We start from the raw sequence: 144,179 nt of genomic DNA, 5'->3' as shown, positions 1-144,179 counted from the left end.
TAGTATGTTAGTGGAAGAGATTATATAGCCTTGACACTCAAAATACCCTCCAGCGATTTTTCATTACTAAAAATTATAATTGACTGCAGAGTTTGTAGAAATATATTACAAACTTTGCGGATGTCTGAGTCTGCGTTGTCGTTGCAACTTTTGCGACAGCTGTCAGCATAATCTAGCCAATATATATTTGTACCTATTTACCTAACAACAACAACAGTGAAACTTTCTCTTTCAATATTTTTTTTTTGCCCACAGCAAATGTGCTGTATCATCGTCGTCTGGTCAAATTAATTTCTGTGTAAATAAATTGCTTTGTAATAATTTATCAGAAAATTAAATAGACAAATAAAATAGGACCAGCGGCAACCGAACGGCATATCATTGAAATGAAATGCAATGAAAGTGAATATGTAAGAATAAAAAGGTAGATATGCATGCAAGCAGGAAGCACACACTTATAGCCGACAGGAACGGCCCGAAGTGGCAAAGGACAAAGCAAACTGGTAGCTACGACTGCTGCGCTGGTGAAAAGAGGCGCTGATGACGCAATGAAAGCCTCTAAAAAGGCTTGACAGCTTCCTTTGCATGCATTTTTCCATTGAAGAGTGGTAAACTACCCAGAAAAAAGCGGTTTGCGGGGCGGGTAGAGGGGATGGGAGAGGTTGAGCTGCACATACATACTTGTATAATTGTCACTGACATGGAGACGCAAGCATACAGAGAGACACACATAGAAACAGCACATGTGACATATGCTTGATGGCAAGCACTGCCAAGATAAACACAATTGCCAGCCGCTTCATCTATTTTTTCCGCACAAAAAGGAACAAACAACCCCTTCAGGTACAATTGTTTAGGTTTGGTTAACTGTATACATATATACATATGTATATTTGTGTGTGTGTGCTTCCGACCCGTAGCGTATAAATATTTTAAATTAAAACAACATCACAACAATTAAAGCGGCAAAGGGTATGCTTATGTTGCATAATCGAATTGTGAATGAGGCGCGTTGAGTGCGAAGGGGTGCACTTTCACTGCTGCCATACATTTTATACGCATTTAAATGAGACCAAAATGTGGCGAACCAAAGGCATGAATGAAGCGATTCTCTAACTACGCTACTCAAGCGCTCAAATGAGCCCGCATTTACGCCATAACCAACAAAGTGCTGGGAACAATTGCTGCTGCGTGGATTGGCGAGACGCACTGGCGCATACATTACCGTTACGCATCGTACATTGAATTGCGATTTTATTTGTATATATGCGTTTGGTATAAATATATACTTTTGTTAATTACATGGGCTTTTAAGTGTTTACTTTAGCCCAGTCCGCCTCGCTCCCTCACACACTCGCTGATTTGGCGCTGCTTGTCAAGCTTTATTGTTATTGTTGCCTACTTGCTGCATTGATTGCCACAATTCGTGGCTGAGTGTATGACCCTTAACTGCGTACCTATTTTGAATCATTGACTTTCCCATGTCACCAAATGGGTGGTGGCTGGTAGTTTAGTGAATAGATATCGATATAGGCAGGTAGGCAAAATTTACGCACTTCTCGTTGAGCTACAGCCAGTTTCATAAAACGAGAAGAGCTGACGGTACTAAAATTTTGAAAAATTATTAGAAATTACAAAAAGGGTTCTCTGTTTCGGGCTTCCCTCATTTTTAAAGAAAAAACAAAAAACTTAAAATTTGTTGGGGAATGTTTATTCGAAAGAACATTTTTTGGCATTTATTTTTTGAAGATTATCTCTTTCAAATGTTGTCCGCGGTTACGTCTAAATCCAATTTTCGATGACTCGTTCGAGCATTTTGACTGGTAACAGGCGAATGACACGCGTAATGTTTACCTCCAAAGCCTGAATCGAAGCGAGATTGTTCGCATAGATTTTAGACTTACATATCCTTACAAGAAAAAGTCTGAAAGAGTGATATCACGCGATCTTGGTGGCCAATCGACCGGCCCAAAAAATAAAATTATCTGCTCACCGAATTATTCTCTCCATAAATCTATTGATTAATGCGATAATGTGGGTAGTGGCGCCGTCTTGTTGAAACCAAATGTTGCCAAAATCACGCGCTTCAACTTCAGGCATCAACAAGTCGGTTATCGTGACGCAACAAAAGTCGCCATTTACGTCTACGTTCTCACCGGCATCATTTTAGAAATATGCACCGATGATTCCCTCGGCTTAAAAACCCACCAAACTGTTTCTTTTCTGGATGAAATGCTCTTGAATCTCTTCAGGTTGTTCTTCATTCCAAATTCGGCCATTTTGCTTGTTTACGTACCCAATGAACCAGAAAAGGGCCTCATCGCTGTATAAAATTTTGCTCGAAAACGTCGGGTTTTCTTGGAACTTTTCAAGAGCCCGTTAAGCGAAATGATGTCGCTTGGGAAGCGGCTTCAATTCTTGCACAAGCTGTCTTCGTCCATACGTATTTCCGAGGAAAAGTGGATTTTTTTCAAGCTTCTGCGTAAAAACCTTTTTTAGGTTTATGAAAGTTTTCGGATCATGTGGTCAACTCTACATTATCTAGAAGAAGACAGGATTGTTTCTTTCAGAATCAAGTAAAGAAAAAAGCAAATAGTTTATAAATGTAGTCTTGAAAGTGCGATTTACAATTACAGAATAGCTTTGCTTTGTGTTTTGTATATATGTATATGTACACGAACTAGTTCCACAGCTTTTGGGATATCGGTTTGAAATTTTGCACACGTCCTTGTCTCATCAAAAGGCTGCTCATTTGTCGCAACGGCATATATCGGGCCATTATATCTTATGGCTGCAGTACAAAATGAACGATCGCAATCAAGTGCTTGTATGGAAAACTTTTTAATGTGATGCGATATCTTCCTGAAATTTGGTATGAATTATTGCCTTAAGAAATTATGTAACATCCGAGGAAGTTGTTTAGATCGGAGCACTATAGCATATAGCTGCCCTATAAAGTGAAGCATCGTAATCAAGTGCTTATATGGAAAACTTGTATATTCAATGAGGTACATTCAAGAAACTCAGTAAGGGTTATTGTCTCAGACAACGGTGCAATCTCTGAAAAATTTATTCAGATCGGATCACCTTAGCATATAGCTGCCAAACAAACTGAACGATCCGAATCAAAACTTTTTTATTTGGCGTGATGTCTTCATGAAATTTGGTATGGATTATCGCCTAAAGCAATTATGAAATGTCCGAAGAAATTTTTCAGATCGGGGAACTATAGCATATAGCTGCCATACAAACCGACCAATCGAAATCAAGTTCTTGTAATAAATAGTTTGTATTTGTGAAAGGCATTTTAACTTTGGTTCACTGGGTATTATTTAGCAGTGTATCACTATAAAATTATATTATTTAATATCATCAAAAAAACCAAGCATAGCAGTTTACTTATAAAAATGCCTAAAGTATGGTATAATATTTAAAAAAAGCCTAACTAAGAAATATTAAATTAAGATATAACAAGCTAGAACTGCATTTTCTAACGAAATACAGTTAGATTAGCTCAAAAATGTCAACAAATAATTATTTAAAAACAAAATCTGCTTAGTTGCATACCACATGCCACGAAAACTGAAATCTGCGCCAGCGTACCGCACTCACGCAGACAACTTAAGCCAATTACGTACGTAGAAATGCGCACATACTTCACACAGTGCGCCCCTTCTGCAAAGTATCGCCTTAATTATGCATAAAAGCTGTGCATAATGAATAAGCTGCACGCACACACAGACACACGCGCGCATTAAGCGTTATTGATATAACGCATTGCAAAGACATGTGTGTGTATGTGTGCTTATAGAAAATCAACTGGCACAAATATGCACGAGTACAACAACAATGGTTTGCAAGCGCCTGGAGGGCTGTGCATTTTAAAAAATTATCGCACACACATTCAGACAAAACAGTTTTTGCCACTGCCACAGCGTGTAAACAGGCGCAACAACCCTGTGCCGCCGCCCCGTTTTTCCATTCTAAGCGTAGACGCTGGTATGCGTTTCTATGTCTACATATATAGATGACTGTGCATCCTTGCTCATTATCACATGCTGCAGAACCACGTGTTATATATTTAGCATCGGAGCATAAATGCATGTATGTGTGCGTGCGTCTGTGTATTTTTGCTGTGTGTACCGCAGGCTCTGCCACAGCCGCTTTCAATTTCAATATACTCATTTCTCAACCGGTTCTTCTCTGCGCACTACTTACAGTTGTTGTTGTTGCTGTTATTCTTTTCAATTCTCGCATTTTATTGATTAATTTATGCAATTTACTGGTGCCTTGCGGCCATACTCGTACCCTGTCCTTCTGCTAAACGACCCAATACCGGTTTGCTGGCATTCCTAATATTTGATTTTCTCATAAATTGTGCGTCGTTTGCTTTGCTAGGCGACCTAAGGGCACAAACTTGTGCAGACGCACATACATACACACGCGCATATAGAGGCTGTATGGCTTCAAACACACTACTAAGCTTCAGTAGGGTTTTCAAATATATATTTTGCTTTCCTACTTTGCGTATTACCTTTGCCTCTGCTGCCAGTTATCCTTGTTATGCAAACGCACACATGCATATATATTATATAATCACACACACACTCACAATCCATCCTCTAGGTATGCCCTTACGTCGTTGTTGTGTAGATTATTTTAGGCGATTAACTTCGTATGGGATATAATGTGATAATCTTCGCTTGTTTGGCGGCTTATAAATGTTATCGAATTCATCATCGCCTCGCACAATAACAACAATAACAGAGACAACAAAAAATCAAGCACCAAAAAGTAATGACAAAACAAGGAATCCATTGCGGGTCGCGGGCTTAAAATGTGCTTGTATTGAGGCATGTTGCATAAAAAGGGGTTAATTTTTGTTTCATAAGTGGTTTTATGCTTTGCTTTGATCTTCTGTGATTAACTGCCAAGCCTTTGTTTTGAGTGTTTAACTGAGTTATATGCATCTGTTGGCAGACAATGTAAGGTTAACTGGTTTCACTAGTTCGACAATTGCGGTGTTCTAGCAGGGACTGCAAGGTCATTATGTGTTAATATTACAAAATATAGTTGAAGAAATAAATCAGTGTGGTTTCTGAATGCCAAAGTTTGATACTCAAATATTTCAAGAACAAAATTTATTTTCGTTTAGGGTAATTGTGGGCTTTTGGAGTTAACTAATTTAATACCAGAATATTAAATAACTATATGTATTTAAAACTAAATTATGTTATACTAAAGAAGCAACTGACCAAAGAGCTCGAACAAGTTTGCTCGAACTCCTATAGTTATTGAAGAAGTAGTTCTCTACACTTGTGGACTGCTCAACCTAACAGTAACGCTGTGAGATTTGTGCTAGAAAACTCAACAAAACTTTGCAAACTTAGCTTTGGTTTGGTTAGGTTAGGTGATACTAGCTGGGTGTTATGCCGTACATAGACTTAAGGTTCTTTGTAATGCCAGATAAAGGTGTGTTAATACGAGCTGTTGCTTACGTCGTGTAGGACGTCAACGCTTTTTGCTAAGTTTAATAAAGATTTGATATCTAATTCTGATACTTCATCCAGTCCCTTGAACTGCGAAGATCCAAGGTATTTAAGCCTAATTCTAATTATAATTCTAAGCTTTATACTGACATGTTCATGGCCTAGAAGAGACAGCGATTCCAGATATGTGAAAGCATGCGAGTTTTCTTTCCGCTACCTTGCACACGATCTTGGCGCCTCAACTTCCTCCTAAGATATTCCATCCCAAATTGATCCGTCTGTCAGTCTTTTCGGGAATGCCGGTGTATATGATCCTCTACTTCAGTAGTTCCTGAACTGGTTTGGCAGTCGAGCGGATAGCATTTTTGGCAATCCCATTAACTGTTTCGTTTCTCGGAAAGTCGTTTTTGGACTGGAATCCAGTATATATGCAGCCGGTTTTCAACAGCCATCATATATAAAACATCCCTGCTTTTAAGGCCATTCTCTGACACAATACGATTTGAGATTATTGCTTTAATTGCGGATATTCTTAATGTAATTTGCTGCGTTATTAGCTAATTCAGCAGTTTTCCTGATAGCAAACACTCCTGCCTGAAATATACTGCAGTATTTTGGCAGCTTGATGGGTTGCCTGAGATTTAGCTCCACCCTGTAGACCCCGGCGTGCATTTATCAATCATTCTTTGATTCGCCTGCGTATATGTCAAGAGTCCCACTTATGGTTCCTTTGTCGCGGCGACATCCACCCCTTTTCAGCGTGACTTGAAACCTTGTTTTCCAGATAAAAAATGAAGATATGTGGATACCGGGACAACTCATAGTGCACCAAGTCTTGAGATTACGGTGGATGATGTAGCAGTTCGAAGCCTGAGGTCGTTTTTTTGCAATTCACTGTCGATTTGCCACAATAATTTACTGTAGTACAGCTCTGCGATCGTTTTGTTCTGAGGAATCGATGTAGATGACGTTTTGCGTATCTCAAATAGTTCTCAAAGTAATGTTGTTGGTGTATTAACGGGTACCTAATCCCTGTTACGATGGTAAGGATTAGCTAAGTTCTAGCCGACGTCATCCCACAGAAGGTCCAAGAAACATGCTGTTTCTACGGTTTCGGACCAAAAGGGAGAGAGTTTGTGGGGCATGCAAAAAGTTGACCAGTGTCATGTGGAGACAGGACTCAACCTGTACTTTATCCAGCCAAGGGTTGTTATTTCGGAGATCTAACTCCGTTAAGATCGGTAAGTAAGTCCGATAATTTAGACTTTTGCCGTTTGAGTTTGCTAAGTGTTTTCCAGTTCTTCGACTGTTTTCTGATATGTACCAGTGAATGTGTTGGTCAGAAAACAACGATTTGTAATCCAGTCCTCTGCGGTAGGATCATTCCAGGATCTAGGAACTTTCGTATTACTTGGACGGACCCGGATTTTTTATTCGATGAAGGACTGTCGTCAACTCGGCTGAATTCTGCCGCTCCAACAACAGTATGAAGGCTAAAAAGTGTTTTAGAGTCTGCTATGTGACTGGGATGTGACAGTTTGACTATAGAATCCTCTTCAGCAAGTTTGGTATAACTTTTTAATCGAGCTTGGGTTATTGTTTAGGAATTGATTCCGTAAACTTACGGCACCACTTACAACATTTGTAGTTGTTGAACGTGTTTCCTATCTATAAATCTGAAAAGTTTTGAACTCAATGAGTTCTTCTTCAGAAACCTTCTAATAATAATATTAAAGTAAACACTTAAATTTTGTTGAAAATTTAAAATTTATTATTCTTTATTTGAACATACCTACTTACTAGCGCTTACAACACATCAAGGTCATGCACTTTCCCAATCACATACACCCCTTTCTCTCACCACCAAAGCTTATTATTCAACACTCAGACAGTCAAAGTGTTAATTATAGCCATTTATAAGAGACTTAGCGCACAGCACAGCTAATGGCGGAGTTGAGAGTGTGTGTGTTGTTGTTATTATTATTGTTGTTGAGTATATAATATTTGAACTGACGCTTTAAGTAACTTACTTGCACTGCTGCTTGACGAAGACTCATTAAGACGAAGCAGCAATAGACAAACTGACAGACAGACAGACAGCTAAGCTTTACGAGAGAGAGACTATTGTTGTATACACACGGATATATACTTATATGACTGCACTTCTATATCTCTATGTGTGTGTCTGTATTTGTCTATGCGAGGAGTATTTTGTTTTGGGAGTTTTTCGGTAAGACAATCCACATAATTCACACTTTGTCGTTGTCATGACAGGCCATACTTCATGCATTTGTTGCATGCATGTGTCTGTGGGGAGTGGCAACACTCCTCTGTGATTTTATAAATTGCAGCTTGCAGCAATGGCTATGTATCTTGTGTTGCAACAAATCCGTTGCATACGTCACTGCTGATGTTGCAACTTTTTCTACGTCTTCCAGCTGTTTACCCAACTGCAAGCAACTAATTCCAAATTGATACGCATTATTTGCTACAAAGTGCTTGGTGAAAGGGGTTGTGGCATTATGTGGCATGTAACTTATGTTTAACATTTCTTCTATACATGTTTGTATGTAAATACGCTTTAATGCTTTTACAACGATTTTTTTCGTTTATAAATCTTTGGCATTACGACGACGGCGCGTTTGGGGCATAATGTTTCAGAATAATTGATGCGCATTCAATCGCGCTGCTGCCACATACATACACACTCATATACATACATATACACATGAATGCAGACTTTGGAAAGCAAGTAATGCTCCAACGACAAGCCGCCGCATGGCCTGACACACAATGTTGCACACGTCTAGTTATGTGCATTTGCAGCGCCGTGAAGACATTCATTTGGCATTCATGCGGTTGGCAACTGTAAATACAGCTTCGTATTACTACATCGCCCCTCTAAACACATACACTCAAAATATTTGCTGTGGCAAGACAATTTTCCATGCGCCGCTCCGCTGTGGTATCAATTTTCATTATGTTAAACACGCCGCCATTGCCTGCTAACTCCTTTTCGTGCCCCAAAAAACCGTACTAAAACTGATATATCCACTCCGCTGTGACTCCTGTGACCTCGTACGCGTATATATGCTGTCTTCAGCTTGCCACAATGTGCTCTGCAACGCTGCAGTAACTCAGCGGTAGCTGTGTGGCAATCTGGCGTAGACTAAGTCGATGAATTGCGCTCATAAATGATTCGTGGCCATTGGCGTCTAGCTTGTGGCACAGTGATGTATGCACTTTATATACTATATGTGCTGTACTGTATCTGCGCCAAGCTCCTGAATATCCTTGCGTTGACTTCGCAGATTTTGGCATTGACTTTGAGATTTTCATGTTGCCACAATGATTTTCTTCAGCGAAAAGGTGAAGGAAGGAAAGAATTTCTTTAAAGCATGCACTCGTGCATATTTTTATATTAACTTATTATAAATACTAAACTCTTAAGCTGTTTCCAGCATAGGAAACTATTTTTTAACAATTTGATTCTTGTAGATTGAAAGAGATGGTGAACGAAAGTTAATGAGTCGTCGATAGGTGAAGGTTTCATCTTTTATGATAGTTTCGTTGTCAACAAGTTGGATATTTACTATCTGAAATTCTTGTGAAGATTTCAAATGTTTTCCAAAAGCTGCTCTTATATTGCTTTAAACTAATTCAGGAATTCTGGTTACCTAGGAAGGATACTAAGAAGAATTGCAGTCTGTCTGATGTATATAGATCCCTGTTTCAAAAAAAATTCTAACTAAAAGTCATAAAGAATGGTTAGAAGTATATTTCCTTCAAATATATTATATAGGATCTCAATTGTTCCAGGATACTTTTCTGTTTTTGAAGGAACATATTCTAAATTTTTAGTTTTTACAATAAGGATCTTTAGAATGCTATCTTTGTTACTAATTTCAGTTGTTAACATTCTGTCTTTCGAAGAATCTCTATTTAACATCATCGATTACATTTCTGTTCTTTCGTATTTGACTCCTTTTTGAAAGAACATGTTCTAAATTTCTAGTTTTAACAATAAGAGTCTACAGATATCTAACTTTTTTCATCATTTGAGTTGTTAATACTCTATTCTCCGAAGAATTTCTATTTAAAATCATCGACTACATTTCTCTTCACTCATAGTTGAATTCAACGGACCGCTTCCGAGGATACTAAGCCTTTCTTATTGAAAACGGAAAGCTTTATTTTGAAGAAGAGAAAACTTCCTTTTGAGGCACGGAAAGCTTCCTTTTGAAGAACTGACGTATCAAAAATAACCAGATCAAGAAATGTGTCTTCGAAATTGAACGAAGTTATGATGGTTTGGTCAAATTATTTATTTGCGTTGAAAGAGTATTCATACAAATTTCTAGATCCAATAGATCCAAGAACAGATGATTAAGTTAACAGAGCAACAGGAGATATCTTCGAAATCGAACACAGGGTGACGTAAACTGGAATACTTTAGGGAGTTTATTTCTTAAATTATATAGATAACTTTAGGGGTCGGTCATAAGAGATTCTGAGGATCGGACTCAAAAATTGAAAACTGAAAAGTAACCAGAACAAAGTAATAAAAAAAAAATTCCGAAAAAGCGCTACAAGGATGTCAGGTTTTGAAAAGTAGTCGAAAAGCCTCCAAGATAGCATGGTTCAGTCTTATATTTAGAAATAATGAGAGTATCCGTGGCAAATGTGGAAAATGTGGAAAAATTTAGTCGCTGATTCAGGTCTCTAATTTATGTTAAATAGAACATACCCTAAAGCATGCATAAAGACTGTTACCAAGGCGAATGAGTAGATCCATTTTACTCGCTAATTCATGGTTGAATAGAACATACCATCCAATAAAACTAAAAACTGACTTTCGTCTACAAAACTTTTATTTTCCCTAAGAATATTTTTAAAATCTCAAACTTAAAGCACACACATACCAACAAGCGCAAATATTCTGTAAACCATTTAAAATATGTATAAACCAACAACACACGTAGCACTAGACCAGAACAGACCAGACAGCACGTGAATTAACTGCACGCGCTCGCGCATCCTAGCGTATCCTGTCAACGGCCCAACAACACTTGTCTAACCAATACAAACGCATATGTGGCATACGTTGCACACAGCCGCAACCAGCAACACACACACATATGTACATATTTTCATACAGTCACATACATATGTTCCTGGATGTGTGCTTGCGCCGCTGCAATATTTATGCTTTCAGCAGCTTTGACTCTTTATTTTCCAGCTATTTTACCATATACTGCTTCCATGTTGTTGTTGTGGCTGCTTTTGTTATTGTTATCTGTCTGGTATGTGGCTTTGTGCATAATTGAGTATGCAATGTTATTATGTTTGGCTGCTTGGCTGCCACACTGCCGGCTTGCTGTTACTCCTTGTGGCAGCCAGCAGAGCAATGAAGATGTGGCGCTTGTACTTTGCGCTCTTCTTCTTATTTTTGCGCTTAATTTTCTCATTTAAGCTTTGCTTTTCTTTACAATACCTTTTCGTTGGTGTTTTTTTGTGCTTTCCTCCACATTCTCTATTGATTGCAACATTTAAATGCATTTTCCTCTTTGCCTTCGCCCAGCGGATTAACGCGTCAATTACTTTGCTGATTATCCGGCGTACAAAATTTCCAACAAAGCCATTTCCGGCAGAAGAGCCACTACTTGTAGTACTCTTTGTTTGTATTTTGCATTTTCCAGAAAGTAATTTCATATTAAGACGCAAAAGCGCATTTATTCGTCATTTACTTGTGTGCAGAAAATGTGATTTTCTTGGTGCTGAAGTATGTAATCGGTGGATAATTATGTATATAAGTAGCTACAAAGATAATTGTTAATCCGTACTCAGGGAGACGTAGTGCATAAGAGCTGTTAACACTTATTTCAAAAACTAAGCTGTGTCTGCGACTGTAAATAAGATATGTTGAAGTCTAAAGTACTAAAGTATTATTCCTATAAATTCAATTATCTTTTTGAATCGTCGGTTGAGTGAGAGGAAGGTAGTTCCCGGAACATAACGGACCTTCGAATTTTTCGAAAATAATTTTTTTCGAATTGCATGGTTTTCGAAAATATTATTATTTTAATATATTGCAAATAGAATCATAGTCGAGCTAACATTTCAACTTTGAAAAGTTTAAAGAAACTTTCGAATATTGCCTAAGTGAAGAAAGTGCCTAATATTTTCAAGATATCATATAATTTATTTTATTATATTACAAATATAACTCACCATGCGGTAACATTTCAAATTTGAAAATTTGTAAAATTTCGAAATTTTTCGAAACTACTTTTTTATTCAAGATATCACATCTTAATACGTTACAAAAGGATTTCACCAAAAGGTGACAGTTCAAGTAAAAAAATTTCGAAATTTTTCGAAAATAATTCTTAGCTTTAAGAAGAGGCTTAATTTTTTCGAGATATCAAATACAAATATATGTAATTTAATATGGCACTTTGCAAATATGCAAAAAAGATTTCGAAACTTTTAGAAAATACTTTTTTATTCGAAATACCACATTCTAATACGTTGCAAATAAATTTTACCAAATTGTAACAATTTAATTTAAAAAAAAATTTGAAGATTTTCGAAAATAATTTTATTTTGAATTTTAGGTTTTTAAAGAAAATACTAAATTTTTGCGAGAGATCCAATTAATATTTTATAATATTACAAATAGAACCCACCTAGGAGTAAACTTTCCCTTTTCTTTTCTCCAAAATTATTTAAAAAAAATAGAAATTTTTTTTCGAATTTTTGGTTTTCGAAGCAAATTCTGAGATTTTTTGAGATATCACATGAATATCTTACTATGCTACAAACAGAATTCACCTAGGTTTTATATTACAACTTTGAAAGCTATAAAAATAAATTCGAAAATTTTCGAAAAAATTTTTTTTCCAATTTTAGTTTTCGAAAAATTTTGAAAATTTGTAAGAAAGTTCCAAAAATTTTCGGAAAGACTTTTTGGTACAAATTTTTGGTTTTCGAAAAAATGGAACTACAAAAAATTACTTACATTCCTATCGATCATGCTATGCTTGTAATGTTTTGGATATCACACTATTTAATTAAATCAATTGCGTGACCGAAACTGCTGACCAGGAATTCTTGAAATTGTACAAAATTGAATTTGTAGTGATCAATAACGGCACTCAATCCAAAAAGAATAAGAAACAGGCAAATAGACAGGCATAAAAGATGCAACACAAAGCCACGAAAGTCAATAAAAAACAATAAACTCACAGTTGTAATGAAAATAAATCTTAATTTTCTTCGCAGCTCAAATTGAGTAGAAAGGTTTTTCGTGTACTTGCAACCAACGCGCCGGCGCACGGAACCCACACGAAAAGCGGCGCATCTGAGCTAGGAGAAATGCATAATAAGCAAAACCAATTTAGAATAACACAAATTTCGATTTAAGCAAATAAAAAAAGGAGAAAAATAAAAAACAATAAAAAAGGAACAACAACACGACAAGTGAACATATGTTTGAGGCGTCGCAATAAAAGCGCAGAGCTATTAAATTTGTAACACTTATTAGATGAAGTATCTCATATATCTTGAACGCTTAACGCCATAAGATTTTATGAGATAGCAGCTGCGCATTGAGCGGGAGTTTACTGCGCATGCGTATGCTTGAGGCAGCCTTAAGGCGTTATCGGCTTAAGAACTTGCTGCTATGACACCATACAACAAGCAACGGCATGATAAACGCAATTAACGCCAGCGATATGCAGCGGCCGGGGTGCGCCTGCGCACCACACGCAGCCCCAAACATGTGTGCGCAACAACAACAAGACTTGGGAAATTGCTTAACCGAAATCACGCGAGTGCTCAGCACACTAACGAGCTACACGAAATGATTTCAAAGTGTCAATTTCAATTGCTCAACTGCTTTGTTTTCCACTTAAAAGTGTAGAAATCGAAAAATAAATACAAAAAAAAAAAATCAAAAATAAAGAAAACACTTTGGGGACTGAAGGCAGTTGTTTGAGTGGTTTAAGTGTTTTGTGAGCCTTACTTGTCATGCAATCAGCGAAATAAGCGAGTGTCCTTTGATGACCCACACTACAACTAAAGACACACACCCCAACACACACTCGTACAGTACTCGTACGAAAATTGCTGCTCGCCTGTAGTGCCGCTTAGGCTTCACTAGCGCGCTTCCAAACTCATACACACTCACACGCACTAACACACATTTTTGTATCCTTATTCTAGGAAACCTATTTTTAATTTCCTGACTGTCTTTTGTTGTCTTCGCTCTATTGGAACTTGATAGTTTCGGTTTCATGTGTCAGTTGGCAGCAGGCAGAGCCAGCACACTTGGCAGTTACAAAAACATACTCTACATTGCTGCAGCAAATGCTCTTTGTAAATCTACAAATCCATTGTATTTTGAAATTTTTATTGCTTCTTCGCCTTCTCGGCCGCTCGCTGGCTTCTTCGCTTTCTTTTGTCATGTAATAGACTCGCACTTTACAACAAGTACTGTCCGCTGCCTTCGAAGCAATACTTTCTGCCTCCGGCTGTTGTTTTGAGTTTTACAATTGATCGATGATTGGATTTGACAGCTACGTTGAGTATCATATTTACGCATCAGGCATATGTGCGAAAATTCTAATTGCTTGAGGCTTGCACTCGAAAACTGCCGGCGTATAGAGTCCCGTTGTAGGGGAGTAACTTGAGTCAGCATTTTAATTTTGAAAAATGATTTCACTGTTGGAAAATTATTGTAATCAAGCGGCAGCGGTGCATATTGTTGTTTAAAGAAACCTCAGAAGGATATTTGTAGAAAACATTGCTGCTTTGTTTGGCTGACAGTCTTGGTCTGAGAAGCGTGTGAGAATATTTCTGAAATATGATGGATTGCTACGAGTTTTGTTTTATTAATTTCAGAATGTAGTCAATTGGTTTTTATTGCATTACGAAGTCAAAATTATTTGAAAACCTAACAACAAAAAGCGAAATGACGCAAAATTGATAGAAGAGATTGAAAACAGTAAATCGAACTATTTCTATAAAAGTTCAATTTAAAAATCTCCAGCCTACTATAGCAAAACGCATTTTGTGACAAAATTATTTTTTTATTCAACATAGTGATTCACTGATTTTAGCGAGACTCCTGTACGATTTGTCCTTTGCTTCAAAATAGGCCTCAGTTTCGGCGATTTCCTTTTCATTCAAAGAAAATTTCTACCCAGCGGGTATTCTTTTTTGATCTGAGACCTGGAAATATTCACTGAGGGACAGATTTGGAGAATAATGTGTTTGCGGAAGCACTCTGAAGTCCAATCCATGGATATTTGCCGTCGTTTTCATTGACTTGAGGTTTTTTTTTTCAAATGCGGGTGCGTTTAGACGACTTTAGTTTTCAAACGGTCCAATAACTCTATGTGATAATCACTGAGTGTGATCATCTTTATTTTTCTCTAAAAATTATTATAAGCGCATACCAACTTACAGACACCATAACCTTGCCAGTCGACTGTTGCGTTTTCCACGTTTTAGACCGAGTTCATCGAGCCTTGTTTCATCCGTTGTTACATACCCACGGGCTTGAAAATCTTCAAACACTGCTTCAGTGTCTAAGAGTATGATATCCCTATACAGTTTACCCTGAGCTAAAAATACAGCCACTGCAAAGCTGCTAGTAGTTGACCGATGCTTGCTGAACTGTCTTGGGGCTCAAAAATCCCGGAGTGAAATTCATTGGGGATCCAATGAGTATGAGTGAATGAGTACCTGTCCTAGTAAGTTCATCAGCTTCACAGTTCCTAGCAATACCGCTGTGGCTAGACACCCCAACCAGTCTAAAATAACACGATGATAGAGATAAGAAGCTTAGACTTCCTTTCGCTTGGCTTGAATGCGCAGTCAGCGAACTCAAAGCAAATACCGATACTATACGATGGGAGGGGATAGCAACCACTTTTATGGCAGTCCCCTCTGCGTCTAAGACGTTACAGTGGTCGGAAACTATGAAACTTGTTCTGGAGACAGTCTTCTCCCACAAGTGACCCTTATTTTTTGACTGGCGTTTGAAGCACGTCCTGTTTAGTTGCCCCCACTAAAATTTTCTTTCTCATCACTTTTATGGTCCACTCAAGCGTACTGACATTCTGCAAAGATATCAGCTCAGCCTGCCTCTACTTGTCGCGTTCCAGAATTTTGGCTGTTAAAATCAGTCCGACTTCTGTTTCCTGGTCACTGTGTTCTGCATATTACTTGCTCCCTTTGTACCCGTAGTGTTGTCCGTGATACTAACAGAAGTTATTTTGCTGATATTGGTCACGTCGCCGTGTACAGTTGCCGGAGTATTATCTGTAGTCAGTAAATTTCTACTGATTTGCCTCGTCGTTTTCTCCCCTACTGCATCTAGCCCGAGATAAATGTTATACCGGCCCTTTTAGTAGCCTTAGCGGGTGATGGTTCCGTCTCTAAACTCCCTGTGGTAGATCTGGATGTCGCTCCCGAGCCCCCTTCAGCCTTCGACTAAATTTGTTCCTTATTTGATCCAGAGATACAGATTATATCGGCTCTTTCGGCATCTTGGCTGATGTCGGTTCTGTCACTTTGGGTCCTAAACTCGCTGAGATTGATATGGATGTTTATCCCCAGCTCTCTTCACCTTTCGACTCCATATTTTTCTTATTTGATTTATTTGAATTCACAGTTAAATGGGTCCTCACTCAGAGAACAAACCAACGGAGCCGGCCAGCGTAAATAGCGAGTCTTCTCAGCCAACACCTGCTACACCGACTAAATGCTGACGTACTCTGAGGCCTGAAAATATTTTAAAAGGTCGAAGGCAGTTGCGATATTAACTCGCCTGCCATTTCTGCTGAATGTCCCCCCAACATACCCAGGTGGCAGAATGTCGCAACCTCCAGCTCAGGGTTTAAACCGAAACCCAAAACATTCATTTAAACTCATAGTCTATGAAAAGGTAAAGTTCGGTGCAGGAGGTGGTAAGGCCGTGAGGCCACAGGTCATTTATCGTTATCCAGAATGCACCAACTAGGAGGTTACCTATACTACATCCCGCTTTTCTCCCTAAGAATCTGCTTATTTGTCAAGACCACTGTTTTTGGACCACTATATCACATAGCTGCCATACAAACTGTTCGCTTAAAATCAAGTTCTTGGAAAATCTGGAAAATATCACCAAACCTGGCACAGATTAATTTCCAAGTTAGCGCTACAATCTCTGAAAGATGACTTTTTATGGTTTAAAGAGTTCACCTGATGCCCCCTTACAAGATTGAATGAAGAGTATCTAAAAGTTAGACATCTGGCTTTCATTAATCCACATTCCTCATTAATTGCTGGATATATATTTATACTATAGAACCATTCTTTACTAGCAAAGATAAACTAAGTATCTTTGAAGCTACTAAATACATCTGCCAGGTTTTTACGACCCATTCTCATGCTTAGCATATCCTTTTAACAAAAGACTAGTCATATTTCCAATTAGTTGTGGAACAGGTATTAGAAATAAGTATTTATAAGGCTCATATTAGCTGATCCATACATAAATCAGCTGCTGTTATAAGACTTACATAATTCTTATACTAATTTCATAATTTTTTACTCGCGCGATTCGCCACGCCAAATTTTTTCTCAGCCAGACAGACAATTTCTGCTGAAGACTTTTTATTTTTCTTATACTAAAAAGTGCCTTCCGAGCTCGAGTGCCACACGAAACACGCAGCGCTTGTGTTAGAAAGCCAAAGAAATTCTAACCGCATTGGTTATGCTTCCCAAAGCAGGAGCATTAGCTGAGAGCCAGCGCTGTAAGACGATGTCAGTTTCTTGCAACCAAATATGCTACGCCTGCCTACCTTTAATTTGAAATTTATTACAACTATCCCGGACACCAAATATACATACATATATTTATTATATATTGTTGTTGTTGTTACTTTAAAGGTTTTATTTCGAGTTCTTTTTTTTAATTTTAATGCCTTATGGGCGCGGTTTTCCTATATTTTTTGTGCGAGTTTTCCATGACCGAGTTGCTTGCACACACACACACATTCAAAGTACTGAGGCAGTGAAAATGCAATGAAAAGTAATAAATAAGGAAAAACAAGCGCTGTGAATATGGGAATAGGCAAAATTTGAAACTGAAACTAATTTTTAATTCTTCAAAGTCACTGGCGGCAGCGCCGACACCACAACAACTCTTCCATATGTGTTCCTTTTGTTATTGTTTTATTGCGGCGTGCGTGTGTTGTAAGGCGTGTTGCAGTCGGCAGTCATTTACATACATATGCATATGTGCATGTGTGTGTGAAGGCTCGTAAGCAATTTGAAATTCGTTAGGCCGCGCAACATATGGCGTACACGATTTCGGGTTACTACAATTCGTATCGCTGGCTTGTTTTGTTGTTGCTCTTTGTTTTACCACATTATTTAAAGGCTTATAGGCGTACCATTATATCTATGTAACCCTGGCTTTGCACATGTAAGACAAGCATTGACTTATGTTGTATGTTGTCTATGGAAGTATTGACTTCTTGTGGCAGGTCGCGCTCATCCCTTTTCGACGCGTAGTAGTGCTGCAAGCGGTCTATGTTTGTCCCTGTAGGACTGACATTTGTCGACCTGTGCTCTATGGTATCAGTCACCATATTCCCTGATGCCTGAGTACTTTTCAGATATAGTATTAACTTTAGAAGTCAAGGTTTGAGGTACCAAATGACCGCTCTTCAAATGGATGTTTTTAACTACCTAGAAGAGACTTGATCTAAGACCGGAATTTGTGAGCTGCTTGAGCCATATGTAAAAGAATCGTTTCTGGCCACTCCTAAGTATATGGCGCTCAGAGGACTTTCCTCATTCGTGTGAACTTCTACACATGGCTCCATCCTCCAAAGCTTTCTTTGCAATCCTACATTTTCTTGAACGGAGCAGCTTTGGGAATACTTCTTTTCTTATTCCTCTCTAAATATCAGGATTTTATGATCAGAAACTCTATATTAGCGATACGTTTCCACAAATGCCGAAGTTGTGTAAGAACCGTGAGTCCATTTCTCCAGATAGAAATGACCTGATTCATTGCTAGACCCTTAATAGATATTCCTTCAAGTTTCTTCTCTTGTCTTCCTTCAAAAAAAATCCGAAAACTGAAGTCTGGTTTGAATGGTATTGATAAGATCTCCGAGAACCTAAAAACATTCCTCCAAGTTTCTTCACCTATTTGGATTTTACAACCAACTTCTTTCTTCTTTCTCCGAAAAAAAAATTCCGAAAAGCTGAAGGCTTTCGACTGAAGTTTTTTCAAGTCAAAACTACAATATTGAGTTTGTATGAGATCGATGGGATTAGGAATAGGATAAAGATCTGCGAAAACTTAGAGAGTAACTCAATGCTGGAATAAAAAAATTCAGGGCGTGATATGGAAGTTCCAGCTTTATCTATGCATTTGGCTCTATGTGAGCTCTTTTGAAGGAAGGATATACGGAAACGATAAATTGGATATTAGAGGATACTGCTTATTATTTTATGGAAGCTTTCCAGTGTTCATAAACCTTACATAAACCACTGAAAATTTCTTGAGCTGTCGTACTCGAAGACCGAATTTAGCCTCTAACTGCCAAATTTTCCTACATGGCGTTGTTCTGTTAAGTATATGTGTATTGGTTCTCTCAGCACTTTAACCTATCTTGCTGTCTGCGGCATCACCTCAGCTGACCGGTATACACGGCCTTACGCCATATGGTTGTCTAGGCAGCCGTCTGTCTGCCATGGACTGCGACCAAGCGTTCTAGCAGCCACCGAGCATTGCGCTATCCACCAACAAAGCATACCCACCATCAAAAGTAGTTCTGCTGACCGTTCAAACAGACCGTACATGCGTCAGACGCACCTAGAAAGCCGAAACCCGCTTTTTAGCATATTACTTGGGCTAACAGCATGGCGGCTGATTGGATTTGGTTGCTGTTGCGGCAGCAGTCCAATGACATCGGTCGCGCTGTAGACTTTGATTTTGTTTTGCTTGCTGTGCGCTGACCTTGTCGCACAAATTTTGATTTTATTTTTATGGAGATTAGTTTTGTTTTCCAATTTTCCAATTCCTTTTTTGACTTTTGGAGTTTCTTTTATTACCCTACGCTTCGTTTCGTCCACGTTTAATAGCCAATTTTATAGCCGCTATAATTTCTTGTTGATTTAATTTCAACGGTTGTTATTTTTTAATTTTACTGATTACCTCTAGTACACTCCACGGCCGCCGTGGCCTTACCCACGCACTTGCATGCTTGCCTCCTCCGCGCCTTTGCCCGCACACCCGCGCTTTCACCTTTCCAATTGATTGCTCGCCATTGACTTTTGGCCGCATTTAAATTAAACTGAAATTTAAGCCTTTTGAATTTATTTTATTGTTGTTGTAATCGCGTGTGTTGCTGGAAATTGATTCGGCTTTCGAATCCGTGTCAGCGGTGAAGTTGGCCCGCGGCACTGCCTTGGCCGGTGTGAATGAAGGTGTGTGAAGCTGCCTGCTGGCGGGCAGCAAACCCAAGCAAAGGTGTTTGGGGTCGGTGTAAGTTTTCGAAAATGATCTCCTTGGCTACAACGCTTGTCTGCTGGTTAGCATATTTAATTATCGAGTTAACAACTTGCTATGGACCCGGTAACACTTTGCTTGGAATTTTTGTTTATTTTATTTTATTTTCTTTTTTGTTTTACATATTTCTTTCAGTTTTCATACATTTGTCAACACGATTTTGTTTACTCTCAACATTTTGTTTTGCCTCAATGCTCGGCTACTTACACGCATTCGCTTTGTTTTGGTTATAAGAATCATTAAAAAATTAAATTTCGAACGACTTTTTTAAGTAAATGAGCCATGAAATAATTAACAGCAGCTTCCAGCGACTTCAAAAAAAAATTCACACACTTCTTCTAAGCGTTTCAGATACACATACACAGCTACAACTGTAGCTTCTACTGCTTACAAAATTTTTCTTCAGTTGGGGTACATATTGCCACCACAATCAAATTAGTGCACGGAGCTGCTGTTGCTGCACATAAACCCACAAGCAAATATTTAGTATTCAAACAGTATTGAAATTTAAGAAATTTTGAATATTTCAGTAATTACCGTAGGATTTATAGTCTTTCTCAGAAGATAAATTCCAAAGGGTGAGACGCTGACACAAATGTGAAATGTCACATGGAGCACGAATACATGTGTAACTACATATGTACATACATAGATTTGGCTACATACAGACATTCGTCTAGATATATATGTAAGTCCTATACCCAGCTCTTCCATCAAGGCTTGTAGCAGGTTTCGATTTCAAACAATGACGATCGTTAACGAAGTACAAGTTTCTCACTCGCCTTTCGTTTGATATACGAGTGCTGCTCGGTGTTTTATGGGTCATAAATATTTTTGTGTTTTTTGTAATATAATATATCGATACATATACATATATATGTTGGTAGTCGAAAAAGTCCTTTTGTATTTCAAACTTCAACTTATTTTTTTTTTTTCAATTTATAATGAACAATAGTGAAAAAAATAACATCTTGCTATTTTTCCGCTAGAGACAGTATTCTATCATTCCATCAGTGTAAATCGAAATTTCGAAATTTCCAGAACGGAAGCGAGCAAACCATTGTTGTGCTACACGAACTGACATATCATCGTCTCCGTAAACTTCACAAATTTCATTGGTGGCTTGCGTGGCATTCTTCCCTTTTTATGCAAAAAATTCAAAATTTAGCGAATTTCTTCATTAATTTCACTCATTTTTGAACAGCTGAAACTTTTTTTCAACTTCCCCGAATTTTATTATTTTTTAGATAAATGAAGCTTGAATACTCACCTTTCCAACCCTATATGGTGTGACACAATGTGATTCGTATCACTGGAGATATACGACTGCAACGACATCTATTGACGAAATACGAAAAGACTTTTTCGACTACCCATATATCTCGATTTAAACATTTTAATTTAGAATTTTTTATTATAAAATGTAAAATCCACCCCCACTCAGCAGCAAAGTCAATCCAAGATATTTTAAATTTATATAGTAATTAAATAGTGACGAGAATAAAGTAGTTAAATGGAAAAGACCTCGATAGAAAGGATATGTTTCAGAATTCAATATATCTTTAGTATTTTCTGCTTCTAAGAAGAACTATTCTTGTAATACCAAGATTTCGACCCCAACTTTCTTGTTCCTTTCAAAATGTTCCAAATACGTTTAAAAAAAACTGTTGGAGACATTGGTTATTTACGGTTTATTTAGACCCGCTGGACTTATGCTGCTTTGGGGGTTTCAATTATTTAATAAGGAATTCCTTTAGTCATGGTTGCTTGATTGGTTGAAATCTAAGGCGTGTGAGCGCCAAACTGTAGGCTTCCGGCCGCACTTAAGCCATTTATTCTTTTAAGTTGGATCCTTAAGAGCCGTGAAATATGTCCATTCACTGTAAGCTGACGTTATCTATGTCTCATCATCGTCTGGCCATGCTTTGCATTCTAATTTTTTGAAGGTGGAATATCAAGGGTAGGCAACCTGTGATGATCTTTACGATGTTACTAAACTTCCTTTTTGTCCAGAAGTAGATGCTTTCGATCCCTCATCAACACTGCCCCAAACTAACTTTGTGGTATGTCCTGTGTTGCTTGTGTTCCAAGACCTGAGTTGTTCCTCTAAGGTCCAATGCTTTAAACAATCCTTGAAGGAGCCAAACTTCTGTTATGCCCACAATTTCGGCTTTAAGACTGAATTGTAGTCTTTTATTTATTATTTGTTACTCAGTAGATATTCAAAGATGGCCTTAGAACGTTTTCTGTTTCTCAAGCAAAATGTAATTTATGTATTATACATACATTCAGTAGGGCCATGACCAGTAAAAGCTTGGTAGAGTGAACCAAAACTACACTACCTGCCCATTTTACTATTCAACTATATTAGTAATGTTATACCCCTTACTGTGCTGTTTCCACTTGAACAATTAACGAAGTCCTTTTGATGAAAAACACCCTGAATATTGAAATAAAAATGTCTTGCCAAAATTGTTCGATTTCGATTCCAGCCAGTCCGGCTCAATTGCTAAAGGAATGGGAAAAAAGATATTTCAACTTCGCAAAAGAGGGACAGCTAAGAAGGAAATCTTGTAATGTCTTTACTTCCTGCATCCAACTAGAACAATATCCATCCTTATAGCACTTATCAGTCGTCCAAAAAAACAATGATTAATTGGAACGAGGGATAACGAGGGAAAGAAGGTCATCTCTGGATTCTAGCAAATTAAGCTAGAAGGAATTTATGATTTGCGCAAGACTTCTTGGTCGACCAGTCCTACAGCGGTGAACCTCAAGAAAACTGTCGAAATTTGACTATTTCTTAGTCTGATAATGTTGTAACCGTTCTTTATAAGTTCATCAGTTTTGCTGTTCATCGACTGTGATCCACTGTGATCAGGAACATTTTTAAGTTTTGACTCAAAGTCACCGTATGAAATTAATAATAAGATCGAGTACTGCTTAACTAGTCTTGAGAGCATAATCGGACAACGATCTTAGGTGGCTGTGCAATCCTCATTTACTACTTATCTAATAATCGGCGAACTCAAGGCCGTTATTTCTGCCCTACGAAATGCTTAAATACCTCTTTCTTTGAAGATCATTAATTCCAGTTTTGCCTGAACTTTACTGACCAGCTCGCATAAACTTCGTCAATATTTTCTTCTATAAGTAAAGCATAGAAGATCATATAAAGGAGAGAATATGATTGAAATTATGACTAATTTTTAAGGGAGATATCTATGGTCATATGTATTGCTGCAACCGCAGTAAGAGTCCCCAGCCTAGCCGCTCTTAAATATATGTATATAAGTACATATATTATAAGTAGGCGTGCCGCAACTACAACAACCTCTTCTTTGTAAGGATGGTATTTATTATTTACAAAAATAGTTTAAATTTCTTGGTACTCCTAATTGAAAAGTACAACAGTGTAGTGCAATGGCAATATTTTATCGAAGCAACCACATTAAAAATAATCCTTTGTGACAACTAATTAATATTTTTCAACTAACAACAGCAATTTGAGCGGGAGCAAAGGCCGCAAAGAACAACTCAACACATTTACGAGCATCGAAGTATTTTCAAAATAACAAAATTCCTGTCGCTTTCGTTTCATTAACATTTTTGTGCAACTATCCCTCGAGACACTCGACTAGGAGGTGACTAAAATCGACACATAGTGTAGTTGTAGTAGAATGCATATATGTATGGGTGTGTGTATAAATATGCGCTTGTAGCAGCGTTTGCTTATGTTTGTGTATGCTCATAAACGCACTTGGTTGCTATCTTTCAACATATCTCCTAAAATGTGTCACCACACACGCACTTGCAGCGCAATTTATGCGCATTCAAATAGCTGTGGATGTGTGTGTGTGACTTTGTATTTGCATAAGCATACACACTTATCTACTTAGCGCACAGCACTTGGCTAGCTGGAGTGCAGTTAACCTGAAGTATAGGAACTATGCAACACTGGAGAGTCATTAAATCACGGTGCTAAAGCTAAAGATGCGACATAATTTACATGCGTGGTATATGCATGTATGTGTGAGTATAAGTGCGTATACTTATATGGAAGTATGTATACACATACACTTATAAATAGCTGCATACAGCAATGATTGGGCATAACGAGCGCCAAAAATTTCAACGTGGCATGAATATGTGACTATTGGTGTGTGGCAGTGACTCTTCTGCTGTTATGCTTGTATTGCATATATGTATGTGTGTGGGGGAATGTGAGCCTCGTATATCCTTTATACAAACTTCTTACGTCTTTTGTATGCTGCTCGGGCCCAACAGATGTGCGTTTTATGGCGCTAGCGCTCGCCTTATGTGATAGAAAATCTACCGAAATACTCAGATACTTATATAAATATACTTAATATATATATACTGAATACTCTGCGTATATTTCCCAACTATTTTTATGAGCCTACAGTTATATTGTGCCGCTGTTTACCACGCATGCCGCATTTCACTTCGTTTATCTAATTCCGATGACATTTGCGCCTGGTCTTAAGCACAACAGCTCACTAGCAGTGTGCTTGCTGCTGCTGATTAGAGCGCTAGCAACAACGTAAAGCACACTTGTAATATATATGTATCATCACCTCAAAGCGTCCGGTGTATACTCACGCTCGCCCATACTTACTCGCACTTCTAGAGCTAAGCCTGCTGAAGAGTTAACGCACATACTTTGGCAGGAATGCTACTCGAAAAAGTGGAAAGCCTCTTAAAGGCAGCTACACATAATTCCTCGTTGACTAAACACACATCTACAGATTGGTACGAGTACGCAGAAAAAGTAGCACTCGAATTTCGCAGCAAGTGGCTCGTATGTGTACGCAAATCGATTGCCAGCTTTGTACTGGCATGCTATAGAGTTTCTTCAGCACTCAAGTGTGTATGTATGTATATATGTATATATATGTATCCATGTATGTGTGTCATGAAGAAGATGTGTGTCATAGTTACCAACTAAACAGCACGATCGCCTAGCAGTCGGTAATAACTATGGCAATAGCCATAGAAGTGGCTACGCATTCGTAAGCAAAAGGATAATCTGCATTTGAATAAGTGCCTTTCGGTGTTTCCAAAAGTCGTTCACTTCATCTTCACGTCGGTGCGTGTGTGTGGAATAATTTCTTTCGCTTTTTATGTTTTTTTGTCTAACAAACAGTTGTAGTACTTGCCACGCCTAGATTTTCGTGTATTGCTTGCCTTCTGGTTCCATTTCTGAACCGCCAGCTGGCACTAATACTCCACAGAATCTTGTAACTATGTTTGTGATCGTTCAATTGCTCCTTCAAATTATAGAATTATAGGCTGCGACTTGCTTTAGATCCAACGAACTTTAAGACTGAAACTTAAATTTTAAAGTAAAAGCCTCTCTTCACAAACATAGACCAAACTTACAAGACCCTCATTTTCCCGTCCTGCTATATGGTGCGTAATCATCGACAATGACATCATCTGATGGGGAGTGTTGGAGAGAAAGGTTTTGCGTAAGATTTATGGTCCTTTTTCGCTTTGAAAACGACAATCACTACAGTCAATAGAGGGATGAGTTCGCCTTTATTGACATAGTTCTGAGAAACAAGAGACTGCGGTTACTCTGGCTGGACCATGTTTTTCGGATGAATGGGAACAGAACACGCCGATGCAAGCAGAGGTCGAAGAACGCCTCTACTTCATTGGAGAGATCAGGTGGAGAAAGCACTTCATTGCTCGAATTGGCGCCAAATAGCGAAAAGAAGAAACGAGAAGGTGATGTCTTGGCCAGTAGCTTTTTCTCACTACTAACCCCCAAACCGGATTTAAACTCCTTTATATGGCCGCTGTAGTAAATGTCTCAAGAACCTACACGTCTCCGTCCTTGTCCCGTCCATCGCATTTCGTGGACGGCGATGATGTCAGCCTTTACTTTTACGTGCAGCTGGGCATCGACACATTCCCAATTGAGGGACCGGACATTCCAAATGCGTGATCTTAAATCAAAATCATTCTTACATTTGCTGTGGTAGTCATCAAAAGTAGGGTCTTTCATCCAAGGCTGTTGTTGTTGTTTTTGTTGTTGTTGTTGTTGGGAGTCGTTTCTACCTGGCGGCTCCCAAACCCTCTATACACATTTATATAGCGAGCCTCTTGTTTCAAGACCGACGCCCGCTCGCAGTCGCAGATCCGGTGAACAGACTCTGCAACTCGTCTACAGCGAATCCTTACAGCTGTGACCCCAGGCTCCACACGTGTTGGTTACCGCATCTTACACAAGGGTTACTCATGTTTGCACAGTGCGCGGTGAGGACGCAAGCGTAGTCCTGCAGGTATAGTCCTGCAAATGTTCTCTAAAGCTTATTTTTAAAATCATCGCTGGTTTCATCAGAATACGGAGAAGTCTCTATTTGTGCCTTCTGTTGATGAAAAGTGAGGATAAGGTTATTTATCTCAACAAGATAACGGTTGCAAATATTCACATTTTTTAAAATGGTGGTAAGAGGGATGTAAGCTCGGACTTATCCACCTAACTGGTTGTAGAGGAAGAAATATAAAGGTATACACAAACAAATATAGCAGAAGCTTCAACCATCTTATAAACCTGTGAGTCTAGTAGAGCTAATAAGAAGAAGCGCTGTGGTATATCGAAGTTTCAGTTGGGTAGACGAAGCTGGCTCATAATGTTGACAATGAAATTAAGATGAACACAATATTCTAACAGTTCTTAAGGTTTTGCTGAATTTCTAAATGAAACGAACACAATTCAGGCAAACAAAAACAGACTAAAGAAGCAAACGGCAAAAAACGAGCTCAGGTAGCGATGTTGGAACCGATTCATCTACCCACGTTTCGTGTAAACCCGCTAAAACTTATTAACTCGCAAAAGAAACTAAACTAATCCAATAGCTGACAAATACTTAACTTATATTTATTAAAGCCGAAAGTAAACGAAGGAGGACATGTGTGAGTTCTTCAACAGCTTACATACTACATAAACAAGCATAGTTACACAACTTCTTGTTTCATTTACCTATAACCATTACGGAGGATATTTAATGTCCACCTGACAGCGCCGAGAGCAGCAGTGTCAAGTCGTTTTGTCACAAAGGCGATAAAAGAATGTCGTCCAAGCAGTAGAAAGACAATAATAGAAACGAAAGGACAACAAATAAAACAAACTAGCGCCAGGTTGGCAGCAATATTAAATAAACACGAATACCTTTGTGTTACTTGTTATTTGTTATCTAATAAAATAGTCAATGTGTAGTCAAAAAGAACAAAAAAAGATAAGACAACAACGAGCCTACACAATCGAACACGAAATGGAGTAGAGTTAATGGGCAAAAAGCAAACAGCAGTTGACAACCAAAAAAGGCACAGCAAAAAAAAAAAAAACAAAAAACCCAACAACACAAACGGAGCCTTACGTTGGAGCAATGAAACCAAAAACAAAAACAAGCAAATGTCAAACGGTGAAATCAACAAATGCGCCGAAGCAACTAAATTGTCCGCCTGCCATTAGGCAAAGCAACATTAAATGAGTGCGCAAAGTGACAAAAAAGGACTAACAGTACATGACAGCCAAACAAAAACACACAATCAAGGAATAGGAGCGACAAGTTAGTCGTTTTCGCCGGCCAAATGGCAGCAAGTCGCAGCCAAACTGAGTAAAATAGCCAAATCGAAGCATTTGAAATGAATGCAGGACAGTCGCATATTGCGTCCTTTCGCCTGTGTGTTGCATGAACTTTGCGTTTGTGCAGCCGCTTTGGCCATATGCTGTGTGACAGAAATTGCGCAAAAACGACATTTTTATCAATTAGTCTAATCTGGCGCATATGTGTGAGTGTACTCTATATGCATATGTGTGTGTATCCTCTTAGGTAGGCAAATGGCAGCCAAACTGGCAAGTAGTCGCATAAAACTGTTTGCAAGCAGCAAAAACACACCTTGGCAGCATTAAAGTAGCCGCGTGCATGTCGCTAACGAAGACGAACTGACTGGCTGACATGCGGAGTGAACGCAAAATGCTTTCACAGCGCATATACGCGCTTAAATGTACTTACAAGTATGTTTTTCTATATACAGGGTGGTTCAGAAACGATATCTTTTAATCTATATTTCAACACCTGTTTCTGAATTTTGACAACTTGTCTATAGTTGATTCAAAGACATTCCTAAACTGGCAGCCTTTTCAAGTCTTTAGAGCTTTGGATATTTCATTTCTTTAAAGAAACATTTTCTCTGTTGACCATTGAACCTTCTCACTGCTGTCCCTGCTATTCATCATCGAAAGAGCGCTTATGGTATAGTAACTCCTCCACATATCTAACTACATTCTGCAGATATGTATCACTACTACATTTAACTGTTGACTGCCTAAAGAAAAGCATTACTCATCGGATTAAATATCAACTTCTGCGAGTTAGAAGCGATACCAAAAAATCCGAATTGCATAGATATTTGTCTTATATGCGTGCCTCAATTCATCGAAATTTACCGGGATCAATATCTGAGCTAGACATTTAGTTACATCTATAGGCTTATCTTACCACAATTCTGGTCCTTAAGTGCTATAAACCCAAAAAACTATCAAACTTCAAACTATAACACAACAATGGGGTTTCCAAATTCAGAAATATAAAAAAGGTAACCCATGTACCGGTTATTAAAGAATCGCCAGAAAAATTATTATATTGTACAGATAAATGTAACATTAATTGGGATGGGCTTATAAAGTACATCTTATATACAAGTATGTATATACAAAATATATTGAACATAGGACTTAAGGTCAAGGTATTTTTTCGAGATATGTATTTCATTATAGTTCATTTGTAGCCATGACTTCCACAGCCATTTACATCCGTTGATATCAAATCGTTGATCTATATTTCACTGAACTAATTAAAGTCGGTCTCTGAATACCTATATAGAGCTCTGGTAGAAAGTGTGTTTAGCCACCCTGTACAAATGTTTTGCCTTCAAACACATGTGTGCCACACATACATATATATGCGATTCTATTGCCTTGCTTGCAAACATTTGTTGGCAACGTGACAGGTTAAATGCGGCGCTCTCAAAAACGGTAGGAGGTCAGTTAGTAGGCGCGCGCTACAGCATAAGCACTACTACAAACAATCCGGCAAGCAAATGCGCTTGATGTCAGATAAATGGTCGAACGGCTGGTCAGTCTGTAAAGACTGTAAGACCCACACAAATTACAGCTGGTTCTGGTGACATCGGCTCTTCACTCCACACAAGTGCGCCGGTGACATTTGTTTTTATGTCATTCGACAGAAATGTGAATGACAAGGAAATTCTTGCTGCTGCCACTTCGGCTTGTAAGATATGTGAGCTTGTGCGCAGGTAGCAATAATGAAATTCATGAAACACTCTCCGCTGACAAAAGTACAAATGTACTTTGTTAATTTTTTCGCAAGTAAGTCTTTCTTATGGTCGCCTTTTTTCGCTCATTCGGTGGCTCACAAAACGCTGACAACTGTCCATTTGACGTTGATACTCTCTACACGCATACAAGCAATTTCAGCTGCATTAGTCCTTTTCTCGTAGTTCAAATTAAATTAAATTAAATTTAGCATTGTTGCCGTCACAAAAATGCCATTTTACAGCTGCTGCGCAGAGTTTTCTGTATTTTTAAATGCGCTCGAGCAGAAATTTCCTGAAACAACATTTTATATACGCTTAAAGTGGGCTTAGGGCACAAATCTTATTGTCCTTTTTGTGGGTGTATTTTTGCTGAAATTAGAAGCAAATTCAAGAAAATCATAATTTGCGGAAAAGAGAATCCATTGCTTATGTAACAAGAATAATTTTGAAGTAGTTTTGCCAGTAAGTGTAGAGCTTTTCGTGATTTATTTTGGTACCGTGAAAGTATAATATATTAATTTCAGCGCGATATTTGTAACAGTCAGAAGGAAATCGCGGAGACTATAATATGCGTATACTTACATACAAATGATCAGTATGAAGATCGGAATCGATTTAACTATATCTCCACTGGGATCGTTTTATCCATGCCTGTGCCTCTGTACATATGTAAATATGTACCTACGTAATAGTCCCTCAGTGTTTGTGATACCGATTTGAAAATTTGGACCGCTAATTTGTCGAAACCGCCTTTTTGGGACTACTATACCTTATATTAGCCATATGTTAGGTTAGGATAGATTAAGATGTCGTTTCTTTGAGGGATCGAACTTGAATAGCTCAGAACGCCGATCCGTTCTGATACCTAAAAAGCACTTATATACTGTATAGAAACACTCTTACAAATAGAAAAAGCGCTTTGAGCCTATCACAAATTTATGGAGAGGGCTAATGTGCATTTCGACTATGTTTCTTGGTTCGCGGAAGATAAGACAGCCGTGATGTTTCATCTTCAGTCTTGCAAGAACTTGAAAATGGAGAAAATAATGCAGGGATGTTTGCACCTCACTCTCATCCATACAAATTTGACAACGTGCGTCCGTATTTTAGCCTTACTGCTTGATTGCCTATAAGACAGTGTCCAGTAAGAACTCCTGCTATTGCAGCAAGATGAACTTTGTTGAGGGTAAATCGCTTGTTAAGCGTACGCCAGGTGTCTGGGTTCAGTGCTAGAACCCAAAACATCAATGGAAATCCAACTCAGTTCCATTCGTCAGTGAGGAGGACCAGAAAGCTAGCCCACGTAAGCTATCTCATTGGCTTTGCAGTTTACAGCGATTCCGTAAACGAGTTTAACGATGAAGTAGAAACACTCCGCGCTAGTATTGTCCCTCTGCTGACGAAGTAAATACTCAACTCTCTGAAAGAGGCTGTACTTCGTCAACCTCCTCCTTTATACCAACTACTTCTACCTGAAAAACACTACAGTGGTCCGGTAGCAAAAAGCTGAGATTGACGGAGAGCTCCTTACAGAAAACTCCCCTTCCAATCTTCCATCTCAGCTGCGAACCATCGGTGAAAAACTCACCGCGCTTCTTCATCAACGACTTCTCTCCATCCACATCCCCCTCGTCGGTATTCAGACATTCAAGTTTTCTAGAATGCAGTTGAAGACCCTCAAAGTTAGAACTCAGCACGCAGCTATACATCTATTGGCAATGGCTACGGGTGCTATATTTAAATTAATTGTTATCGTTGTTGCTATTCTTTTATTAACAGCCAAAGAAAGGGTTTGAGTGCAAAGGTTAGACAGCATATATCATCCCTTACCAGGGACAATTTTTCCAATCACTTTGTTGGTGTCTTTACGAAAGCATAGACTGGTATCGACTGAGAGTTTTGACCAAGATGACTTCCTCATTCTGCATTCATTTCTAGTCTAGGTAAACATGGATCCTGTGTAAGTGGCATGTGTAATGAAAGTGTATCGATTAGGAAAAAAATAGGGTTCCTAAGGAAAAAATAAAAATTTCCTAGGAAAAAATAAGGATTTTTGTGTTGTAGTCAAGTGGTTTAAGCGTCAAATCATCACCATTTACCAAAATGACAATTTACTAAATGAAATTTGAGTTCATTTCTACTGCTATAATTGGTATGTTTAAACGACCAGCTCGAATTTTAACCTAAATTGAATGGTCTTTTGCAGTTAAGTGACGAAAATAGTTAATTTAAACTACCTGTAATGGGTGGGATGATCTCCCATACCTATGCGTTTATTTTTTAGTTGTGATACACAACTCAAAATTTGTCCATAGAGCAAACTTTACGCATATTATTTCTATACTTTAAGCATAAATTGCATTTAAAGCACAAAGTTTAAAATATTTTTAGCATTATTTTGTATCGAAAGCAACAAAAAATATCTTGCTACCAATTTTGCCGTAATTTCATGCAAATATCCTGTAGCTTCATGAATTTGATATGCCACTAAAATCGTAATATATATAACTTATGCGACATAATAAAAGCTGCCATAAATTTGTGCAACTGAAAATGCAATGCGTTCATATTTATAGAGTGTAGATATGTATATAAGTACGTTTACTTCCGTGTTCTATCGCACACTGCGCGCGCAATCTATCAATTTAAAGTGATTGGAATTGAATGCAGCGAATATATGTAGGTCAGCGCTTACAACTGCGCGCATAAAATATTAATATGGGTAATTTCAATATATTTTATATGCATATAAATATTATGACACACACACACACACAAATATGCCGGCTGCTGAGTAAATCCTTTGCTTTTTTTCTATTTCACAGCAGCGAGCAGCGAGCAGCTCAGATATTTAATGCTTTTCCGGTTGGCAGTTACATGTGTTGGCCGTAATGAATATAACTACAGGTAAGTGAGTTTTTATTTATACACAGACGTTTATGTATATGTGTGGGTGAGTGGGTGTGCGCGCTTGTTGTACGCGCGTGTGATTGTGGCAGCTGCCTGGCAGTGACTTACCGTTGTAAGTACTTTGTGTTACAATTTGAATTGCAAGCCAACTTTTTTGCTGGCAATGCAAATGCCGGTATGCCGGCTTTTTCAGTACAAGTGTGCAAGTGTAAGTGCGTGCATGGGTGTGTGTGTGTGTGTACATATAAAGGGAAGCGTATAAATTTTAAAAGTAAAATTTATTTTGCCACAGTTACGAATATTTATAACAGCGCGCCGGCAATAACGTGCTTGGGCGGGGGAGCGCGGCTGCAGCTAAGAGTGATTGCAGCAGCAGAAAGCGGAAGAGCGTGAAAAAAGAGAGCGCAGCTGAGAATTATGAGTGTAGCATATGCAATACAATTTAAATGGATATACAAATATACACAGAAGTACATATAAATATACAAACGCGTGGCTGTCGGCGAAGGTACATGCGCTAGCTGCTGAGAAAATTTCTAAAGCGTACACAAACAAAAAAAAAACACACAAAAAGAAAAAAAGCAAAAAATAATAACAATAATGAATGTGGCCACCACCTACAAAAAGCTTGCGAGCGTTTAGCACAAGTTTACAAGCTAACTACATATGTAACTAGGCAAGCTGCGCTGCTGCATGGCACCTTTAATACATCACACACACACATACGAATGCAAAAAAAGGCATGTATGCATGTGTATGTGGGTGCACGCACCGCTATAACTGTTATGTGCATAAGTAAAATAATTTTAATTTATGCGCATCTGTATGTGTGTGTGTCAGTGAGTGGGGCAACAGGTCGTTAGGGCGTACATCTATGCGGTTTTGTTGTTGTATGCGTGCATAGATATTTGTTTTACATTTGTAATACTTGTCTTTAAATATGTATGTATGTACTTCTGCATGCGCATTTAAATGCAACTATGGTTAAGGTTTTTCTACGCTTGTTGCTTTAAAATTTATAAGCAGGCGTATGCTGGTGGTAGTAGAGCTCCAGTAGGAAATTTAGGTGATTGTGAAAACTATAACTTTTTACTAAATAAAATATAATAATAAAAATATGTATTCAAAACGATGTTCCAAAAATCAAAGCAAAAATGTTAGATATCTACAAATAAAGTACGCGAAACTAGTTCCAGACTGGTCCATTTGAAACTGGTTTTTAACCCACTCAGAACCAGTTAAGGTTTAATGTACTGGAGCTTAGCTCGGTTTAATATATTACTAGCAGTTTTTAATAAATTTTTTTGTTGTGAAACTAGATCAAAACTAGTCCAAAACTAATCCAAAACTGTATCATTTGCTAAAAGCTTCTAACATTTCCAATAAAATCAGCTATAGGAGTAAAAGATTAAGTAGAATTTTTTAAAGTTCTTAATTAATATATATTTTTTTAATTACAAAAAAAAAATCCCTCAGGGAAATTTTATATTCTTTGAAGAAAATATTAAGTAGAATTTTTTAAGGCTTTTAAATAATATTTTTGATAAAATAGCAAAAATTCCCTTGAGGGAAATTTTATGGGATATTTTATATTCCACAGAAATTCCCCTGAAGGTAATCTTTTAATCAATTTAAGGTTCTTGCGGAACCGCAATGCAAAAAGTTGATTTCTAAACAGTTCAAAAATTATATTTATATTTATTAAGATCAGCTAAAACTGCCACCTTGCAGGGATATATTTTTCTCTGTATACATATTCAAAAAAACTTTTACAAATAATATTGTTCTTTTTTTTGGCTCACCCTAATATGTCTACACATATACAGTCGTTGACGATTTTATGTGTCTACCATGCATCATTTCCGTTTCCATTTTAATATGCATTTAATGGTTGTCTCTTATGCAAAATATTATTTATTTCTTTGTATACCCCTCAAAAGTAAATGAACGACTACCTAAAAAAATTAATAAATGTATCATATTGTATGTATGTATATGTATACACATATTCATATTTATTTATGTACATTTAAGTCACGCAATTGGATTTAGCGCAATTTTGCGGTTGTTTGCGTACATTTAGCATTTTTTATTGCAATTTGCATACCCATACACATTCACATTTCCATGCGCATATATACATACATATAAATACTTTTAGGTAGATAGATATCTTGACATATGTCTTCATAAATAAAGTCAAATTTAAGCTACATATTATCCTTGGTGACAAAGTCAAATGTTGCAATATAACAGTCGCAAGTTAAATATGTTTATTGGAGAACGCATGTGTGAAGAAATTGTTATGAGAGAAAAAGAAGAGACTTTGGGTGACTTCGAAAAGAAACAAAGCATTTCTCTTCAAATTATATTTTGAAGAAAATATAACCATTTCAGCCTGAAAAAAATACCACTCCATTGCCTCAAATCTGAACTACCTCTTGCTTCTGATGAAGTTTATCGAAAACTTCTATCTGTGCAACCTTCAAGATGTCAAGATAATCTGCATAGATAGTTGTAATCATTTTCCTGTAAAGTGTCTGATCTTAGCAGAGAAGATGCTCTGTAGGCTACTCCTTACAGCTTCAAGAAATATCGCTATATGGCGTTGCTGGTCTACTGCCTTATCTGCCAACACTCGTATAGTAATTGGTCAGTGAGAACTATTTTCAACGTTCAATTCTTCGTTTTCACCAAGCTGCTTTATTTTGCTTGAAAAAATCGCCTGAAACTGGCCAATATACTTAATCCCTGCCAAAATTCGCTTTCATTTATATTCACTTTAATTTTTTGCGATTTTCCTCAAAGCTTTTTTTCCATAACACAGATATATCCACAAATTGAAACTACAAATTTGCATTTGACTACAGTGTCTTATAGCTACATACACACACACAAATGTTTTACAAATTTGCTTGAGACTTAATGCCTGTGGGTGCTAATCGCAAGTTTAATATGTGTACCATAATTTTCAAGTTCGTGTTGAATAATTGCGCTTGACAACAAACTAATCTATGCACAAATAAGGACACACACGCTTGCACTTGAATTTATACCGAAAAGTATAAGATACTTGAAGCAGAGATATGACATATACATACATATGTTTGTACAGGTGTAGAAATATTGCACACTTATATCCACACATAAATTTATATGCCATTATATATACTTGTACCTAAGTCTGTCCACATAACTATTTGCAAACTAGAATTTATCATCTCTCTTTTGCCTCCCGCATACAAACCCTTATCCCAGCGTGACACCTCCAACATGCGGTTGCAGTGAAAGTAGAATTTCCGAAATTTATTATCTCATAATTTAACATTCTGTTTTATGTTTTAATCCCTTTTCTTATTTGGTTTAAAATCTTAGATGTGACAAGAGTGTACACAAAATTAGAATGAAATGCAAAAATGTATACATAATACTAGTACTACTACTGAGTCATGCAGTTTGCATTTGTTAAAGTGATATATGGTATGTGCTACTGTTTGTTGTGGGTTATCTGATGCATATGCTTAACCTCAGACGTTAGGGTATGACCATATTGCTGGTAGATATACTACTTTTAAAGTTTAGATGGGAATTTGAAATATTTTCAGAGCTAGAAGAAAAATAGTGACCGAACGTCTAGCAGATATATGAGCGATTGGGCAGAAAGCGAAAACTTTGACGCTCGATTTCTCGGTTTTTCATAGTTTACGATTTTCTTAATTGGCGGGCAGGATAGAAAAAAAAACTAAACGTCGCATGGAATTGGGGAAAAATGTATTATCTTTGGCATTAAATTATCTTCTATTTAAACTAAAAAAACTAAGAAAAGTCAAGTTTGAACATATTTCTAAACAACATAAAGTAAATTTTTTTGGTCAAAAACCACTTTTTTCAATTTTTAAAAATTTTCTAAAATTTCAAACCTTTTTTCGGAATTATTTTAGTTTAACTAGAAGATAAATTATTAAAAAATATGAATCTTTTTGAATTTTGTTTCCGATAGAAATTGCGACCTGTATCCTGCCCGCCGTCCGAAAAATGCACATGCGAGATGCATCGGGCAAATGATTCCCAAAGGCAGAATATAAAAGATTTCGTATCCACAAAATTTGCAAATGATGTTTAAATATATAACTATAAACCCTTCAAATTTTGCTTTAATCACTTATTTATTTCCCTCCCAAAAAAATCATCAAAAATATCGATTTTTTGAAGCCTCTAAAGAACCCCTGAAGCGAAAGGCCCAAGAATATCCACAAAATTTTGATATAATTTAAAGTTTAAAAAGGCTTTACTTAGTTTATAAAGAAGTCAAATATGAGTGAAAGCTTCACTTAGATTATGAAGCAGTGAGAAGGCGAAGAGAACGAATTAATTTTTTTTTTACTTGTAATTAAAAAAAAAAGACATTTATTATTTTTAACCCACAAAAGCTTTCGTACGCTTATGAAAGCTTTATTTAGCTTAAGAAGCATTGAAAATATGAGTAGAGCAAATTTATATTTTTGTAACCTTTTTATTATAGTTAATCCACAAAAGGTCTCGTAGGTTTATGAAAGCTTCACTAAGCTTATGAAGCATGCTAAGAGAGTGAATTTATGTTCATATAAAATGTTTATTGTTTTTAATCCACAAAAGTTTTTGAAGTTTTATGAAAACTTCATATAACTTATGAGGGCGTAAAAATGTAAAGGAACCGAATTTATATATCTATTAAATATTTATTATTTTTAACCCATGAAAGCTTTCCAAAATTTATGTTTTTAACCCACAAAAGTTTTCAAAGGTTCTCTTAGCTTATCGAGTAGAGAAAATGTGAAGAGAGTGAATTTATGTTTGTACAAAATATTTATTGTTCTTAACCTACAAAAGCTTTCGTAGACATATGAAAGCTTCACTTAGCGCACTAATTTATATGTATATAACATTTTCAATCAAAAGCTTTCCGAACGGGTTTCTCCACCTAACTATGTCTGCGCATTTGTAAGCTTGTGCTTACCCTAGTTCCACATATTATTTATGAATCATAAGTTTATCCTTATTTGGTAGTGAAAGAAGTTTTAAACATATTCGCAAACTCAGCTGTCATCAGATACGAGAATGCTGGCATTAAAACGAAATAAACTTCTCATATACATATGCAATCTTATCTGAATATGTAAATGATGATATATGAATGTGTGAACAATTTAAAGCGGTCGAGCGGTCGATTCATAAGCAATTAGCAAACAATTAATAAAAAATTCCACAGCTAATTTCACTTGAAAAACAATTTGGAAATTTAAAACCAAATAAATATGGAAATAAAACATTTAAATCAACACAAAAGGTATTATATTTTAGTAGATTTCTACTTGACTTCGCTTTTATCGCTTTTAAAGCCAATGCTTTCACTAAAAGCCCTTTTTAATTTCTGCTATTTTTTTATATTCAGCAGTTTTATTCAGCATATCAAGTACTTTTCTTTAGAATAACAACCACTGCAATAGATTTTAAATTGACTGTATAAATATTTTGAACTTTCATACATTTCGTGTGTTTGTATATGTTGATATTTTGTGGAAAGAAATTCCATAATTCTTTTTATTTTTGCTTCCACTTCATTTTGTCCTACACTTTCTGCTATTGTTTTTATCACAGCTCCCTATCTTGATTCCTGTGAACTGGGTTGAATGAACTACGCGCTCCACACTATTTGCATAGCTATTATTAGTAAATTGCATGCAAATGATATCAGATGAAATTTTATGTTGTCAATTTGTTTAACGAAATTTAATTCAAACTTCTTGGCAATTTGTGCAAATATGAGAAAAGTAACAGTGATGTAGATTGTAGGTAGACATTTAAGAGCTAGCTAATTGGTTTGGAAAGAAAAGGTTTAGGTTCTTTTATACAGAATATGCTCTCCTCAGTTTGATATTTCAGAATGTCCTTACTGTATTGATATCGTGTTCAGCTAAAAACGCACTCAGATTTTGTGGAGTTTTCCCATAACGAAAAATTCATGTGCAAAATGTCTAAAGTGGTTCCCTGCTATCTTCAGACATTCAGCTATTTTTAACAACAGCATTTTTCGGTCATCCAAGCAAATATTAGACATACACTGAGTACTGCGTCTTTATACCAGTTGTGTGTTCGATTCGCTACTCTTAATGATTTTATTATAGATATGATAGAAAGAATGAGTGCACTAAGCTAGTCTTCTTCTTGCTGGAGATAGTCCTGTTAAGGTTTGGCTTGCTTATAACTATCTGCGGACTATTATAACTATTTTACCGCTGCTTAATATTTATACCAGTTCAGTGTTCGATTCGATCCTCTCTGTGATGTGAGAAAAAGATGTGGGTAGTAAAATGAGTGTTCTATGGGTAAGGTTTTCTAATTGAGATAGTGAAGGCAAAGTTTGGCTTCCTTATGACTACCTTCGGACTAATAAACTAAAGGTGCTCTCTCTTTGAAACCATATGCAATTTGACGACTACTTACTACTTATACCAGTTCCTTGTTCGATTCGCCACTCTCGATGATGATGATTGATTCAGAGATAGATCACGTAAGCATATGAGTTATTTGTGTTCATACTGCATATAGAGTTTATTTATAACTAGTTACGAACTAATCATCTACAGGTGTTCTCTACTTGAATTTATTATATGTAATAGTTTGCTGACTACTTTTTTTTGAGGCAATAGTATTCGTTACTCAATTCGCTACTTTCGAAGGTTTGCCGGATCGAAAGCTGATACAGAAAGCATTATTTCACCGAGTTCTTTGAGTTTCTCCCTGGAGAAAGCTTCAAGCTTTATTAGTAACTCGCCAAGCTTTAACATTTTGAAGGTCCCTCTGTACTTGTTTTGTTTTTCTGCCATTACAAAAGCAACGAAGTTAACGTAAGTTCTTCATTTATGTCCATAGACTTCACGCCAGAAAGTGTATTATATCATCAGGATTTCTTAGCCAATGCAACCCTGACCTTTAAATGCACTATTCACTTTAGCCTTTTTTTATTATTTGGGTTTTCCACTCCAAATAGAATAACAAAATAGCATAACATCATTTATATCTTGGAAAAAATTTTCGCCGCAAATATACTTGATGGCCGCTAAAAGGTAGCCGGAAAACTTTTTACCCGCAAAACTTAAGAAAAAAGTGCATTAAACTTTGTAATAAATGAATATGGACTTTTGGACGGCCGGCCAAAAGAGGGTGAGCGCTAACAATGTAAATACCAATTGTGGAACTATACGATAAGGCATTGTGGGACAGCTGAAGGCGGTGCAAGTAGAACAGAGTTATGCGGACAAAAGTATAGCGCTCGGCGCGGCAAACGCTCAAGCAGCGCCAGTGTAAACATTATTAAGATGGGCAGCCGAGCGAATGTGCGGCAAGCGATAAAGTTGCGCCGAGTGGTTGTTAGAAAAAAGTGTGTGTGTCGAAAAAAGTTTAAAGTGTGGCAAGGAGAGCAGCGCATGCATGGCCTGCTATTTTTAGGCAAATTTAAAATTCCAGCAAGTTAAAGCTTTTGCTTTTTAGCAGTTTGTGCGGCGGAAACTTTTTGCAGAATTCTTAATGCGCGCACATTAAATTTAATGGCAAAGTATTTCACTTGTAGCGCGGCGGGATCAGCGCTGGCTCGGAATACACCTAGAAATCTATTAGTAGTAAGAGTGTTGACAACGCAGCACAAAAATAGCAGCGGCGCTACATTTGCGCATATGTAAATGGCGTGTGTGTGCTTTGCATGAAATGTGTCACAAATGAAATCACGTTGCCGCCTGCCTGCCAGCTGCCTGTGGGTGCCAAAAGCACAGGTAGCGACAGTTTCGCCGCTACAGCTTGTGGTTGAGATGTTGTTGGCTTGGTGTTGGCCTTGAAGGTGTCGGCACATTGCGCCACATACACAATGTACCTACGTGTATTTGTATCTGCGTGTACTTATCCTGCGTTGTGGCAAGTGTATGCATAAATGCGCGGTTATTAAAGTTAAGCGCATATTTTCACTTCGAAAATTTGTTGGGCGTGCTCGGGCATGTGTGTGCGTATGATTTTTTATTACTTCAGCAAAAAAAAAAAAACTGTTGCCCTTTAACAACAACAAATTTGGCAACAAACAACTGGCGCAGCTGCGGGTGTTGGTGCCGATAATGCATGCAAATACAACGAAAAAGTGAAAAAAATCTTGAAACAAGCGCTGGTAGCGACTTTTAACTTGCTTGCTATATCTTTAATGCTCCAACAACAACGTCAAATGGGCACACATTGGTGCATGTGCGCAATTTTATGAGTCAACAGGACTATATATGAATATTAGTGTACGCTGAAAAATTGGTTCTTACATATTTTTGAGAGTACCAAACGAAAAAATATATTCCTCTCTTTTGACACACCCTAATGAACATATCGTCACCTAAAATGCAAAACAACGTACCATCAATAAAAAAACTTGAAAATCGTTTTCAGATATAATAACCAATATATAACCATTTTATAACGAAAACTTTAATTTTGGTTCAATATGAGTATATGATATATACATATATTAGATATGTATGTATTGGTTATAACTAATATGTAACCGATAGATAACCAGTTTATAACTTAAACTTTCATTTTTTCAATGCGAATGTGTGTATGATAACCAATATGTAACTAATATATAACCAATATATAACCACTACATAACCATTTTATAACCAACACTCAAATTTTGTTTTAATAATAATAGTTTCTATTATATCGTTTTTCCATCGCCTGTAAACTTATGAAAAGTGATGTTACGTTATTTTGCATTTTAGGTGACAATATATTCAATATACAGTACATATATGTATACTCAAATACATAGCTTTTTATATTCTGATATTTGTATACATGTTTATAAGAGTTGCTCTTGCCATCGTCTATGAGGTTAAGCTGTCAGCTTCGCCGTATTCGTTTTCATTGCTACTCATCCTACTCCCACTATTTCAATTTTTTTCGAAGTTTTTTCGTCCTTCTTTCACAACGCGAATACTCACATTTGCTGCAAATTGTTTCATATTTAATTTTATTACTTGGCGAAAGAAAAAAGCGGCGCATACTCAGCCTCATGAAGGCTTTTATACAAGTATTTTCTATATACATATATACAAATGCTTGTTTGTAGCGCTCTGCTGTTAATTTTCTTCGCAAGAAAAATATTTTTTTTTGCTTAGGCAATGGAAAATATTTTCGCAACATTAAATTTAAGTGCGGCGTCAGCAAAAATTTAAAGCTTTGAACTTGACACCAAATTACAAGCGCAAATACATATTTGTCATATATTTTTGCGTGACTCTCCTGCTTTGTGTCTACATTTGTTACAGCTAGAACTCTCCAAACTAATTCTGGTTGGGGACAGTCTGCTGTACGCGCTTTGAAGTTCAATGGAGTTCGAAGTTCGAGTCCTCTCTTCTTATTATTTGCCACAACACATAGTAAGCATATTATTTTCAGCAAACTCAAAGTTCGTTTATTATTTGCTTAAAATATCGTAAATCGTTGTATTATTTTTTTTAAAGAAATTCTGACCAGACTTTAATCGTACCGGGCTTTCAGCGTAAGTTTTTTGAACCACTAAGAGTAGCCTTCTCCTTCTGTATACGACTGGTGTAGATACCTAAATCGCTTCAAATGTTTCTGCATGTCAAAAATTCTGACCAGCACTATTCCTTGACTTAGTGTTCTGATGTGTAAGGGCTGAGGGAGTTCGCCTCTTCAGCAAGGTTCGGACAGATATATTTTAAGAAAAAAAAAATACTTTCATATTTGTCTTTGAAGTTTAGTATAAAAAGCGCTAGCTGTTTTTTGTTATTTCTGTAATAGCTGGAAGTTGAAAGTTTTGATGGCTTAAGTCGTAATCATAATACTTAAACCATTTCATCTCCTTTTTGCCAAGTTCTTTGCTATTGCAGCCATCAGACATCCCAAGTCCTAACAGTCATTGCAATTGGATATTTAATTATCATTTATAATTGTTGACACAGAGGACTGTTTTTTAGATATCCTAATCCGAAACCTATGTTATGTATAAGTACTTGTATATCAAAATACGCCTTCAACACTTGAGATAGCATCTCAGACAAGAAATACTTGTAAGATATTAAATTCTGTGGTTGTTTTTCAAGCTTGTGGTAGTACAACTTAAAGCCGCGAATCGAAAAAACAACTGGTATAAAGCAAATGAACTAGTATAATCGAATTAGGATATAATATGTGGTATATTAAAACCACAGGAAAATTTCCAACTTGAGGCCGTGAATCGAACAAACAACTGGTATAAATCAAATGAAATGGTATAATCGAATTCGGCTACCATTTGTATAAAATTACTACAGGAAGGTTCCCATATCCAGTAATGTATCGAATTTATCTGGAAATATCTTTGGAAATATACTTATATAGTATTTCATATTTTTTAAACACTATTGTATGTAATATGTGAAGAATTCAAACCTATTTGAGTGGCTAAATAACCTATTTATGATAAATTATGTGGCAAGAGGAAGCTAAGGGATTTTTAGAAGGTTGTTTTTAGTGACTAGCTATACACTTGCCGATTTCTATAACCACTTTTTTAAGTTCGTAAGAAATTGTGTTCAAAACATAGTGCTGAAAAATCTAGGTCGAGTTGATGTCTTCAAACCTGAGTATAAACTTCAGAATGTGTTTGGTTCTAACCTTGCAAGGGTCTTACTGGAAATTCTAAATTATCTTAAGTATTGATATAGTTAAAGTTTCCCGCATCGACTAATATTTAAATTCTAAAGTATTTAATCAAATTTTTTTAATAGATACTGTATAAAATCATGAATTTTGTGGGCTCCTTGTCTCTACTTTGAGAATTTATATTCCTAAATATTAAACATATGCACGAACAGAAATGGACCTCGCACTCAATTCGCAGCACAACCAATTCTAGTTTTCTTTTAAGATTTCCTTCAGACGCACTTAGTTAGCTGAGCAATTTATTTTCAGCAAAAAAGATTGTTTTTAACCTTTTTATACAAACGACAAAGCAAGAGCCGCTGTGGCAGGGCATATGTGGGCAACTAGCCGCTCGTGAGCGCTTATTATCCAGGAAAAATAGTAATAATAAACGCACACAAAGAAACGTCGCCACTTATGCACACATAATTACATATATATACATACATATGTACATATAAACTGAGTATACCTTTTACCGGCAGCTTTGGTGGAATTCGCTGGCCACGAAAAGTATATTTACACAGAAAGCTGCCGCATGGCTTACATCAATGCAAAGGTTCATGTATGACTAACAAATACACACACACCTATGCACAGTCGCATCTACTTTAACACACAGTTGAAACGTATTTGCGGATTTTCGTAACTAGGACGACCGGAAGCAACTCGTAAACTGGCAGTAGAAGTAGCGAGAAAAACCATAAAAAGCAAGGAAGGGAAATAAAAACAAACAGGACGAAAACGTGAAAAGCAAAAAAATATTTACGCCAGCATGTAGTACGTATGCATATAAAAAACTGTAAGCGGCAGCAAACCCGAAATGTAAGAATAAAATGCAAGAAAAGTAACGAGCTCAACAAAATAGCAGACTAACAGCATAGCAAAGTGGCGTAGACGCTCGAAAAGCAAAAAGTTGCAAATAATCAAATAGTAGTAAGCACAGCGTAAAGCAGCAAAAAAATAAATACAAATGAGCAGGAAAATGAGGAAAAAAGAAAAAAATCCCGCAACAGGAACGTCAACAAGCTGGTTTGTGTTGGCGCACGGTTGGCCTGACATATCCGGCAGGAATTTTAACTAGCACAGCAAGTGGCACGGCAGCTACTCTCATATGCACATAGTACTTTATTGCATTTAAGGTGCATGTGAGTTAACTCATGATGCTCTCATCCATTTTTTTTTTAATTTTGCTTGCAACAACTTCTACAACATATGTATGCATGTTAAGCCAATTTCACGACTTGCTGTAATAAAAATGTGCGCGAGTACATTGCTGAAATTTTGTGTCATGAAAAAGTTTCATACTCCATGCATATACCTGTAAAAAGACACTTTCACTGAAAAGGAATAATAAATTTCCATATTGCGACATAACACAACACATAAAAGCGGCGTAGTTAATTTTTCAGCATATGCTTTTAAAGATTTGATGCATTTTACGCATGTCCTGTCACATATCCTTTATGTTAAAAATGTTATTTTCTTTGCAAAACTGTAGTGCGAACATATTTTTGAAATTTTGGATGTTTGCTTTAGTGCTACTTTTAACCGTTATTAAGCTATATCCCTTTTCGTTTTTTAACGTTGATTATAAAGCTTTTAAATATTAATTGAAATATCTTTCTTGAAAATAAATTTTTTTCTTAATTTTTGTGAAATAAATTCTCGACTAAATCTGTTTTAACGTATATATTGCACTATTAATAAACTGTCATGTCTTTGGGGTAAGACACTAGGAGTAAATTACTTTAATATTTCCTAAAATCACTTAAATTTTCTTAAATAAACAAAGTAAAGCATGTCCTTCCTAATATCCTTTTTTCGCAAAAATCTAAATTTAACTAAAGAAGCTATAAAAATAAATTTTCAAAAAAAAAATTTTCTACCAACTTATTTATCAAAAAATATACCCTTTGCGTGCTCTACAGCAAATCACAACACGACCCTAAAATAATACTTCACTTTTTGTAAACTTTTTTTTTTATACATCCAACTTTACGCACATCCTGCTATATATCCTTTTTTACAAAATTTTGTTATTGCATATCTATAAAGCTATAACTACCACTTGTCATACCAGCACTGCTAAAGTACACACGAAACGGCCTTAAATACATAACCCAAGAATTTTTCCAGCTTTAATCTAAACAGTGGTTTGCTCTAACCACGAAAACACTTTAACCAAACAATCATTGAACTTCAACATAATACAGTAAACAGAAGCAGCAAAAGCAAAAGTGATTATCGAATTTAAATTTCAATGACCCCCTTGAGTGTATGTATGTATGTATGTATGTGTAGTCGAGACACATTGTTATGCAAATGTGAAAACAGAATTTTATTATGACTCAAAACACTAGCCAAATTGCTTGCTTATGATGATGACCTGCTTGGCGTAAATGGTCAAACTCAGATTTTCTTGCAAAAAAGTTCACAGAAAACGTGCCGTCTAACCTTTCGGTGCTGTGTAGGTGTTATAGCGTACTACTGTCGCCTACAGTGTCACGGTTTAAGGCACCCAAATGAACAAGAATGCAGCATGCACAAAAATTGAATGACGAGCATGGGGACTCTCTTATACACTACGTTTGCTATAAAGAGTCACGCGCTCTATTATTTGTGAAAAGGAGAGTAGAGCATGTTTTTGTACCATTTTTGAGAGCTAATTTTTTGCCTGCAATGACTGACTTTTCGACCCGGTCAAATTAAGAAAACGGTTTAAATTTACGTTCTTTGCTTCACTATAAATTGGTTGAGAATTAGAAGTAAGATCTCTATAGTTTGAGTAAAAAATCTTATATTTTTCCACCAATATTTACTTATGCCCTCTTCTATACAAGTATTCAGTTTAGTATTCCCATAGAGCATTACACCATTTCGCCTTCTCTGTCAGTTTGAGTTCACACAGCATCAATAATAGAGTTCTCTCACTTTTCTTGCTTCTCAGTTTTCTATCTCTCCCATAATCCACGGTATCTCAGTCATGACTCTCTCTCATAATTCTCTATATTCACAACATTCTCATTTCTATATTTTCTTGCGCATAAAATTTCCCTGTATTTCTACACTCAGCTGTTTAGTCGTCATGATTTGTGCTCTCCTGTAAACTGTGTCAATTCTCTCACTCTCCCCTCAAGCATATATGCGCTTCCTCTCACACTCAACTCATCTCAAATCTGTGTGGTGAGTATAGCGACCTCAGCCCTTAGTGGCTTGTAAATTGCCAAGTCTGCCATTGCCATTGAAATTTGTCAACTGGCGCCCCAAATTGTAACTGTCACAATGCGCCAGTTGAGCCTCCGTACATATGTATGTATGTATGTTGGAATGAGTTGAGAGTGGGCGTAGGCGTTTGAAAGTCTTATACACATAAAAAGCTGGCTACCTTAACCTAAGTTAACATATGCATAGGCAGGCGTTCATTCAGCTTTTGTAGTAATTGCAGCTTTAGTGGACTTTGCCTTGAGTTCTTGTTTGACTGCTATGCTTCATTTTTTACTCGCTGTGCATATTGCAATTTTGACATTTTAAGTCAGTTGCCTAAGGACTTATACCGTTGATTGTGATGTTGCATGTTCATATATGGACCATAACACGAAGCGCGTCAAGTGAGAAATGCTTTGATGGCTTTATTTTATACCCTACTTTGAAAATAAAATTCATTTGAATTTTTGTTATAAAAACATTTTATTATCAAAATCGAATTTTGCTTAAAAAGAATAACAAATTTGTACAGTACAACATACAAAGACAAATGCTTATGTAGTAGTAAGCTTTTTATCAAACTTGTTCGAAGACGTAAACCAATTCAGGCATGTCCTGCCATATATCCTTTTTTACCAAAAGTGTATTTCGCAGCTAAGCGTTGACAAAATGGTTTATTTGTAAATTTTTATGCTCGTATGCGCTTGGTTTTATTGTTTCATGACTTATTTTGCTTTGTGATAGACAACAACATGACATTATATCTTAGTATTAGAAAAAACGGGAAATTGAACTTGAACAACTGAAATTAAGCTTGTCCTGCCATATATCCTTTTTTTGAAAAAATGGATTTTTTGTGTTTTATTAACTGAATTCTTGAATTTCATAACATTTAATTTCGAATTTTCAATTTACGCGACTTATGTAGGGTATATTGCGGATTAAAACTCAGTTTGTCGGACATATATCATACACTTAGTAATAAACAATGCTTTATAGTTGTTGTCATTTCTTGTTATGTAATATTTCGCTCAAGTGACTCACTGCACTTTTTATTCTGCAGTTGCTGGACACTTTTGGACACGAGTCCAAGTATACGTAGCACCGCAGGCAATACGTCGTTTTGTACCATAATCTAACGTTTGTATTGTCCATACGGTAGTTTCTAACATTCTAATGAATTTTCGTGATTTTTTACACATCATGCCTTAAAGGCTATCGCATATTTGTTAGCTATACGATTGTGAGTAGTAGCCTGTGCTAACTTGCTAAACTGCAAGCCGTTAACGCACACGCTGTGTTAGACGAACAAAGCGGAAAAACCAGCACGAGACTAACAGGGCTACTCTAGTCCATGGATTGACTACATTCTTTTGTTGGCTTTTATGCACTTTTGCTACAATTTCTATTTTCTGCCATTTTCCATGCATGCAGGCTCATAAATTATGTGTTTGCACAATTTTTCACTATTGATTGACTTTGATGTGTCAATAATGGCAGCATAGTGACATTCATTCCGCACTGCATGTAGTCCGCTTTTTTGCTGCTATTGCGTGCTCTGCTATGCGGGATGGCCTTACACACTACATGGCCGCCTGATGGGTAGCGTGTAGTGCGGACTTCACCTTTCTCACTTCATACTTCTCATATTAGCTTATTTTAAACGCATGTTAGACGACTTTTCGAATTCCTTTGCTGTTAAATCCACATTAAATACGCTTTAATATGAGACTTTTCCGTTAAATTTCAATTTTCGTTATTTTTCCTTAAGTCGACAAACGAAGTGATAATCGACATTTGCCACACTGTTACAATGCGCCGTAAAATACCTCTTGTATAGTAAATTTTGCAATGGTTTTTGTTCACCTAGCGCACATTTTACGCATATCCTGCCATATATCCTTTTTTCCTTCTACCTTCAATAATTGCAATTAGCAACGCTAATTTGTTGGCAATGCTACTGCCATTGTAGCGGAATGTGGCAGATTGCAGATGACGCGGCAAGTGTGCAAAAAAGTGCGCAAAGCAACTATCATTTCAACATTACTACTTCTGCTGTGTTCTTGTTTTTTTTTTTCTGCAACTTTTATAGTGCAGTTCAACTTTTGTTTACCTATTGTTTATTGCTAGTTGATTCGTTGCGGCTAAAACTGTCTGCTGTTACGCCATCTTAGTTCTTGTTCTCTTCCATTTTACGCGTTTGTTTCGTTACTTTGTTTGTTCTTTGGTTGCGCTGTTTTGTTGCTTTGGTCGCACACAAATGAGGTGTTAATTACAATTAGCAGCTGTGCAGCAAAAGTCGACGGCATCTTGGCATATTATCATCATCACGCCATAGACGCAAATTAAATGCACACACATTCACTTTCGTAAGCAAACAAAACCTGCCACACACAAAGTTAGTATTTGCAACTTCTAGGTCTTTGATCGTCTTGCTTAGTGTGTCACATCAAATACATATTGGTATGTCGGTTAAGGACATTGGCTTCTCATGCCGTGCCTCTACTTGATTGCTTGGTCACAGATTTTCTTGATTGTCTTTTTGTTCGCACATCTGCGCTTTCTTATCGTCACACGTATTAGATGCAGACTTTTTCTCTTCATTTAGTGTTTGCTTAACCGCCTCGGCGGACCAGCCGTTGGTAATGAGGCTTTTTCTATAGTTTCTTGTGTTAAGCGCAGTTTCTGTATTTCTTACGCGACTTCTTGTCTAATATCTGCTGGAAATTTGCTTTAATGAGTAGTCTATACTGCTTGCCGTTATGCTTTATTTCTGCATTGAACGAAGAAGTTAAAGAAAAAGGGTAAAGATTATCTATATTATTTGAGTTGCCAATTTATGCAAAGTATCACTGACCAGTGGTCGAACAAATTATGCTATTTTGGTAAATTTATACTCTTTGCTAAATTTATATTCTACTATTTAAGGAGCTGGTTTTATGAAATTTATTTTTTCCTTTAACAGAGAAACCGAAATTAAAAAAAGCGTTGAGAGAATTCTTTGACATATCAAAAACCAATAGTCATTAGCTAATGACGAGTCTGGGCTGATTATGGTTGCCAAAATATTTACAGCAATTTATTGAAGAGATACAGTGTATTCCCCAATACCATTGCGTAATTTCGAAATCACTTGACAACACTGTTCTTTCGAGCACTCAGAAACCTAATTTGTTATATGACGTACTTTTTTGAACTAGTGTAGAACAAAATCTTAAAATTAGAAGATCAAGCTTAAAACACAAACCTTGAAAAGCAAATATAATATATTTCCACCTCGGAAAATTACCTTTTCTACATGGAAAATAGGAAACATTAGGCTTAGTAGTTTCCCAGAAGACAATAATTCGGAATTTAATCCCAAAAAACTTTATAAAAATTAAAGTAAGGTAAACTTTCAGCAGGCAAAGTTCGCAATGTCAGATATTGAATAACTTTAAAAATTGATAATTTTAGAATTTTGCTTTTAACTACAATCAAAGCATTCATTTATCCCGAGTTCGGTTTAGGCGAATCAGTGCGAATTCTTACTCTTTTCGATTAAAGCATTTGGTATAAACCCTATATTTCCTGCGACCAAAAGTTATTTATGTATTATTCTTCTCACCAAGTTTATGAACCTATAGAAAATTGTTGCTTAAAAGAACTATTTACTCCTATTAACAGAAAATTTAGATATACTAATCTCTCTTTCTTCTCCTTTATTTGCGTAAACACAGATATATTTCTAGTTCTATAAAATCTGTTTACATTTACTCAGTCATGTTTCGTTGCTCAGCTCAGTTGTACTCGAAGGTTATGTTCCAATTTCAAGAGCCAGGAAAGAAAATGAATTGCCATTAAAATTTCTTGTTTGAATAACAAGCAGATCGTATAACTCAGCACTCGATGCTTAATTCAATTGTATTCCACTTTATAGCAAACGAAAAAAGTGTCCTGAAATCCTCAGAATCAGAGTGGATCTAAATTTTGTATTTCACTAATACAAGTACGATTTTAGGGCCTTCACATACCATATTCGTAGCTTTGTAAAGTTATTTTTTAGCTGCAATTTTGTATATTTGTGAATGCACTCACGTTATATGCAATGATTTCATTCGCTGTTTATAAAAATTGTAATTCTTAACAGGCTTATAGAATATTTTTTATAAGTAATTTGATTAAATAGTACATTTAGCTGACGGAATTTATACCCTGTGCTGGGTATATTACGTTTAACACAATATTTGTGATACCTACTTTAGAAGGAAATGTCGGAGACCCTATAAAATATATGTACATATATAGTATACCATAAATGATCAGTGGACCGAGTTGAGCCGATATAACCATTTTCTTCTGAGTGTTTGTATATAAGCGAAGTAGTCACTCATTTTTGTGAGTTATAGTACATAAATTGTGCACACGTCTTTATTCAAGAAGTTACTAATTTGGTGAACCGCCAATATCGGAGCAATAATGCTATATTGACTTCATACAAAGTGAACGGTAGGAATTAAGTCCTTGTAAGGAAAAGTTTTTAACGTTAAGAGACATCTTCTTGAAACTCAGTCCAGATTATTATCTGAAACACCACTATAGCACATAGCTGCCATGCAAACTGAACGATTGGAATCAAGTCCTTGTAAGGAAAACTTTTTTGTTTGGCGAAATATCTTCACGAAATTTGACATGGTTTATTGCTTAAAGAAATTATGCAATGGCCGAAGAAATTGTTCAGGTCGGACCACTTTTGCATATATGTAGATCTTATGCAAATTGAACGATACAACTCAAGTCCTCGTATCGCAAACATTTTAGTTTGACAAGGTATCCTCACGTAATTTGGCATGAAGTATTACTCAAAACATTGCTATAACCTCCGAAGAAATTGTTAAGATCGAACTCAAGACCTCATATGGGAAACCTTTTTAGTTGATAATACAATCTCCAAATATACTATTCAAATCGTATCAATATTGCATATAGTTGCCAAATAAACTGACCGATCAAAATCAAGAAAATGTATTTTCATACCAGTTTAAACTATAAAAATGCAGCACTGAAGGATATTATAGCTTTGGTGTAGGCGAAGTTAGCGTTTTTTGTTTTGTTGCTACTGAATTAAACTACTTAAATTTTAAACTGGAGGGGAAGCGAGACGCATTTGTAGACAGAAGAAGAAAGAGGCTGAAATGCGTGAGTACGAAGAGCTTGATAAGCTGGCCGACAGGGGTAATGCTCGAAAATTCTACGAAAAAATGCGGCGGCTTACGGAAGGTTTCAAGACCGGAGCGTATTCCTGTAGAACCCCCAAAGGTGATCTAGTCACTGATGCCCAAAGCATACTTAAATTATGGAGGGAACACTTCTCCAGCCTGCTGAATGGCAGTGAACGCACAACACCAGAAGAAGGAGAACCCGATTCCCCAATCGATGACGATGGAACAGACATTCCATTACCCGACCATGACGAAGTTCGAATAGCAATTGCCCGCCTGAAGAACAACAAAGCGGCAGGAGCCGACGGATTGCCGGCCGAGCTATTCAAACACGGCGGCGAAGAACTGATAAGGTGCATGCATCAGCTTCTTTGTAAAATATGGTCGGACGAAAGCATGCCCAACGATTGGAATTTAAGTGTGCTATGCCCAATCCATAAAAAAGGAGACCCCACAATCTGCGCCAACTACCGTGGGATTAGCCTCCTCAACATCGCATATAAGGTTCTATCGAGCGTACTGTGTGAAAGATTAAAGCCCACCGTCAACAAACTGATCGGACCTTATCAGTGTGGCTTTAGACCTGGCTAATCAACAACCGACCAGATATTCATCATGCGCCAAATCTTGGAAAAGACCCGTGAAAGGAGAATCGACACACACCACCTCTTCGTCGATTTCAAAGCTGCTTTCGACAGCACGAAAAGGAGCTGCCTTTATGCCGCGATGTCTGAATTTGGTATCCCCGCAAAACTAATACGGCTGTGTAAACTGACGTTGAATAACACCAAAAGCTCCGTCAGGATCGGGAAGGACCTCTCCGAGCCGTTCGATACCAAACGAGGTTTCAGACAAGGCGATTCCCTATCGTGCGACTTTTTCAACCTGCTTTTGGAGACAATAGTTCGAGCCGCAGAACTAAATAGAGAAGGTACCATCTTCTATAAGAGTGTACAGCTGTTGGCGTATGCCGATGATATTGATATCATCGGCCTCAACACCCGCGCCGTTAGTTCTGCTTTCTCCAGGCTGGACAAGGAAGCACAGAAAATGGGTCTGGCAGTGAACGAGGGCAAGACGAAATATCGCTTAAGCGGTTTCTACGCCAATTAAGAAGAAGAAGAAATTTTAAACTTCCAGTTTGGAGTTAGCTTTAATAATAGTTCAGTTGCTATTAGTACGTACAGACGCTATTACTTATGTATTGAAATGCGTTCTAAGCCTTTCTTTTTAATGAAAAAATATTTTTTAAAATTTTCATTAATATATGCGCTTAAGTTTGAGCGCTTAAAGCGCTTGCATTTCCATTAAGCCTCGCATCAACTCTTGCTATCCATTACCTCTCTACTTTACCAGCCACTTGGCAGATAATATACAACAATTAAATTCTTTCAAGATTGCAATGTGTTTATACTTTATGCATTATGCCGCTTCAACTTGCCACACCAAGCTACCAATATATTGCTTAACAGCTTTACACATTCTATTAGGCCAACTCAGAGCTGAGCGGCAGTCCACTCACACCGCTTTCGGGCTGTCTATTTTAGTTTGCTGCATATTATTAAAATTTTCTATTACTTTTTCAGCTTTGTGTTGCTTTCTTTTCCTTTCTTCTCGTTTTGCCCTTCTCTTACTCACTTTTGCACTCAACCACTTAGGCGCGGCCACTCACACTCGCCACTCACAGCCGTAAGTTACCAGGCAGGCGATACTTAACAAGTGAAAGATGCCGTTGCCGTTTCCAGTTATGTGGCGCATAAGTCACTTTTTATTAGCTCTGAGCTGTGGCAAGTGTACGCTATAAACGCTGCTAACTTAGTGCAGGCAGTTGTGGCAGCAGTTCGCCGTTGTTGCATGAAAGGATACAGCGAGTTAGCACTCACGCCTTGTGCGTATGGCGACTGGTATATTGTGCTTTAAGCGCACGCAAAGATCTCATTGTCTGACGGCTATTGTCTGCGTGGCTGTTTCTTAACATTCTTTGGTTTGCCTTGCTATTTTTGCGCTTCACCACACACACTTCGTCCTGCATGCTTGTTTCCATAAATTTCTTTGCTGCATTACGCTGATTCATAATTTCTATGCGCGTTGATTTTCATATTAAATTATGCTTGCATATCCTTGCCGTGCAGGACATATGATTAAATTTTGCTTTTCATATTATTTATATGCTCGTGCGCAGCTATCAATTTCGGCGACTAGGCCTTTAATTTATTTCGTTGAAGCTTACGTTGGAACTGATATATATTCTTTTGTTGTTGTGTGTGTAAGGACCTACTTCAGTATACATAGCATGTAGCGGCTGACTTTGACAAAACTTTTCGCCAGCCACTCGTAGGTTCACAACACTTTCGGTGTGTGTGTAATATATACTCCTTTGTATAGTAACTACTTTTACGTTCGTTCGCTCATTCACGCATGCCGCGCCGCGCTACAGTGATTTTCATCAACGTCGTTAATATTAACTTTTGCAATAATTTTAACGAGAAATTGTGAAGTATGGCCTATTAGATAAGCGCGAAATTTGTTGCAAAGAACTTGTCGCACGCACACACACACAGATACTTATATGCAAGTACCCACAAGGACATGCCATACATGGATGCGACAACAATTCAGCTCATTAACGGTTGAGAATACTGGCAGATAAAGCTGCTACACACACCCCCACAAGCATAAAAATTTACCAGACACAGCGATAGTTCGCTGTGGCATGCGGTAGCCGAAAACTTTAAGCAGCAATAAACTACACGCACACACCTACCGACTAATATAATAGTTAGCGCGAGTTCAAGGATAATAATTGCCAAACCGTTGAGTGTATAACACAGTGTATAACAAAAACTTAAGTCGAGTTATTAACTAAAATTTGTTTGTGTACGCTACCGTGATTTATTAGCGACGTAACGGTCATCAAAACAAATTTATAAATCAAGCAGGTCAAAGCTTAATAAACAAATAATTTGGCTTATCAGCGTCAAATGATTCATGCGCATTTATTTGCTGCATAAACAAAAGTTTCAAGGCCAGCTGACCTTGCCAAGTCTCTTGTTGACTACACACTGATTTCTAAATTTTTATTTGCACAAATATGTCAGTTAAATAAAAAGGATATATGCCAGGATGCTGCCAAAACTCGCCGCAGATGAGTGAAAATTTGTATGCGTTTAGTGTAAATGTAGATACATATTGCAGTGTGTAATGATTTACGAAATGGCTTGTAGATGACTTGGAAATGAAAGTCGAGTTCGGTAAGTGTTTTTGCTGCTCAGAAAATAGTACGCAATGTATTTTTTTTAAATAAAAGTTGACTTGCAGAAGAAGGATATATGGAAGGACATTTGAAAAATTGGTTATAATTGAAAACAAGTTGGTGTAATCTATGTAGCAATGCAAACTGCTTACTGTAAGAAGTAGTGAAATTGAAAAATGCAAAGTCCGTTAAAAGGCAGACAAGCGCAAATAATCATATTACATAAATAAAACATTTTACCATTCTTTATGTACACGCTTTCTTATAAGCAAGCTTCGAGTCAACTGTAAGGCTTTTATGTACATGAACATGTAACAAAACGTATGATTAATTTATTTATTTAGTAATTAAGTTGAAACATATTACTGTTTATAATTGATTGCCACAAAGTTTTCAAGCAGAACACTAATATAAATCATACATATGTGTACATCAAAACAGTAGTAAACAAATATTTTTATCTTCTTAACATAAATTATAATTTTTCTTCTGACATCGTAATCGGAACTTATGCAACTAACTGACCATTCGCAAACAATTCTACCATTCTAAGCGTGATATAATATGGATTATGCCTTGATAGGAACATGACTCACTGATAAATATGTATACAAGACAGGACACTAAAAATTATAATGAAATATAACCAACAGTTATTTTATTGCATAAACCGGTATTGGTGGCTTCTGCTGTCAATTAGAGTCAATTAAAATATTTGTAATGTAAGTTCTGAATCACTAAAAGATATTAGGACAACTAAAAAATTCAAATTTCGTAAAATTTGGCATGAAATTTAGTTTGGTGAAAAAGGATATATAGCAGGACATTGTTAAAAGTAATAATATATACGCAAAATATATGTTCCTGTATAATATTATATTAGTGTTAAGTTGTGTTACATAATTTAACTTGTGAAACGCTAAACACGAAAAAGGATATATGACAAGACATTTTTAAGGCCACATATTTGTTCCAGGAAAGCAAATATTGTTGCGCTTAAGTAGTAGATCTGACTTGTAAAATGTAGTTGGATTAGAAAAAGGGGAAGCTGGAGGGAAAAGCTCTAACGGTAAAAAGTGTTTACCTCTCATAATCAAAATATAATTGTTTTAAATTACAAAGATAACACTTTCCGTAAGTTTTGAGCATTTTTAAACGTAGCTCGGAAAAAGGATGTATGAAAGGACATGATTAACTAACCATTTTTTCGGTTATTTCAACTATTTAAACGTGCTCCTAATTGAATTGATTCCCGCTAATTGTCACTACTCAATCAAACGCCATTATTCGACTCACAACATCGCCAATTAAATTATAAAATTGCATTGATATTCGGTTGCAATTTATTTCGTATGTTTACAATACTTGATTGATTGTTCGACACATTTCCTTTATCGATTTCAGCCACAACTGTAATTAATCAGTGGCAAAAATCCTTCAATCGTTCAAAAGTGCATTTAATGTCCTTGTTGTTGACATGTTTTAAGCCACGAATGCATTTCCATTGTTACACCTCGCAACCACAGCCATTTACTGCAATTACAAGTACTACTGCCAACACTTAAATCCCACATTGACCCATATTTAGAGCACTGCTTGTATTATACCACCCACCTATGCTACAACTAAATCCTTGTAATTTTGTGTTAGTATATGTATGTATGTACCGCAAGTAAATTGCAAACCATTATTCTTCGCCTTAAATGAAACATATGTCAAATACAATTGACTGCCAACAACGCCAATAGCAATCGTCTATTAAAGTCGTAGAGCCTTCGTGGCGTCGGCGTAATGGTGTATAAGCATATATTTTAGCCATGGATATCCATCCTTGCTGGCCAACTAATGAAGCTAAAGCACATTAGGCGGCATACAAATGGCTGAAATTGGATGACAGACTGTCTGGCTAACTTACGGCACGAATAAATGGCCGGTGAATGGATGAATGGTTGCTTGCTTGATTGGTTATATAGCTAAATAGCTAGGTGCATATGCGTGATCACCCGCTGATGAAATACAATTCGTGCAACTCACAAATCTAGATAGTACATAGCCACATTTATTCGTGTGTAACTGCCTAATCGTATGTGGCTGATGCAGTTGCTGTCATGAAAGTAGTCAACAACACGAACATAAATTAGGCGTTAATTTGATAAGCTCGTTGCTAGTCGTCAGTAGCCGTATGAGTTTGGCGTTGCTCAGGACATCAACTAAGCTGACTTGTAGTTGCTCTGCTTAGAGGTAATACGTGTAACACATATAATCCGTTGTATGTATGCCCTTAAGGCACCTTTTTAACCATAAATTAGATGTAGCTATCGGATGGCATGTGGTGAGCGAGGTTTGAGATACTCTTGTGTAGATAGAATTACTGCTGAATAAAACAAATAAATTTCTTTGAATGAAAGCATCATTTTTAAAATAATTATCTTAAGTTTAAGAACACTGTCGTCAGCACTATAAGCTTTTTTGTCCATTTTTTGAGAGACTTCTGACCAAAAACGATTTTTCGTGTCCTTTGTGTTCAATGGAAGACGAAATTTCTCACATTAAAATTAATTTTTGTATTAGAACTTTTCAGTGAAGCTTTTTATGAGCTTTACCTCATTACTTGTATAAAGTGTTGATGGTGAACACTGGTGACGAAACACTTATGCTCAAAGGTTAGAGAAAAATATCGTATTTTCACATATCCTACCAGCTTTTCGTTAGCTTTAAGCTTTTTGTGAGCTTAAAGCTATTCATAAGCTTAACTTAGAGCAGTTAAACCAAAGTCTTGAGAGAATTGAAAAATTTTGTTGTTATGAAGTATGAGGATATTTCAAATAAAATTGAATTTTTTTATTGGAGCTTTTGAGCAAAGCCTTTTATGAGCTTTACCTCATTAATAATTGTTGGCAAAGTCGTGGAAAAATAGTAAATTTGGTAATGAAATACTTATGCTCAGAGGCAAGAGGAAAATATTTCAATTTCGTATATCTTATGAGCTTTATATAAGCTTCACTTATAGCTTCACTTAGAGCACAAAGTCTTGAGAGAATTAAAAAATGCACTGTTAAAATTGACCGATATTGAGAAAAGTATGAAGATATTTCAACTAAAAATTAATTTTTGTTTTGGAGCTTTTGAATGAAGCTTTTTACGAACTTTACGTAGAACTCAACTTAAGGTACAGACAATGGGATGAGTAGAAAATCTGGTGAGACACTTAGGTCTGGAGGTATTTAATAGAAAAATATCTCACTTTCACATAAATTATGAGCTTTTTTAGAGCTTAAAGCTTTTCATAAGCTTTACTTAGAACAATGAAATTAATATATTATATTTAATCATTACCGCTAATTCTATCCTTTTAGTATTCCCTCCCTTATTCGTACAATAACTATTGTCCGTTAAAGCATCAATTTCATTTCATTCTTAAATTGTCCGTACTTACTCCAGCTCTCCAATCAAGGTTCTCAGTTTTGTATGTAGGTGCTTAGTATTCAATTTGCCGTATATCGAATGATAGCGCCTTCAGACAACTCTTTAATTAGTGCATTGAAGTCTTACGTTGAAGCAAGCAGCAATTTCTGAGAGCCTTCACTTTCTACGCAGATCTTTTTCTTAAGTACTTGCAGACATATAAGTATGAAGGTTTTTCTGACTGCTTGCTGAAGCTTTTCCATGACAATGCGTTCTCATGTATTTATTAATTGCCCTCATTCACCAAATTGTAGTGGTGGTGGTGAGTGAAAGCTGTACAGGGTACTCGCAAAATGGGTGTGCTGGTGGCAAGGGAGTGCGTAGGAGGAGATACTGCTTTTGGCTAAACTGTTGTCGTTGGATGAAATATATTTTTTTGATGTTTGGTTGTACGCTTGTGGGTTGCTTAAAGGCTTAGTTATCAGTCTGAGTAACGCTTCGGTTTGTAATTACTCAGTTTTCCTTAATCAATACTTTTTTTTTTTACTTTCCACTGTGTTGATGCCGAACTTGCAGTGCCTCCGAGTTACTGCTTTTTAATTTCTTTTATTTCTTTTTTTCAATTTTTTTTTTTAACTTTTTGTAGATATAGCGCATGCAAGCAAATTAAGGCTAAACCTAATTGACTTATCTACGCTTGTGGGCATTGCATGACAGCTGCGAATGAATGAAGCGAATATCCACTGCCACTGTTGCACTACTTTTTGTCTTTTTTAATTTTCTTATGCGAGCATAATAGCATATTGATGATGAGCTCGGGTGGGGCGATGTGAGCAGGGCGCAAAGGATGGCAGGAAGTGCAGGAGTAAAATGGCTGTTCGAGTAAAGCAATTAAATATGTGGGAGTGTTAGTTAATTTAGTTCGCATTGTTCTGAAGGACACTGCTGGTGGAGCATACGTACATTCACATTAAGATATGTATATATGTAGGTGCATTAGGGTGGTTCTAAAAGGTAAATTACAATTGTTTTTAGTCTGTGTTCTCGGAAGGTCTTCATTTTTGAAAACTTTATTCTTAAGAATATTCTTGGAGGTGTTGAATATATAGACCGCTGGATATGCATATACATATATAGACATATTAAGGTGGTTCTAAAATGTTAGTTTAAAATTTATTTAGCTTTACTTCTTGAAAACATTGCTGGTATGGATACTGGCAGAGGAGTATATATACTCTTAAATATTAAATATTGTGTAGGTGTGTGAATAGGTGTATTAGGGTGGTTATTAAGCATTGTATTAAGAATTATTTCAGTGTTAAAAAATTTGTACTTGAAATTTTTCGTAGGAACATCAAAATATATATTCCATTCGTACGTATAACATATGTATATGTTTTTATATATTAGGGAGGTTCTAAAAAACTAATTACATATTTTTTTTAACTTCCAATCAATTATACTAGAAAAGCCTGTTCATTTTGTATGTCCAAATGAGTTGAAAATTTGAGTATACTAGGGTGGTTTTTAAAAATTTATTGAAGACTTTATAGAATGAAAAAATTTTAGTAAAATATATGTACTTTGTAGTGCCTATTTTGTCGCCGAATGAAAGAAAATATTAATTTTTGATTCCTCTTAAAGGAAACTGACTTCTGAACGCTGTAAGACACTTCAGTGACTTCAAAGCAGATGTCAGTTACCTGACTTTTATTGAACGTTTTTTCAGTCTACAGAAGTTTATTAGAGATTTTATCGCTTTTGCTTATTTAGTATTTCAAATATGAAAAAAATCTTACTTTAAGAAAATTGACTTCAGGCCATTGTGAGACACACCCTAATTCTCAAAAATCACCACTCAAGTTCATAGGTTATAGCTTGGATAGTAGTACTCGGTAAATACTTAGACAATATTTGAAAAAAAATTTTGACACATTTAAGAGCCACCCTAATATTTGGCCACACTTTAATGTATATGTATAGGAATGACGAAAAAAGTAATAAATCGTGCAGAATACTTAACTATTTCAAGCGGATAGGAATTGCCGCTACCAATCAACAGCAATGAAATGATAAAGTCAAGCGCAATGTACAAAAACAACAAAGAAATACTGTGAGCTAAATGCTCAAGCCGAGATAAGACACAATGAGTGCATGAGAATGAGATGTTAAGAGGGACACGAATAAATTGGCGTAAAAAGTAGGCTAGATCAAAATCAACAGCGCACGGCTGATAGTTTTTTCCCTGCGCTAAGCTCAATAAATGTGGCATTGTTATGTCTTGCAAAGCGGACATCAAGCTAGCGGAACAACAGTAGGCAAGTCAAGTTGGCGGAGCTTGGGTTGAAGCAATTGCAGCATATTTATACGCTATTGTGTTTTAGAAGGAGGCAGTAATGGCATATGTAAGAGAGAGAGAGAGAGAGAGAGAGCGCGTGCGATGGCAGCAGAAGGTGTGACAGTGAGGGAGCAGAGCGTGTAGCTACAATATAACACTTCCACTACCGTTACTTTAGCGTCAGGATGCTAGGGTAATTAGCGATTGACATGAATTGTTCATTAAGCCGGGTAGAGCGTGGCATAAGAATCGCCAGCAACAAGGATGATTGCTGCGCGCACAAAAGTACAATGACTTCTCGGCTCATGCACGACTTCACTACAAGCAACTATATATATTAATGCATGCTTATAAATAAAATATGTATGTATACAAATATATAGGGAAGCGGCTATGTAAAAGTAGCTGCCGTTTAAGCTGTGACTTGGTCATCCGGTGCTATCGACACACACACACACACTTATATAGATACTAGTGATTACAAAAGTACGCTTTGGCCCTACTGCTCTGCTGTTGGCATTGCGAATGATGATGAATGATGCACGCAAAGATCGCATAGCAACATTGCGCCGAGAAAAGTGAACGGAAAAAACAAAAAAAAAAGAACAAACAGAAAAGCAAAAACTGCGAGACAAGCGAACTCAGCGGAAGCTCATAAAGTAGGTTAGTGTGCACGAAATTTTTATTATTTGGCTATTTATGCGCACTGAAGGAGGAAGGAGGAAGCAGCAAAGCGCAGCGGTGCACACAGCCACGCTCACATATAATAATCAGAGCGGCAAAAGTAGTGTAAGCTCCACGCTGGCAGGCGTTACAGTAGTAAGGATATGCATATATCCTTCACACACACACACATACATGCAAGCAGCACGTCTTGTTGGCTGCAGAGGATGTGCATTATGCACATAAAATCATTCAACGTTGCGCTTTATTGACTGTGACAGCACAATTGCAAGTGAATGGATATTTATACAGACAGATAGTTAGATGGAGTCAGCAGTAATGGCAGCTCAGCTTGCAAAAAAAAAAAACGAATGATTGCGCTTAATTGATGGATTTACGGCGTAGCAAAAAACAGACAAAAGTATGTTAAATGTATTCGAATTTGCATTAAATTTTTACGCTGGCATAATGCACTTTGAAGAAGTTTTAATTCAATAAATTTAATTACAACAAATTCCGGTCAATTAAATGTGTCATAAAGTTGCGGAAAAATGCACAATGCATTCATGATGAAATGCTTAATAATAAAGTAGCTGAAATTGTTGTGGCATATATTGAGTATAATAAATATAAAAATGTAGCAAGCCATTGACTAAAATTCCTTACAAGTATCATTGATCGGTCAGTTTGTATGGCAGCTACATATATGCTATTGTGATTCGATACGAACAATATATTCGGAGATTGTGCTATTGTCTAAAACAATAATTCATACTAAGTTTCGTGAAAATATCTCCCCAAATGAAAAAGTTTTTCATACAAGCATTTGGTTCCGATCGTTCGATTTGTATGACAGCTATATGCTATAGTAATCCGATCAGAATCATTTCTTGTGAGCACTTGCACTGTCTTTAGATAATAATCTGTACACAATTTCGTGAAAATATCGCTTCAATTGAAAAAGTTTTCTATACAAGCACTTAATTCCAATCGTTCGATTTGTATGGCAGCTCCATGTCATATCGGCCCAATCTGAACCATTTCTTCGAAGGTTTCACCATTGTCCTAGGCAATAATCCATGCAGAATTTCTTGAAGATATCTCGCCAATTGAAAAAGTTCTCTATGCAAGCAATTGATTCGAATTGATGAGTTTGTATGGCAGATATATGTTATAGTGGACCGATCAGAATAATTTCTTCTGAGATTGCACGGCTTCTTCAGGCAATAATCCATGCAAAATTGCATGAAAATACCTTTTCGAATGCCAAAGTTTTTCCTACAAGCACTTTCTTTCGCTATATGCTATATTGCCTCGATCTGAATAATTTCCTCGCAGATTGCATTATTGTTCTAGGCAATAATCCATGACAAATAACGAGAAGATATCTTGTCAAATGAAAAAGTTTTTCCTTCAAGAATTTGGTTCCGATCGTTCAGTTTGTATTCCAGTATAGCATATAAAGATAAACGGACGGACGGTATCGACCCAGCCCGTCACGTTTACTTATAATTTATGTTACTTTTTGTGGTCTCTGATGTTTCCTTTTGGGCGTTACAAACTTCGTTGCAAGTTTAACATGCTCTGTTCTGTTCAGGAACAATAAGTGTACTTGTAAAATGGCTTTGGATCCTCAGAAAAGTTTGTTTCGAAAATCAACTATAAACTATAAAGTGAGGTTAGTGGGTTCTCCGACTACGAAGGAAAGAAATGAATATCGCGCTGCTCAGAAGGCCATAGAAGCTAAAATTGTCTTTGTTGTCTGAACTCACCATTTCACATATCAGCGGATTAGTCGACGCTTCTGACCGACATACCTGTACGAAACTACTTTTCATCTTGACTGCGCCTTTTAACTACATTTGCGGCAATAGAGTTTTGAAAAGCCTTTACAGAGAGAGAAGAAATGGAAGCATCTTGTTAGAAAAATTACGTACTTTGATAAAAATTTTTAACTTTATGGGAAGACATCTATGAGCAGAAAATCGAATAGATCGAGTACTCAGGGCGAGTAATAATACGTTTCATGACATGCTGGTAGTCGGAAAGCATTGTTTCACAGACGTTAACGTGACGCTGTGTTTCGACCAAATTGAGTGATTTAGGAACCAATCGGTCTTGCACTTTTCTTAGGCTCATATTATTTTTAAAATTGTTTTCACTGCACCTTTCGATGTTCCAACGATGCCAGCAAGATCTCTGATGGTTAATTGTCGATTATCAAGCACCTTCCTCAGTTGGTGTTAAAGGCCGTCGTGGCCGTAGTTCGTCGTCAAGGCGTTTTCGACACTATTTGAATAATTTCTACCAATCAAACACACTTGCTCGCGACAAACAATTATCACTGAAGGCCTTTCGCAACATTCTAAACGTTTCAGCATCAGAAATTTATATTCCGCAAACAGAATTTAATGGAAGAGACTCCCAGGAATAGAATTTTGCATTTATGGTCTTACTTCTGTACTGACGAATACCACGAGCTTAGCAGTCTATGGACTTAGAGGTGTGAAAACTGAGTATAAAACAAGATTCTTCTGCTACAAATATCGCTACATCCTTACTAGCGGTCTCACGTCCAAAAATTTAAATTCTTTAAGAACATGTTTCAAATCAAAAAAAAAAAGCTTCACGCAGCAACTTTAATACTACGTCTCCCACACAGCACCCCAGTACGACCGCTAGCAGACAATGAGCGTTGGCTGGCTGGCCAGCTCTCTCAATAAGTGTCATTGGTGCCAAAGAAACGACACATTACCCGGAGTAATGAAACTGCAAATACACACACACGCGAGCATGAAATGATGGCCAACAAATGTCTAACAATGTAACAACCACATAGAAGCGGACCACAACAACACATGCCACAGCAGCCGCATCGAAATGCCACAAGCATCAATAGAATGGCGTTGAAGGTGAAGAGGGGTAGCGAATTGCATACATACATACATAAACATGTCTGTAGTGCCGGTTAGTGCGGGTGTAAATGAAAGCGCTGAAGTGCACACTACATGCTTATATACGATCATACATATACATATATGTACATACATATAGTGTTATTTAGTTGGGTCTTTTTTTCGTTGTTGTAGTTGCATTGTTGAGGCAAACTTTTATGCACCGCAACACGTCAACAACAAGCAAGTGCTGCTAGTAGTCAGCACGCCCAGCCAAAGCCAAAGCCAAAGCTGAAGCAACCAACAAAAGCGAGCAACATTCAAGGACATGGCAGCAATAAATCGCAATATGCACGTGTACACGCATACATATAAACATAGTTGTTGCTGCCCAGCTATTTTGTGTGCGTGTGTTTATTGAAGTAAAAAAGGCGAGCAAAATGCAATAAAGCACTGTTTTAGTGGCGTTGAAATGCAAGAGTGTTAGTATTGCGTGGGAATAAATATGTGCGCATGTATTTACTTATGCATACATTAGCGCTCGCTATGTGCGCGTTTGATAACGAATTTGCACAGACAAGGACATGCGGTCTGTGATAGTGTTACTGCTCAAACAAACTAGCATGTTTTTAGAAATTGTTTTTTGTAACCCAGTTGCAATATTCGCGCTCCCGAATTTTAATTTTTAATAAAAAAATGTAAATTAACTTTAAACTAATTGGATTTGAAAAAATATAACAGCGATAATATTCTAGAAATTTCGGGATTTGGAAAATTTGTTAAAAATAAATGTTCAACTACACCGATATATACAAACGACATTCGAAATAACGGTATGTCATGTTAATTTTGAAATCCCGAAATTTCGGGATTTTGAAAGATGTCCTTACAGCGCACCAATATATTTGCGTAAGTATCTAGCCGCAAAAATTCCTGTAAATTTTTTTCAGTCCCGAAATTTCGGGATTGGTGCCCAAAATTTAATATTATAATTTATAATGTCCATACAGATACATATGTATAACGTGAAAAATGGCTGCGAAAAGTCCCGAAATTTCGGGATTCTCAAAAATGTCTTTAAAGCCTAGCAAGATATACAATTAAGCACAAAATTACTATAAACCTAATTTTTACTTTTCGATCCAGAAATTTCGGGACTGTCAAAGTTGTCCTTAATGTGTTTATAAGCACATGTTCTATTTCCATACACACTTTTGTCATATATCATTAAGCTTTTTTCTACTTGCCACGCTTGTGGGCATAAATGGTTTAACATGTTCCATATAAGCGAGTGACTGAGCGACTGACTGAGAGTGACACGCGTGTGTTGACGTTGAAATTTAGAATTTTCCCCAACAAACTGTGATTCGATTTGAATACTTAAGTAGCACAACGATCAGTCATGGACGCACATCTAGACAGCAAACAACTAGTTTTTGAGGTCGAATTTGAAAAAAGGAAGAAATATGCAAATACACACGCATAGCTGAAATGTGTGTTACTGTGTATTTTTGTACATAGTATATGTGTACTTGTATATAAGCAAGCGGCAGCAGTCAAATAATGTCCTTTACCAGACTGCAAAAAATATTCCTCTCACTTTCCACGCACAGAACCATAAATCTTCTTTTTCTTCAATATTAGCATGTTTGCCCGTGTGTATTTATATGCGCGTGTGAGTGTGTGTGCGCTGTTTGACTATGATGTAGGTTAATTGCTTGTACATGTACTTTATGTAACCAAAAGTTGCAGTTCGTATTTGTGCTCGTATTACAAAATAAGCAAGCTGCTGACCGTCCACGTTTTGTTGTTGCTTATTTGCTTATGTGTGTGTGTTTGAAATATTTTAAAGCTACAAGCGCTTGATTTCATCAATTAGCCAAACTGAAATGCTAAACTTTTGCTCACACCACACACACACACATGCATAAAAGTACACGAATGATGAGAGTGTAATCCGTTTATGCAAAAAGCGCTGCATAATTCACACATGCAAGTATTCGGAGCTAGTGAAATTTTTCCCAAAGGTATTACATACATGTACTTTAATTATAAATGCAGGTGTGTGAAAAATATTTGCCGCCAGAATAAAGCGCTTTTAAATTGCTTTTACAATTTAAGTCGTTCAAATTTCAATATTTCATAAGACAGATTATTTTCAAAGATGGCTTTTATGAAAGAATATTTTATATAAAATTGAAAATATATTAAATTTACTTAGTCTTAATACCTCTTTTTTTCCAAAAAAAAACACATTTTTATACTAAATAAGGTGAAGATCTGCTTCACTGTGACAAAGAGGAGCTCAATTTTCAATACAACCTACCTTAAATTCGTTTCATTACATCTTTGTGAGGCGACTCATATCTGTTTTGACAATAATTCTTAAAGCATGTCTCATAGAAACTTAACTCCCATCCATTTAAGGCAATCGAATATTTATTTAGCTTCAACTAAGTACAATTAGCACTAACGTTGCTGCTCTTACCGGCAGATTTTTCGGCAAGTAACCGATTTCCAAGGCCGACCACCGAAGCCGATTATCGAAGCAGCTTATCGTAACTGCTAAATAAACTGTATTTTCTTACATATCCTTACATATTTCATAGGACTTTTTCATATGCTTTGGAATCTTAGTGGTTTCAGATCCAGGTTGTAGTACCAAAATCGTCAGTTTGAGGTATAAAAGGAATATGTTGCTATAAAAATTGATACATCGAGCAGTTATTACGGACTAACTAGAACTTCGCTTTATTTCTCATGTTGATTACCTAACTTCACGACCCAAACTCAGTTATCAAATATTGTACCAAACTCTGTCGTTTTATCTCTCTTCATTCACCTCCATAAAAGGTTCAGTTTTTTACAATTTTAGTTTACTAGGAGCACAGTGGCTAACTTTCACGCACTTTCTTCTCCATTGGCCAGCCTTTGCAAGGCTGAGGTTGGAACATTTCGGCAGTCCTATCTTCGACGAACCAGGAAAGGTAGCAGAAACCGACAATAGTCATCTCAAAAAATGTGTGTTAGGCTCAAAGCGCCTTAACAATTTGTAAGTTTGCATCATCTACTTAGAAGTTTTAGGTCACAACGGACCAGCGTTTTAAGCTGCCTAAATGAGATCTCTGTTAGTGTCGACCTCATAACCTAGCCTATACGTGGAACGCAGAATCAAAAATCATTCATAATTTGAATAGGGGACATCCATGAAGACCTAAAAACCACATCCGATTTTAAACTAAATCTGTTAAGTTTTTGATTTCAATTTACTTAACAATCCTTTAACGCTATTAATGATCTCATATGAGATTTAATATAACGGATCTTCTACGATCGTCATAACCTTGAATCAAGGTTGACTTGAAACAAAAAGCAAATCTGTCGCAAAGTTCATCAGCTCTTAGCTCTAGTTTAAATAGCTTTGGAAATATTATTTGGAAGAGAGACTGTTGTAGTGACAGTGGGACTCTCAGGTTTTATTTCCGAAACCAGCGTTGAGTGTAAACCAAAAAGGCTTCAAACCATGTAACTAATCACCCTCGGGGTCTACAAGTTGTAGTGCGCTTTTCAGGATTACTTTCCAAAACGAGTGTTGAGTTTTAACCAAAAACTGTCAAATTTTGGACAAAAGAGTTCAAACACTGAATCAAACCACTCTCGGGGCCTACAAGCGCACGAAAGCCAGCTACTCGTTAAAAAGTCATTAGTTACCTAAATTAAATGAAATCTGTCTTAAATCGCAACCTAGAAACAATAAAGCATCTATACTTATTAAACATGCGCTCCATCTCTCTATTTTCTTATAATACATGTTTAATATGCTTTAAATTACGCCCAACTCCAGTATATATTCATTCCGCTTCAATCTTATTTAGTCCACAGAGGCCGTCCTCTCTCTCACGATTGTAGCACTGATTCATGCTCTTGAATTTGCTGTACTTTAAACGAAGGCAGACAACAAACAGCTGACCTATGCAAACATAAATCGGATTTTATTGTTAAGTTGATTATATTTCACTTTATTTACATAATGTCCGCAATACTGGCAAACAACTGATGCCAAAGCAAACAACCGAAAATGCACAAGAAGAAAACAGCGGTTGAACAAATGTGAAGAGAAATGGAATTCAATGGAAATCGTATGCCACAGAGTGTATTCCTCGGCGTATTATTGCGTGGGAAGTTCTTGTTTATACACAGTTTTCACTATTTCTGTAAAATATGAAATAATTGGGCTGATACGCGAGGCTAAGCGGATTTTATTATTATTTTACGATTTTTGTTTCATGAAATATTTGTTTTAGGAATCGATCTTTAATGAAGCTGCTGTAGGAATGGTGGATAAACTGAAGGATGGAGTATGCTTCTATGTTATAAGGTTGAAATTTTGAATATAGAAAAGTTGAGATAAGAGGTTATATGCTTAAATTATTAGTTGTTAAGAGAGATATCCTTCACATCTATCTAGAGATAGTTGTGCCTGAATAGCATATAAATCGACCATTTAAACACCAATAAGTCTCAGAGAAGTGGGAAATTCAGATTTTTTTTAACTAAAAAAAAAACTATGCAATGGAAACAACTCATAATAAAACATTGATTTTTGGTTATAAAGTGGTTATATATTGGTTATAAAGTGGTTAAACATTGGTTATATATTAGTTATATATTAGTTAAATCTGACAGCGCAAGTTTAAAAGTTGATAGATACATACATAAACGAAGGAAAAACGTTATAATAGAAACCACTCTTATTGAAACATAATTTTGTGTTTTGGTTACAAAGTGGTTATATATTGGTTATATATTGGTTAAATCTGATAACGGATGCGTAAAAGTTTATGCATACATATATGAAGAAAAATGAATTGAATGAATTGAAACAAAATTTAGAGTTTTGGTTATAAATTGGTTATATTATATATTAAAAAAGTGAATTTTGATTTTTTGATGATAATTTTTGTTTACTTTTTAAAAGTCACGATATATATTTATTTATAACTTTACAGTGTCCAGCGAAAAATTAAAATTTAAAGTATCCTTTCCAAAAATAATTCTGTGTAGTTGTTGACAAATGCCTACATATATTTTTCACTGTAACAGCGTAAAGGTTCCTTTGTAATTTTACTCAGCGCAAAGACATGCTGGCGCTCCTACTCAATTGTCTGCGGATTTATTTGAAATTTTCTGTTCACAAAAATCTTGCGTTTTTTCACAAAAACTCAATATTTTTCCAGCAGAACACACATGCACATTTATATACACACACAAATATAAATATATGTATGTGTATATGTGCGTTAGTATCCTATAACCAATAGCCTGATATATGCTGGCAAATTTGCTTGTTAGCGTGTGTGCGTTGCAGGCAATCGCTGCCGCTCTGGTACAACGTCACGGCCATTCGCACGCACACTTGTCTTGTCTACCAGTCCAAGTATGCGTTTGTGAAATTCCTTTAAAGGCAGCAATGCACAAGTACCCATTTCGCAAATAAAAAAATAAAAAAATGGAGATAAAAAAGAATTCATAATAATAATAGGGAAAATCAATAGTCTTACCAAGTGTGGTGTAGTTAAAGAATAGCTGTATGAAATTGTTTGCTGAAGAAGCAGAAAGGCAGTAGAAGCATGAGCGAAGATGCTGTGCATGAGTGTAAGTAAGATATGTTAGCATCGAATAAAGGACTAACCAGTTAGGGATATGTGTTGACGTTGAATGCGCTGTAAGTGAAAAATGTCCTTTTTCACATGTCACAATCATAAGTTGAACATAGAAGAGACTATGACATACAAGCATATATGAACAAACGAATTTTCCTTTTTGGTTTATTATTATTATTTTTTTGTGTAAAAATATGCCGTAAAATTATATATGTATGTAAGTATATGTGTGTTAGTATCATGCATTGAACAGCTTAGCGTCCATAGCCACTTATATACTATAAGCCTACCATCTTCTATCATAATCAGTTAGGCCATTTGTCGACTAGCTAATATTTGCTTTAAGCCTTTAGCTTTTGACATGCAAGTCTATTGACAACTTACACCCACTCCAATTCAATGTGGTGACTTGAAGTAAGCACTTCCACACTTTTTTTAACCAGCCCGCACGCATTTCGCATTAAAAAGTGCGTTTGAGCCACCCACGTTGGATCCAGGATGTGCTCTGCAGCCACACTCCTTGCCAATTCAACACTCAACCCCTCTGCGCACATCCCAGCAATTTTTCGACAACACTTGCCCGGTGGTCATGCCAATAGTTGCACTTTTATTTAATTGTTGGTTGCCACGGTTATGGCCAACTACTGTTGCCAACCACAAAAAAAATAATAAAATAAAAAAGCAATTTTCGAAAAATGTTTCGGAGCATCCTTTGGCCAAATTGAAAATGTCTAAATTTTTTGGCAGTCAATAGCCGGTGCAAAAGTGGCGAGTCATTGGCACAACACAGCGCAATAATACCATAATGCCAGCAACCGGAAACAGGATGTTGACATTTAGGTGAGCAGTTACAATGTAACAGCATGACAGCGCACATATGTTGGCTAACACATATGCACACACATACATTATATTCTTAAGGATATAGTGATGTGTAGAACTATGCGTGCGTTCGACCCGTTCTGTTATGTTATTATTTATTTATTATTATTTTAGTTTCATTCATACTTTTTTTTTGCATTTTCGTTGCTACTGTTGCTTAGTGTCAGAACTTTGATACTTGATTTTGCTGCTTTTGACAACATTATTATTGTTATTATGATTTTACCTTAAATTTTTTGCAGGTTTCAATTTTAGTTTTGTTGATATCTGTTATTCTTCTTTTGCAGACTACACAGTTTCTGAGCTCAATCAATTTGGGTAGTTTTTGGGTAAGTCAAATTGTTTACCTTTACATTTGTAAACAACCGAATATGGTTATGTATATTTATTAATATATTTCTATGGCAATATATTGCCTAACTGCATTTTTTTATTGCTGAAATTTAAATTATTCGATGAAAACCGAACCGAAGTAGAGTTCTTTGTCAAATAAAGTTTACGCAACTGAAGCTTTAAATTCAATAAATTTACTTTAATAAATATTATCAGATATTTGCTGGAGGAGCTTAAAACGATTTGTGCTATTTTAAAATAATCTACTGGTTTTTATGCAGTATGGCGTCAAAATATATTTTTTGGAACATCAACATAATCATGTTTGTTCCCACCAACTAGTGAGTTTATAATAATTTTATAAAGAAAACGCCAGCGCACAACCCTGGGAAGGGATGGTTGGCGTTCTCACTTTAGCTCGCCTTCAAACGAATGATCTTTGGCTAGCCAGCGGGTATTTGGTCTAAAACCGGAAGTCATGAGCTGCTTGAGCCATATGTTAAAGTATCGTTTCTGGCCTCTCCCAAGTGAAGGGCGCTCAAAGAACTTGCGTGAACTTCTACACATGACTTCATCCTCTTGCCTCATTATCATATATGTACATATGTATATTCACATAACCTTAATCTATAATTTTCTGAGAAGTAAAAACTCGATGTGTGAAACTGTTTCTTTTTAAATCTATTGTTGAGCCAATACGGGAAAAAATTTAAATTTGCTTTCCTAAACATAAATTCTATTTATCACAGACTAGATCAGCTAATGAAAAGTTCTGTAGTTAGAGGCTATAAAAGATCATATCGCTTGCTTGAAGAAATATGCTTTATAAGACTTATGAGTTACAAGTTATCGATCAGAAATCATCAGGAGTACTTGTAAACTCTCGGAAGGTAGAAGTTCTAACTGAGCATTGACCGATCGGTACAAATGATTAAGATTAAATATCATACTAGAAGCCAGCTTATTTAACTGTTTGTAAGAAGATGAGATAGAAATGTTTCAATACTTCTTCCTCGAATACCCGGTTTCGCCAGATCAAGGCAAAAACATCTTAGCTCTCATACCTTTAGACAGACAAGCTGAAAGCTAGCGAAAAAAGAAATAAATCACCGAAACAGATTTTTGTTTGATTCAGTGCGTTTTTGCTAGTAGAAAGCTGATGTTCATAGAGGACTTTTCCATTTGGCTTGTATTTTGTTTTAATATCGCAAAAAAAGCTTAACTTTCAATCAAAAAAGTGGCTTAATTCGGTACTTCTGCTTTAGTTCCACCAGAAAAATTTAGTGATCGTTTCTAGTAGCAATAGTTTCCTCTCTATATTTCTTCTATATATTCACACACTAAACATGCTTTCATTATTGGAGTTTATGAACTTTTCCATGAATATTACCAGTCGTTGGTATGTTTTGGTCTCAAACAATGAAGATGCATTTATATTTCTACCTCAGAACTCATGAGTTAAATAAAACTTTACCAATCGAGAGACAGCCGCTTAAGAAAGTAGATTTAGTTATAAGGTTACTAGAACAAAGTAGAAGGAGCGGCCCTGTGCAATCTTTGCAAGCTTTTATATTTTAGCTTGATTTCTGGTGAATAGACTTCTAGGTACAATGTGATTTCATGTCCTTTTCCTACCACATTCCACCACTTTTGACTACATTATGCGGTATAATGTGATTTTATGAAATTATCCACCATTTCCACATTATGCTATGAAAATTTGGGAAGAATGTCTATTATTTGCCTCATCAGGAGCCCCAACTAAAAAAAAAGCTTTCGTAAGACTCATATTCATACCGAAGTGTCGTTGAGGAGAGATGATATTTTAGTACAGCGAATTCTCCATATCATGGAACGATGTTTTCTCTCATAAAATAGTGAGTTTTTAAAAATCTAATGACAACTGAGAGAAGTCTTGGTATTTTACTTTAACTAGACTCTCTTAAGTGCCAGTATTGTTCAAAGAGTTAATAACTGGACATACTGGAGATTCTTCTGGGATTCTTCTTACTCCAAAAATACATTTTCCATCAAAAAGTAGCGAAAAAGTAATAAATATATTTTTATAACCTTTACTTTATGGCATTTTCTATACTCAATAGCGCGCACAGAGTATATCCTTTCACAGGGCAGCAAACCTTGAATTCATTTTGGGCTTATCTAAACATAGAATCCAATGAATATTTAATTTATAGCAGAAAGTAGAGCAAAGTTTGTTTACATATTTGCTACATAAATTGCATTATTAAATAAAGTCATTTATTAATGGAAAAAATCTGCCTGCCGCCGCCCTACGGAGTCAACAAGGATATATGAAGATTAACAATTCATAAATAAAGCGGTGATAAGCTGCTGTACAAGCAGCATATAGCCATACAGCTGGGCAATAATAATTTCTAATATATACGCACATAAAAAGTTGTAAGTGTGTGTGTGGCATGTTTTTAAGTATGCGCGTGTATATGTGCTTTTCACTGCCTGTGTCAACAATATCGATTTTTTTCGAAAACGCTTTTTGTTGTCCAACAATGTTTTCTTTGTGCACATACATACATATTTGTCATATATATGTACGTATGTACATATATATTTAAACGTTTTTGTTGTTTTAGCTAGTTGTTATGCCTTGTCGTTGTATTTGATATTAGAATAATAATATTTCATATTGCCCGCTGTGCTGTGCTATGCTATGCTGTGCTATGTTTGTATGCTTTGTTGCTTTAGTTGCAATAAGCCTGTACGATTGTGTGTGTGTGTGTGGGACAAGCTTTTGGCATTTATTTATTTTGTTTTAACATTTCTGTTTGTTGTTGCGCATGTTTTTGTTGTTGTTGATAATTCAATTTCACATGACATGACTTCATCGTTATTTCATAAATACATCAACACAATTTCAGACACATCTAAACATGTTTAGATAGCAATACTATAAAGGTTAGGGTGGTTCATAAAAATTGTATAGAAAAAAGTTTATAAAATTTTTTTTAATTTTTGTTATTTTTTTTACATAACGTGAATATATTGTCCGAATTGATGAAAAACAAGACAAAATGTAACTTCCCAATAACAAAAGATTTCTTACAAGCTTTGGGTGACGATTGTACAGTTTGTATGGCAGCTCCGATCTGAAGCATTTCTAAGGAAATTGTATGACTAATCTAGGCAATAACCTGTGCAAAATTTCTTGAAGATATCTCATCAGTTAAAAAAGTTTTCCATACAAAAACTTGACTTGGACCAAGCAGTTTGTATGACAGCTATATGTTATAGTGGTCCCATTTGAACGATTTCTTGGGAGATAAGATTATTGTCTTAGATAATAATACAGGCCAAATTTCTTGAAGATAACTCGTAAATTGAAAAGGTTTTCCATACAAGTACTTGTTTACAATTGTTGAGCTTGTATGACAGCTATATGATAAAGTGATCCGATCTGAACCATTTCCACGCAAATTCTGCGGTTGATTTAGGAAATAATTTTTCCCGAATTTCGTGCAGATATCTCGTCAAATGAAAGAGTTTTTCATACAAGGGCTTGATTTAGATGGATCAGTTTGTATGACAGCTATACGCTATAGTAGTGCGATACCGGCAATTCCGACAAATGATCAGCTGCTTGGTAAGAAAAGAACATGTGCAAAGTTTCAGATCGATATCTCAAATTCTGAACAATAGACAGCATATACGGACATGTCTAAATGGACTCAGTCAATCCTATAAATATTTTGTGGGTCTCCGATGTTTCCTCTTCGTGTTACACTATTTTGTCCACCCTGATGTGGATGTATCTGTGAGTTCATATAGATATATGTATGTATGTATAAGTGTGTACGGCTGTGTTTGTGTGCCTGTGTAGTCACGCATTAAGCGATTTTTGCACACTAATGGGTCACTTACTATGTATGGACAGTTCAATGATGCTTTTGTAGCTAGAGATGTGCTGTGTATGTGTGTGTCTTGGTATGCATGTGTCTGCATATGTGTGCGCTTGCATAAATGTATTTTGATTAGTTCGCAAATAGTTGGCATTTTTAGTAAGCGCACAAAATTGTAATGCAATTTATTACATAATCAATTGATTGAGTATATTTTGTTGGTAAAGTGAGTGATTTTATGATTTATGATAGAATTTTTTTTTTTTTTTGAAAAATTCTCAAAATTCCTGAATTTATTATTGCTGCTTTCTACGGTTATGTAATTTAATTTTTGCAATTCAAGAAATGCTGTCGATCATATCAACTGAATTGAATTAAAAATCTTGCGCTATAAGTTCTAAGCGCTCACCTTGAAGGCCTTCCGCTTACTTGTTGCAACGAGAGTTTAGTGGCAGCCATAAATTTTGCATTCTGCGTTTACCTTGAAAACGTTAGTCGCTAACGCTGTCCTGCATGCATCTTTAGCCATGGTGTCACTCTAAGCAGGGGTATACCGTTACAAGTATGCGTCTGTTCACAGCTTTGTTGCAACATGTTAATGTGCTGTTACCGAAGTACGCATGCGGGGCGGAAGTGACAACATTTCGGTGGCATAGTTTATGGTCTACTTTGCATGCGATCCGCTGCAAAAGCGCTAGACGCCAAACAACAACAACAAGCAGTACAGCAACAATAGCCGAGTACATTATGTGGCATGGTTATTGTGAGTGTCACATGCTCCTTTGCGGATTTTCAGCAAGTAGGGAGTACTATTTTCAACAACAACTATACGAGCGTAACTACAACATCATACCGCCAACACCAACAACAACAGCTCGGCTTGTAAGCTTAACTCGCCATTGCGACTGCGATTTATTGCATGCGCCACAAATGACAGCGGCAAGCACACACACAGTTATGTGTGCCGCTCTGGCTGTTTAACGCCAGTCTTGTGTATGGCATTAAATCAGTTTGGGCACCTTTAGTGCCTTCAAGTAGCTTCAAATTGATTGCTTTGCTTTGTAGTTGCAGCTTTCGCTGAAGCCGAGCGGTTTAGTCTCGGTTGGTCGATTTTGTGAACAGAAAGGTTAAAGTTATATATTAGTTTAGAGCTTGCCTCACATTTTTTTTTTTAACTGTTCAGTAATAACAGTATAGTTTTAGCTGTTTGGTCTGAATTTTTTATTCTTCTTTCAATATGACTCGAAACACTTAAATTTTTTTTTGAGATTTTACTAGTCTCATAAGAACTAGTTATTTTCTGTACCGCTGAGAGATCAAGAATTGGCCTTCGAGTCTTAAATTTTCGTAGAAGTAATCTTGCAGAATTTTTTTTCATAAATATCTATTAATATTTAGGAACAAACCCTGGAGCTCACATCGACGTGTTGGGTTCCTCACATCGAGGAGGTTAGGCTCTTGTTTTACAGCTCTACTCTTGAAAGCCTCAATTCCGCAGAAACAGAAAAATAATCTCATTCAGCTATTGATTTTAAGTTTCAAAACTCGAATTCAATGCTCAAAATGAGCAACGTGAAGACTTGTAGAACGAGTAAACAGCTTAGAGCTCAGTAGAAACCCAAAGTTTTTGGATTTTAGTTGCACTGAACACATATTTTTCGCTATGTTGAAGAAGACACTCTTTTATGAGAGTTTTAACAATCATTTTTATGGTATTTTTCAACAAAGTGGAGTCTATATTGCCAGAAACTAATTACTAACCCATATTAAAAGCAGTACTGTTTCCACCGAAGTATAGTTTTTAGCTTGATGACAAGTTTCCGAACACTGCTCCAGGAAATTTCGACAACATGAGTTAGTATGCTAAGTTTAGACGTGGTGAAATGAACACCGAAGACGGTGAATGCAATGGACGTCCAAAAGTGGTTGTGATCGACGAAAGCATCAGCATAGTCCACAAAATTATTTTGGTAGACCGTAAAGTGAAGTTGTTCCAGATAGCAGACACTCTAAAGGCATCAACTGAAAGAGTACAATATATTATTCACGAATATTTGGGTATGAGATTTGCTCTGTGCAAAGTATCTGCCGCGTGAGCTCACTTTTGACCAGAAACAACCACGAGTTGATGATTGGGAGCAGTTTTTGGAGATGTTGAGGCGTAATCAACCCGAGTTTTTGCGTCGATATGTGAGAATGGATGAAACATGGCTCCACCATTTCACACTGAAGTCCAATCGACAGTCAGCCGAGTTGACTGCATACGATGAAAACGCACCATGCGGCTGGCAAGGTTATGGCGTCTGTATTTTGGGATGTGCATGGAATAAGTTTTATGGACTACCTTGAAAAAGCGTTATTGGACGACCGTTTGAAGGATGAAATTGCCGATAAACGGCTGCATTTGAAGAAAAAGAAAGTGCTTTTCACGAAGACAATGCGTAGTATCACAATTTAGTGAAGACGATATCAAAAATCCATCTATTTGTTTTCGAATTGTTTCCGCCTGCACTGCATTCTTCAGAACTGAACCCTACGACTATTTCCTGTACTCAGATCTCAAAAATTTGTTCGTTGTTAAAGAATTTTCGTCGAATGAAGGCTTATTTTGAAGCAAAAGACAAATCGTACTATCAAAATGATTTCGAAAAGTTGCTATAATCAGTGTACCACGCTTCAATTGAATTATGTTGAATAAGTGCTCGAATTTTTTTAAATAAAAAGTGTTTTACCATGGAATGCCGAAGACTTTTCAAGTGACCTGTTACATATGGTCACCTAAAAGCCTAAACAACGTATCCTTAAAAAAAAGAATTTAAAATCGTTTTCATATATTATAACCAATATATAACCAATTTATAGGTAGGTAGGTATGTATGATAACCAATGCATAACCATATTATAACCAAAACTGAAAATTTGTTTCAATATTAGTGATTGCTTATGAAAAATTATGTTACGCTGTTTTGCATTTTAGGTGACGATGTATTCTTAGTTTCGGCAGAATCTCCTCAGCTTCAGACTAATAGGCTGATCTATCACAAATTTGGATTCAATAATACCGATAGTGAAATCTCAGGTTTAAAAAAATTTCAATTTTTTTGGAACGCTGAATTTGTGTTAGAGTTTAGCTAGAGATTAAAAGAGCTAGAATTCAGTTCGTTTCAATTAATCAAATCTAAGCTTCAAAGTACGCATTCTCAAATAGACAGCAGATTTTGCATACTAATGCTAATCCTAGATCCTGAACTATTTTTTTATAAATTATGAATAATTTGTTTTGTTTAAAGCCGCTAAAAATTTCATTCAGCCATTTACTTCTATTTTCAACAATCATTTTTATAACAACACAATTGGCTCAGCTTTAAATAAAGCAATATTCAAGCAGTTCTCTGCATATGTGTGCCAAATTAGCAAGAATTATACACATACAAAGCTAAAAGCACACAACCCACACACAGTCTTTAATCGATTGTTGAAAATGAAAGTCATTGAAGTGGCTGGCAGAAAAATATTAGGTCACTAAACTTGATATCACATAAGTCACAAGCAAAGAAAACTTGCGTTTATGAAATGTGCCAACCGCAAACTGTATATATACTATATATAAATACATATATCTATATACATATATTATTATTATATACGAGTCGGTACATATTCTGGTAGCTAGAGCACTACTTAACGGCAAATATCTGTGGTATCCTTTGATTATTAAGGGTATTGCAAGGCTGCAGCAGAAAAAAATATACATACAGCCTGCCACACAAGCTAAATAAGCTATTTGCAACAACATGTGTTTGCGTGTAAATCTACGCTTGCTGCTGCTATCATATTTGAACACAAAAGCTTAAAGCTTGCATTATTCTCTGTATAAGTATGTATATATTAGTATAAGTATACGTATGTTTTAGTCTCAGTGTATGTAAGTATTAGGATAAGTGTATTTGTGTATATGCATTTGTAAGTGTTACACTTTGTATCTGTCGAAGGCATGCTGAAGCACCTACGAAATAATGAGGTCAATATATTTCAGAAATAATTACAATGCTCACTCTCCGCAGCATTAAGGTATGCAAGTGGCAACACATACTCATGTAAGTGTATGTGTATGCGGCATAAACATGCAAAAGCTACAAGCACTTGTACGTTGACACAAAGGATACTAATGCCCTTATATATGACGCTACAAACACATCATACACACATACACTTATATTATAGAGAGCAACAAAATGACATCCTAAGCACTTCGAGTAGCTGGAAAATAGGAGCTTTCGCAGCCGCCGACAGGGCAAGGAGATGTTAATGAAAGGCATGGAAAATTAGGTATTTATGTTCGCATAACTGTATATGCATGTATGCTTTAATCTATTGCTAGTTTGTGTTTGGTCGGGCCAGTTGATATCCTTTAACAAGCATATACGAACTATTAGGTGACAAAAAATATGGAGTTACCCAGTGGCAACGTGGATTAGTGAGGTTTTTCGAAATGTCTGTTCATGTATATGATACTTATAATGCGTAAGCAATAATCTGCGTGATATATTTAGAACGATAGCAATTAATCCAATTCAATTTTCTTTGATTAAAGGCAAGTCTAAGTTGCTTGTTAGTATCCCGTATAGGCAATTTTTAACCAGTTAAGAACTAGTAAAAACAGATATCTAGTATAAGTACTTGAAAGTTGGAAATGTCATTTCTAAACAGCTAGATCTCTACCACATTCTCTGATTAAAGGCAAGTTTCAATTGCTTTGTTAGTATCAGCTAAAGTCCAATCTCAACTAGTTGAGAACTAGTGGAAAGTGATCTTGTATGCGTATAGAAGAAGCATGTGTTGTTTGCTTAAAACGAGGTTGTTATAGTAACAGATAATAACAAATGCTTTCCCAACATCACCTGTAGTCCACTTTGAACTAGTTGGGAACTAGACGCATTTTTTTGATTTCTTTTAATTGTTGGATGATTTCTGTATTTTTCCTTCTTATAAAAACTACATATGACATTATACCATTTCTAGAAAATTTTGAGCTAGTTATGAACTAATTCGGAACTAGTCGAATGAAATACTTTACGGGATTTTACTAAAATGTTAGAATCGTTAAAGAAACACAATACATAGTTTCAATACACCAATTCCAGTTCATTTTGAACTAGTTTGAGTGTAACTCATTATAACCTATAGGCTACTTTGAACTAGTTGGGAACTAGACGTTTTTATTGTCGGATTTTTTAAATTGTTGGATGACGTTTGTTTTATATAAACACTAAATATAATTCGAGTATACCACTTCCAAAAAATGTTTGAGCTAGTTATGAACTAGTTGTGAACTAGTTGAAAGAAATATGTTGCGTGAGTTTTCTGAAATGTTCCTTTATAGAAACACTGTATATGATTTCAACCATTTTTAGTCCATTTTGAACTAGTCTTAATGTAACTAGGTGGTAACCAGTCGCATTTTTTTTGTCATATTTTTGAACTTTTGGATCATTTCTTTGATATTCCTTTATAAAAATAATATATAAGATTCCACTACCATTTATAATACAATTAGGACCAGTTTGGGAATTAGTACTAATCTTATTCAAAAAATTTAAGCATATTCACTTAACAGTGCATTTGAGCTAGTCACTTACATTCTTACCAATGGGTTTACGAATACAGCTACGCATGCATGTACTCTTACCAATATTTAAGTATAAATTTCACTTTAATAAATATATTTAACCATAGACAACATAGATTTTCATTATCAAAATATGGACCAACCATATCAAACACACATATACACACATGCACACACGAAAACATGAAAATAGAGCTTAGAATAACAATATTAGTAGCACAAGAGCAAAGTATTTCAAGCAGCCTTAGCCTGCGACATGCCGAGCTAGACGAGTAGCAGCAGGAGCAGCAGCACTTGGTGAAACTCGAGACTGATGCCAAGGCAATACAACACAATAAAATACAATAATATAAAGGCAGCAAAAACAATACAAGCTAATGCTGTAAATGTGTGACAATATAGCAAGCCATGCCGAGCGTTGTAGTAGGCAAAGCCAGCAGGTTCTGAACAAAGAAAACAGTTGGCTGTTAAGAAAAGTAAGTGAAAAAAAACGAAATAAAATCACAAGCTGTGCGACGACTGCTGCTGCTAAAAGGAGCAACGAAAAATGCGAAGAAAAACATGAAAAAATAAAACTGATATTTTCATGATGCTTCATAGTTGCAGGATAGTTTTCGCGTGTGTGTGTGTGTTTTTCGATGTATTTGTGTGTCAGCATGCGAAACTGTGGTGAGTTTCGCTTGCACACAGTTATGACAACAGCTGCTTGACAAGTCACGCGGCTTCCTAAAAGCAGACCACAATATACTAGTACAAAGCGCACACACACACTGAGAAATCCACTGACATATATCATATACTTATGTATGCATGTTTGAAGGCATGTGTATGTGACTGGCAGGCACTCAGCAGGCGCAAAGTAGAATAAATGTATTTATGGTGACTTTAACAACGCACAACGTAAAACTATGCACGTGCATGTGTATGTGAACATTCATACACACACACAGGCATGCATAGTCAAGCACCTAATATAATGAAATCAGCTCTTCAACAAAGTATACTTCTAGCTGAAAGTATAAAATTGTTCAACAAAATTTTATATTTTTAGAGTGTAAGAGAGAGAGAGGGAAAGAGAGCGCGCATAAAAATAGCGCTCCTTATACCGCTTATTTTATGTGAATTTTGAGTCTAAACGTGTCTACTTGTAGTAAAATTTCCCAGTTTTTTAGTCTACTCTAGTTTTGGGTAATTTCTTTTACGCTCGTCAACAGCAACATAGCTGAGCGCATTTGTAGAGCACAAGTGAACATAAAGAATTTTCTTCAGTTAAAGAATTTCTTAGTTAAGCAGGCATACATACACACACAAGCCGATATTATTGCACATAATGCTCCTAGATTGCTAGTTAATTAGGCGTTGTTGTTATATCGCATATTTAAAGGTTTGTTTGTATGAGTATGAGTATTAGAAAATTCGTGGAAATCAAGTTTTAATTATAGTCAAGATGTTCCGTGGCCTTTGAGTATTGAATTGTGCAAAGATGTCGTTCAAAATATTGGTTTTTGATCAGAAATGAAATAATTCAATGATTAGTATCCACGTTTAATTAGTAATTCTGAGAATGCTTTTAATTTATACCTTTATACACAAGAGTGTCAGAAATTAATAATTGTTTATGGAAAATTTCAAGAACTTTTAAAATTCTTACCGAATTATGTGGCAAAAATTGAAAAATGTAATATTTTGACTGTGTGATACGCTTTTATAATATAGCCCTATTATAGAAGGTACTCCATTGCAAATAAGTTAATTTCGAGGCAATATATGTATGTATGTATGGAAGCAACAACAATTTGAAGCTTCTTATTTGTGATAGTTGCAATTTTTAATTCCACAATTTTGGGAATTTACTTTTCTTACCATCTGTTGAGGGGTTTGAACAATATCCGGCTTGGTAAGGAGCTTAACATACCCATTCTCACATTGATTGACTGATAAATTATTATGGGCATTGCCATGTGAATGGCTTTTAACACGAAGGCATATTAAAGCTACCATTTTAATTCATTTTAATTTCATGTTAGTTTGTATTTTAATTAGTTTTAATTTTAAATTTACTTTTACTTTTATGTATTATTTATATTTTAAATTTATTTTCAGTCTAATTTTAATTAAAATTGTTCTTTATTTTTAATTTAAATTCAATTCATTTCCATTTTAAGTAAGTGAAGTTTTAATTTTAATTTCAGTTTTTATTTTAATTTCAATTTAAATTTTAGTGTATAATTGAATTTTTAATTGTAACTTTAATTCTAACTTAATTCTCTATTTTATTTACATTTAATTTTATATGTGACCTGGTCTACGGAAAGAGGGAGGGGGCTTAGGTGTCAAAAAATCAATTTTCACTTTTTAGTTGATTCGGATGGAAGATGAGATGCTTTTTCACGTGATCAGAAAACTAGTTTTCGCACGTTAGCTCCCTTTTCGTAGACCAGGTCATATATGTATATTAATTTTAATTGTAGTTTGAATTATAATATTAATTTTAATTTCGATTTTAATTTTAATTATATTTAGTTTCAATTTCCATTTCAATTTTAATTTAAATTTTAGTGCTTAATTGAGTTTCTAATATTAAATTTCACTTTAATTTTTATTTCGATTTTAAATTTAATTTAATATTTGATTTGAATTATAATTAATTTTAGTTTCAATTTCCATATTATTTTTAATTTTAGTTTTTTTTAATTTTTTTAATTTAAATTTTTTTAATCTTAATTTCAATTTCCTTTTTAAGTTTAATATTAATTTTTACCTTAATTTCAATTTTAGTTTATTTTTATAATAAAAAGGTAATTATTACTAATTCAAATTTTAGTATCGATTTTAATTACAAAAAATTTTATATTAAAATTCCGTATTAATTTTATTTTAAGTTTTAATAATTATTTTTATTTATTTTTTTTAAGTTTCATATTAAATTTAAATTTGGTTTTACTTACATTATAATATATTTAATTTTAATTTCAATTTTTAATTTAATTTTAGTTTTTGTCTTAATTTAGTCTGAATTAAAATTAATAAAAATATTTAAATAAATTATTTAATTAATTTTAATTTAGTTGAATATATTAATTTAATTTCGTTTTTAGTCTTCATTTAACCTATTTTTAAATAAAAAAAATTTAAATAAATTAGTTAATTTAAATTTTTAATTAATATGTAAATTAATAATTTATTATTAATTTTAAATGGGGAAAAATTATGACTAAAATTAAAATTAAATTTATTAAAAATTAAATTAAAATTAATTATTAATTAATTATTATTATTAATATTTTAATTAACTAATTAATTCATTTAAAATTTTTATTAATTTTAATTTATTTTTAAAAAATTTTCTAACTAATTCAACAAAGGAAACTATTAGTACTTAAAACTAAATTAATGTAAATGGTATTTTTTGAATTATGTTTATTTTAGATACCGAAATAATTCAAAAATATCTTTAAAAAATATTTCTTAAAAATACGTATTATTTAATATAACTCCAATAGTTTAATTTTTTTAATTATTATAATAATATTTTTCAATAAATTTTTAAATATTGCTACAAATTTAAAAAATGTAAAAATATATAAAAAGAACAAAAATTCAACCCAAATGAAATAAATACTTTTTTTATAAAAATTCGAATTGGCGCCATAAAATCTGCGCTGAAAATGCCTTGAAAGTAAGAACATGCTCTCCTACCAAGTAAATAAGTTTTCTGCTCTCTCGCGCTGAGCGCAACTCAGTGAAAATATCTCTACCATTTTCCTACTAAAAGTGCCAGCAGCATGCCGCTATCGCTCCAGTATGTCCTCAAAGTCCTTTTGCCATAAAAATTCACCAAAGGCGTTGCGCTCCGTGCCGCATTAACGCTCACTCTTTCACACATTGCGCGCTCTCTATTATTAATTTAAACGCTCCCTGCTTGATTTTGTACGCACAGCAGCAACACAACTTCAATAGGCATACAACCCGCGGACATGTCAGCTATGCGCTGCCGTTGTGAGGAGCGGCGAAACAAAACCCACACGCACAACTCTGCTACCGCTCTTCGGCATCGCACAATGCGCTGGCACTCAGTAACTTTGTGACTCTGCTACTTTGTACTATAAAAGGTTGCCTCAGTGCGTCGAGCAGTTCAGTCTTCGATTAGAATGCCAATGTGTAGGACACGTAAACGTTAGTGTTAAGTGTTGTTGAAACGAACGCGCAGAGCAAAAGCAACATTATTCGCACATATAAAATACAATTGGAATACAGTGAAGTGCCAGCGCGTTGCTCATGAAGAAGAAACATAAAATAAGTTAAACAAATTACAAAATAACAAAATAAAACAAAAGTGTGTGAATTTTATTTAGTTTTACGAAAATATTCCAACTAAATAATAATTGTGTGCAACTGACAAAATTTTACGGGCGCGTCTTTACTTAAACAACAAATTACAACAAAAAACGCTTACTTCACGTGATAAACGCACAGCAGCCGTGACAGTAGCCGAGCAGCCGAAGTGCGCGTTGCCTATTATTTGGTATCCACAAATTGGAACTCTCATAAATGCCACGCCGCGAGTGCACAACACTTGCAACACAAATGAAAATTTATTAGCATTTAATTTGATTTGATTAAATGTGTATACTTAACAGTGTGGCAGTGGCGCAAAGCCAGCGAAACGAACACAATTGATTGGCAGCGGTCAAGTGTATATATTTCCGGAAAAAGTATACACAGGTCTTGTGGCAAGTGCGCTGCGTGTAAATTGTATGTGCTTTTGTGCAAATTTTACGAATTAAACGAACGCTGGTGTATGCCGAAAATAGCAAATAACGGTCAGAGGACTAAAACAGACGCATACAGGCAGCGCCAGTCGCCAAAAGTACGACACGAAGGAGCAAACGCCGAAGTCTAAGCATTTTGCTGTGTGTTGCACGGTTTTGAACTGGCTTTTTGGTGCTTTTGTTGGCGAATGAACGAGCGAGTGGCAGAGCCAAAATTAAAGTCGAAAAATACTTCGTGAAAAATCAAGCGAAAAACGCAAGGATTTGTGGCAAACGAACTTTAACGAAACGAAAAGCTGAGTGAAACTCGCGTGGAAAATTAATAAAGTTCAAGCAGTTGTATAAAAAAATTGTAAAAATACAACAAAAATATAAAAAAGTCAATTTATGAAAAAAAGAAAAATTTTTGTAAATAAATGACTTAAAAAATTGCGATAAAAATAATTAATTAAAAAGTTAAATTTATAAAAAATACATAATAAAAATTTTCAAAAATTATTATACAAGTAAATTTAAAGTAAAAAAAAATTAATTAATATAAAAATAAATAATTGAAATACTACGTAAAGAACACAATACATACGTAAAACGAAAAGTAATTAATTCCAACACTAAAAACAGCATGTTGCACATATGTGTTGCAAGCCATGTTGCACGTATGTTAAAGTAACGCACATTAAAATAAAAACAATGCAAATTGCAGCCAACAAGCGCACATTAATTATTAAAAAACATTAACTCTACAAGGCCTTGTGGCAAGTGTCGCGTTATGTGTGCAACTAAAAGTGTATAGTAAATGTTAAAATCGCACAACAATGCGCAAAACAACAATTAAAACTGTAACTGCAAGCATTTGAGGCCATAAATAAAACGCGTTTGAGCGCTTAAACCATATTTGACACACACCAACAACACCACTACTTGCAACATCCTATTTAATTTTTAATTGCACAGCACTTTTTTACTAAATTCTTACACAATGGCCAACTACTATTTACAAAAACAACAAAGTACACAAAAATTCTACCAACATGCCACACTAGTCATCACCGTGCTGCTAACGCTCATAGCAGGCGGCAATATGCAGCAGCAACAGCAGTTGATGCAACAAGCGCCCAGCTTGCAGCAGCAGCAGCAACAACAGCAACAGCTGCATGCGAGCAATACGAAACAGCAGTCACAGCAAGCGCAGCAGCATCAGCAACACTCCAACGCCATTATGGGCGAGGCGGGCGTGACCAATTCACAGTTGCCGCAACCGCCTACGGCGACACATTATGGTGGCGCCAATCTGCAGCCGGGTCTGGCAGGCGGCATGCTTGCCGGCACTGCAGCGCAGGATCCACGCTATGATGCGCCCGATGATTGCCATTTTTTGCCCGCGGCCGGGCCCGATAATCCAGAGATAGCGCTCACCTGTAATCTGCGTACGGTCAATAGCGAATTCGATACGACCAATTTCAGTGTGATACCCGCCGAGCATACGGTGGCGTTGCATGTCTTGTGCAACGACGAAATTATGGCGAAGAGCTCACTGGAGGCGCGCTCCTTTGCGCATTTGGTGCGTCTGCAGGAGCTCTCCATCCAATACTGCAAATTGGCCAAGTTCAATCGGCATGTGCTGGAGGGTTTGGCACAGTTACGCAATCTCACGGTGCGCACCAATAATATACTCTGGCCCACGATCAATTTCGACATTGAAGCCGATGCTTTTGCGGTGGCCAAGAATTTGGAACGTTTGGATTTGTCATCGAATAATATCTGGTCCTTGCCGGATAACATCTTTTGTGCGCTGAGCGGTTTGTCATCGCTGAATATGAGCGAGAATCGTTTGCAGGATGTGAATGAGTTGGGCTTTCGTGAACGCACACGTGAACAAGCGGCTAATGCAGAGCATTCCACCGCAGCAACGCCTGAAGTGTCGACGAGTCGCCAGCAAACTGGCAGCAGCGCTAGCAATACCAGTTGCAATTTGGATTTGGAGATACTAGATGTATCTTACAACCATTTTGTGTTGCTACCTGCTAACGGTTTTGGCACTTTGCGCCGTTTGCGCGTGCTGCAAGTGAACAATAATGAGATCTCCATGATCGCAGATAAGGCGCTGAGTGGTCTCAAGAATCTGCAAATACTCAACCTCAGTTCGAATAAAATTGTTGCCTTGCCTTCAGAGCTCTTCACCGAACAAGCTGGCACAATACAGGAGGTTTACTTGCAAAACAACTCGATCAGCGTGCTCTCACCGAAACTTTTCTCCAATCTCGATCAATTGCAAGCGCTCGATCTGTCGCACAATCAGATCACCTCAACGTGGATCGATCGCAGCACATTTGTGGGCCTGATACGTCTGGTGTTACTCAATTTGGCGCATAATAAACTCACCAAACTTGAACCGGAGATCTTCACTGACCTCTACACACTACAGATCTTGAATCTGCGTCACAATCAGCTGGAGAATGTCGCCGCCGATACATTTGCGCCCATGAACAATCTACACACACTTTTGCTCTCACATAATCGCCTCAAATACTTGGATGCTTATGCGCTCAATGGGCTCTATGTGTTGTCGCTGCTCTCTTTGGACAATAATGCTTTGATTGGCGTGCATCCCGAAGCCTTCCGCAATTGCAGCTCACTACAAGATCTCAATTTGAATGGCAATCAGTTGAAGACAGTACCGTTAGCATTGAGAAATATGCGCTTGCTACGCACGGTGGATCTTGGTGAGAATATGATTACTGTGCTGGAGGATAACGCCTTCAAGGGCTTGGGTAATCTTTATGGTCTCCGCTTGATTGGTAACTTTTTGGAGAATATAACAATGAATGCTTTCAAAGATCTGCCGAGCTTGCAGATACTCAACCTCGCACGTAATCGCATTGGCGTTGTGGAGCCTGGCGCCTTTGAGATGACTTCGAGCATACAAGCGATACGTTTGGATGGTAACGACCTAAGCGAGATCAACGGTTTGTTCAGCAATATGCCTTCCTTACTCTGGCTGAATATCTCCGACAATCGTTTGGAGCATTTCGACTATGCTCATGTGCCCAACACGCTGCAGTGGCTGGATCTGCATAAGAACCGTTTGGGCGAGCTCTCCAATCGCTTCAGCCTCGACACGCAAATACGTCTGCAGACTTTGGATGCAAGCTTCAATCAAATACAGCGCATTTCGCCCTCCTCTATACCGAACTCTATCGAACTACTTTTCCTCAACGATAACCTCATACACATCGTCGATCCGGACACTTTCATGCATAAGTCCAACCTGACGCGCGTTGATCTCTACGCCAACCAGATCAGCACGCTGGACATCAAATCCTTACGCATACTGCCCGTACATGAGCTGCGTTCGCTGCCTGAGTTCTACATTGGCGGCAATCCCTTTACCTGCGATTGCAACATCGATTGGCTGCAGAAGATTAATCACATTAAGTCGCGACAGTATCCACGTATTATGGACTTGGAGACCATCTATTGCAAACTGCTGAATAACCGTGAACGCGCCTACATACCACTCATCGATGCGGAGCCCAAGCATTTCCTATGCACTTACAAGACACATTGCTTCGCGGTCTGCCATTGCTGTGAGTTCGACGCTTGCGACTGCGAGATGACCTGCCCGACGAATTGTACTTGCTTCCACGACCAAACTTGGTCCACGAATATTGTGGAATGCTCTGGCGCTGGCTACACACAAATGCCACGCAAGGTGCCCATGGACACCACTGAGTTGTACATCGATGGCAACAACTTTGCTGAGCTGCCAGGGCACACCTTCCTGGGACGCAAAAATCTCGCTGTACTCTTCGTTAACAACTCGAATGTACAGTCGCTGCATAACACAACCTTCAGCGGTCTCCGTAGGCTGCTGGTGCTGCATCTCGAGGACAATCACATCGCCGAGGTGCGTGGCGACGAGTTCAGCAATCTGGAGAACCTGCGTGAACTCTATCTACAGAACAACCGCATAGCCAGCGTTGGCAATGGCAGTTTTCAGGCTTTGCGTAAGTTGGAAGTGCTGCGTTTGGACGGCAATCGGCTGGTGCACTTTGAGGTCTGGCAGCTAGCACTTAACCCATACTTAGTAGAGATAGGGCTTGCAGACAATCAGTGGAGTTGCGAATGTAGTTACTTGATGCGCTTCCGCACCTACCTCGCACAGACGGCCGAGAAGATTGTCGATGCGGCTCGCGTCTCCTGTGTCTACAACAATGCCACCAGCGTGCTGCGCGAAAAAAATGGCACGAAGTGCACGTTACGCGGCGATGAGGTCACCACATATGCACATGCCAGCGAAATCGAACATCTACTGCCGCTGCTCTTAATCGCCACATGTGCCTTTGTTGGCTTCTTCGTGCTCATCTTGGGCATCTTCTGCTACCGCCACGAGCTCAAACTGTGGGCACATACAAACTGTCTGCTCAACATGTGTTATGCAGGCCGCAATGCGCACGGTTTCGTCGAGTCGCTGGACAAGGATCGTCTGTGTGATGCATACTTTGCCTACAGCTTACAGGATGAGCACTTCGTTAATCAAATATTGGCACAGACGCTGGAACATGACATCGGCTATCGCTTGTGTTTGCATTATCGTGATGTGAATATCAATGCGTACGTAACGGATGCCATCATCGAGGCCGCCGAGAGCGCCAAGCAGTTTGTGGTCGTGTTATCGAAGAATTTCCTCTACAACGAATGGACACGTTTCGAATATAAATCAGCATTGCATGAGATGGTGAAGCGTCGCAAACGTCTGGTCTTCATACTCTACGGCGATTTGCCGCAACGCGACATCGACATGGATATGCGTCATTACTTGCGTACGAGCACCTGTCTGGAGTGGGACGATAAAAAATTCTGGCAGAAGCTACGCATCGCACTGCCGCACATACGCAAGCGACCAATCACCGCCAATTGTCTGGCTACGCGGTCGGCCGTGAACATTTACGCTTCAGCGCACGAATACCAGCCCGCAGGCGGCAATAGCACCGTTGGTGGTGGCGTTGGTCTGCCAAATGGACACCTCAGCGGTGCAGGCATCGGCGTTGATAAGGCGCACTACTCCGACTGCAACAACTATGCGACCATTAATGATTGTGGTGTTGGCGCGCGCGGCTATGCGCCCATACCTACCGCCACTGCTGCCTGCAAGTTTAACACGCTCAATGAGCTCTCGCACAAAATGCATAAAAATGATTTGCTGAATAACATCGGCGGCGCCGGCAGCGGTATGTGTGGCATTGGGCTCGGCGGTGGCGCCAAAACGCTCGATCATCATCACCACCTCCGCGCGCATCAGCAGCACGAGTACGCGGTGCCCGCTTATTTGGGTACGCTGAGCAACGGCCATGTGGGCGGCGGTGGTGGCAACGCGCCTACCTACGACAGCGTCGATTACGCCAAGCAGAAGCTGAGCGCCAGCAACAATTGCGACAACTGCACTGTGGGCACACAGAAACGCGTCACCAAAGGTGGCCTACACCCCAGCTTCTCATCCAATTTCACAGCGCCGCCTAACGGCACACTCACAGGCGCTTGCTACAACAGCTATAACTGCAAGAAACCATGCAATTGTGGCGCGCGCAAGCACGCGTCTGCCGCCAGTGATGACGGCATCAGCTGTCGCTGTGGCACTGCGAGCAGCGGCGCGCCAAAGGAGTTGGGCACAACAACGGCGGCGCCGACGCCGGCACTGGCTGCGTCTGCGACCACATGCAGCAGCAATAGCAGCAACAACAGCGAACGCAGCAGCAGTGTCACCAACAGCAGCAACAATAGCACCAGCTCAGCGGGTAGCGGCAATCGGCAACCAACCGAGCAGCTGGCACACTACGAATCCAGTTTATCGCTGAACGAGAGCGCAGCACTGAATGGGCCATTGTGGGCGTAACAACAACTGGATTTAGGTGGCGGCATTGCGGGCGGTAAAACGCGCATGGCGGTCTGCTTGAATGTGTAAGCGCGCCCCAAACAAATTGCCTAGCAAACGCAATGAAAATTTCTATGTATTTTAAGTGTGTATGCGTGCGTGTGTATATGTGTCAGCAAGTGCTTGAAATTGTGCGCGTGTGTGTTTTAGTGTAAAAAATGTAGAGCGCGTCACAGCGCCAGAGACAGACTGTGCAACCAGTGAATTTAATTAAACGCCTGCAAGCGCACACATATACATATGTGTGTGTGTGTATGTGCGCCTATGCGTATGCAGGTAGTCAGGCAACTAGTAGTTCTTGTATGTGGGCAGTGAATGTGAATTGTTGAGGACACTTGCTGTGGCATGTGTTGCAGCGACTCGCACAAATATGAGACTTTGTAAAAAGTAGCATACCAAAAGCAAAACTAGCGAACTGAAAACAGAACAGAAAAAAGCAACCAAACAAACACAAAACAAAGCAAACAAACAAACTACGTAAAACCGCTAACTAGTTCTAGTTACTTAAATTATAATTATTAAATTAAACTTAAATTATTACTTAACAACTAAGCACTTAGCAAAGCGAGGCAGGCAAACTGAACAAAATAAGATAAAATAAAACAAATGATTTTCACTAGCATTAGAATTTACCATATAGCGGTTAATAAGTGTGCTTGTGTGTGTATGCGTGCGTGTTTATTGTATATGCGTGTAAATATATATTTAAATATATTTGATTTCTTTTTGGACTTCAAAATAGCAAAACGATAAAGTTTGAAAATTTAAATATAAAAAAATTAAAATTGTTAAATAGACTGATAAAATTAGTTTTTACGTTTAAGTTTCTTATTAAAACTAATTATTAACAAACAAAATGCAAAATACAAACACAATTAAAAAAAATTTTAAAATAAGTGAAAAATGCAAAATAAAGTTGAGAATCTATTATTGGCGCTTAAACAAAATTAAAAAATATTGTTTTTCTCATTTAATTTGGCAAAATTTGTAGGGAAGCGATATTTTGCAGTTGAGCAAACAAATTGTATAAGGTTTGGGTAATTTATATAATAGAGAAAGAGGGTGTGTGGTGAAATAAAAAAATATTTTTGTTTTGTAATTTAAAAAGCAGTTGAAAGGCTTAATGTTATATTGAAAACGATTTTCATATATTTAATTACTTTTTATATTTTAAATATTTTTAATCCTTGACTACAGAGGCTTCTAACATCTAATTATTTTTGATTTTGAACTTAGAGGCTTCAAATATTTAGTAATTCTTTATCTATAGCATTAAATTTTTCATTAAAGTAAAGTAGTTAAATTTTTTTTTTCAGTTTAAATGTATTTTATTTAGAAAATGATTTAAGAACTGTTTCCGGATTTAACAGCTTTTCAAATGCAATTTCCCTTCATATAGGTTATTTAAAATATTTTTTTTAACATTTCCTCAAATAAGAGGAGAAAAAATAAGCTATAAAATAATCATGGAAGACTTCAAAATATTTCTCAAAAGTGTGATTTCGTAGCTTTATGAAAAAATTCGCCAACAGCGCTTAAAGGTAGGCAATAATAAAAGTAAGTGCATACTTTTGGGATTGGCGCAACCGATTAGCAATTTTTGTACTTTTTTATATCAAATTATATTAAAAAATTTTAGTGCATTATGAAAGCTTTCTCGTAATTAAATAATTTAAAAATATTTTTTTTTCTAAGTTATGAAATGAGTTAGAAACAGTTACCAGATTCAACAGATTTGCAGATACAATTTACGATTATTTAAACTAGTAAATCACTCCCTAACATTACATGTGTACAAATTAGCCATAAATGTTTAGTTTTCGAAATACGCTTTAAAGTGCCATTTTTTATTTAATTAGTAAAATCGCTAACAGCGCCCAAAGGTAGGCACCATTTAAAGTAATAGCATACCCTTAGGACTGACTCAACTTAACAGTAATCTTTTAACACAGACGTTTTTCAAAAAATAAGCAGAATTTGAAAAAAAATTATAGCTTTGATTACACTACTCAACAAAAAAAAATATTTGAAATAATAAAGAAAATTATTTTTTGGGTTTTTGTTTTCATGCTCAAATTCTGATTCCATACATTGGAAAATGTAATCTTTTTAGTCTTCGAAATATGCCTCATAAGTTAAATTGTTTATTTAATGACAAAATTTGTTTACTGCGCCTAAGGGTAGGCAGCATAAAAATTAATAGCAAACCTTTAGGATTGGCACATGAAGAAAACATTTATTGGTTTCATGTTCAAATTCTAATTCTCAACATTGAAAAACACTGAGATTTTAATTTTTCGCTCTTAAAGTTTGCTTTTCCCTAATATAAATGGCATTGATTTTCCTATAGAAAAATGAATACATTACGAAAAATTTCCCTTATTTTTATTTGTACTAGCAGAAACTGAAACTTAACATGCAGACGTTAGACTCAAAAATATATTATTGGCGCTTAAACAGCAATCGTGTCGAGCGGTGCTTGTGATTTTTTATTTCAAATTTGCTTTTTTAATACAATCTTTATTTTATTTTTCCTACTGAAATATGTATATGTTTATAAATTTTTATTAATTTCTAGCCTTAACTAGTTTCAATACACGTTTATTTTTTTGCTTAGCATACTTTTTGGCATTTATTCACTTAAGTAACAATATTTCGCTTTTATATGAATTTTTCAGTTAAAATATCAGAAATATTAGGGTACAAGAAATATAACTGTACCTTCTGTTCAATATAATAACTAAATTTTTCGTAGCATACTTTTAGGCATAATACCAGCTAAACTATAATACATTCAACATTTCATTGATTTTGCTTGTTTTCAATAGCTGAGCTCAGATATGATTCTGTTGCTCTTCTGACATATGTTCATAGTATTTTAAATTACAGTTTATGCTCTCCAATATTCTAATTTTACGGAGTTACATTAAAAAAAATCGCAATCTGTTGTTGTCTTTGTTTTACAATAATATTGTATATACTTATATTAAAAGATTACAAACACTATTGCAAGTATTATTAAAGAAATATCAGGAAATTACGTTGCAGAAGTTTACTTACATGTAACGCAGCATACAAACAGGCACCTATAAGGCCTGATATATTCTAGCAGTCACCTATGGCGCATTTGCCTTTTAAATTAAACTCTTATGTTACTAAATTCTGCGAAACATTGCGCACATAACTTTAAAACCTTCGCTACTTTCCGCTAAACTAATTTTCACTTTTTTCCGCCAGTCAACACAAATGCTTTTAAATAATTCATGTGCATTGTCGAAGCGCTTTATATTTTTATGCGGTTTATTTATTTTTCGCTCGTGAAAGCACAAATAAATGTTTGCCAAAAAAAGGCAAACAAAATAGGCAAAAAGCACGCATAATTCCGCACTTGAAAATAATTTAATTAGTTAACTGCTAGACGAACTGTAAAAACAAACACACGCATACATGCAGCGTGAGTTAAGCCACAAAAATGCTGCTAAAAATGTGCGAAAATAAATATGCGCACAAAACAAAAACTCAACTAAAAAAAAAATAGAAATAAAATTACAAAAATGCGCAAAAATTGCGCTTAAAAATAGTGAAAATTTTTTTAGCTAACTGAGAAAGCGCAATTGCAGCGGCTTGCCCACACACGCATATTTGTGGCCAATGCACCAAGCATTTCAGTAAAATTTATAAACACTTCCACAAAAAAATTCTTCTAGAGTATTTATTAATACTCTATACGTTTTTTTAGCAGTTCAAGAATTTCAGCGAATAAATTTTGTAGACTGTAGCAGCCATTTTACGCTTTAGTACATAATTAGTGACTGCATTAAAAAAGTGTAACATACATATACAAAAAATATTAATAAATAATAATCATTTCTAAGCAAAGTTTGTTTGAGTTATTACTATCTTAAAAATTCTATAAATATTTTTATTAGTACTTTTTTTTATTAACAACTCAGAAAGAAATTTTATCCTCATATGACAGAAAAAGTCCGGTTGATCTGTTGAAAGTTGAGTTATCAATCAGGGATTATTTCTATAGAACTTAAATGAGCTTGAGAGAAGACAAAATTTTTAGTATTTTTTAACTTAAATTCGAGAAGCTCAAAGCAAAATTTCTACGAATTTGAAATCGTGTTTAGCTCATGTAATTTTTATGAAACTAACAAAGAAAAAAATATATTTTCCATGGTCTCATCTATTACTAACAATATTAGACCATGTTATTATGACACATACAAAAGGGGTGGTCGAAATATTAATTAAATTCAAATGATTTTCTATTGCTATCTCACAGTTTTCATGATTCCATCTGCGTGATTGGCTGTTGGATCACTAATTCCTATATTTTTTTTTCCTAAAATACATAACAGCCCTAAAGAGCTTCAACCTGGGAGAGATAATAATAGTATGTTTTTGGTATGCGACTTGACTTAAATTCTTTAAATCGCCTAATTGTAGGCAACATTTTCATCAAAGGCCTTGGAATATTCTCTCATCGATCATTTTACAGTGCTCCAACGCTTTTCTGTTTTACATAAAGGAAAAAATTGTTCTTTGCTATTGCTCATGTCATAAAAACGTTATTGTTCAAGAAATTATAGATCTCAAGCCATATGTTTTCAAACATTTAAGCGGGCGGCCACTTTTGGGTTATGTTTTTGGTATGCGACTTGGCTTACATTTTTCAGTCCGCAAATTGTAGGCAACATTTACATTACAGACCTTGAAAGTAGACGGTTATCTTTTCGACAAATTTGTGGTTTGCCTTAGCTTAAATTCTTCACTGCTTCTAACTACTGACAACATTTTTATATTCTTAAAAAGGAAAACCATCTTTTTGGTACATTTAAGGTGCGTGACTTCGCTAAAATTCTTTACTGCGCCTAATTGTAGGCAACATTTTCATCTCCACAAAGAGGGCAATAATTTTTTGATATATATATTATTAAGACTAATAATACAGTCCATTAGTCTTCGCCTAATGGTAGGCAAAATTGTCATAGGTGGATAAAAATTTGGTTGGTTAATATAAGGTGCGCGACTCAGCTAAAATTCCTTACTTCGCCTAATTGTAGGCTAGATTTTCATTTTTATGGAAATAGGTTTTCAAAAAAATTTATAATAATTTTATTTCGTTGTGAAGATAGTATGTAGCTCAAAAAATATGTTCTACGTTATGCCACAAAACAGTTTTAATCCTTCAAAGTGAAAAAAAGTATGCTTCCAAGTACCTTAAGTTTTCAAATATATTTCAAAGCGATAATTTGAGAGCGAGCTTAAAGCAAAATGTCTGCTGAAAAGTATAAAAAGTCTAAAAGAATCACATTGTTAGGAAAAAGGTATGATTTTTTTTCATATTTAGCTTGAATTTTATTTTGCTTTAAGTTTTCAAAACTTAAAAAATCTATATAAATTTAATTAAATTTTCTTTTTTGCACTCAATCGCTGTGTGTGTGTGTTCGCATTTGTAAAAATAACTTAAATAAACCTATAAATAACTAAGCAAGTCTGTGAATAGCAAGAAAAAGAAGTGAGTGTGGAAAATAAAGTATTCGCAAGCAACGAATTGATAGCAAAGTAACTAATTACATTTAATCAAATTTTAATTTAATTATACAAGTATACAGCAAATTTTGTGCGTGAAAATAATTTTGTATTGTAAATATGTATATTAGTGCTGCATACGCTAGCTTTAGAAATGCAATAAATTTTATTAATTTTGTTTATAAAAAGCAAAGCAATGACACTAAACAAAATATTTTTAATTAAATTAAAATTAATAATTTTCAAAATATATATTTTTTACCTTTTTCTATAACTAAAATATATAATTTTTACAAAACTCAAACACTAACACACGCAATGTTGTATTTGTAATGCAAAGCAAGCTACTAATTATTCGCTTTTTAGTTCCTATTTATGATACACGAAGTGCTAGCGAGTGTAAGAGAAAGCTAGCAGGCAAGTAGAGTGAGTGAAGAGTGGCAGAGCTGAGCGAGCGCGAGAGAGAGAGAGTGTGTGGACTTATGAAACAGCAAATATACACTGAAGAAACTAATAATAGACCTAGCATTAAAATAGCAAAGCTCGACTCACTCGACACACTTAAGACATAAGCGAAAATGTGAATTAAAAGATACAATACTTATATATACTTACACCTAAATATATAAACTTAAGTTGTTTAACTACTAAATAAGTGCGTTTTAAAGTTTTTTCTTTTGTATAAAGTATGAAATCATATTATTACGTACGTATTAATAATAATAAAAGGAAAATAAGTCGATAATAAATAAATTAAAAAGAGAAAATACAAAATAATTAAAATATGCAATTTAAAGGGAACAAATAAAAGTAAAGATTTATTCAAAAAGCATACACGACTGGCAAGTTGTGGGTGCTGCGATTAATGATTCTCAATTCTTGGATGTCTGCTTGAAGTGGTAAGCAAAATATTTGGTTGGTAAGGAAGTGACAGGAGGGAAGTTAAGCAAAATAAATTTGGATTCGTGACGAATTTCCGGACATTGTGCCAGGAAAATCAACCATCAAGATCTGGTATGCTAATTTTAGACCTAGTGGAATGAGCACCGAAATCGTTGAACGCAGTGGACGTACAAAAGAAGTTATGACCGAAGAAAACATCAAACAAGTTCACAAATTAATTTTGGATGACCGTAAAGTGAAGTTGTGCGATGTAGGAGGTACTCCAAAGATATCAAATGAATGCCTAGTTCATATCATTCACGATTATTTGGGTATACGAAAGCTCCGTACAAAGTGGGTGCCACGCGAGCTCACTTTTGACTGAAACCAACGACGAGTTGATGATTCGGAGCAGCGTTTGAAAATGTTCGAGCGTAATAAACCAGAGTGTTTGAGTCGATATGTATGATGTAATGAAGGAAACATAACTCCAGCATTTCACTCCGAAGTCCAATGGACAGTCAGCCAAGTTGAATGCGATGAACACGCTCCAAAAAGTCGAAAAATTAAACAGTTGTCTGGCAAGGAAATGACGTCAGTATTTTGAAAAAGATACAACCATAAACAGCGACTATTGCACAGTAAAATCAAAAATCATGGCAAACATCCATAAATTGTGCGTCGAATTGTGGTCCCTGCGACTATTTCCTGTCCTCAGATCTTAAAAGAATGCTCGTAGGGAAGAAATTTTTGTCGAATGAAGAGGTGATCGCCGAAACTGAGCCCATTTTGAAGGAAAGGATAATTCGTACTACCAAAATGATATCAAAAAGTTGGTATGGTTCTACCATAGCGACCTTCGAATTATGTTGAATAAAAAACCAGAATTTTGCCAAAAAATTTATTTTATTATGGGAAGCCGAGGACTTTTCAATTGACCTGATATTTACACTTAGTAAAAATGTTGTGATTTTAGTAAACTTACCAAATGTTAGGTTTCTAACAACTCTTGTCCAGTGCACTTAAGCCTATAAAACTTCAAAAATTTCAAGGCTTGCTTTTGATTAATGTTTAGAACCAATAGTATCATTCGCTGCCTTGAATTTATAAAAATTATAGTTAGCGGGTATAGACCTGTCTGTAAAATTGCTTAGCTGTGGTTAATAAATGAGGGAAACTTAAGGCTGAAGCTTTGCTCAAGCACAGTTGGTATTAAAAATTAGGAAGCAGTAAGATGAGAAGCCATTAGCAGGAAATATTTGTAATCGTATGAGAATTGAACTGATTTTTAAATGCAGAGTGAGTGAATAAAAAAAAATTATAAGAATATTGCATTAAATGGAGCTAACTTGTTGGTCCGAAAATCTTCTATTTTTCCGGATTTTTTTTCTCGAAAATTATAAAAGGTAATCGGAAGAAATATTCGCATAAAAAGTTCAATGAAGCCTCGCAAATTTTTCTACATGATTCAAAAAAAGCGGCGAAGGTGGGCAATGAACAAAGGCACCAGATCAGCGGCGATTGTAGGAGTCCTAGCACAACAGCGCCATCTACGGTTAAACTTGTTAGACTCAAGCCCCTGAAAATAGTTCTTCGCATAAAATTTATAATTTTCTATTGTTTTTCTTATGAACTTCCGCTTCTAAAACAGCAAAATTTAAATATCTTGAACTAGTTTAGTACTTCGTGGAAATAAAACTCGAAAAACGGTATTTGCAGATTTTTTCTCATACAAATATATTACCCTTGTGGCTTGAATTTAAGCTGCTGACTTAGGCGTCATATTTTCACTTCGAGGCATGTGTTGGAAATAATATAAGCCACACACATATATATGAAGCTCTGTTTAAAGCATTTTTTAATATTTATACGCTCTCAATATGTTGTTTTTGCCTGAAATACCAATTGAACAGACAAAAGCTAACAAATAAAGCGCGAAATAAAGGTTAAACGCATTGGCAAATGGATAATTGCAAGTTGATTGAAGGCAACAAATTTCCGTGTTTTATTGCTTGCCGCCACTCATTTGCATGGCAAATAAGTAATGTGTACCGTATCGTGTCTAAACCACTACATGCATACAAATACACATTTGTATTTGGTATATAAGAACGTAAGCACTCGTTGGCAGCAAAAAAAAAATTCAAAAAACGGCAATGAGTGCAAATGAGCGCTCCAAACGTATGTAAATAAGTGAAAAGTGGAAAATATGCGACTACAACAAAAACAACCGCATAAGTCGTCACGATACACAAAAAATCACACAGCTGCGTCAAGTATGTGCGTAGTTTTTTCCAGCTCAAGCTGTTAAATTGGCATTTAAATTTCACAATTGCAGTATTTATATGTGAGCGTGTGTGTGTTGGTCGTTAGCGAGCACTTTCATGGCTTATGCGGTGGATTTTTTTACACCACGCGCACAGATAAAATGATAATGAAGCATACTTGCAGGCGCTGTTTTTGGATTTGAGTAGAGGAATGCAAAAAAAAAACAAAAAGAGAAACTCAAATGAACTTTCCAATTGCATATCAAGTAGTTTAATAAAATTTGTGGCATTTAATGCACAAAAGTGGCGCTAATGCATTTTTTCTTTTTGACTTGGGTTAAGCTCTTCTATGCGTTTGGGTATGCCGCGGCGTATACGTAACCATTAGTAGTAGCACTCACTTGATGAGTGTAAAAATGCTCTGAGCAACGGTTTTGTGTGGAACTTACAGTTTTTTTGCATTGCTGTAGAGAGTAGATACTTTGCTGTAGTCGCAACTGCTTCTGTTGTTGTTGCTATTGCTTGCCACAAATGCCGCAACAAATTGGCAAGCAATAAGCAACGATATACCATATATTTTTTTTCAATAGACAGCTTTTAAATATAGCAGACACGCTTGGAAAAAAGTATTAACTTGCTGGTTGTGTATTTGTGTGTGTGTGGCGTGTTCGATATGCTGCGGAGTCTGATTCACATTTAATTGCATATCAATTGCAAATTGTCTGACAGGTCATCAGAGTTAAATGCCCTTCGTCTATATATATTTCATATTTACATGTTTATAAGCTACATATGTATGTGTATTTCTTTGGTGTGTACATATGTACGCAAATATCAAATGTATAAACAGTTGGTTATTATGACTTCCTTCTTGATATACATATGTACATATGTATAAGCCTTTGGGATGAGACATTAGTACAATTAAACTTTCAGTGGTGGTGAATTTTTGAAAATATCAAAAAATGTTTCGATAAATTTTGAATTTATAGCAAAATATGTTATTTTCAATATTTTTTTGGCAGAGAGTTGCCAGATGTTTATAAATTAATTTAGTTTATTTTATAGTTTCCCTACTAAATATAGTTTTAAAGCAATATTTCAAGATTGTTTTCACATCGAAATGATAATAATTGGGTTTAGAAAAGGGTTGACATCTATTTGTGAAATAGAAACTTAAAATAAATACAGTTTTTATGTAAACTAGTATCAAAATGATGATAAATAGCGCAGGTGGTATATAATAAAGTATGTCAAAAATATTTTTAACAAGAGTTGCCACCTAATCAAATATTGCAATTAGAACTTGTTTTAGAAAAAATAAAGGATTTTGGCATTAATTGAAAATACTATTAAATAACACAATAAACACATAAATTATGTCGGAAATACGTTTTTGTTGAAAAAGAGTTGCCACCTTTTTGAAAATGGTAGCTCAAACTTTTTATAAAATAAATAATGCAAATATTTTGGCACTAATTAAAAATACTTTGAGTGTTATTTAATAAACAAATATTTTTACAGCGTTGCCACCTATGAGAAAATTTAAAATAATTTTCTTTAACCAATTAAGGAATCACAAAGTAAAATAGTGGTATCAAAACATTATTTTTTCAAACTTGCATTTCTAGAGTTGCCATTTAAAAATAAATAGTTTTCGTTTTGTAAAAATTGAGGTTAATAGATTAGATAGCTGGAAGATTAATTTTGGCACACCCTGTATTTACATGATCTCCCAAAACACATCTTTATATTGTTAGCCTACCACCTCATTAACAATCAACAGCTCTTTCACCTCAACAGTTTGTTATGCCACAGCCCACGCCGCACCGCACACTTAATATGGGCGTGGCATATGCTCCAAACAGCACTTATCGCTTGGCACACATCATGAGTATGTTGTTGACAGGATTATACATTGCCAATGCGGTGCCATTGCACTTTTTAGCTGGCAGTCAAGCACGTTGTTGTCACCCTTTACGCCCGCTGGCTTTAATTGCAAATTGTGAAATATGCTTTTCGTCGCAATAAATACTTTTAATATTCATTTTCAAAAGTTAATGCACTAACATATTGTTGCGGCTGCATGCACGCGACTTCAAGCTCACAGCTTAATAGGGGAAGTAGTCGTTATAAATTTAAAGCTCATTAAAATTTTCTTTTTTGTTTTTGGTGTATTTAATTTATTAATTTCATGCGAGTCCACATGCCTGAAAATGTAAAGCAGCTTGTAATGTTTATCATAACTACTGCTGAATGACGAAAGTCAAATTTTAATTGAGCTTAATAAGACAACAATGATTAATTATATCACCATCACAGTTCGAGAGGTCGTTGAGGTCATGTGTCTGGCAACTGAGGACAATGTTAAGAAAGAAAAGAATAACCTGCTTGAAAATTGTCAGGAAAGTATAAGCGAGATGGCAAGAGAGCATGACATCTCTCGCAAATCCGTTCAAATGATTTTGGTAGATATTTTGGGTACAAAACGAGTTCTTGCCGATAAAGCTGAGTTTTTTTTCAAAAAGAGTACCGTAAACAGGTCGCTTCGAACATGCTTGATTGTGAGAATTCCGAACTAACATTCATGGAGAGCATTGTAACTGCCGATGAGACATGGGTTTATAAGTTTGACATGCAAACATGTCAACAGTCATCAGAATGAAGAGAAAAAAAGAGCCGAAACCCAGAAACCGCGTGAAAGCCGTTCAAAAATCAAGATGATGCTCATTTCTTCGATATTCGTGGCTTGATGCATCATGAATTTGCTCTGGAAGGACAGACGGTCGATAAGGAGCTCTATTTGACCATATTGAGGCGTTTGCGTGAGAACATCTATCGAGGAACAATACATGGATTTTATATCCTAATACTAAACTATCGCATCGAGCTACAATTATGACCACATTTAAACCCAAAAAAGGAATTAATACCATCCATCAACCACCGTATTCACAATTGGCACAAACTGAAATCGCCTGTAGGTGGAACCCATTATCAGTCTATTAAAGAGGCATCTAAGTAACCTTATGAAAAAATTCATACATTTATTGTAGAATTATTTATGATAAGGTGACCAGTGTAATAAATACCACACTAATCACATTTCCAATACCTCAGTTTAGTAACTTTAACATTAAAATTCTCGCATACAAATGCTAAAGCCAGCTTTAAGTTGAATTAATCAGTGCTCTTGCTCTTTTAGTGCTCCCCAATAACACAGTTTTACTCGCCTTACAACATTTTTTCCTTCAACGCTTGTGGTAAATAAGGGATTATAAATCATAGGCAAATAAAAATATTTTTTTAAGAACTCGAGGTTTTTTCTATTGAGTCGCTAAAATAATGCTCAAATAATCCTTTACTTTTTGGACTGATTTTACGAACTCGTAAAATATACAGCAAATCAAAGTGATAAATAAACAGGGTGATTCAGAAATGGTAATTCTACATAAAGGTTCAAATATAACAACTTTTTTTACTCATAATGGCTCCAGAAGTGGTCAAGAAAAGAATTTGTTACTCAAAAAAATCGAAATATGTTCTTTAACATCTCTTCTACTACTGAAAGTTTAGACATTCTCTCAAAGATACTGCCCTGTACTCAAAAGTTCTCAAAGCTTACTGCGAGAGCAATCTCTTGTACTCAGAAATTTTATCACACTTATTCCTATTTTCACTCTACTGATTTGCAGCGTTCATTGTTGTTCCTTGAGACAATCTTATGTAGAATGCAAGGATGAAGTAAGTAAGTCGCGAAAAAATGTATAAAGTCTTCGGAAATATGCGCTTTTACCTTTGAAAATTAAGACACATCTATGCGCTGATAAGTAGTTTAAATGATAAATACCTCAAACTAAGATTATTGGGACATATCAGTTCAGCGGTTCTGAAATGCCTCGAGAAGAGTCACTTTTTTCCTCATAAAGAATCAATAACTGACACATTCTTTATCATTAATCGAAGTCGTATCTTTTTGAGAACATATTCTGCAGACTCGAAAGTTCATAGGGTTTCCATTTTAATGTCATCGGAATATGGCAGCGATCTGAAATCTGTACAGGGTGAAGCAGTATTGACTCTTATTATGAAAACACAGAAGAAGAAAGAACGAAATTATGCTTATAAATGCAATGGAAAAGTGCAAAAGAAGTATATTGGAAGCTCTGTAGATCACCTTGTATGCCAAATTTGTAAAAATTAAAATTTTTCCAATGAATTTTCTTGACCATCCTGTATTTTAACTTTGTGAAGTTACGAATTCCGTATGAAGTGCTTAAGTCTTCGGTATAAAAATATAATTTTTACCAAATGTAGTGATTATTTTATAGCATTTTTTTGCATTGATCACTCTGTTCACTACTACCTTTGCTAATTTCATTGATAGAAAACAGAAAACATGTAAAAAATTTGTGATTGGAAGGTTAGATATCATAGGATATAATCTGTGGCTTTTAATTGCCCCCAAAAGCTGTTATAATTTAAAAAATGCATATGAAACACCCTGTACTTTTGCCTTATTGGCTTGTATTAATTGTTTTGTGCTTTTACTGTATTTTTTTTTTTTTTGTTACTTTTTAATTTTGTTTAATACTTTTCTGGCCATTGATTATGTTTTATTTCCCATTTGCTTTTTCGCTTTGTTGCATTTGTTTTGTTGAGTTGTTTAACGAGCAGCGAAGCGCAGAGAATTATATTGGCAATTCATTTAAATTATGCGCCAATGAGCAATTATTAAAAATGAATTGCAGAAAAAAACCCATAACACACACCATTGTTTCTGCCATTTGGTTATTTGTTATTTTTTTTGAAATTTTAAGTTTTTGCCATGTTAATTATAACAAATGATGGCGCTGCTTGAAAAAAGGAAAAAAAAAATACACTGAGTGAGTAAAAGAAAATAAAGAGTATTATAATGCGATATAAAATGTAAGCGCACAAATGAACTTTGCATTATATTTTTAATGCTGTTTCGTTGTTGCAGTGCTTTAAATAAATATACCCCTGAGGCTATGCTAAGTTTGCCACAAAGTACGTCTGCATTTACGCGCGCATAAGTAACACAGTTTGCGAGATATCAATCCAAAATTTTGCCAAAAACTTTTTCTCAGCAAGCAGCTGCTTAGTTGTCGAAATCAATGATATCGAAGCACTGTAGCCTATAGCTGTCATACAAACTGAACGTTCTGATACAGGTTCTTGTATGGAAAGTGAAAGTGAAAGTTTTATGTGATAAGATATCAAGTTGAAATTTGGCACGGATTATTGCTGAAAATAATGCTACTATCTCCAAACAAATTGTTCTAATCGGGCTACTATTGCACATGGTTGCCATACAAACTGAACGTTCAGATACATGTCCTTGTATTGAAAACTTTTTCTTTTGATGAAATATCTTCACAAAATTCGGCATGAGTTATCTAGTGAGGTCACGCTATAACCTTCGAGCGATTTGTTGAGATCAGACAACTATAACACATGGCTGCCATACAAACTGAATGATCAAAATCCAAACTTTGTATGGAAAGCTTTTTTATTTGATAACATATCTTCTTTAAATTTGACACAGATTATTGTTTGTAGCTATGGTGTAAGCTCCGTAAAAATTAATCAGATCGGCTCACTATAGCATACAGCCGCCATACAAACTGAGCTATAGAAATCAGGAAAAATATATTTTTATGCACGTTTTTGCTGAAAGAAATGCAAAAAATGCAACTGTGAATGGTATTTTAGCTTCGTTTCAACCAAGGTTAACGTTTTTTGGTTTTGCTTCTTTTTTATTTTTATGTTTTTAAATTTATATTCCTACAATATCTATATTTACTAGTGATATGTACTATTATTTACAATAATGCAAATTTATTTACGCTTTTTCTGCCGCTTGATAGTATACAGTTATGTTCTGCTGGTTTTTGTTGTCACTTTTTGCAGGTTTTTTTTCAACTTTTTTTCTCGCGTCGCTTTCTCGAAGCAGTGAATAATTTCATTTGCTACAAATTACTAGTTTATTTGATTAAAAATTAATTTACCGACGGTATGTAGTTTTAATTTAAACACGCCTTGTCAAAAAATTTTTTTTTGCGCGTAACAAAATAGCAGAAATCAGAAAGCTACACTGTTACATGGGGGAAGTCGCCACAACTGCGCTTTACAGTTATTTTAGTTGATTTAAAAATGCAAACTATTTCAGTCAAATATTAATTTTACGCATATTCCTAGCACAATGCGCTTTTATTCGCCTTTGCCATTGCTGTCATGTATGTGTGTATGTGTAAAGTAATCCAGCGCTTGTGTGCATGTGTATGTGTGGCATGTGAAATATGCGCTCGCCCGCATATTTATGCGCCAATTTATTTATGACTCGAACGCATTAACTTGAAAGCATATTTTGCCAGTTGAAATTTGCCAGCAAAATGCATTGTTGCAACAACAATAACAACGGCAACATTGAAAGCGTAAGACAACAACAGCAGTGGTCAGCGTATGTATGTGTGGTGTGCAAATAGGCGCTGCAAAGTGTCTGTTATTACAAAAAAATAATTATTATTACAAAAACAAAAAGTAAAATTTTATTTGTATTTATATATGTACATATATAATATATACGAACGTGCAATTACATGCGCATACCTTTATGTGTGTTTTTGTTTGCACAAAGTATTAACGCAGAAAATTTATGCAGATAATTAATTACACGTATCTCAAATGGGACCGTTGACATTGTTTTCCATTTATCTTGTTTACTGCTTACCGCTGCTTTTACTGTTGTTGTGTTTTTCGATTTTTTTCTTGTTTTTTTGTTTTGTGAAAGTTACTTATGTACATTCTTTTTTGTGCGTGGGAAGCATACAAATTAGTTCACAGTGCGATAAATAGTGTCAATAAAGTTATAAAGCTGTGGTGGAGGAGAAGGAAAAATAAAAAATATTAAATAATAAACAATATTTAGTTTTCTTTCGAAGCCTGAAAGTGAATCAGAGCTGTTCTTTAACATATGATCCATCATACTACTATGAGCAGAAAATAGTAAGACTTTGTTCATAATTTTAAAATTCTTTATTTATTCTTCAAAATCTATATCTTCCCCCCAAAATAACCCTCCCTGAGCCCAATACACTTGTGCCAACGTTTTTTCCAATCATCGAAAAAGTTGTTAATTTAAACTTTCGGGATAGCCTTGCTTAGGAGTGGTTTTTCTGCTTCGGCTCACCTTTGCCATGGTATTCGTCCGATTGATCGTCTGTCAAGTTGTAAGCATAGATCCAATATTCATCGCCATGATACCCTTGTAGTCGGAAAGCATTGTTTCTCCATTCTGCTTTCACTTTTCTCAGGCCCAATGATCTTTCAAAATGGTTTTCACTGATTCTTCTGATATTATGGTGAGATCTCTGACTGTTAATCGTTAATTCCCAAGCTGCCATTCCTTTATTTTATTGAAGTGTTGTTGTTGATGTCCGTCCTACAGGTTGTTCGTCGTAAACGCGTCACTCAAAAACTAATTTTGCAAAACCCAAGCATTTTGAATACGAAGATCTGAACATGAACATGGTAAAGAAGATCAAAACGTGATGAAACCATGCGAGCAAAACTGCAAAAGTCATGCCTTAAACAGCAGATCGGCAATATAAAAAGTTCCTGCAGACGCGCGATCAAAGTGACTGTAGAAACATGATTGGAAAACTCAGTGACCAAAAACTGGTGGAGGCATACGCCTAAAGGTCGATACGGCAGCAACCAGTGCCAAATGCAAAGCACTACGGATGGAGTAACTCTTGTGCACTTATACTGCATTGGCAAGGCTTCGCCTTAAGTATTTGAAAGCCCCACCGTATGCAACAGTGCAATATGTATCGTCAGTGAGGCCACATAGCCTGTTGAAATACGTGTCAAGCGCTGGATGGATGACTATTCTTTATTGACTTCGGAAGGGAACTTTATCTAGTATCGCAAGGGACCAAAACTGGTCTACAAGTATGAGTATGATTTGTCTGTCAAACTTACATAAACTAACCTATACATAGGTTATATATTTCATCTCATCCAGTTAGTTACTGTGTGTCATTTGATTATCTGTTTATTTATTAGTTTATTACTACAAAAATTTTCTTTGTTAGAGAACCTTGGAGCTTCGTATAAGTTGCTGAAACAATAATAATCCGGTGAATACCTATTATATTTGAAATCTCTTCAATGTGTTGTTTTCTAAATTCATAAATTTGGAGATTTTCTTCAAGAGTAGTGAGTTCCTCAAAATTTTACGACACAATCAATAATCCAGGAGTTGTTTTTCAGAGTACTAAGCAGAGATTTTTTTTGACCACACTAATATATATGTATATATCTATATTATTTTAGCAAAAATTAAAGCGCAATTAATTAAAAACGCATCTAAATGAAAACTAGTTGGCGGGAGAATATGTGCGTCTGCAGTTCCATTAACTATATTAAAAAGTCTCTAGAGCGCTGTTAGCCGCAAATTGCATTTATCGCCAAGCTAATAGTAAAATAAACAATGCCAATGAATTAAATAAAGAAAAAGAAAAAAATATAAATTAAAAAGTGAGTGAAATTGATTGCAATGATTTAGTCATTTTCGTTTTTTTAATTTATCAAGCTAATATTTGTTTAAAAGTGATATGGCGAAAAAGCCAGCAATGCAAGTAATATACATTAATGTTGTGTGTGAAACGACTGATAAAGTTAAAAAAAAAATTGTGGAAACATTGCAATTTGAACGCGCCTATTGAAATTAGTGAAGTGTAGGCGCGCCAAATGCTTTAAAACAAATGCGATTTTTTATTGAAATTGTGCGGCAAATTAATGAGTGCGAATTTTTTCATTACTTTGCACAAAGCGTTGCTGGTGTTGTTGTTAGTTTTGGTTTTTTTTTTTGATTTTGGAAATATAGAATTTGTTTCGCAGCTGGGTTGCTGGTAAGCGATAGCAGACTACTTTGTAAATGTGTTTTAAAGGTTGGTGTGTTTGTATACATATGTATGCTATAGCCTCAATATATGTATATAATTATCATAGTCAAAAATGAACTCCAAACTTTTTTATTATATTTTTTACCATTATTTCAGTACATAAAAGTTCCACCAAATCAATTTCGAAAATCAGCGATTTTTTCTCTTCTCAATACCAACACAAATTTTCTAACTGTTGCTTAGTTTCATGTTTTACTTTTCCGTAAATTCAGCTGTTTTGTTACTTTTGTAATTTTATTGTTTTCAATTTCGTGTTTTTTGTTTTTTTTTTTTTTTGTTTTAATCTACTTGTTTTTCTCACGCATCATTGCGGCGCTTTGACGCATCGTCACAGTGCGACTGTCAAACCGCAGATTCTACTCAATTAAACAAACAAATCGCATTTTAAATTGTTTATTGTGATAATAATCGCATTTGCAGATTAAGCCGCCTACACATACAAACATACTCAAATACATGTCCAACAACAAATGTGAGCGCAGGGAACTAGATTTGTAGCTAAAAATCAATAAATTTACGCGTAGAGTTTTTGTTTTGCTTTTTTTTGTTATTTTGTATTTAATTTTTTGCGTTTTCCACTAGAACTAAGTTTGCTGCCGAGCAAATACTAGCAATTCAAAAAAATAATTTTTTTTTCCACAAAACAAAATGTTTGTGCCATGAATAATTGCTTTAATTTGAGTAATTTAATTTTTATAACAAAGCAAATTTAAATTGAAATACATATGTTTGCTTGTTTTTTTTTCGTGTCTCAACCTCTACTTGACAGCTTTCCACTCGTTTGTTATGATTTATTTGCGACTAATTTGTGTTAAATTTGTTAAAATAAATTACTGGCCTAAATTTATGGGATTTTGTGCCGCAAAAACGTATAAAAAATAACAGCTTTGTTTTGCTGCTTATCATCTAGTTAATTAACTTTTTTTGCAGCAGAATATTGTTGACAAATAAATAACATTTTTTCAATTTTTTTGTGGTTTGAGGTGTTTAGTTGAGCTGATTTTCAAAATGAAAGAGAAAAATGTTGGAAAAAATATATTTTGTTACTAAAAAATATAAGACGGGTGATAAGGTTGATATATGAAAATGTGATATATAAAAAAGTCATATCAAAATGTTTTTTAAGGATTGCTTCTTCGAATGTGCTCTAATATGGCTGCTAATAATTTAAATTAGATTTTTTTAATGTTAAACTTTTAGTTGTTTATATAAATATTTAAATGTTCTGCTATTCTCGAGTTGACTTTAGCTCTCCCCTCGTCTCTCCTCTTTTTTCTTTATTATCTTCTTTGCTCCAGCGCGGTATCTGCCTTATAACCTTTGCGCACAGGAGTTAATTGATCAATAAACTAACCTTTCTTCTATTATAGCGTTAATTTAGACCGATTTACCACACCAAAAAATATTGTTTTCTACATAATTTTGAATCGAATTAATTTCGAGTTGAAACTAAAAGTCTGGGGGTTGTTGTCCTCACTGAAAATTCGGCTGTGTTTAACTCCATCGGTTGTTGTCCAAGCTGTAAATTTAGTGCTGTGCTTTGATAAAATAGTAATTAGCTGATGAATATTAATCATCAGAAAAAATACAAGTATATCAACATATAGGTTAGGGTGAAGTACAATATCTTAGATGCAACAGGATCGCCAGGATCCAGTGCAAGGGAGCAGAAGGAAAACACACATGCTTCTTAACCGCACGGTCTCGAAATGTCTGCAGGACGGTTGTTTGCCTAGTCACAGGTCACAATTGTAAAAAGTGCAGTGAAGTAAACTTGAGAGAGACGCTGAAACATCTTCTATATTTCTGTCCATCTTAACTAAAACTCGTCTTAAATAACTAGAAGCTTCGCAGTACAAAGAACTGGATGAGGTATCAGAATTAAATAACAAGTCTCCATTAAACTTCGGAAAAAGCGTCGACGTTAAACCTTCTTCAGACATTACCAAGGACCTGCCGGTCTATGTATGACGTTACAGCCAGCCAGTGTAACCTAACATAACTTCACATACGACTATAATCGTTTCACTTTGAACTTCAGTTTTGACATCCACACTGCCTTAACCTATCTCCTGTAACTTAACCGAATTCACACCCACTTAAAAAATATATATTTAACAGTTTCTTTGTTTTGTGTAGACTTTCAAGATTTGTGAAACTGCAACTCCTTCTACATATGAATCACAGAAATATCTATTAACCTATTAAACTAGGCAAAGTATATAGTCAAAAACAATACAGCATTTGAAGAAAAACGCAAAATATTACTGTAACTGTAACATAAGCTCTGAACCAATTGCTAACAACCCCCATTGAAACCCCAACAACTTCGCCATGGAATTACACAAATAGATTTGACTGTGATACTTCCGTCTCATTCATTACATTGTTTTGACCACAAAAGTGGCGCTGACTTGGACTCTTTTATTGGATATACTCGCTACACTTTTACGCTGTTAATTTAGCAAACATTGTAACTTCCTTGTGAGATGCCTATCAGTGACGACGCTGTTTTGTCGCATACCCACTTGCTTTCTCACAGCTATATGCTCTAAGTCTTTATACGTAGTCTTTGTTATAAGCTGTGACGCCCGTCAGTCTGACCGCTTGTGCTCCTTATCAGTCCACTCACATCCTGCCGTCTGCAACATTACCACAAAAGTAACTTCGCTTTTGTATGCTTTTATGTGTTTTTACTTTCATTTCCTTGTCTACACAGCTCCCGCTTACTGCTGTGGCCTCTGCTTGCGCTGTTCGTTTACTTTGCGGTCAATCAAATTATATTAGAGTAAAAGATCTAAAGCCGCGTTACTTTTACCCAATTACCGCAAAACAATTTGACCCGCTTTGACTGTACTCCGGCTTTGATAGCTTTTGTTAAAGAGAGCTATGTGAGTTTTTAAGTTTTGTCTGCGTTTGTTTGCGGAAGCCGGCTTTTATGCTTGAAGTTATACATGAGTTTTGCTCTTGCTTTTGTATACGTCTTTTAGGCGCATTCATAATTGCAAAAGAGGAAAGGTTAAAGATAAAAGTTTGATGGCATTACTCCATAATAATGACTGAAGACGCGAAGAGGCGACAAAATAGATTAGAGTGCATCCTTAAGAACTGCTGGGCGATTGGTTTCATAACGTTAAAAGCTCCATCCAAACTCTTAAACTCTCTACTGGTCCAATTGAAACACACAAAAAACTTTCCTTTAAACCAGTAACCCGACCTCACCGATGGTTATATATGAAGAGTTTTTGAATAGTTCGGCAATGGATGTTCTTTTCGATGTAGGACCCTGATCTAACATTCTGCCGAGGAAGCATAAATTCTGTTACAGAATTAACTGAAAGCTGTAAGGTGATTAGAGTTCAAATCATTAGCCACAATTTGGCCAATTACAAAAGTATGAAGAGGTCTAAAACGGGTTTTGCCAAAACCTCCTTTTATTAGTGCTTTTACACAGCTTAACCTCAAATTTATATCTCAATCGGGACTCCTACTGTTTTCTCTCAATTATAACTTTTTCAAATGCTCTTTCATTCAAAATACCGAAGAAAACTTCAACCATACTTCAATTTTATGTTCTTTACACTCTTTTTTGGCACTTTTCCCATAGCTAACTGATAATCTCTTCTGCGCTATTTTGTTAAAACTCAATTGCTTTATGGTGTCCTTTCATCGTTTGCTTGTCGCATATTTATTTCCTTGTTTCTGGTTTTGAATTTCTTACTTGTGTTTACATTTTATGGTCAAGCATCGCTTACAGCTATTGACATTAACATCAAAGCACTTTAGTTGGCACTTTGCGTTAATACCGTTGTCTCCCACTGACCTATTTTCAATGCAACAAAGAAGTGGAGAAAGTTAGATTAAGTATACAAGCGTGAAAAACGTGGATGTAAGTGAAATACTTACGAATTATTCTTTTTAATATTATAATATATGACTTTCTAAGTTTTTCGTTCAGCCAAACCAGTTGGTTGGAATTCTCAACAAGTTTATAAAAAACAAAATAGATATACTGCTTGGTATATGAGCAAATTTGCCTTAAGTTTATGTAGAAGATATTGCGTCAAAAGCTGAAACTTTTTGCAGCTTTAATAAACCAGACATTTAGATAGTATTATTGTCTTATTTTATATTTAGTAAATGCTACATCCACTAAATATTTTTATCTCAGTATGACCTCTATTCAAATCAAATTTTTTGTTTTAAAAAATCGCGTTCTCCCACCAACGTGGCACATGGATCTACATTCATTGTCAGCGTTCACGAAATTTACCGCACCAGAGTTGAGAAAGTTGCGCCTGCCACAATCCGCCAAATGCGCACCTGCTATGTGGCAGGGCATTAAGCAATAGAAATCAGACTTGTCAGAAAATTTAACCAACTGCAATTGTGGTTACCTCGGCGCTGTCCCAATGTGGTTTGCAACCTATCCGCAAACGCCCACACTCTCGCCCTAGTGAAAGGCCGCGAAAGCGCGCTTTGAACTTAAGGTTACCTACACATTTCGCTTCGCTCGTTCTTCAGCTGTTCACCGCACCCCCGCCGCATCACTGTCAGCCTCGCCGCTGAAGCGCCTTGGCACTAATTGCTTTATTGTGCGATAACAGACAAGCTAAGGAAATCTTTTGTTCGATAAGTAAACTTTTGCGGAAAACTGTGCCACAGCGGCTTGCTTAAGAAGCGCATATCTTTGCTTTCTTGTATACTCGATAGCCAATTGTTTGTTATTCCTTTTATTACCATTGTTGTTTGTGTGTTTGCGTTGCTTTCACTGCTTTCTTAGCGCCATTTATATCGATTTCCAGCGTCATTCCATCAAAACGACCCACTCATTGGCCAACAACTGTGCGCACTTCCGCATGCATCGTAACTAGCGCTCCGCTTACTTGGCAAACTCAGCGCCACTAGCGTCTAAGTAAGCCCCACTGAGTGCGCCAAGCAGGTTTAAAATGTCGAATATGTCGATTGTGTGATGTTCGCCGCCCACAATTCATAAACATTTTGACCTACTTTCACGTCCGCCATTTCGGGTTCAATAGTTTGCAACATCATCTTGCAAACACACTCACACCCACCGTCAAAGGCGGCAGGGATTAAGCGAAAAGCTGCCAAATAGTTGTGTGATCACAACACAAAAACTACAGCAGAAATGTGGTGGCATGGCTGTAAGTGAGGAAGAGTAAAGAAAGTGAAATGAATATAAGTTGCATCAAGCTGTGTGGTAAATCAAAATGGCGCTGCTCAGCTAAGATTTAAATGACTAAAATGGCGTTGGCAAACATACAAAAATACACAGATGGCAGTGCACGAACCTTGCATGGAGTATATGAACGTTCTTGGGTGTAAATGCACCTTGTAGGGAGTTTTTGAGTCTCTGTAGGAAGTTTATGAACTTGTGAAACATGTTTCTAATATGAAGTTTTTACTGTTAGGCTTTTTTGGAAGCGCAATGCAAAAGTGCTTCAACTTTCTTGAGTGCCAGAAATCTTCAGAGTCAGAGAATTCACACTTTGACAGTATATTTCGAAGGTATTACTTTTCTAAATATTGCAGCTTAAGCCAAAAAAGTTCTGTAAAAATATTTTTGCCAACTAGTTGACTTCTTACTTGCTAAGTTGCAGAGGACAGCAAATCTGAGTGTCGCCTCGGCGTACTACACTGCATTCGAATCCGCAGTGCTGGTGATAAGTTGAGTCATTTCTATAGCTCTAAAGGCAAAGGAGAAAAGAAAATTCTAGTTATGGAAGAAGGATGTATTAGAAATACATATGCTCACAAGAAAACGAAGAAGCGAACAAGTGAACTCTGGCAAGATTTCCATACAAGGAAGCAGAAAGGAAGATGAACTGGAAACTTATCAAAGATATAGTGATATAGCACCGCAGGAAAAACAGCGAGGTAGACTAGTACTTAACACAAATGCTCTCCCGTCATGGGTATTTCCGAAAATACTGGTACAACATGGAAAAAGCAGAAAGTACTGCATGTATTTACGGAAACCAATCTTTAGATTAGATTAGATGACACAAATCATAACTTTTTCGAATGCCACCGGTGAAGAGATGCATGGAGAACATTAGAAAATAAGCTTGGACAACTCAACCCGAAAAACCTAGTTGAAAAATTGATAGGCAGCGTCGAAAACTGGACTAAAAAAGACTATAAATACTATAGACGCTGACTCTCCAGCCCTGTATAACTCGAATCAATAGGAGGTGAGTGAAATATGTTGATAATGGATACAAAACCGTAGGTCTACCTGAATGTAGGGAGAGCATAATTTGAACTGCAATAGGTCCATCCTGGAAACCTTACACTGAAGTATTGAGAAAGCGGTCCTTACTTACAAAACAAAACACAGAAGGCTTCTTAACTCCTGTAAATATAAAAATGTAAGTTCAGCATAAAGGTGTATTCGAAAGTGATCCGACAAGAGCACCTCTTTTAAAATTTTTATTCTAAGTCTCTTTGGCTACTCATATGAACTTATATTGGCATCCAATTGTATATATGTATTTACAAGTATATTGCCATTCAGTATTTAAATGTGTATGTGCTCGACTATGAACCCTTGGCCATTGTGTCGTTTATGTCCCGGCAAACAAACATTTTGGCAACCGTTAATGTGTGTTGTCGCCTTGGTGTTGAAGGCGCAATTTGGCAGGCACTTTTGCTAGATAAACATAGTTACTTACCACTATGGACCGGCCGCTTTATATAACTGTATTTGTAACTTAGCTCATATAGGGAGCTACATTAAAAAGTCTAAGCTCTAAATGCCATGTTGGTCTTGTTTAGTTCTTCAATAGACACACTTGACTGTTGGTGGGTTCTCCAAAGTCGTAACTATGCTGATTAAAAATGTTTTTGACTGTAGCAAGTTTATCAAAATTTCTTGAATTGAGTGTTCTTTTGTCACTCGCTCAGAAAAAAATTGTCAAAAACTAAGCATAACCTTGGGCGCTTTGTTTAAAATAAATGCATCGCTCAAATTTTTTACCTTTTTTGCATAAATTTATCTCAGTTGCTTATTTTTTTTGTCTCTTACTTATAAATAAGAGGCTGTTGTATAGTTTTATGCGAAATATTCTACACTGACTCGTTGTATAATTTCAGGCGAAATTTTTCATAGGTAGACAGGTTCGTAGTATAGTTTTAGGCGAAATGTTCTAGGCTGATTTATAGTATAGTTTTAGGCGAATTAAACTAGACTGATTTAGGTCAATCCACACCTTTTTGTCCCTAGGAAATTACTGAATGTAGTATAGTTTGGGGCGAAATATTTTGGACTGACTTAGGTCATTCCCAATTTTTGGTCACTGGCTGAGAAATGGAAGGATGTAATATAGTTTAAAGCGAAATTTTCAAAACAGTCTCCTTTTCAGCGAAATATTCTAGACTGACTCGTAGTATAATTTTGGGCGAAATCTTCCAAACAAACACTCATACACGCTTTCAAACTTTCCCGTGCACAATTCCGATATCTCAATATTTCAACTCATCAATTGTGTTCTTTATTTGTCTACCCATCAAATCACTGCTTCCTCTTAATACGTAGGCAACCTGAGAAGCTTTCACTGCGCTAACCCGCTCACTTACACTCGTAATTACAACGCACACACACAAAAAGTCTTAATTGCGCGCCAACAAGTCCAAGGCTGTGTACGCCCGTTCTATTATTGTTTGCATTTTCCAAAATTAATACTCAAACAAAACTCTTGACAGTAATTAACGGAAAATAAATAACTTATATAATAGCAGCTCTCATAATTATTATTATTATTGCGAAAATCAACTAACTAAGCAGCAAAACGAAATCCCGCTGTTTTCGTGATTTTTGCTTTTTTGGTTTATTTTTGTAAGAATAAAACCTTGCACGAAACTGCCTCGCCGAATGTCCTTCAAAGTGCGCACTAATACTTCAGAAATGAGCACTTGCGAAAGGATTACAACTTTTCAGTGCTAAACAAGCAAATGAGTAATTATTAACAATGCCAAGGGGGCGGAGTGATGTTGGAAGGTTGCGAAAGGAAAAGTGAATTTGCAGCAAAAGTAGCGTCGGCGTAGTGCTGGGTAGTAATGAAAGATGAGGTAGAGTGTATGATAAGGTGGAATTATGTAAGGAAAATGGCGTTTGCTTTAAGAGTTGGCTTGTGAAAGTGATTTCAACGCTTAAGTGTTGGGATTTCCATTGTGGTGTAAAGAGTAGGTGGCACACTTGTAATGAAAACGAAATTTTTAAAATTTCAGTTCTTAGGTGACTGCCGCGCTTCGATTAGATGTGAGTTGGAAGTCCCAATTTGACTTCAGGGTTGGTTGTCGGCTGCTTCTATATAAGAAATGCAGAAACCGTGCGTGGCAAGTGATTAAATAACTCTCGCGCCTCGATTTGACGTGAATTGAAAGCCACAAGGTGACATCAGGGGAAGCTGACTGCCAGCGATGTGATTTGATTTGGGAGTCACAATGTGACTTCAGGACTTCAGGCTGCCAGCTGGCTCTAGATAAGTAAAGCGGGCACCGTGCCTGGCCAGCGTTAAGATTACTCTCGCCCCTCGGTGTGATGTGAATTGGAAGTCACAAGATGATTTCTGGAAAAGCTTGGTTGTTGACTTGGCTAAATGTAAACAACAAGCTCAAATGTAAACAAATTTTCATTTGGTCAATGACCCCACATCAGCCAAATGATCAGTGACTTTGTAAAATGTACACAATGAGCTCATTGAACCCAGAAAATGTAGGCAGAAGGGTCAGTTCTCTCAAATGTAAACAGAGGTTGTTGGTTTTGCTAAGTGTATACAAAGCTTGTTGCCTTGCCTAAATGTAAACCAAGGTTGTGGACTTGGCTAAATGTAAACAGGGTTTTTTTGGTTAATATGACAGCTGTCAAATGAAATATTTTTTCCCCTTGGATGTGCTAAAACTTCTAAAAGCAAATATCGTTTTCCAAATTTTTCAAATTATCTACATAAAATGTGTCAGATCCACTTAACTGGCAAGAAATTATAAAAATAAATATTTATCGTTTTCTTAAAAGTGTTAAACGCTGATGACGTGGCATAACGTTTACAGTTATAAAGCGATGGTTTTATAGCTTACAACGCCTAAATGTTATATGTTTTATGCGCAAATATGGCAGTATGCGTCAAAAGCATTTGTGGCTTTATGAATTTTTCGTATCGCCTTCAAGGTTCGCTGAACTCATTCAAGCGTGACAAAATTTGGGCAGACACTTTGGTGCTTATAAGCATTTATTGTAAATAGTTATGAATATAGCCTTGTGTTTATACACGTGGGTGCGAAAAATCAAACGATCAGGGTAAAATATGTAAAATAACAGTATTATACTTCTAAATGTAATTATTTTAAAGTATTTTCATGCAAATTCTTTTTATTTTTTTATTTTTGGAATAATTCATAAGTAATATTAAAGACTTGTAAGAAACCTATCACCTCTTAATAATTTTTGCAAAAAGTAATAAATATATTATTTTTTATCTTGCAGCTCGCCAGTCGTCCAAGCGATTCAAAAACTGGTTTCTATGCACAACTTTAAGGTAAGTTTGGGCATATTTTCTAGTAAATTTTTATGTAATTACGACTTCAGTAGTCCTATGGGGAGAATTATATGACAATTTTGAAAGCACACATTATGAAGTGTTTTATCCGGCTCCATCTAAATCAGATACTGTTTGCCAAGTTAATTTCATTTAACTCATGAGCTGACCTTTAGAGACTGTCGTAGTTCAGTGACAGAAAAGCACAATATATCAGAAAATGTTTAACTTAGATAACTGCAGTTATCTAAAAGAAAATGTTTAAAATATCTGTTTGCTTGTCATCTAGACCTCGACAATTACACCTTGAGTCGATTTAGCAATATCCATCTGCCTAACCGCTTATATATATAAGAATTAGTCTCGCAGTTTCCAAATTATCGTTTTGAAATTTTGCTCCCGCTTTTTTCTCACCAAAAAGCCGCACATTTGTCGGAATGGTTGATATCGGACCACTATAGCATATAGCTGACATACAAAGTGATCGCTCAAAATTAAATCCTTGTATGGAAAACTTTTTTATTTGACATGATATATTCATGAAATTTCGCACAAATCATTCCCCAAGCCGGCGCTACGAAATTCTGGGAAAATATTTAAATCGAATCACTATAGCATATAGCTGCCAAACAAACTAATCGACTTAAATCAAGTCCTTGTATGGAAAACTTTTTTATTTGACAAGATAACTTCACGAAATTTGGAATAGATGATTTTCCAAGGAATTGCTATAACATCCATAAAAATTGCTCAGTTCGGATGACTATAGTGTATAGTTGCCATAAAATATATAGATTGAAATCAAGTCCTTGTATGGAAACTTCTTTATTTGACAAGGTATTTTCACGAAATTTAGCATGGCTTATTGTTGAACTCAATAATGCTATCTCCGAGGAAATTGTTCAGATCGAACCGCTATAGCATATACCTATCAAGTGCTTGAAAGGAAAACTCTTTTATTTGGCCAGTTAGCTGCACGAAATTTGATACCGATTATAGACTTAGTCAAGCCTACAAGCTCCGAAAATTTTGTTGCGATCGGACTACTATAGCATGAAGCTGCCCTACAAACTGAGCAGTCAAAATCAATGAAAATATTATTTTCTAGCAGAATTTAACGATTTGTTCGCTTGATTTAACTTGAACTTAGTTTTCTAGTCCAACTCAAAAGCTACTCAGCCCACCCTCGTACATTCAGGCCTTTGTGTGCCTTCTTGTACTAGGCGTACCATGACTTGTCATTATCGGCTGAGTTAATTGTGCGCAACAGCTAGCAGACGCCATTTAAAGTGGTTAAAACTTTTACGCACAGAGAATTTCTTAAATCTCGAAGTAAGGGCTCCTAACGCCCACATTACTTTTTGTTTAGTTGCTACTTTTGTCATTCTGCACAGTCGGGTTTGGGGTTTAAAAACGGTTTATGTAGTTTAAACTTCAAAATCCATTCTTTCGCATCACACATGCACATCCAGTGGCAGCAATACTAGATTTGTGGCATGTGGTTTACTACTCAAGCGCTCCAGCGTTCATCCCTACTCAAATGCGTGTGTGTATATGCTGCGCTGTTGCCGTTTGTCAATTGTGATAACAATATTTTTGGCATTAGCGCTAAGCTTTGAAGCTTAATCCTTTGTTTTTGCTTTGTGCTGCAAGTTTGTTGTCATGAAAACGGGGAGCATTTGGTATTTTTCCAACTTCGCTTTGACTATGGTCGGCCACTAACTACCCAAAACAACCCAACCACGCCAGCAAAATAACAGATTTCTAGATTTGTCACTTTGCTCGTGCAACTTCCCGTTACTTTGTCTCTTTAACAGCATAAATCGCCGAACTTTTACCCCTTTGCCCATTATGCTTTCAACCACTTTTCGTCATTTAAGTCATAATTATGGTAAACATTTTGTAATAATTCATATTCGTCGCTTGGCAATGTCAACAGGACATCACGGCAAGCATAATAAAAATGCTCAAAAAATAAATATTATTTCTGTTACTATGCATACACAAACATTTGTATAAGTATGGGTGTGTGTGTGTTTGTGTGCCCAAATGCCTGTTCATGTGTGTTCCCATCAAATGTTTGCGGCGTTTTGTGTTCGTAAATGGAAATTTAATTGTTTGGAAAATGTTGCATTGTGTTGTGCTCATTGCTCATTACTCTCTGCCACATCGCTTTCATTTTGGCAGCTAATGTGTGCAATTATCGCAGCAGGTCATCAACATCACCAACACCGACGACGTCATCATTATTACTAAATTCATCAACATCATCGCTTTGTTGTTGTTAATACTGCTTGCTTGCTTGTCCTTACCCTGAGTGATTTGCAGCAGGATATACATGTATTATATACACATACATATATCTATATACTTATATATGTATTTTTAGTTTTTTAATAACACAGTCGAATTGAGTTTCGACAATAATTGCTGAATTGGAAACATTTTTTTGTGAGTTATAATAATAGAGGCACTTAAATTTTCAGTATGAAGCCTATAATTAACATATTTAGAAAATTGTTGGTGAGAAAAATTTTAGTTTGGTGCCATATACCCTCAACTTGATAAACAGTAAATGCAAAAAATACAAAAGGAAAAGATGTAGGTGTACTTTTGCTAATATAAATGGTGGAAAATATACTCAACTTAGACCCAGTTGATCCACAGTGTCATTACCAACAGGAAAACAAGAAGGAAGTAAAGGTAGATAACGCTGAAGAACAAAGCTTAAATTTATTAGACAAAACGTCTAAAACATATCGTCTAAAGCAATAACTTTTCATATAAAGATCCTTTTCAATAATTTGCTTAAGAAGTTCGTCATTCGAACCAGAATAAACAGCTGGGTAGATAACCTGTAGTCAAATTCGAGTACCCAATAGTCTTTTTTAAATGAAAAATATTTGAAGAGCCTCTTGGGTAAAAAATATTAAGAATGTAACGAGGTTTTCAACAGGCACGCTACAAAAGAAACCCGATAGGGACAGCAAACGACAGGCATAGTACAAAATGTTTCCGTACCAGTGAAACAAATAAGTGCCCGTAGAACGAGAAGATTGCTGCCGCTAGCGCATCAATTGAGGAAGACCCAAAACAGTCTCTCACGCGTCGTTCTCGAGCGTTGGGCATTTTTGTGACGTCGTTGCGGCGAGTTTTGCGAAAAAATCTTGGCCTAAATCCTTAAAAGATCAAATGGACACAAGGGCTGATTCCGTATGACCACCAGAATCATCCTATGTTCATAAATTGGGCTGAGCAACAACTTGAAATTGATTCGGATTTTCAATGAAAAATCATCTTCAGCGAAGAGGCTCATTTTTGGCTGCATGGATGAATGTGAAATTGGGGCTTGAGTCAAAGTAATATCTCTTTTTCACTTATTGATTTTCGTTCAACTTCATGAACTCAACCTCTTCATTACATATAAAGAGTTTATATTTTCGCTCAAGACTTCATCGAGGTTTCGAATCCAATGTAAGCTTCATATTCAAGTATTTAAGCACTGTTCTACAAACCACCCCCGAAAATTCTGTTTAAAAAAATTTCGGCCAGCTTCACTGTGTTCTCCCAGTTGAGCCATATAGCAAACACAGTCTGATCTAATTATACCTTAGTCAAAAATGAAATGACTTTTTCTCATCATACATAGAACTGTCGCCACCTCAGGATTTCCAAATTGTACTTGAAATCAGATTTCATGGTCAACAAGCAACCCAAGATATGATAACACGAGCAGGGTCTTATTTAAACTCGGGTTTTCGAATATTTGAACAATTATTAAAAACCGAATTATTTGATAATCAGTGCGAGGATAAAGTTTCAGTGTTCTCTGCTGTTTATAGAATCTACTGAAACACTTTATAAAAAGTCGCTCAGCAGAAAAATTGCTGAAGTGTTATGAACCCGTTCCAGTATAAAGCAAATAGAGACTGATTGATTGAATGTTTTAAAGATATATGTATTTATGAAAACAGATAAACCTTCTTGGTGAATACACTTTCCAGGGTAGTTTTTCAGGGCTACTATCGGGTAAACTGATAATGGTAAATTCAAGAAGACTTAAGGTTCGCGATAAGCTCAAAACAAGGCCTCTCTATTAATTCAGAAAAATAATCGCGCTGTAATTGGAAGACCAGATATAGTCCGCAAACATCTCAAAAATTTATTAAATTTTGAAAGATAAATTTTGAAAGATAATTGCTCTGTAATTGGAAAAAAACTGACGAAATTAGAAGAATTTGGTGTCTCTGTGGTGTCTCTCTGCAATGATTGATGTTCGTATTAATTTACATACAAATTAAAACGGTTTTGGTATTTTTGTAAAAACCGACCAAGAAAATATCGAGATGACTTATCATTGACTGTCGTCTTCATTAACCTTTGTCAACCAGAAAGAAATAAAGGAGGGAGAATTATAAAAGAGAAGGAGATCGGCAGAAAAATAGAGAGAAAGTGAGAGAAGGGAATGGGAACAGAGAAGATCCTAGAAAAAGAAGAAAGAAGGACAGAATAAGCTCAACGAGGTGTCTAGTCAAATTCAGAAAGAAAAAAACTTCTCGGAAATTGGAAAAGTTCTCGTTAAATCAAGAAAACCGGCAAACTCAAAAATAACTAGCAAGCCTTAGGTGCTTCCTTGGCTTTATTCTTGCAAGCTGCAAGAGTATGAAATGTCCGGTTATACCCGGATGTTTGGAAGAAAGCTTTTATTTGCAGAAATAGATTAGAAAATTATCAATTTTAAATTTTGAGTTTTCCCCAAGTGAGTAAAAAAGTAGACTGCGAGTAATTTATTTTATTAATTTGGACAGCAACATTTGAGAGTTCATTTTCAATCATCTGAAATTTAATTTGTTTTTAGTTTCAATAATATTTCTATAAATGCACTATAGAAACCGAAGTCTCTCTTTGGACCTTTTGTATACAAAGCTGGTTTACCATATAATGCACCCATTTTTGCTTGCTTCCAACTGGCAAATACTGGTATTGGTATACCATTGGGCACAGAAGCAAGAATCTTTCAATAAGTATGCAGTTCGCAAAGAAGATTTTTGCTTTTAATATTGGTAATGCTCAGATGCCTCCTTATAGAATTTTTATTTCCATATATTCTTACATATTCATATATATGTACATATATTATTCTTCTTATGTGTTCTCTCAGTATGTAAGTAAGTAAATCTAATTATATACATATACTTGTATACTAATCTCTCTTATTTTCTGAAACAATTAAATCCATTTTCATTTTTATATGCTCATATTTTACAACAAATAATACTTAAACGATTAGAACTCTAATTTCCAGCCCTTATGCATGTGCTTAACACTAATGCAAATTTGTCACCTCAGTCACTTCTATACAATTATGAACTCTTAATACTTTTTCTTAAGACGCTAGGATGCGTTCACCCTCTCACAAAAACTTCCCGCAGCCTTGCATTTACATAAATTCATTTTCACTCTCAAAGCTATGCGCTCTTACTTTCAACAATATTACACCTGCATATGAATGGTGCGCAAAGCGCTCGCATAAATCGCATCGAAGCTCTCTTCATCATCTATGCGCTCTTACTTCGAACAGTGTTACACCTGTATTCCAATGCTGCGCAATATGCTCGGTAACACGCATCAAAGCTCTCTTCATCAGTTATGCGCTCTTACATTCAAGTGCGTTACAACTGCATATGAATGCTGCGCTAAGCGCTCGCATACACCCACTCATACGTTCCTATATGCGTGACATATGTGTGTGCTCAGCAGAGATAGTATTAGCTGCGTGCTCATCATTGAGAAATATGTGATTGAGAAATGGTAATGAGTGATGCTTTGATTGTTTGCATTGTTGTTGCAAATTTTTTAATGTTCGAAGTTGACCTTTAAAATATTATGCATATAATAAGAGGTAATAAAGAGTTGTGCCGAAAATTCTAGAATCGTGGAATACGAAATTAAGGGGAAAATTGCAATTGAGGAATGCAATGTAACAGTAAAAATATTTAGTTACAGGTGGTAATGAGAGTGGACACACGTAATTCTTGGCTGATGTGGCGAATATTTGTTAAAATCGTTGAAAAGTATTTGTTTAAATTGTTAAATTGTGTTTTTATTTAAATTAGAGTTAAAATCGTTAACAAGTGCAAAAAATAGTGTCGTGAAAATTGTAGTGCGTTAAATTCCTTGAAAGTCTATATTGTGCAAATTCCTTAAGTACGTGTTCGGGTTAGTTCGTGGGTGTGTATGTGAGTGTATGTATGAATATAAGAAGTGCGTTGGTAGTTTATGCGGTTCTCGGTTCGCTTACGTCGCGTGTGTCGGGTGTTAAGTGCGTTAGTGTTCTTATAAAAAAAATAGCGCGTCGTGTAATATGTATAGCCAAGGCAAGTTTAAAAAAGGTGAGTTTTTAACTAAATTTTTTATATATATGTGTGTATATATGTATATATAAATTATATTTGTTCATAGAACATGTCTGAATGTACATTAGAGTGGGTAAATTCTTTTACCAAAATCGGAAATTTTCTACGGGCATTCTGAACAACTTCGCCTAAGTGACTATGGGGGGTCCGGATTCGACCAGCGATTTTTAGCGGGAGTATTTTTTAGGGATTATAAAATTTCTCGGTTTTTGAGATGTTCGAATGAAATTTTATAAAAAGGTGCATTTTACACTCTAGCAACATGTTGCTACAGAGTATAGTAGTTTTGTTCATTTAATCGATTATGCATTACCTAAAACTAGTCGAGATAGCTATAGGATTATATACGTATATACATATGTATGTAAAAGATCAGGATGACGAGTAAGGTTGAAATCCGGTTGATTCTCAGTCCGTACTTCCGTCCGTGCAAGCTGTAACTTGAGTAAAAATTGAGATAGCTTGCCAAAAAAGTAACGAGTTCGTAGATGGGCCTTATCGGACCACTGTCACGCCCATAAAATGACATTTACCGAAAAAGTGTAAAGCATCATAACTAAGCACTAAATTATGATATACTATACAATTTGAATTTGCGCAGGGAATCGGAGTAGTAAGGGGCAGATGAGGTCAAACAATTTTGAAATAGTGGACGTTGCTCCGCCATCTAATTAGTTTAATGTAAAAATCTCCTAAACCATTGAAGCTACAACAACTAAATTCGTCTAGCGTAAATATACGAATATATACCGATAGTGCGAAACGTTATGATAAAATGCCAGAGATATACAATTTTACACTCGAGATGGTATGAGAAGGCTTTGCGGGCGTCGGGGAGATTACATTTGATTCTTTAAAATCCAAATCCAACCAAATTAATGTATGGACTCAGTGTTTATAGTTGACTTTTATCGAAAATATCGGACAATGTGTCATATATACATATAATTGAAATTCAGGGAAAATCCTTTCCTGGTAGTAGTATGTCTGGGTCTTAAGTATCAATGTCAATTTAAATTTTTGCATTTTTTCTTTCATATCACTTCATTTAATATTCGTGAATAGTGCACGACAACTTCAGTTTACTGTCAGTCCTCTCAGTTGCAATCCACGTGATCATATAAAGTAAGGATCAAATCTATTTTATATGTTTCTTTGGTACTAGAATACATCTCCTCCCACTAGAATCCTATATCTCAAGCTTTATATGCGTGCTACATATTTGTACATCACGTTCCACGCTACTATGTGTAGCTGTGTGCGCGTTTGCATGTATACGTGAGTGATTTGTATGCACATTTCGCCATTTGCACAAACAAAAAATCCAATTAAGATTTCCATTTTATTCTTGATGTTTTCACTGTCAGATTTCTTACTCACTCAATTTTTGCCGAGTTTTTTCTCCTTTCATCCATTTTTCGCAGAACTATTTTGCGCTCACTTGTTAGTCGTGTACTCCACTTAGTTTTTGGTATTATTTTCCGGTTATTTCCTTCGCTCCGAATTTCATTTTTATTATTTCTCGTGTGTGTGTGTGTTTTTTTGTTTTTATTTTTGCTTGTTGTTTTTGTGTTTTGTTTATCGTGCGCTTCTTGGTGCTCTCGGTAAGTTGACACTCAACTTATTTGGACACTCAACTGTACAAGCAAGCAATTTCAGCAGGAGATGTTTGCAGATGTATGTGTGTGCGAGTGTGTTACAGGCAGCACTAGCTCTATGAACGTGTTGTGCATACACATACACACATGCATACAGCACTTTTAGTGGATATGTGATACTCAAGTGCAAATATACATTAATATTTGTACATATGAAACTGTGACAACAACAACAATAACAAGAACAACTACAGCATTAATAATTGGAATAACAAGCGTCAAGCAATTGCTGCCAAAGTAGAGGAAAAGAGAAATCTTTGCCGAAGTTAGCAAGCATGGAGCAAAGCAAACATATACACACACTCAGGCACACACACGCACGTAAAGGAGCATTAACAAAAGCGAAAGTGTGTAAAGAAAGTCAGAGCAAATTATAAAGTATACGGGTGTACGTATGTATATATATTTCTTTTGCCACAACCACACACATATTAAGAAAAATGCAGTGTTGAAAGTACATGTGTATGGGTGTGTACATATATCGAGTGTGCTCTGAAATTCGATATTCGTAACGAACGCTTAGCAGTTCAGCTCAAAAACGAAATAAAATTGATCAGCAATTACAGATGAGACTCAGCTATCGATAACAGAAAGCGCTTGAGAGCTTTGTTGTATGTAATAATTGTGCTATAATTAGTTTCAAGCTACAAATTTTGTCAGCTTTCGAGCACTAGTAGGTGTTGTAAAGTACATTTTATATCTGTTAGGAATGCCGAAAAATAATTGAAATTTTACAGATACGCCAATAAAGAAGATGAAGAAATTTGATTTGACTGATGTCACTATAGATAACAGAAACATTTTCGGGGTCCCGTATGTACAATTTTTAACGCGGAAATACTTTTTGATCACAATTCAAATGAAATTATTATAAAAAAATTAAAATACTTAAGTCCCGAAACTTTTCGGGATCCCGAAAATTAAATTTTAGAAATTCTCAAATATCTTCCTTCATTGCAATTGAATTGAATATACATACATCACGATTGTTAACAAAAAAATCGGCATCCCGAAACTTTTTCGTTATCCCGAAAGTATATTTTTTAAAATAAGGAAATATTTTCTTTTAATGCTACTAAATTCTATTTACATCATGTATAATATTTTTAACCTCTAAAATTTTTCGGGACCGCAAATATATTTTTCTTGAAGGTACGTACTTTTTTGAAACACGGAGTTTTTCGTTGTAATTGGGTTAATTTTTCATCACGATACAAATACAAATTTTGGGATCCAGTATGTAAAATTTTTGAAGTACTTACATACTTTCATGGCAATTGTATTTGATTGCCGTTTTTATGAGTATCGAAAAATTTTGGGGATCGCAATTCTAAAATCCCGAAGTTTTTCGGGATCCCGATTATAAAAAATTTAATAATTTGAATAATTTTTATTCATTGCAATTAAATTCAATTTGTAACACTATAGGTAACAAAAAAAATTTCGGGATCCCGTATACAAAAATTTTAAAATACTAAAACATTTACTGTCGTAGCTATTGAAAACAATTGGCATTTGGTCGATAAATATCCTAAAAAAAGTTCGAGATCCAGAATTTAAATGTTGAGGCCCAGTTTTTTTCGGGATCCCGCACCTAAATATTTTAGTACAGAAAAAATTTTCAACATACATATGTGTTGTTCAATAAAATTGATTAATGATGAAATAAATTAGAGATCAAGTCAAGCCTCAAACTTAGTGATTTAATTGACCCTGATGATCGATTCAACAAAGAATTTACATTTACTTGTCAACAGGGGCTTGGTGGGCTTAAAGATGTGATATTGAAGTATCTTTACTAATCGAACAAAGTAAATACCCTATCAGCCGAATTTAAAATTTCGAAAATCATTAACATCAATCAAACAAAATTCCCTATTATTAGATCACAAAGCATGCGCTTTATCAACCATAAAAATCATAAATTTTAATAGAGTTCAATGAGCACTGAAATATGCGATTTTAAACTAATTTATTTTTCACTAAACCACATTTCCATTCATTGATTTTTTGGTTTAAGAATATACATACATAACCTATAAAACGCTGATTTTCGTACACATTGAAGTTCCGCAATTGAAATTTAAAGAATTTTTCGCGCTGATTGATATTAATAATGCTCGAGAGGCGCAATTAAATTTTAATGATGTCTGTGACAACTTCAAAAATCTCAAAAATCACAGAAATACGCAATAAATAATAATGGCGGCAGAATGACACAGCAAATGAAAGTGAGAGATTGAGTGAAGTCGAGTAGTGGGAAGCTTAGAACGAATGCCACTGCATTATGTGAGGAATTAGGAGTAAAAAGTAGATGGAAATGGTTTCTAAAAAAAAGGAACCATTCGACTATTTGTTTTAAGCATTTGTATATATCTAAAAAATTGTGTACGCGTGCGTGTGTGTGAAAGAGCGTCTTACGCAGTATTTGTGTTCAGTGAAAAATAATAAATCATTTCTTTTACCAAAATTCATCAACGAGGCCGGATTTCAGGCTGCCTAAAAGTCTGTATGTCTGTCTGCCGCTCTCATGGGCGCTTGTTCTACTTGTTTTGCCGCTCGTGAGGTTGATTATTTGATACGCAGCTATGCTTGGCGCACCCTTTCGCCAGCTCGTCAGCCGAAGAGCGCTTGCAGGCGACCTTTCACCCGAAAAAAGGTCACACGCAGCAAATTGAACCGCAATTTTTCTGGGAACACTTAGTTATACCAACTTGCGCCTGTGTGTATGCTATATAGATATACACATACATACATATATGTATGTATGTGTTATGGGTGTGCGTACGCTGTAATCTGAGCTGTATATGACGGCGCGAAATTGTCGCTTTGCTACACATTTACAACAACAAACATACATCAGCAACAACAAAAGTGTAAATCTGCTATACAATTACATATATTTTTTATGGTTTGCTGCAAATTATTTATTTTATTTTCTTTTTTTCTTTTTTTTCGCTTTAATTTTTCATTTTTTCTCATTGTTGCGTGAAAAATATCAAAATAATAAATTTTTCCACGCACGCATTGCTATTGTTTGTACATTGAAAAATTATATGTTGTCATTGGCAGCGGCAGAAAAGGTTGGCGCACATTGTGTCACCAGCAGACAGCGCGCAGAAAAACAAAGCGCCAGCAACCACAACAAAATCGAAAAAACATAATTTATAGAAGAAAAATGGAAAATTAAGCAAAAATCATCGTGAAATTAATATCGCAAAAACCGGTTTGATTGCGCGCGTTCTTGATTGATGTGAATGACGAATGTGTGAATGTGTTGAAAAATGCACTTATCGCCGTACCGCGCTCATCAGCACAGCCCTAACGCCCTTCCGGCGCATTTCACACGCGCAGACGCTTAAATTCATGTGCACATTTGCGTTGGGCGCACTTAAATACAATGCAATTGAATTTTCTGCTGCTCAAATGTCAATGCAATGAATCACAACACATCAGCGGCTTGATTGGTGTATGCCTTTCAGTGTAATGCTGCAGCACAGTTGACATTTTAAGTGCGCAACAAAAGCTTTAAATACTCATTTATATTAATTAATGAATGGGAAAATTCATCTTTTCTCTTCGCTACTTTGCATAATAATCAAAAAAAAAGTTGAGAATAATAACCAATGCCTATGCGTTTGTGTTGAAAATAATTTACACATAATGCCCGGCATGATAGGCATGTACTGGAAGGCAGCAATTTTACTAAACGCTTGAAGCAAATGCCACTGCTTTTTGTGACCAATTCTTTCTCACTATATACATCTGGAAAATTGTATGTAAATATATATCTTTATCTTAGTTTAGACATAAACCTCCAGGCTTTAAATCGCCTCCATACGAAGTTTTTTTGGGGGTCTTCTCACAAGAAACCCTTTTTATATGAGACACATAAAGTATATAAAATATATTTTAACATATACATATAGTAAAATTGAACTGTAATAAAAAGTTCTAGGCATAATCTGAGAAGAGAAATATAATGGAGTCATTAGGGAAGAAACAATATGTTTTAAGATAAAGTAGATGTTTCGAAACATCAGTACTTGGAGGTCGCACACAAATATTCTTTCGGTCTTGCAAACTACGTCATAAAATAATAAATCAACAGGTGTCCGCATTGAAAAATATTGAGGACTTTCTATTCTAAGCATGGAGATCAAACGCAAACATAACATTTATCTGCAGGTGCTACTTTGGCATCAGTAGGAAATTAAGAAGCAGATCCCTGGACGAAGAAAAATAAAAAACTACTATACTGATCCATTATAGGGAGCAGAAACATGAACGATGACAGACTGTGATGAGAAAGCAATTGGAGCATTTGAGAGAAGTGTTCTCAGCACAAACTTTGAAGTGTTTCTCGTGAGCGATGAATATCGAATCGAAAAAGAGCTCTATGGCGACATGGATATAGTTAAGCAAAAAAAAGTTCATCCAACGCGCTGGTTAGACCATGCACTTCGCATGGAAAATAATGCTCCACCGAAAAGCTTCTTCGACTAGAGACAGGGTGGGTAACTGGGCGCTCACGTATCCAATGGAAGGACCAAGTGTATTGCGACTTGGCTTAACTTGGGACATACAACTGGCGAGACATCGCAAAGAATAAAGGTAACTAGGGAAGTTTTGTGAAAAAAATCAAAATGTTTGTTAAACTAAAATATATTTTCTATACAACGAACTGCGATCTTTGAAAAATATCAAAAATTAAGAAAATGTCATAATTTTGAAAAAAAAAATATTCTTTATTCCTTTAAATGTTTCTAATTAAAAAATTTGTTGTTTTCAAATAGAAAGAGAGAGAGGAGGAAAAGTATAGCCTTAGACATTTTTTACCATACAAACTGAACGATCGAAATCAAGTAATTGTCTGGAAAACATTATCAGTTGATCAGATATCTTCACGAAATTTGGCATGGATTATTGCCTAAGCGATCAGCTCAATATCTGAAGAAATTGTTCAGATCGGATCAGTTTAACGAATAGCTGCCATACAAATTGGCCAAACAAAATCAACCGCTTGTAGGGAAAACTCTTTAATTTGGGCAGATATTTTTACTAAGTTTCGCTTGGGTTATCATTTTTAGGCAATAGTGCAATGACAGAGAAAATTGTTCAGTTCCGATCACTATAGCTTATAGCTGCCGTACAAATTGCACGTTCGGAACCAAGTTCTTGTATGAAAAACTTTTTCATTTGACTAGCAAACTTCACAAGATTTGGTCCGGACTATTGCCCAAGTCAACACTACAATTTCCGAGTATATTATTCAAAACGGACTACTATAGCATATAGCTGTCAAATAAACTAATCGCTCGAAATCAGCATAAAGACCATTTTATACTATTTGATGATGTGAAGAAAGCATTTCTGAAAGGTATTCGAGCTTTTTACTTGCAAAATACTGATATATACGAGTAGAATACTGTTTACATATATGTAAGTAGTATTATAAGTAGTGGAAATTAACATTTATGTAAATTATTTACAATATAATACTAAGCACGAGACAACATCTAATGCGCTCACGCATTGCACTCAAGCTTTGGAAGTATTCTAGTATATCAGATTGTCAAATTACAATCTTTCTATAGTTGTAACCAAACTTGCAGCTCTTTTCGCCTTAACGGCTTTAATAGGTTTCTCGAATTTTAAAATATAGCCACTTTCTTCCCAGCCACACACAAAGTTAATGGCAAGTCAGCATACATTAGCCACACACCAAGTATTTTAAACTCATATAATTAGTTGCAAGCATTAAATAAATACGCACGTTTACAGTGCTGCATTATACATATGTATTGTATATGCATATATGTATGTATATATTTTTTAGATATAAAAGTGTGTTTCTAAGAGCAGAAATTCTCCTTCACAAAACATTTAATTTTTATGGCTTTAGTTAGGTATAGAATTTTAATTTCAATATTTTTTTAACGAAATAAATTCAATTCATAACACTTCAAGCATAACAAACTGCTTGCCACGCACACACACGCATGCATTCAATTGTTTTACTATTACTTAGTTGGTGGTGTGGCTGTGTGCGTTTGTATGGTTAGATGATGACGAGAGCTAATGATAGCGTCGTGTGGAGGAATATTTGTATACATACGGGTTTGTGTGTGTATGCGAGCCCTTATAGATGTATTTCTTGTGCTGCATTTAGGCCAGCCATCGAATCGATTGTTACTTCAACCAAATGTTAGTACAATTATTAGCACCAATGCAAGGACGCAATGCGTACGAGCACGGTGTAGTGGCACGGTGGTGGAAACGCATAAATTTTCGCTACGCTCCACATGCAAACAATACAAATTAGCCACACAGCCGCAGCGGGTCACTACAGCAAGCAGCAAGAACAGGACCCACACAAGCGCGGCTTCGGACAATGAAATTTATGCCGTACTTGCAAAGCGGTCGAAACAAACAAATTAAATACCTATATACATTTTCACATCAATTGAAGATAGAAGGACGGCGCTGTGCGTGGATCTACATCAACTGCGCTATTGACGCTGCAGCTCCTGTAGCTTCACCAGATCCTTTGTCAAATTGGCGCTGCATGCTTTTAGAAGCGCGTTCTGTGTTTGTTTGTATGTGTGTGCTTGCTGAAATGCGATACACATTAAATAATGCGCGTTGATATGCGCCAAGCAATAACAATAACAATAACAATAACGTTAGGTATCTGCAATTGAGGGAGCAAGCGTTGGTCGAAGCAGTGGAGGAGCGTTAAGCACGGCTATCTAGCGCCAATTCAACATGCATACATACATACATACATATATACATGTACAATGATACAAAATCTACAGACATACACACAAACACATGTATAAATGTCTCGCATCGACGCATTTGCGGTCGTACGGTGGCACTATCCGTTGGCCGCTAACACAGCCGCATTATGTGAACCCCAGCGGGTCCGCAATGACGACAACAGCGCATCCATTGCCCTAACTACAAGTACGCGTACATAGTACCTGTCAGCATTTGGCATTGATGGTGGTCTATGCGGCGCAAATGAAACTGAAATTTCTCAGACATCAGCAGCGAGGCCGCCACGACGCTGGCGCACAGGTATCACCACACACAAACCGAAAATTCAACGCCTACTCGGCCGCAATGGTATACACCGTTGAGTTTTTGGCACACACACACACTCATACACACAGACGCAACGCATTGTTGCTGACTGACAGCCGAGCACAGTTGGAATTCGTAATGAGTTAAAAACTAATCTACCATGACTGTGAATTCGATTCAACTTGAAGCGTCAGTATTGATCGGCCAATGCGCCTAGCACGCATGCATCTAGTTAGTTATAACTGTGTATGCGTGCTTAGGTAGGTGTGCCGGCAAATCCTTTGGTATTTGGCTACGGTTTGCCGCCTGACTTTTTGCTGACGGCGCCCATCTGTTACTGACTGCAGATATTACAAACAAGCAAGATACCGGTAAATACACCTACACAAACACACATAAACTTACAGACAAAAATGTATACAGACATGTAGTGTTGTGGCTAAAAATCAGCAACTACTTGAAACGGTTGCAAACCGCAAACGCATTACAAGAATTGCTGTTGATAAGGGTTCCCATAAGGTTATCAACAACGCGCCTGAGTGTGGTCCTTTTGTGCCAAAAAACCGTGCACGCATTGAAAGGAGCCGTTAACAAATGCGCAAAAGGTGCAATTAGCAGGCAATTAGTATGCGTACGCTTGCAGTGCCGGCTGTGATGGAGGTCAGCTTGATTTTTGGTTTGCGATAAAATTAAATAAACCTTGACTCGAAATGCCGGAAGGAATATCTGCCTGAATAGGTAATGACAATCCTTACATTTCTACACCCTCGAAAATATTAAATCCAGTCTTTTCTGGCGAGAGGATGTAGCTTGGTAAAGAGCTGATATAGAGCAGATTTAAAGATTCGTCCTTGTCTGCTTAATCCGGCTTTCAAGTATCCTCGAAATTTCTAGGGATCCTACAGCAGCCGAAGTATGGCAATAAAGCCACTTGGGGTCTAAAGAGATCTTTAGAAACTCGTTTATGCCTAAGTTTGGTGGAAAGTAAAGATTTCAGATGGTACTTATAACCGAATGGATTTCTAACTGGATAACTATCACTTTTGTAATGACATTGGTATCAGGGTTTTCAAAAATATGTTTCCTTGGACTATGAAAAGCTGGGACGGGTATAAAGCAAGTTTAGCTACTCAGTACTTATGATATCCAGATAATTACATCTAAAAACCTTTGGTGTTCGGACCAATACAATTTTTCATGACAGAACTTCAAGCAAATCTATGCACCTAATTGGTTCCTTAGTCTGTCCAATAGCATTGAATCCTTTCTAAAGCTCTAAATTAAGTGCGGATTTTTTGTTGACGTTAGTGGACTAAGACCTTCGCTCTAACAATAGTTCATTCTGATTTTCTACAAATCTCTTCTCGCATGGAAATACTATACCTAAATACCTACATCGAAATGTTTATAATCCAAATTCTTTCATAAAATGAACATTGAAAGGGTAACAAAGGTATTCATGAATTAGCTTTAAACTTCGAAACCTTTTCTTCTTCTTTGATAGAGTAGGTTCCAATAACGCTGTCATAGCCGACTACAGCCGTTTTTTCCTTCCTTTTTAGAGATTCCAAATGTAGCTAAGTGCATCCTTGCCTCGTCTTTCCAAAGGAGTGGAGGTCTTCCCCTTTCTCTGCTTCCTCCGGAAGGAACTGCGTCGAATACTCTCAGAGCTGAGGTGTTTTCACCTATTCGGACGACATGACCTAGCCAGCGGAGGCGCTGCCTTCTAATTCGCTGAACTATGCCAATGTCGTCGTATGTCTCTACAGCTCATCATTCCATCAACTGCGGTATTCGCCTCTACAATGCGCAAAAGACCATAAATCTTCCGCAAAAACTCTCTCTGGAAAACTCGGATCGCGGACTTATCAGACATGGTCATCGTCCCTGCCTCTGAACCATATAACAGAAAAGGGATGATGATTGACTTGTGAAATTTGGTTGTTATTGCTGTTGTTGTAGTGGAAGAATTCTGCGGATTTGGAAGTCTTTGACGGGATAAAAATCCGGGTCAGTTCCGGTTACGCAGACTCGACTGTTGTGGGAACGGGTCATTGGTCTCTGACGTTTGTGGAAGTGGTGTTAGTGTTAATGCTGGTTCTAAGATAGACGAAATTATCTACGACTTCGAAGTTGTGACTACAACAGTGACTTGGGAGCCAAGTCAGGACTGCCACGACTGTTTGTTTGATAACAGGAGATATTTCGTCTTGTCTTCGTTCACTTCCATACCCATTTGCTTCGCTTCTTTGTTTACCCTATCTCATTTCAATTGTGAGCAGCCTTTAATGCACAGTTATGATTTAAGCCATTTTTTTTTTCTTTGAAGACACTTTCTAAACGAATCTTAAATTTTGGATTTTAAGCTTTCAGGATATGTTCTCCTTTTTGGATTGCTAGACGTAGAGCCTCAAAATTCATTTTTAATGTACAAATTTTCCAATTTTTGTGGCTCTTTGAGTCAGTAGGCGATCCTTTGAGTCATTTAAGCTGAGCAGAAGTAGATTCACTTCTCTTCATTATGAGAGAACTCTACGATTTATATTTTAAGATCTGTCTCATTTATAGTTTTGGATGTTTTGAGTGAGGCGAAAGTTACTGCTTATATTTAGGGAACTTCGTAAGGCCTATAGTAAGTACACATATGCCAGATTTTTTCTGTACTAGGCAATATATAATATATACAGTATGCAAATATGGGAGCAACTTGCTAGCACTAAAAAAGTTAAACACACGCGCTTCTCATAAACGCTGCATAATTTATTTAGGCGCTCAGTTATTACGCGCAGCACGCAGGATACGCCGCTAGTGCTTGGTAAACTTATTACGCCCGATAATATCTAATTGCACTTAGGTTGGGATAATAGGATAGGCAGCAGTAAGGCAAACACCTTGAAGCGAACGCAATTAATGCCATAACCGTTTGGAGCACCATCAGCGCCACCAGCACCGTTACGTACCGCCAATAGTGAAAGTAAAATGCAAAGTGTCTGACAGATCGCCATATCAGCATAAAGTAAACGACACGTTTATATGAACATGCAACACACCACGCCTGCCCAGCCTATCAAAGTGATACCTAACGGCCGCACAGCAGTGCGTGTGTATGCGCACTGCTTTAATGCAACGCTTGCAACAACAACCACACACGCGAACAGAACAGACAGACAGAGAAGGCAGTTAAGTATGCCGCTAACAGCGCTGACATCGCTGACACGTTAATTGCCGCTTGATGGATTGCCAAACGTTGCGTTGAAATATTTAATATCTTGCTACCCTGTCATCGGTGTCGCCACTTCGTGTGCTCTTTTGTATGCTTCCGGCATTTTAGCGTTTTACTTGATGAAGGCAAATGAAAGGAAAAGCGCAGCAAAAAGAAATATGCTGCAGAAAAATGAGTAAAATAGCGTTAGTGGAAAGGGATGAGGGAGCGCGGCAAAAAATTGATAGGAAAAGTGCGTGCAATGCGGGCAGCTGTTCTAACGCAGTCGGTTAAATACTTCCGGCGCGGGGGAGCTGAGCTGCGCATCGGTAAGTTATTACCTTAATGCAAATGACTCTGAGCGCGGAAATGAATGCCAGCCCTGTCGGAAAGGGTATACACATTGGCTAGTTCTTATGAATGAAAAATTGAAGCAAGGAAGCCAAGATCTCGGAAGTCGAAACCTCGCTCTTGTTCTTATCAATGACTGATAGCTTACTCAGAATCCCGTACTAACGTCAAACAGAAGACAAAGAAATATGGATCTCGTTCTTATGTCTAAAAGTCTAAAAGAGAAGGAAACAAAGTTCTCGACAGTCGAAACCTCTTTTTTGTTCTTGTCAACATCGAAGTTCAGGTCAACGAGTGGTCCTTTAGAACTCTGTTCCTAGGTCTAAAAAAGAAGGTGGCAAAGTTCTTGTCACCCTGGAAGTGTTAATGAGTGACAGTTTTTTTAAAATTATTTTATGTCAAGAACAGAAAGAAGTAAGGATTTAGTTCTTAAGTCTAAAGGAGAATTAAACAGACATCTTGGTATTCGAAACCATGAAAGAAAGCATCGAGAATCAGGTTCGTTGAAACTTCTAATTTCTTGTGAACAAGTGACAGCTTTTGTGTTTTTACTTGAAGAAAAGATTGTTTCGACTGCAATAGGAAAACAGGCCTACATCGATCCATAATTTTCAAAATTTTTCTAATTTCAAATAATATTAAAACCAAGTTGTAGAACGCGTCGAATTTCTATGCCCTACAGACTTATTATCATCAAAATTTGACCAATTTTATAGCAAGAAATAGATGAAATTTTCATAGCCGACAGTACCCTCAGAGCAATTATAGAAAAAATATGCCAAACGATTTCCTACACGGTTACATTTACCAGGTAGAGCTGTATGAATATGCATAAAAAACGGAGCTTGACACCAATTTTCTTCCCGTGCCGTATGTGACACGCATACCGGAAACGGTAATCATGCGGAAATTACGCCGAGCCAACTTAAGTACGATTTTTTACGAAAATACGAAAATATTATGAAGGCGCACACATACACATTTGCACGTATTTTCGTCTGAAACGTTATGCTTCAACGACTTACGCACCTTACCACACGCAGCAACGCCCATAATGTCAACGCAATAATTGCATTTGCAACACTGGCACGCAGGACATTATGAGAAATTCATCAAATGTCATTCGTGTCATTTTATTATGCTAACTAAGTCAAAAGTTACTGAGTAAAAATAAAAATACCAACAACAAAGAACAACGGAAAGTAAACCAAATTAAAAATTGTGGTCGCGTGAGGGCAAAGTGAAAGTGAAAATGTGTTTTTGTGGAAATGGGCGTGTGGAAAATGACTTATAAAAAGTATTATTATTGTGTTTATTATTATGCACTTACTAAAATATGGTACGGCACACACACACAGCACAGATTAACGTAGACATGCGGGACAATTTAATTAATACAATGCTTGAAGAGAAAACAGGGTTGATTCGATAGGGGAGACGTATGTATTTATGTATGCGCTAAACTTAAAACAAAAATATGTCATTCTTTACATGTCATTTTACACTAATGTCGAAAATCATAATCTGGATTGATGAAAGAGCCAAGTTCGGTAGTTACTGTCTACCCACACCACCTGAAATGTACCACTCAGAATCTTAATTATATTAAGAAAATAGTAGGAAAATAGTAAATTCATTATGCTCCTTCGATCGTTCTTATAACATCGGACCAATTATAACCGAAAAATCGTGACTTCATCTTCGGTAAGCTCGGCGTCTGAGACCTAAATAAAGAAAAAGAAAAGCGGGAACTGATGAAGACAATTTTAAATATATTTTATTTCTTTGTTCTTTAAAGTTTTTAAAAATATTTAGAGAGATCCCACTCCTACAGAAAGCAAGTCTCTTAGACACTCCATGACTGAATTAAGTTCATATTATCAAATTTCAACCTTCTAAAGAAGCAATCGTGCTCTCCTTTGTACTCAAAATAATATCAGTTCTCTACACAAATATTGACCTTTTCATACAAGGAAGTTTGAATCGGGTATTTAGAACTAACGAAATCACCTTTTGTCAGCTTTAAGAAACCTCTGTTGCCTAAGGTGTATAAAAAAGGTTAGGTTAGGTTAGTCTGATAGGCTAATCGGCCACGCTTTGACCAGTTTTGGTTCTTTGCGATACCAGATAGTATTCAGTTACGAGATTCATGAGGAGTTGTCATCCTTTAAGATGCCTGCGCTTGACGCGATTTCAATAGACTCTGGTACCTCACTATAGATATCTCTTGCAATGGCTCATACACTGGGAACCTCAAAGACTTAAACCAGTGACAAATGAGTATTTCGATTATGTTCCAACAGTCCCTTCAATCGGGTGCCAGTAGGAACTTTTATATTTCCTATCTACCGTTTAACACATGACTTTTGCAGTTTGCACCCAGGTAGCTCGTTCCATCGTGTTTTTGATTTTTCTTACCACACTAGTGTCCAGATCGTCGCATAGACAATGCATGAGTTTTCCAATGTTGATCACGTTTTCGAGTGTCACTCGCCTACTATCTCATTGCTCTCGATGACTTTGTGGCCTGGCACCCATTACAAGAGAAGTCACTTGCTTCTGGCGACACTTTCCACTGCTGCCCTGCGCTTCCCAATGCACTTCTGGCCAATATGCGGTACAAGATTATTACTTTCGTTGCTGGTTGGTTGTCTATGTTGATAACCTTGGAAAACATTCCCCTAATAATTTTGAAAAATTCTCCCGAGTTGACAGTTCTTGGTCGAACAAAAATGTAGTACCATCAGAAGAGGGAAAGAACTCGCTGTCTACAGGTGGTTGACTTCGAAATGTCGCAATATAGTCTTCTTTTTTATTGACGTACATATATACCGCTTACGAGGTTATAATCGAGTTGCGATGGCAATATACTACTTATATATGGTAAATTCGCCTATTCAGACTTTGTTTTATGTTAGGAGGGCACATATTCTGAGTGCCAGCATAATCAAATGATTTTTAGAACAGTTTTTTATGTGGAACCAAGATTTTTAGAGCTTTTAGTACTTGCAGATTTAGTTATTATTATATATTTACCGAACTAGCATTCGAATATCGACATCCAGGCTATATGGCAAAATTTTTAACTATTGTCAAAAAAACCCCTAAGACTTCCATATGGATATATTGACTTAAAAGACTTTGTAAAGTAGAAACATTTTTGGGCATTTTATAAAAATTACTTTCAAAACGTGAACCCTAATTGGGGTATACAAATTACCGCTTGGTCTCATTATTTTTGTTGTAGTTGTGTATTTAGTTGCCCGCCCATTCGTCAATTTTATTTCCATAGCGTGCTTAAACACTAACAAATTTCATTTTTAATTTCTGTCTGCGGTTTAATTTGATCCTTCCCAAATGACCACACAAATTAATGCAACTTGAATGCTCATTACTCCGACTCATGACTCGAACTCGTGACTCGGTTTTTCCTGCATAACCCGCATAGAAAAACCGCACCCTAGTCGTCACTCAAAAAAAAAAAGGAGTCTAGTGAAAAAAAACACACACTCAGTGCTACAAATCAACGAATTAATGTAATAATAGCTCGCATGTCCAACCTCACCGCGGCAATTATACCATCCTTTTATGAGTAATACGGCAACAAATGATGCCGGAGCGGTACGTTCACTGTGTTGGTCGCATTTTATGAGCTTCTAGCCGCGCGCTACAACAGCGATATCCTACTTAAATAATTTTTTCGTACAATTGTGGTACTAAAGTGCCAGAATTCCTGCATATAAAGAGGTTTATGTCCAGTTATATAACTGGGTAATCATATAGGCATGTGTGTATGTGATGTTTTATTGCTCCTCAATTTATGTCCGAGATTCCTTTGTGTTGTAAACATTTGTTGCACTCTTAAAATTAATTCGTACAAATGAAACGAAATACGAAAACGCAATTTTTACACCTTTGGTTGGTGTTTTTATTAGGCTTGTGGTGGACATTTTTATTGTAGTTGTGAGTAATTCTTTGTTTAGGGTATTTGTAAGAAATTATTGATGTAGTTCTTTATTTATTTTTTATTGGATAATAATAAATAAAATACCTATGAATTCCCCGAGGATCATTAAAAGTAGATTTTCTATAAACTTTTTCAACCTTTTTCCTTTACAGTTTGCCTCCTTATTTTTTTTTTCGAATGTTAATCTTTGCCATCGACTTTAAATATAAAATTTCGTGAAATTTCGCTTTTCAGTCTTAAGAAATCATTTCACCATTCTTCCGTTTTCTGTAATCTGGTCCAGGTGTACAATTAGTTAAAATATCCCTTTCGTTCTTCTGAGCCAAATTCGGCACAAGAAAGTATTTATCCTATCGTATGTAAGTTCAGGGTTTAAAAGCGATTTCATATCTTCATACTGACTTTTTTTATTTATTTCTGTGATAATCTGTAACCTAAACCTCAGTGATGATATTGTCATCGTACATTTTAATAACATGAACGCATATGTTTCAAGCCTGGCGAAAGAGGTTGGTCTTGTGGTGAACGGGAAGAAAAGAAACTACCTGAAGACTATACATGAATATTCCTCTGGTAATGAACTACGTCAGCGCTGTGTATATCTCGGAACCAGCATGAAGTCTACCAATAATGTAGGCCTGCAGATAAAACGCAGAATAACTCCTGCCAGCAGTTGCTAGCGTGGGATCGGTAAAAAATTGGGAAGCAGATCTATGTCTCGACGAACAAAACTTACGCTCTATAAGTCTCTCATTACTCATATCCTGTTATCCGACGTAGAAGCAAGGACGATGGTCCACCAAGATGAGAAAACACTTGGAGCATTTGAGAGAATTGTTCTTCGCAAAATCTTTGGAGCCGCCCACGTGAGCAATGAGTACCGAAGAAAATGGAACCACGAACTGTATGAGCTATAGGTTCGCATAGATAATCGGAGTCAGAGGAAGACGACGATATGGGTTTCGGTCTCTCCAACTTAACAGCTCAACTCTAAAGTTGATGCTCCTGCGAAAAGCTTGTTCGACTCAAGACGCGTGTGTGGGCAACGGAAGCAAGGGCGCCCACGTATCCAATGGAAGGACCAAGTCCACAGCGACCTGCTTGCACTTGGGACTTACAACCAGCGTGATCTCAAAAAGAATAGATGCAAATGGCGAAGTTTCGACCGACCCACGGTTATAGTGCAGAGGGAGAAGGAGCTAACCTAGTCAGCAAAATCTTATATCTTCCTTTGTAGTCCTCATTCAACGACCCATAGGTACCCGATCGAAAATTTAAATTAGTATAAAATTTGGTTGGGCTGAGCTCGTACGTGTATGAACGTATCGGGTTTGGAAACGATTGACAACATCGGAGAGGATCAGAAATATTGAAAATGCATCTGTTGTATGTAGGCCACTATTTTTCGGGTTAGCTAGTGGACAGAAGATTTTGAAGCCGACCAAAAGGTTTCTGGTATCTCTCACCAGATAGGCTAGATTTTCGTATAGCACTCTCCGGATACCCAAAGTCAACCCGAAATTGTTTTTTCAAAAAACATTTTTTTGTTTTCGTCATACAACAACACTTTGTTCATATGTCTGCAGAACATATGTTTGACATGCAATTGACAGCTTGACAACAGCGTTGGCATGCTGGGACAGCAGACACATCAACTACCACCACCAACCAAACAGGAGCCGAGTCATCAGTCGGCAACGATTGACTTTGTATTGGCAGTGACTAGGCTTGCTGGCATGCAATGCGGCATCAAAACGCTGTATGTGTTCGACACTCACACACACACCCACGCACACTCAGTATGGCATTGGCATGCAAGGCAGACAAATGAAGTGACTTTGAGGCTATTAACGGCACTAATGTGTGGCGATCAGCGCTGTGCGCATGCAAAACGAAGCAGTGCCCAAGCCAGCGGACAGCACAAAAGGCATTCAAACATGCTGCTTGCCAACAATGTCTGCCAGTGAAAGGAGTTGGTGAGAAATTTCGAAGAAAAGGATACGCAGATAGAAGGAAGCGAGTGCGCAGCGTTAATGAATTGATAATTGTGGGTGTAAGTGGTAGAGACACGCCCACAATTTTCATATAAAAGATGAGAAAAAATTAAAAAAAAAAAAATTTAGACAGCTACTGCAGTTTAGTCTTGAGAATTGGAGAAAAAGCATTTGCAGCACTTAAAAAAATATAAAGAATTTATTTTTTCATTTTCCAACCATAACAGGCAATATTTGAACTGGCGAACAAGGCAAATGAAACTGTTGGAGGGATAAAGCGCAAACAATTTCATTTTCGCAAACTAAAGTTGGCAATGTCTCGACGCTCAGCGGGATATTGGCGTGTTCGGCAGCGTTCAAGGACTACATGCTGTTGTGGCTGCTGTTGACGCTAGCGCATGGCGGCTGCTTGCATGGCAGCAGCGACAATTTGGCGCATCCACCAACAACACGCCATACCATAAAACCGTTTAACGCCAAAGCATAAAATTACTTAAATAGGAAGTAATTTTTTTGTTGTTGCGCCGCCTGTCGCCCACAAAAGTCGCCATACAAGTTATTAATAAAGTGTCAGCAACAATAAAAACACACATACAGTCGCATAAAATAAATATATGTATATAAATAGTTCTTATATTCCCCTGTATACCCTTAGCACCCGCAAAGCTCTAACCAGCAATGCCTTATAAATAATATACCTCGTCTTCCTTCTTCACATTAGTCGCATATTTAACGCCTTTGCTTTCTTTGTACTTTACTCGCGTCTACAAATTTATGTTTAACAGTAAACTATAGAAAAGTATGAACATGAAAACTTTTGTAGTTCGCAGCGGGTTGTCCTTGATTAGTAGTCAGCGGAAGGTGTTGACAAAACGGTGAACCTGTCGTTGACCTCTGCTTATCCATTGTACTTAGCTCCCTTTCATTTCTGCAGAAAAAATCTATTTTAATTTCCCTTTACTGAATGCTTTAATAATATTTTAGTGCTTTTCAGATGACAACGCCGCTCTTCTTTGTAAACATGTAAGATTTATAATAAATTTTCATTTAGCTAAGAGCTGAAGTATTTTTTAAACATACTTACAACCAGTCTTATATTAGATTTTCACGAAATAACTCGACAAAAATAAAAACTAGCATT

The 144,179-nt window shown here is 36.2% G+C and overlaps 1 protein-coding gene and 1 long non-coding RNA gene across 2 annotated transcripts; both read left to right on the top strand.

Moving 5' to 3' along the window:
* Positions 1–32,272: 32,272 nt before the first annotated feature.
* Positions 32,273–118,358, top strand: LOC120777244. The gene is made up of 3 exons (XR_005705500.1): positions 32,273–32,346; positions 70,865–70,906; positions 118,307–118,358. It is a non-coding gene; the product is annotated as an uncharacterized LOC120777244 (long non-coding RNA).
* LOC120777243 (toll-like receptor 6) lies at positions 85,782–91,893 on the top strand. The gene has a single exon (XM_040108436.1). The coding sequence runs from the start codon at positions 86,166–86,168 to the stop codon at positions 91,077–91,079; it is 4,914 nt and encodes a 1,637-aa protein (XP_039964370.1). The 5' UTR covers positions 85,782–86,165; the 3' UTR covers positions 91,080–91,893.
* Positions 118,359–144,179: the final 25,821 nt, after the last annotated feature.

This window comes from Bactrocera tryoni, chromosome 5, assembly GCF_016617805.1.
Source record: "Bactrocera tryoni isolate S06 chromosome 5, CSIRO_BtryS06_freeze2, whole genome shotgun sequence".
NCBI classification, from domain to species: Eukaryota; Metazoa; Arthropoda; class Insecta; order Diptera; family Tephritidae; genus Bactrocera; species Bactrocera tryoni.
Note: the sequence above shows the minus strand (reverse complement) of the source record. Positions and strands in the feature narration are given on the sequence as shown.

What these genes read in the sequence shown, in the direction of transcription:
- LOC120777243 (XM_040108436.1), top strand. Translation starts at nt 86,166, where the DNA reads ATGGCCAACTACTATTTACAAAAACAACAAAGTACACAAAAATTCTAC.